At 40.1% G+C, this 142,560-nt stretch overlaps 9 protein-coding genes across 14 annotated transcripts in view; 4 read left to right on the forward strand and 5 right to left on the reverse strand.

Moving 5' to 3' along the window:
• Positions 1-3,342, reverse strand: part of satb2 (SATB homeobox 2) — a 56,411-nt gene extending 53,069 nt beyond the window's left edge. Inside the window, exon 1 of the mRNA XM_042494059.1 lies at positions 3,010-3,342. The gene's annotated coding sequence lies outside the window, so the exon portion shown is untranslated. The remainder of the gene's footprint in view (positions 1-3,009) is intronic.
• Positions 3,343-40,250: 36,908 nt separating this feature from the next.
• dnajb11 (DnaJ heat shock protein family (Hsp40) member B11) lies at positions 40,251-47,670 on the reverse strand. The gene is made up of 10 exons (XM_042494798.1): positions 47,496-47,670; positions 46,913-47,069; positions 45,557-45,654; positions 44,049-44,181; positions 43,192-43,334; positions 41,986-42,068; positions 41,842-41,899; positions 41,620-41,731; positions 40,993-41,152; positions 40,251-40,591 (listed from the first exon to the last, which is right to left on the reverse strand). The coding sequence occupies exons 1-10, from the start codon at positions 47,567-47,569 to the stop codon at positions 40,527-40,529; spliced, it is 1,083 nt and encodes a 360-aa protein (XP_042350732.1). The 5' UTR covers positions 47,570-47,670; the 3' UTR covers positions 40,251-40,526.
• Positions 47,671-49,327: 1,657 nt separating this feature from the next.
• tbccd1 (TBCC domain containing 1) lies at positions 49,328-57,679 on the forward strand. Of its 2 annotated transcripts, XM_042495186.1 has the most exons (9): positions 49,328-49,486; positions 51,016-51,080; positions 51,168-51,434; positions 51,678-51,836; positions 52,466-52,582; positions 52,812-53,061; positions 53,970-54,156; positions 54,239-54,769; positions 57,089-57,679. In XM_042495186.1, the coding sequence occupies exons 2-9, from the start codon at positions 51,018-51,020 to the stop codon at positions 57,300-57,302; spliced, it is 1,788 nt and encodes a 595-aa protein (XP_042351120.1). In that variant the 5' UTR covers positions 49,328-49,486; positions 51,016-51,017; the 3' UTR covers positions 57,303-57,679. The 2 variants fall into 2 exon arrangements, with proteins under 2 accessions (XP_042351120.1, XP_042351121.1); XM_042495187.1 differs by lacking the exon at positions 51,016-51,080.
• Positions 57,144-78,193, reverse strand: lcmt2 (leucine carboxyl methyltransferase 2). 3 transcript variants are annotated; one of them, XR_006106239.1, is made up of 18 exons: positions 78,086-78,193; positions 76,473-76,597; positions 75,787-75,868; positions 75,495-75,675; positions 74,503-74,659; positions 73,315-73,504; positions 73,114-73,221; positions 72,931-73,018; positions 72,542-72,769; positions 71,529-71,759; positions 71,329-71,426; positions 70,421-70,608; positions 70,162-70,297; positions 68,842-69,057; positions 66,176-66,420; positions 65,955-66,100; positions 63,970-64,175; positions 57,144-57,219 (listed from the first exon to the last, which is right to left on the reverse strand). XR_006106239.1 is itself a non-coding variant. In XM_042495184.1 (14 exons), the coding sequence occupies exons 1-14, from the start codon at positions 78,131-78,133 to the stop codon at positions 68,893-68,895; spliced, it is 2,025 nt and encodes a 674-aa protein (XP_042351118.1). In that variant the 5' UTR covers positions 78,134-78,193; the 3' UTR covers positions 68,725-68,892. The 3 variants fall into 3 exon arrangements, 1 of the variants encoding a protein (XP_042351118.1); XR_006106240.1 differs by lacking the exon at positions 65,955-66,100; XM_042495184.1 differs by lacking the exons at positions 57,144-57,219; positions 63,970-64,175; positions 65,955-66,100; positions 66,176-66,420 and having other exon boundaries at positions 68,725-69,057.
• On the forward strand, positions 65,524-68,674 carry crygs2 (crystallin, gamma S2). The gene is given in 4 exon segments (XM_042494060.1): positions 65,524-65,532; positions 65,650-65,680; positions 65,848-66,119; positions 67,276-68,674. Coding segments are annotated over 4 exon segments (585 nt in total). The 3' UTR covers positions 67,549-68,674.
• A 1,078-nt stretch (positions 78,194-79,271) lies between the features above and the next one.
• rab5b (RAB5B, member RAS oncogene family) lies at positions 79,272-85,919 on the forward strand. Its single transcript, XM_042495188.1, is given in 7 exon segments — positions 79,272-79,368; positions 81,821-82,140; positions 82,714-82,865; positions 83,887-83,964; positions 83,967-84,014; positions 85,063-85,156; positions 85,618-85,919. Coding segments are annotated over 6 exon segments (654 nt in total). The 5' UTR covers positions 79,272-79,368; positions 81,821-81,974; the 3' UTR covers positions 85,734-85,919.
• Positions 85,920-88,381: 2,462 nt separating this feature from the next.
• dbr1 (debranching RNA lariats 1) lies at positions 88,382-103,521 on the reverse strand. Of its 3 annotated transcripts, XM_042494231.1 has the most exons (11): positions 103,471-103,521; positions 103,261-103,340; positions 101,733-101,774; positions 95,341-95,674; positions 94,287-94,411; positions 94,123-94,203; positions 93,379-93,464; positions 93,065-93,289; positions 92,896-92,973; positions 91,701-91,846; positions 88,382-91,033 (listed from the first exon to the last, which is right to left on the reverse strand). In XM_042494231.1, exons 4-11 carry the CDS (start codon positions 95,535-95,537, stop codon positions 90,283-90,285), a joined length of 1,689 nt encoding a protein of 562 aa, XP_042350165.1. In that variant the 5' UTR covers positions 95,538-95,674; positions 101,733-101,774; positions 103,261-103,340; positions 103,471-103,521; the 3' UTR covers positions 88,382-90,282. The 3 variants fall into 3 exon arrangements, with proteins under 3 accessions (XP_042350165.1, XP_042350164.1, XP_042350163.1); XM_042494230.1 differs by having other exon boundaries at positions 103,261-103,510; XM_042494229.1 differs by lacking the exons at positions 101,733-101,774; positions 103,261-103,340; positions 103,471-103,521 and adding an exon at positions 96,999-97,139.
• Positions 98,292-114,393, forward strand: armc8 (armadillo repeat containing 8). The gene is made up of 23 exons (XM_042494232.1): positions 98,292-98,570; positions 101,243-101,319; positions 102,869-102,940; positions 104,882-105,024; positions 105,133-105,230; positions 106,181-106,273; positions 106,370-106,460; positions 106,545-106,610; positions 107,439-107,529; positions 107,567-107,574; positions 107,621-107,682; positions 107,836-108,040; positions 108,928-109,022; positions 109,115-109,197; positions 109,758-109,839; positions 109,946-110,032; positions 110,121-110,213; positions 110,488-110,637; positions 111,392-111,487; positions 111,744-111,839; positions 112,931-113,003; positions 113,579-113,672; positions 113,752-114,393. The coding sequence occupies exons 1-23, from the start codon at positions 98,526-98,528 to the stop codon at positions 113,783-113,785; spliced, it is 2,034 nt and encodes a 677-aa protein (XP_042350166.1). The 5' UTR covers positions 98,292-98,525; the 3' UTR covers positions 113,786-114,393.
• An 8,110-nt stretch (positions 114,394-122,503) lies between these two features.
• The window catches only part of kcnh3 (potassium voltage-gated channel, subfamily H (eag-related), member 3), a 161,127-nt gene continuing 141,070 nt past the window's right edge, over positions 122,504-142,560 (reverse strand). The window contains 8 exon segments of the mRNA XM_042495056.1: positions 122,504-123,768; positions 123,771-123,840; positions 123,842-123,964; positions 125,744-125,796; positions 125,904-126,004; positions 127,267-127,523; positions 132,754-132,968; positions 141,313-141,562. Of these exon segments, the coding sequence (XP_042350990.1) occupies positions 123,002-123,768; positions 123,771-123,840; positions 123,842-123,964; positions 125,744-125,796; positions 125,904-126,004; positions 127,267-127,523; positions 132,754-132,968; positions 141,313-141,562 (1,836 nt within the window). The 3' untranslated portion in view covers positions 122,504-123,001.

Raw genomic sequence — 142,560 nt, forward strand, 5'->3', positions numbered from 1 at the left:
ATGCTTTTGACTGTTCTTCGCGTCATTTTTATTCTCTCTTAATATGTTTTTTTGTAAGCACCAAACTGTGAAAACCTACTTGGCAATAAACATGATTTTAATTATCAGACCACAAAGACCTTCAAGAAGTTACAATAAATGAGAAATAAATGACTCCAGAATTACAAGAAAATACTGAAAAAGCTAAACATGCAGATTTCAGGGAAGGACGAATATCGAGGGAAAAAATCTACACAAATGTGTGTTTTTCCAAGAAATAAAAACATGGGAGAAACAAAGAAATTAAAGTCATTTTCATCATAAATCGATGCAGAAAAATCCACCAAAATGCAGACAATTTAGTGTCTGAGGCTCATAATTTACTTGGGGAGGACCCCAAACTCCCCCCATGTCATATTTGAGTAGCAGAGGTCTTTAATTTTCGCCTAATTTAAGACGTTTCTACTATGAACTGATGCAGAAAAATCTACCATAATAAAGGAAAATAAGTGTTTGACACTTAAAATTTCCTCGAGGAGGACCTCAAACTCCCCCACTTCACTTTTATTTTGACAAAATTAAAGACATGTTCATCATACAAACATGCCCCCCCCCCCCCCCACCACCACCAGAAAAGCAGAAAATGAAGTGTTTGATGTCAAAATGTCCTCAAACTCCCATATTTCACATTTGCTCCCCTAATAAGAAAATTAGGTATCTTATTTAGAAAAAAATTAAGACATTTCCACCATAAATTGATGCATATCAAAATCACCAAAATGCTCTAAATTTCCTGGGGGAGGACCAAATTGCTGTTTTATATTTGTCCCTCCCCAAATGTTGCAAAGTGAAGCTAAAAAACGCCAAAAAAAGGGGGGGGTGTCTTCCTTATATGCATGAAATTACAGACCATAAATAATTCGCGCATCTATGAGTGAAAACTGTGATGCCTCTGCAGCTCAGAGCCAAAGAAAATATGAGTTTCCCACTATTTTTTGATACTTTACACATTAACACCCCCCCCCCCCCCCCCCCCCCCCTCCTGACAGAGTCTGCGCGGCCCGTCAACTATTTGAACATGTGAGCAAACTTTAACCAGACAGGGAGGCCAGAAAACCTGCAGAAAGTCTCCCATCACCGCAGCTGAGACGAATCCGTTTCTCCTCGCGGTTAGCTAAAAAAAAAAAAGAGGATTTTTTTTCTAATGTTTATTTTTCTGGTTTGATGGACGGCTGCTGGGAAAGAGGAAATGGCACAGTGGCGCACATTTGGCTGATAGCGCGTCACGGCGCTGCCAATTATGTGTTAATCAATTATTAGGCGTAATTTAATTATAAAATACTCTTAAAATGACTGAAAACAATACTCTAAAATATTAATCCACATTGTAGACGTTCTGCATTCACACTTCACCCGCTTAGGTGCAAATTTGGGCATTTGTGTGGCGTTTCACACGCGTTTAATTTGACGAGGAAAAAGTCAGTAAACGTGAACGCTGTTTGGTGGCTTTTTTTTCTTTAAAAGGTCAAAGAAGACGAAAAGAGGGAAAGAAATAAAACTTTTCTGCAACTTTGCATTCAACATTTTACATTTATAATTAATTGTAAAAAGAAACAAAGCGCAGGAGGATGTGGGTTGGATTTGTACGTTTTTGGTGCACGGCAGAGTATTGCTTCTGACATGACGGTCTGCAGGAGGACTGGTTCTCATTTGAACGCATTTGGCTTCAGTTTCTGGTGATTACGCAGAGGCCGAAAACTTCTCCGCAGTCCCCGAGCAGACCCGAGTTTAGTGATCTCTTCAGATTTCGGACTCGTTTCGGCCTCTCTGAGTGTGTGTCTGCTGCGTGGCGGAGTGTTTCCTGTCCCCTGTGCTGCAGAGGTTAAGAGGCCCTTGTAGCAGCCGAAAACACTCGGTGCGTTTTCGACACCTCTGTGTCCCCTCGGTATGATGATTTATTCATCGTCTGTCCCGTTTACCGGTGGATGTGCAGTTTGAGGCGGTGTTAAAATAAACTGAACAAAAACTGGTGTTGTCATTTAAACTATGCACGTGTTAAACAGTAACGTCAGTGACATTTCTCACTGAGGCGGCTCATTAATTATTTTTTAAAAAGTTAAAAAGTCACAAAGTTATGTTGTGACGCGCTATAAGACGTTTTCTGAGATTTACAAACAAACACACACACACGCACACACACATGCACACATGTATAACTTGCAGTTACAAACATTTGCTTTAAATTATTCTGCAATGAATCAAAGCACTTCCTGCGCAGCCTCCGAAATAACTTCTTCATTTTAATTTATTTTAATTTAAAGGAGCCAAAAATAATCATCTTAAATACTAAATTCACAATATTCACATATTGCTTATATTTGATTTTAATGTCGTATCTACATTTTGTGCATATTTTGAAAACTAAACTAATATTTTGTAAAATAGTAAAAGAGATACATTTTACTTTAGTGCCAAGACGCTGAAAATTGATCATGCATGGCTCAAACATGACACAATTTGTAATAATTAAAATAATCAACAAAGAAAAATAAATGCATTATTGTTAGAATGGAAAATTTGCTGAAAATAATCCTAAATTTGAAAATAATAATCTATTATAGTAATAATAAAGTGGATGGACGTTACATATTATTTTTTATAATTACACTAATAATTTGCAACAAAATCAGTAATAATACTAATAATATTAATGATAATAATAATTAGAATGTCACGTAAGTTTTACTGACTAAAGAAACAGTAAAAATAAATGTAAAATTTGGGTTTTAAGTGAGATCAATGCCATTGGATCCGGTGTTTATTTTATTTTTTTGTTATTCAAAATTTATTTTCACGTAATTATAATTTAGAGGCAGTTTAAATCTGGAGTGCAGATGAGTTTTCAGCACTTTGAGACTGTTAGTGTGTGTGTGTGTGTGTGTGTGTGAGAGAGAGAGAGAGAGAGAAAGAGTGTGTGTGTGTGTGTGTGTGTGTGTGTGTGTGTGTGTGTGTGTGTATGTGTGGACTCACTGTTTACGGCGTGTCTGTAGCGCTGCTGGCCGCTGAGGAGGCTCTGTCCATTGATCAGGAGTATTGAATCCAGGGCTGGGCTGTGGTTCGGCTCCTGGATAAGTCGGCGGATCACGCTGCAGAATCTGGACCCGTCGGAGACCGGAGCGGAGGATCCAAAAAGAGGAGAAAAGTTAGCGGCGGTGCGGGAGGCTGCGGGAGCGGGGACGGCGCGTAAAGAAGCGGAGAGAGTGGAGCGGTGGCCGGAGGATGCTCGTCTGTGAAGAAGAGGCGAAGAGACTTTGTGAGCACCGGTGTGTCTGTCCTGGAGAACCGGAGCGCGCACAACTTGATATTCTCAGAAAAACAAACACTTTTACGTCAGCTTATTTTAGCTCAAAACGCGTCTCTGTGGCACAGATCTGCCCTCCTCTGAACTCATGGCTTCATCTTCGGAGAAAGCGCAAACAAAATATAACGCGACGCAGCCAAGGAGAAACAGCGCAAGGACAAACCGGGAGACAAAGCACCGAACACGGACTCAACCGAGGAGCACACCGCGGCGCGCGAGCTGCAGTAAAAGCTGGATTTATCGGCGCAAAAGACCGGCTCCTAATCAGAGTGTCACTTTCAATCGCTCCTGTGCCAACGGGCGCACTGACTGATAGAGGGAGGAGAGAAGGGAGGAGAGACAAAGAGAGAGAGAGAGAGAGAGAGAGAGAGAGAGGAGGGAGGGAGGCGTCAAAAAAGAAATAATGGGACCCATGAAAGCATTTTGTGGGACGGATCTCGCTCATAGGACGTGATATAGAGGAGTCCATCAAGACATTATTTTTTTCATACAGAGGCCTTTAACACTGTAAAATCTGACAAGTCGATTTTACTTAAAATAATCTAAAGAACTCATTATCTTGAAAAATGTAAGTAAATATAACTATTACTCCCAATTTATCTTTATATCTAATTTTTCAAGTTTATTTAGAATTCAGTTTTATGTACTTGATTTTGCAAAGTTGTTGCAACTTAAAAATGGTACGTTTAATTAAATCAATGTTTTGTAGTTTTAGCAACTTCTGCAAACCAAGTTTGATTCAAATCAACTTGTCTTGCCTTGAAAAAGAAAAGTTAATTCAACTATGAATCCTAATTTATGTTAAATTGATATCTAATTGTTAAGTTTACTCAAAATTTGAAACTAAACAATGTTAAGTGAAATGACGTGAAATGTGAAATGTTAAGTGAAATGTTCTTTTATAAGTGTTTGTAACTTCGGTAAACCAAGTTGACTTAACTTAATCATCACAAAGAGGATTTTGCCAGTGATGTAGTTAAGAGATCTCCAAGTTCAGTTTTGCTTAAGAAAACACAAATATAATTGAGTAGTTTGCAACCAGCAGGGTATATAACACAGTAAACTTGATTTACTGAAGTTGCTAAAACTGAAAGATTGATTTTAATAAACTTGTCATTTTTAAGTTGCATCTACTTCTCAAACTCAACTAAATACAACTCAATTTTAGGCAAACTTAACAATTATATAAACACTAACAGTTATATTTACTTACATTTTTGAAGGCAATCTGTGTCCTCGATTTTTTAACAGTAAAATCAACTTGTCAGATATAGTTTGCCTTTGAAACATTTAAGTAAATCTTAATTTATGTTAACTTAATATCTTATTTTAAGTTTACTTAAAATGTAGTCATATGTACTTGATTCTGAGAAGTTGTTGCTACTTAAAACCGACAAGTTCAATCACTCTTTTTAAGTTTTAGCAACTTCAGTCAACCAAGTTTGTATTTTCTTAAAACAGAACTCGCAGAACTCCAAACTTCGTGGTTTGAAAAATCCTCTTTGTGATGATCAGGTTAAGCCAGATTAACTTGGTAGACTGAAGCTGCTAACACAGAAAGAACAAGGGAATAACACTTGTAATTTTCAAGTTGCAACAACTTCACAAAATTAAGTAAAAACAGCTACATTTCGAGAAAACCAAACAATTAGATTTTAAGTTAACACAAATTAAGATAAATAGTTATAATTGCTCTCTTTTTTTCAATCAGTTCCCAAGATTATTCAAGTAAAATGAACTTGTCAGATTTTTACAGTGTAGGTGATTTTAAACAGACCCACATCAGGAGCCCATAGGGATCCTTAACTAAATCCTTCCTTTAGATGCTAAAATAATGTCTGTTTTGACTTTGTGTCGTCTCCATTCAGCATAAACAGTTGCGTAATAATTCTCAAATCATATCTGACTGAAATCTTCTTCCCGGGGCCATAACATGGAGCTGACTATCAGAGACCTTGACATTAGAGGAAGATAGAGCGCTCTGTTGTTACTTTTCCACCAGGAGAATATTTCTGCCTCTCGCAGCAGGAACTTATCAGCCTCCCTCTAATACTTTCACACATGTCGGTATCATCCCGGAGATAATCCGCCCCGAGGTGAAGTCCACGCACTGATACATGTTAATAAGTAGCCTAATAATAAGTCTCCTCTTTATCTCTCGTTATTAGATGCCCTCAGTGCAGCTGCAGCGTCTCTGTTAATGATAAACCCATGTGAGCGCGTAAATGCCGCGTAGGACGAGGGGTCACGTCCTCCCAAAAACATGAATAATGTAAGTTAATCTCCATTTTCAGAGTTTAAGACACTTTGGATGGTCAGTGAATGCCTCATGGGACATGTGAGCCAGCGACAGTGAACGCCACATGCAAATATGTGCACAACACTGATCACGTGCACTGTCTGCAGGTCCACTCTGAGTGTGTTTGTGTGTTTTCATGAATGCAAAGCTGCTGGTCGAAGAGTTAAAACTGTGATATTTAGGGGTGTCATAGATTTTAACTACGCGATTATCGCAGTCAGAAGAGTTCACAATAACAGCACGATATTTATCAAAGTTTTGGGGCTAAATTATGAAATCAGACCTGGTTCTAGACTGCTTTGAACGGGGGGCAGTGGAGGTTCTGGTGGGTAATATGAGCTATTCTTTAAACGCTGAACTGCTTCATGTTTTTATCCAAAGATTTTTGTAAACAAGCTCAGTTTTGTGTCTCTTAATGCACTTTGGCAGCAATACTCGACTTACAGCCCGCGAGCAAAATCTGGCCCGCCAACCGTTTTCTAATTCACAACAAATTGAATCTGAAAAATGTCCTAAAATCCTAACCGTCCTATACATTTCCTAAAATCCCAGCAATGTCCTGAAATGTGAGAAGTGTCCTAAAATCCTAAAAGTTTCCTGAAACTAAGTCCTAAAATCCGAGAAACGTCCTAAAATCCTACAAATGTCCTAAAACCATTAAATGTCCTAAACGTCCTATAAATGTCCTAAAATCCTAGCAATGTCCTGAAATGTGAGAAGTGTCCTAAAATCCCAGAAACTTCCTAAAATTTCTACAAATGTCCTAAATCCATTAAATGTCCTAAAATCTGAGAAATGTCCCAAAATCCTACAAACGTCCTAAAATTCTAGAAATGTTCTAAAATCCTAGGATCATGTATGGGCAGGCTGAGTTTTTGTGCTTTCGTGACATTAACGCTCAAAGTGAGAATTTTTCGGGGTTAAAGATGTCTATGTTTGGGGTCAATGGCATCTGGAGCATTTTGGGGGCATCTTGTTATCGTCAAAAGGGGTATATCGCAATATGGAGAAAACCAAAATATTTATGACAATTTCCTTGATGCTGATGATTTCATAAAATATTTAAAAACCAAGATAATTGATTAATTATCATTATGTGGAGATAACGACTAAGTGGGAAAAGAAAAATAATAGAATAACTAAAAGTAAAGTAAGACACATATGGTCTCATATCATAATATCTATGAATACCTTGATATTGATACTGCGACGATACAGACTAGTGCTCTCATGTGTAGGATTTAGGAAAACATATTGACATAAATGGAATATAATCTAATAAGTATGTTTCCTTTGGAGTATAATCACCTCAAAATAAGATCTATTGTGTTTTTGTTACGTTAGGAGACGTTTATATCTCCGTAAAGGGCAGATCCTCGTCTACAGAGATCACCATGTCGCAAAAATTACCCACTTTACTGTAATGCAACCTTTAAAGGTCCGGAGTGCAGGATTTAAAGGGCACTGGCAGTAATGGGATGTAATTTTAGTATGTTTTGTGCACCTGGAAATAAGAATTGTTGTGTTTTTGTGATAAACTGTTTAAATCTGCACAGGGAGCTGAGATTACCATGTTACGAGAACTACGTCACTTTACAACACTAATGATATGGAGATATCCAAAATCTGCAACAATATCTGTTTTTTTATCACCATATCAATATCATACTGAAAGAAGAAAGACACTAATACAGAAACAGCCTCATTTCAATACTAAGCCATTAGGACTTTTAAATATATATATACATATATATATATATATACACACATATACATACAAGCACATTTTTGACGGTTCCACCTGCTGCCCTAACCTGCTCGCCCTGCAGTCTGACTGAAGATTTCGCCTCCACTCTGTGACCTGATGGACAGATGTCACTGTCAAACAGATAAGGAAGCTGGCGAGGGTCAAATGACATTAAACACTGGATATTTTCTGAATGCCAAATAACATTGACATGGATATTATCAGTTTAAAGTATGTTTTTTTTACAGTGCAGGTGTGAAAGAGGTCATTTCTTTTCTTCTTCTTTTTTGGAAAGTGCATCACTATTTTTTTTTGTTAAATTACAGAAAAAATAGTGCACTACACTGGGGTCAAGTGGTCAGACGCGCATGTTTGGGGTTTTAAACCAGCAGCAAATATTTAATTCTGCAGCTCAAGTACCTGTTTGTGATTTCCTCTTCCCCTCTCTCGCTGTCTGTTGAGCCTCGGCTCAGATTTGCATGCACCACTTGTCTCTCTGGCCTGACGTTAAACTGCAACAAGGGAGTCTTTCATGCACATTTTAACGAGAGCATGCGCGAGCGAATTGAGCAACACGAACGAAGCCACAGGTTTGCAACATCTGCAACACTGCGACTGTGCGTAAAAACAGCGCTGCAGAGTTTTAACGGAGCCTCGTGTTGGCACGACAGGACCCGCGCCGGGCACCGCGCACTGAAGGAGGGGGGCGGGTGGATTTACTGCGTGCTCCGGGGGCCTCTGGGTGTTCACATCGTGGATGGGGGAGCCAGAGGGGGTCCGCTATACAGCGCGCGAGAGCCGTCCCGCGTGTGTGTGTCGCCAGGCGTGCGCGTAGCTTTCCAGGAAAGAGAGGCCTGTTTTTCGGATATTTGACCTCTTGATCAGCAGGTAGAATATCAAAATTTGCATTTTTCTGTGAGATTTGAAAATCACCACAAATATTTACTAAGACAAGGAGATGTTTAGTCTTAATTTAAACCTCTTTGAGAGAGAAACTGCCTGTGAATCTTTACTACTTTACTTTTTTGTCATTATTTTGCGCATAGCAACATCAAACGCGTAAAACGCATCTCTGAAAAAAAACATTAAACTCACCTCTTTAATGCAGCCTGCTTATCAGACACCTGGCAGCTCGGCTCAGATGTGGAGTCAGAATTAAGTGGAGGCAGTCGGTGGCGGAGAGCCAGTCCGCTGCTCGCTGCTCATTCGTCAATATATATTAAATATGATAATCACGGTGATGATGATGTCTATGCGCGCCACTGAGACTGCTGCTTTACAGGAATAAACGCAGGCCTAATGACAAAAACAAGTGTGTGAGAATCATGGATAAACAGAAAAAAAAACATATTAAACTATTTCTAGAAAAAACAGTCAAATTGAACAGAGGTTTAATCTCGTATGGTGCCATTTACGAGTGTCGGTTGAATTCTTGCAGTTATTTTTAATTTCGTCGTAAAGCGCTCATTAGAGGGTTGAGAATAAGAGCGTTAAATTCCATTTAAAGCTTTATTTCTCACCATAAACCCAAAGTGTCTGCGGTTTTTGGATAAGGCGATATTAAGCTCCAAACTGCTCCTTTTTGGTGAAGGGGGAGGACGCATCATGTGACCTGTGGCTTTTGTAGTTTATTTAGACAATTATCTTTAAATTAATGGCCCTGCCGGAGACTCGTGGTGGGTAAATATTTCGTTTTTTGTTGCTTCTTCTCAAGGTCTCTTAAATTTGGAGCATATCGCATGGATTTAATTTTTTATGCATTTCTGCTAAATCCAAAAGATCCAAATGGATTTTCTGCAGGTATAATGACTGATTAAAGACTGCATATTAAACCCAAATTTCACAATATCACCAAAAAATGAACTTATTAGAGACAAATCTTCCTTTCCTCCTCGTGTTTAAATAATTTAAATATTCCTCTCAGATCAGGAGGTAAGCCTCGTTTTGTCAGCTTAAATTCTGTCCTCCTCTCGCTGCAGAGAAAGTGAAGCGTGTTGTGTATTTATTCAGAGAAATGTTCTGTTAACTAACTGCATCATGTGCATTTTTTCTCTCATCATGCAAAGACGGAGGGGGCTTGCAAGCAGGCGCTGTGAATTATTGAAGCCCGGCAGGGAATCGTTTGCCTGCAGAGCTCCTCCGCTGCATCACTTACACACTCTCTCCTTCTCTTTATCTATTTTCCATTTCTTGGGGAAAGTGGGAATCTAGGAACGAGACCAAACAAGCGTAAAAAGCTCCACAATGCCGTGAAGAAAGAATGAAATATTGATCCCAGAAATAACCCCGATGGAAAACAAATTCAGAAGGACCGCTGTGAATAATTGATGTGATTCTGCGCTCCCGCAGCTTGTGTTAAACATGATAGTGATTGGAGAGTAATGTGGGGCAGCTACACTTATTGAGAACATATTTAGCGCGCAGGTAAGTGTGTGTCTTTGTGTGCACGCGTGGGAAGCACGACCTGGAGGGGGGGGGGCTCTGTGCTGTGACTGAGCACCACCTCTCTCTCCAAAAAAAAAAAAAAAAAAACAGCAACAGAAAGAAAAGAATAACACGCTTTTATTTATTTCACATCGTTGGAGCGGAGCGATTTATAGGAGGTGACCCCCGTGATTTGAAGCAGAGCAGAAACTACGGCACAAAACTCATTTAAAATTCAAGAAGTCAGCAGAATAATTTAGAGAAGAATGCATCTGGCTTGGATCAAGCAAAAAAAAAAAAGAAACATTAATAAATAACCAGAGTTTTTAAAGCCTTGAATTTACATTATGGGAGAGTTTCGGGGGAAATGACGCATAAACGACATTTTACGCACTTTTTAAATTAAAAAATAAATATTCAACACGATGGCCTTTCGTATCAAGACAAGATAGATATACATGTGCTTTAAGGGACTGTTTGTTGGTGTGTCACGAGCACATCTTTTACTCAGCTTTTATGCCACGCGCCTGCGTGTATTTGACATCGAGGGGAAAGCGGTTTTGTAGGTTTGCATGATTTTTTCAGACGCCTGTTGTCACCTCATAAGTGTTTGACTGAGAGAAGCAGAAGCATCATTTGTGCAAACAGCGCGGCTGTGTGGTGAAGAGGAAAAGACAGAAACAACAGAGAAAACACACAAATGCCAAGGTACCAAAAATTCTGAATTATAAACCCAAATCTGTAAAAAAAAAAACCCCAAAAAAAACCTGCTCCTGCTTAAATTACATTTTAATTGACTTTAATAAAGCAGAATGAGAAATACTTTAAATATTTGTCAGGATGTTAAAAAAAAGACTGAATGCAAATTACTTCTGATCAAAATGTTTTCTTCCAAATCAATCAAATATAACGTCATAGAAATTACGGGTCAGGGAGTTGTGGCCTGAAAAAAACGGTCTCATTACAAATTTATTAGGAAGTATTTCAAGTGTTATTTGTTTAAGAAAGTGAAAATATGTGCAGACACGTGCCATCAGAGCGGCTGACTGACTGCAGAGCTCTAACCTGATAACCATCAGATATTTCTTAATGAATTTAAGTGTGTTTCAGAGTTTGTAAAGCTTGAAACGCAACGAAAGAAATTAACAATCAGCCTAACTGAATTATCTTCGGTGTTATTTGTTTAAAAAAATCGTTTTTGTATTGCTATTTCCAGTGCGTCAATTATTCATGTGAATACGGGTGATGATGATGAAGATGATGATGATGATGATGATGATGATGATAGGGTAGTTGTGATGATAATGAGTAAGACAACGTGCACAAAAAGGCCTTCAAGGCCAAATATTCACAGAATCACAAAGACTGACCTGAGAACGGAAATTCAGGTGTAAAATCAATAATGGAAATAATAAATAATGAATGAAACATTTTAAATAATTTAGCCTAGAATTGCTGAATTAGGAATAATAACATCAATACACACAATAAAATTCGACAGAATTAGAAATAGATGTACTAATGCGACCAATAATAATACTAATAATAATGATGATGGATAATGATGGTGATGATGATGATGATAATCTAAATTAATTAAGACTAAGACTGTTTATTTGTTAATTCCATCCCTTTTATTATTATTATTATTTATTATCATTATTATTATTATTATTATTTGTATCATTATTATTGCATTCTTTTATGAATGAAGCAAACGTGTTTTTTGTTTTTAATTCTTTAGTTTTCCAGTGTTCCGCTAAATTAAACGCTCGCGCTGGTTACAATCAGCTGTAATTGAAAACGAAAGTAACTAACGCATAACGAACAACAGACGTGTGACACAAAACAGACTATTCAACAAAAAACCCGAGAGAAAATAAATACACATCTTTTTGCAGAACACCTAGTTCGCATATTTGTTGTCGTTTGCTTGATTAAAGTGAATCACTGAGGATTTTAAGGTTGTGAACTTGTTTTATTTCTATGGGTTAATACGCAGATTTAAAGGATCGTTTAAGGGCTTTTTCAGCAGTAAATAACTGATTCTTGTGTATTATTCAGCCTTTGTGCAGCTCTAAAATCCCTCCGGTTGGATTAAAGAGGAACTGATGGGCTAAAGCGCTCCAAATGGCTTGTTTTTAAAGGATGTATCTCGTTTCCGTCGAGGATTAATTTGTCTTTTACGCCACTTTCAACCCTTTCCCCAAATTGCTTCCATACAGAGGTCACGACTCGCGAGTCCATTATTGCTCCTTCACACCATTTTTCACTCCGCGAGCCCCAAAAAGCCCCAGACACATGATAATAATACAAGATTTAATTTAGAGGTTTTGCACCATTACGACCTCTTAAATGTCAAATAACGTAATAATAATGATACTACTAATAATTATTATTATTAATAACATAAATATTAATAGTAACTAATTAATGGTAATAAAATGCAAACGTGTTTAAAGGCAGAAAGAATATAATCTGATAGACTTCTTGTTGAAATATATGCCAATACTATATTAGATATTCTAGACTTTATTTGTGCAAATGTTGACCTATTTTTTTCTGTTCCACCTATTCATGAGAAAAAGTTTAACTAATTGATTTTTAAATATTATATTATTCACTACTCATCAGTTTTAATTCATTAATAATAAATTCAAAATATTTAGGTTGATGATGTGAACCAAAATCTATTAACAACTTAGGAATATTTTTTAGATTTATTATGAGCAATTAAACACATAGATATGATTTATTAACACAGACCAAAGGGATTTTTTACATCCCTATTTTTTATTTATTTATTTTTTTGTATTCTTGTAATAAATCTATAAATAAATAACAATTAATAAAGCCTAATTTTAACATACACGCTTTCATAAAAAGGTGCCAATTTACAAAGTGGTGATAAGCATAATATTAATGAATCCAAAGGCTGACACATTTCTTTTCCTTTTTTTTGATGAATAAAATGTGCAGAAAGTGGAGCCAGGAGCACTTAATGGACTGAGCAGCGGCAGGCTGACCTTGGACGTTTTGTTTTCCGAGCAGATTTGCGTCTATCGGAGGCAGCAGCAGCTCTAATGTGCTCATGCCTATCTGAGCTCCTCAACGTCTGGGCCCTTTGAGCTCCGATATGCACCACAGAGGATTGTTTTCCTTTCGGTAAAAGCCGTGGCCCTCGCTGGCGGCCCCCGCAGCCTCCTTTTCCTCCCAATAAGTTTTTACCTGAAATCAAATCCGCCTGCTTTTGACGAGGAGGGAGTCAAGTTTTTGGGGGGGGAGGCGGTTGTGAGCGTCAGCACTCTGCACTATGTCATTGGGCGCGAGTATTTGACAGTTGGAATTATCTGTAAATACTTCATTAAACTGTGTATGAGTTCCCCCTCTTGTGCCTCATGGTCCACTTCTGGTAAGATTTACAAATGATAACATAAACACTTTGAAAAAGAAATTCAATTCTCATTTGAAAAGAATTGCAGGAGGAGGAGGAGGAGGAGGAGGAGGTTTGATTGGGGCCCTACGAGCAACAAAACAGCGGAGGTCTCTGTAATGAGGTTTGGAAAGTGTGTTCAGTGTTCAGGGGGTTTGCTTGACCTGCCAGAGGGATTGTCTTCCACATGGACAGCGTGCCAGACGCAGAGCCGTCCAGACCTTCACCACCAACTCCTGCTGTTCTATCAAACCTGTTAGAGCCTCTCAAAGTGCAAACGGCGTCAGCTCATCAGCCTAATTCATCCTGCAGCTTGGCGCTTAATATCCAGCTCAGTGAAATAAAACGAGCCTCCCTGTGTGCCCAGCGCACTGTTTACACCGTGACAGTTTTCCTCCTTTCTCTCCTAAAAATACAGCGTCTAAATTAAGCGCCGCAGACAGGAGAGCCTTCAGACCGGTGCGCATAAAGCGTGCCAGTAAAATAAAAATGCTCTTGGCTCTAACATCATTTAGGTCACACTGACACTCAGAGCGTAAAAGTCACTCCAAATTACCTCTGTTTCAATTCTAGTGGTCACTTCGCTCATGCACTGCAAAATCTGACAAGTTGATCTCACTTAAAATAACTGATTTGCCTTGAAAAAGGAAAGTAAATATAACTATTAATCTTTTTTTGTTGACTTTATATCTAATTTTGTAAAGTTGTTGCAACTTAAAAAGGAGGAGTGGAATTAGCTTGTTTGTTTAAGTGTAAACCAACTTGACTTAACTTGATCATCACAAAGAGGATGTTTCCAATTATGAATTTCCACTTAAAAAGCTAAAAAGTTGATTTTACTTAGAAAAAATCTAGGAAACTGATTGCCCTGAAAAATGCAAGTCAGCATAACTAATAAGTATAAATGTAAGTTTACTTTATATCTAATTTTTAACTTTACTTAAAATTTAGCTGTATTTACTTAATTTTGTGAAGTCATTGCAACTTAAAAATGAACAGTTTGATTAAATTAATCTTTTTAGTTTTAACAACTTCAACTTTTTTTTATGTAGGAAACGGAATGCCTTGAAAAATGTAAAATAAATATAACTATTAGTGTATCACGTGTATTATGTATGCTTACTTTATATCTAATTTTTAACTTAAAATTTTGTAATATTTACTTGATCTTGTAAAGTTCTTGCAACTTAAAAATGACAAGTTTAATCAAATCAAGTTTTAGCAACTTCAGTAAACCAAATTTACTGTGGTATATATCTGTATTTTCCTAATTGTAAACTTTGACTCACAGATCTCTGAACTTCATCACTGGTAAAATTCTCTTTGTGATGTGAAGTAAATACAATCATTAAACCTATTTGCTCTAGTTTATTCAAAATTTAACTGTATTTACTTAATTGTGTGGAGTTGTGCTAACTTAAAACTGACAAGTGGAATTACCTTTTTCTTTTGTGTTAGCTACTTCAGTATACGAAGTTAGTTCGACTTAACTTGATCATCACAAAGAGGATTTTGCAAATGATAAATTTAAGAGATTTGCAAATTCTGTTTTGTTTTTTAAATACAAATATGACCAACTAGCTTACAAAATGCAGATGCATAGAACTTTAAACTTGGTTTACTTAAGTTACTAAAACTTAGAAAGATTGATTCAATTAAACTCATCATTTTTAAGTTGCAACTTCACAAAATCAAGTAGACATGAAAAAAATCTCAAGTAAACTTAAAGATTACACACCAAGACTAATTCTTATATTTACTCACATTTTTCAAGGCAATCGGTTTCCTAGAATTTTTAAAGTAAAATCAACTTGTCAGATTTCACAGTGACAGGCCGACACAATCACCCTGGCAAGCACAAGCACTCCCCATGACAAGCTGTCTGTCCTAATAACGCGGGCAGCCGGCCTCTTATACCTGAGAGCCTCATGTCAAGAGCGAGCTGATGTTTGGAGGAAACGGAAACTGATACGCTTTAAAAGTGTCGGCCCCGAAGGAGGGAGGAGGGCTGGAAAAATGGAAGATATTAAAGAGCGGAGAATGGAAAAAAAGATGCAAACAGATTCTCGTGGTTGCAGGTGAGACGCTTAAAGTGCCAAAAAGTATTGATTCAAAAGCTCTACATGACTGAGTCTGAGGACCAGGACAAGAAGGACGCATGCCAAACACACAAACACACACACACACACACACACACACACACACACACACACACACACACACACACACACACAGGTCCTACCATGCAGCGTGCAGCTCCCCAACGCTTCCTGGAAACGTTTTGGCATCAAAAATTCAACAAAAAAAAACCCGATTCTGCACCACTTTAGGACACAAACGGGCAAATGGCCTTGTGGGTAAACAAGGGTGCGGGATGGAGGATGGTTTCACTTTGCAGGTCCCCCCACCTCAAGGGTGGGCGGGGCCAATACATTCAAAGTAAATGTCAATCATTTACTGTCAGACACCAATGAGGAAGCTTTTGTCTCCCAAAGTAAATCCCTTTGATTTCTCTAAAGGGAGTCAATGATTGAAAACATGCATTGAGGGACACCCATACTAGCCCGTCGAGTATCTAGTGTGTGTGTGTGTGTGTGTGTTGGCTGGTTCCTGAGTGGCTGTCAGAGCGATAATGATCTGGCCGGCTGTGCGGAGGGTGCAGGGTCAGAGGTGACCTCACTGCTGTGATCTTGTGTTTGTTATTGCTATGCTGCCCTTGGACGGGTTAACATAGCACACACTGCATCAGCTGGTCCGTGCACTTCCTCTGACTCACACACACACGCACGCACACGCGCACACACACACACACACACACACACACACACACACACACACACACAGACACCGCTCAGTCAGCGGCCTGTGAGCGGCGTCTGAGGGTCACTTCCACATGTGCTGATGGGTCCTGAGTGAACTAATCTAAACTGGTGAAACGTTATCCCGCTGCAGGGAGGACAGGAGCCCGAACAGCCCCACGACGCCCTCTTTACCCCCTAATGTTCAACGCGGAGAGTTCTACGTGTGCACGTTTCTCACGGCTCGGAGGTCAAAAAGTATTAATTTCTGATTTTCTCTGACGTTCAATGGAAGGCTCCTTTTGGAAAACAAGCATTTTTCAAAAGTTATTTCAACGTAAGGTTGTGTTCCCTGCACAGGGCGCGTCAATCACCCTCTGACTGCCTTTTAAGTCAAAAAAATTAAGATTTTTTTAATTTTGTCATTTTACTTTTACATTAATAGCTTCAAATTTAGAAAAAGACGCCAAAGATGCTCCGTTTTTATGGCTGCATGGTTCAGTTAATGAGAAATAAAGATCTTTTGTGCATCCGTTTATTTACACTTCCCTGACACTGCAATGTGGAGGACACTGAGACTTTATTATTGTCTCATTTGAGGACATCAGGACTTCACTATCTTCTGTTTTGAGGACATTGGGAATTTACTGTCTCATCTGAGGACATTGGGACATTATTGTCTCATTGAGGATTTTGGGACTTTTTTTTGAGGACACTGGGGCATAATTGTAATTTGAGGACATTGAGACTTTATTATGGTCCTATTTAAGGACATTGGAACTTTATGATTGTCTGGTTTGAGGACATTCAGATTAAATTATTATCTTTTTTGAGGACACTGGGACTCCATTGTCTCATTTGAGGACATTGGGACCTCATTATTGTCTTTTTGAGGACAACGGGACTTCATTTTTCTCTCATTTGAGGACATCGGGACTTTATTAAAGTCTTTTTGGAGGACATGAGGTCTTTATTATTGACTAGTCTGAGGGCATAAGAACAATATTGTCTCGTTTAAGGACATATGGATGACACTGTCTCATTCAAGGATATTAGGACTTTATTCTTGTCTCACTGGAGGACAGCGGGTCTTTATTATCCTCTTGTCTAAGGACATTGGTATGATACTGTCTCATCTGAGGACATTGGGATGACATTTCATTTGAGGTCTATCATTATCATCTATTCTGAGGACCCTGGTTCTTTATTGTTGTCTCGTTTTGGGGACAGTGGGGCTTTATTATGTCTTTTTTTAAGGCCTTTGGGATTTGTTATCTTTTTTAAGACTTTAAGACTTTATTATAATTTCTGAGGACATTGGAGCTTTGCTGTCTCAAGTGAGGACATTGGGACTTTAGTGTCATCTTTTCTGAGGACATTGGGACTTTATTGTTGTCTTTTTGAGGACACTGGGACTTTATTTTTTTAATGCAGCAGTGACACCTGACCTGTGGAGCTACAGGACAATGAACAAAATGTTTTTGCTTTTTTTGTTTTTGTGCAACAAAATAAAGTTTACTTTATAACACACTTGTGACTATAAAATAAAACCAATGTCCTCATGAGGACTTTTTCCCCAAAACTATTCAAAGACAATTTTTACTTTTTTATTCTTATCAGGTCCTTCTGATCCCAAAGAAGATATTATAAACGCAGACCAAACAATAGCTCAGATCTCAGGAGGTAAATCTCAGTCACAGATCTCACGTGATTTGATTAAATTGCGGGGCTTCAGGCTCCAGATGTGAACAAATAAAAGAGCGTCCACATGAGAGCGTGTCTCTGCGTGTCTCTGTGCCAGCAGAGGTATGCTAATGGAGTCAGAGGATAGTTCTGTGTGCGTCACAGGTCTCCTCAGAGTATGGTGGTCGGATGCCCACCCACCTCCCTAATTTTCCTGCTTCAAACACTCAACAAAGACCCACTAATACAGAACATACTGGGGGGGACGGAGCGGACGAGCGCTGGACACGGAAGACAGAAAAGAGTGAGGGGAGAGACAGAGGAAGAGGCTCAATCGGCCATTATTAAGAGTCCAGGGAGGTTTAAAATCAACACGTTCAGGAGCCGGGGCCCGGCCTTATGGCTTCATAAGTGCTGTTCAAATAATCACAGCTCAGATATGGATCAGTCCGCCTCTCAGTCCTCGCAGGATCCAGCTTTATCACATTTTACTGAGAAATCTCAGGATTTAACTCTTTTTCTGAGGTGACGCAGCACCTGTTTGCTTCCCTCTGCACTCTTCTTTGCCTTTCTTTTGACTAGAGCGCGACCGACATCCGATTTTTGGGGCCGATACAAATACTGATTTTATAGTGGAAAAATGCACCGATCACTGATATGGAGACCGATATCGTGAATGTTTGAGCTGGAATGAAAATAGATCATTTCTATGTGGATTGTGCACGGATTTTGCACCGATCTGATTCTGCAAAAGTACTCAGAAGGCTGCTTTCTTTAACAAACAACTTTTATTTAACAATTTACTTATTTAACATTACACACAAACAAAATTAAAGAACTGATGAAAAATAAAAATAAACATCAGTACTGTATGTGTTTGGCATTAGTCTTCACTGACCATTCAAATAAAGAATATAAAAATAAAATACACATCAGTACGGTTTGGTCTTTACTGACCATTTAATTAAAGAATAAATTCAGTAAAATAAATAACTAAATAAAGATCAGTGCTGTTCAGTATCACCCAAGCATCGTTTTCTGCATCTTACGGTCTGTAAAAAAAAGTTTTCTTATCAGCGCATATCAGAAAAAAATATACGCAGATGCCGGTACTATCGGTAATATTGGTTGACCAATAAATCGGTAAGGCTCTACATTTGACAGATTGATTGATTGATTTCTTTTATTTGCCCAACCCTCATGGGTTTATAAAACACCAAAATTACAGTTGCAGCAGTCAAATAATTCATTTCATTTCATTAAAAAAATACGGATTATTTTAAAGCTCGGCCTTAAACAAAATATTCTGCCTTCTTTCCCAAGCTTCAGCGAGAAAATTCGTAACAAAAAAGGTTCCCTTCCTGAAGCACAACGACAAAGTTTTTCATATTATCCAAGAAAGAAATCAGCATAAATTGACAACACTTTAGTAAAACGTAAATCCCTCAAGTCATCATGAGCAGGGCAACAAAACGAAAAAGTTTAACCTCATCCTCAATATCACCTAGACCACACAACAAACGGTCTGTCGTCTTTTGCAGTGTCATCAAACCTGACAATCACCACAGTTTCAAATTTAGTGTCACCAAGTCAGTATCTGACCAGATGTCTCCTTCTGAAGTCGAGTAATGGACAGAAAGTGTTTATGATGTCATTATGATGTCATTATGATGTCACTTTTGACCTCTTGATATAAAATGTCAAAACTTATGTCCTATTTGTGTGAAATCAGAGCGCATGAATTCTTGAGTTATGACCAAAAACATGTTTTATGAGATCACCGTGACCTTGGTATTAAACCTTGAGCGCAGTTCATCCAGTTCAACTGGACGTTTGTGCCAAATTTGAAAAAACCTCCCTCAAGGCCATCTTCAGACATTGCGTTCACCAGAATGAGACAGATGCAAGGTCACAGTGACCTTGAACTTTGAGAGCCAAATTATAATCAGCTGATTGTTGAGTCCAAATGGACGTTTGTGCCACATTTGAAGAAATTCTGTCGAGGAGTTCTTGAGATATCATGTTCACAAGAATGGGCCGGATGTACAGACAACTCGAAATCTAGGGGTCAACAGATTAGCGGGGCCGATATTTGGCATTTTGCCAATTATCTGTATCATTATCATATCATTTATTTTAATGACCGCTAATAAAATTCATTAATAAAAAGTGCAAAGAAAGTGTCAGCATGGGAGGGACTTTCAGGGAGATATTTTTATTTATTCATTTTTTTGTTTAAATTTTCACTTGAATTTATAAATAAAAGTAGCTGGTTTCTTGCTGTATGTGATGTTGAAAGCTTCAGTAAACATTTGTCAAAGGCATTCAAACTAAGTTTTGTGTTGGAGTTTGTTATATTCCAAATGATAAATATTGACAGAAAGATTTTCATTTTTATTGTAAATGCATAACCGTTCCAGTTATTGGATATCAGTCACACTAATTATCGGTATCGGCCCTGTAAAACCAATTTCGGGCGAACTTATCAAAAACATAATGCCTCCGAACTCGGCTATTACTAACGCAGAGGAATAAAAATGATAAAACACTCACAAACATGATACTGCACACACATTCTTGTGTTTTTGCATCTGCACGGCTGCAGACCGCTTTTCGACCTATTTAGTCACGTTCTGTGACCATGGTGCACCAATGTGACCAAACCGAACTGGAAATCCTCAAATTTAACGTCCTCATAGTAACAGTTTTACTTGATGAGTTTAATTATAGTGTTTGGGGTGAAGTGTGTCTTTTTTGCATCTGCAGGGCTCCAGACTATGAACCCATTTTGGAAGCATGGAGCACCAACGCGAATTGCAAATATTTTTAATATATGATCTGGAGAGCTTTGAGTTTGTCTTCAGCAGTCAATACATCTTCCTGTTTAAAGGCGCCGCCATTAAAAGTCTAAGTTTTTCATAGCTGCTGCCCAAAAACATCAGCATTTCCAGGTGCTTCAAAATAAAAGCACCAGTAGTTTCGCTATGATTTATATAATTATAATATTACTTTAACTTTATAATTAACAGTACATTATCTGTTTTAATGAAGATAGCACTTTATTTAACTTTATTATACAACAGTAGTCACTTTATTAAACTCTGTTATAACTACAGTTTATTTAATAGTAACTGAGTAGTCTGCACTTGTTTAGAAGAGATTTTAAAATATCGAGATATGTATCATGTATCGTGATAAAATCCAAGCAAATTGATTTGATTTCTTTGGAAAACATGGAAAGAAGGCAGTGAGCAGCTTAACAACACATTACCCAAAAACAAAGCAAGAAATTAGGAAAAGCTGCAAGATAATTAGCTGAAAATATGCACACAAAAAAAAGAGATGTAAAAAACAAAAACAAACAACAAAAAAATGTTCAGAAAATTTGAATGTGTATTTTTTTCTGTAACATTTCTAAAAACATTTTCTGGACATTTTTTCAGTTATTTGATAATTTTGTAATAAAAAAAAAATAATTCAGTTATTTTTCAACTCATTTTCTTCGTCACCTTTTACTAATTTCTTGCAATTTGTCAGACATTGCCAAGTTGGTCAGTACAGTTTTCCCCATATTTTCAAAGAAATCAAACCAATTCACTCAAGTTTCAAAGGGTTAAATAAGCTTGTGAAAGGCATCTAAAGGCAGCACAAGAAAACTGATGTCCAAAGGGTTCAAAATAGCAAAATATCCTTTTCTAAGCCCTTGCAACCACTCAGGAAAAGTAATGTGTGCATGTGCGAGTTAATATGCATCTTTTGGTAATTGTCTGCAAGCTCTCACGTGCATATGCAGATACTCGCCTGCATGTGTGCGCGAAAGCTGTGAAATGAAAACAAATGGGAATCTTAACTGAGGTGAACATGACGGATGGAGCCGCTCGGAGGGAACAGAAGCATTAGTGTATATGGAGAGTGGTCTGGTTTGGCACATGGGGGGTGTGCGTGTGTGTGTGTGTGTGTGTGTGTGTGTGTGTGTGTGAGGGAGAGGGTGTGGTAATAGAGGAGTGGGAATGACAACGCAGATGAGCGGTATGGTGCGTTGGAGCCAGTGGAGGTCTGACATTGCCAGAACCTGCCATGTGTCATTGATTAACCGGGCAGAGTTGCAATGATTTAGTTGACAAAGCATCACATTAGTGCTGTGGATCCAAGTGTGTGTGTGTGTGTGTGTGTGTGTGTGTGTATTAATGATCCGGGGGAAAGCCAGATACTTGTTGACATAAACTGAGTTGCCAAAGTGATATCATGGCATTGTTTTATTTCTCACGGTGCTATTTTTCTTTTATTACCACGAGATTATGGAGTGCGACTGCAGTACTTTCTTGGAGCAGCTGCTGCAAAATGATTCATGCAAAACGCTTTGCAGCAGCAGTAAATATTAAAACACACAAAAAAACACAAGAAAGCAATTGTTTTAGAAACTGTGGTGATTATAAAACAAGTCCGATACAATCCGGTTTGATTCGTGCAACAGACAAAAAACCCAAAAACCTCTTCAACCTTCAACCAAATCTCTTGGTTTAGTTTTAGTGTCGGGAACACAAACACAAAAATGCTCCACTTTCCGACCGGCAGACATGCCTTCTTGAAATTACACAATGGGGCTGGAGCTGGTTTCACGGACTTTAAGCTCACGGAGCAACTCGTAAGAGAGCGTAAAACCACTCGGATCAGGAAACAAAAAGGTGAAAAGCAGCAGCAGCGAGGATTTAAGCCGGCAGCAGAAATCATGACATGCTGGTTCAGCTAAAAACTGTTAGGGACTGTTCATCATTTATCACAGGAGGAGCCTAGCTGGAGCATCTCTTTTTTTTATTTTGACCCTCCTCGACGGTACAGATGTTTTTCATTGAGCTTCCCTGAGCGACTTGGGGAAAACGCAGGCCCCTCCCTCTGCCATAAATTAGTTATTAGATTTTAAAAACGGACACTTTGAAGATGAGAGTTGGTTTTTCACTTTTGTCCTGCTTGGTGGTTAGTTCATGCATATGGTTCATTTTTGGCCAAATTTCAAATGAGACGTGTAAAGTCATTTAATGAAATATCACTATTTTTAGCTCAGATTTGGTTATGGATTTTTTCTGGATAAAGGTGGATAAACTTGGTTTTTACAGTTTCTGATTATGAGATATAGTGTAATTTAGGCTATTTTAACCCTTTCAGATCCCTGTCCAATACAACTGATGTAATTTGAAGGTCTAGATCTATAATTAATGTCATGTGACTCCACCAAAATGCACAGACTTATTTGATAGGAGGTTTGCAAGCTAATCAAAGTGGACGGCAGTAAAGCCACACCGCCTTTTTAACAGTTTCAGTCTATTGATCATACTGTAAAAGTACATAATAGTATTTCAACTGTGTTCAAAGTACACAAGATATGTTATATTATAAATACATGTAAAAAAAAAAAAAAAATTAGAGCTTTTACTCTGGAAATTTTGAAAAATATCCATCCATGAGTAGATGTTATACAGTTCTGATTTTATTTTCCAATGATACAATCAGCTTTAATGCATCTTATAGATTATTACAAACTTTTCGTCTCATGAGGTTTTCCACATACAGATTCTTCAGAAATTGAGGATATTGACAAAACAATAGCATAATTTTATTCACTGATAAGAGTTAAAAATACATTAAAAATAAATAATATCATCTTTTCTTGATAAAAGGTCTGTTAGGACCATTTACTGTTATTTTTACTTTTAGGCGATTTCTGCGTTAAAACTCTCTGTCCTCTGTATTGGACAGCACAAAAACATTATTAAGTATCCTAAAAAAAGTGCTTTTAGAGTAGAAATCAATCTTTACAATATTTTTTTGTGTGTCTGGAAAATAATCTGGTCCCAAAGGGATTAAAAATTGGCGATAAATTAATTTTAAAATACAGTCATTTTAAGTTTTACGCCTCTCCCCTAAAGCCAAAATAAAATTAATAAGTCCTCCCCTGTGCATAAGAAATGATTTGACACGCCTCCCCCCTTTTTACACCACCCCTCCCCTCTCAGAAATAAATAACAAACAGTCCCTAAACAGCATGAAATCAAATCTATGACTACTGTGTGTGTGTGTGTGTGTGTGTGTGTGTGTGTGTGTATGTGTGTGTGTGTGTGTGTGTGTGTGTGTGTGTGAGTGTGAGAGTGTGTGTGTGTGTGTGTGTGTGTGTGTGTGTGTGTGAGAGTGTGTGTGTGTGTGTGTGTGTGTGTGTGTGTGTGTGTGTGTGTGTGTGTGTGTGTGTGTGTGTGTGTGTGTGTGTGTGTGTGTGTGTGTGTGTGTGTGTGTGTGTGAGTGTGTGTGTGTGTGTGAGAGTGTGTGTGTGTGTGTGTGTGTGTGTGTGTGTGTGAGGGTGAAAGGGCCAGGTAGACTAGACAAGAGGAGTGGATAAGTGAGGGACAGGAGCAGCCGACACTTTTTTAAAAACCAAAGCTGGACCTGTTTTATCTCAGAGAGAGGCAGCGAGGTCTTAGCGGGGACAAGGCCAGGCGCGGCGTTGTGTGGCTGAGAGAGGAGGAGGAGGAGGAGGAGGAGGAGGAGGAGGGAGGAGGAGGAGGAGGAGGAGGGGTGAGATGAGGTTGCTGTAGGTCTGTTTGTCTGCGAGCTGTGGACGGCCTGCTCCTGGGGCTAACTGATTAGGCCATAATTTGAGGGGGTGTCTTGAGGGAGCAGCCCCTTCTTCGCCCACCGCCGCCACCCATGGGAGGCTGGGGTATCAACACACACACACACACACACACAACACACACACACACACACACACACACACACACACACACACGCATGCTTATGAAATGATGGATAAGCAGACGTGGGGATTGAGAACAGGAAGTGATGATTTAAAACAGAGCGCCAGAGACGCCAGCAACAGAGCTACTCCCCCCTCCTCCTCCTCCCCCTCCTCCTCCTCCCTCCTCCTCCTCCTCCTCCTCCTCCTCCTCCGTCTTACTCACAGTGAAATGCATGCTGGAAGCAGCAGGTAAGCTCTGAATTATGTTTCACGACGCCAGCGCTAAATCATTTCATTTAAAGAGGCTGTAATCAATATTTCATCGGATCAACAAAGGAATGAATGGCACGACGACTCGTACGTGAAAACTTTCTCCGGCACAGATGAAGCTGTAATTATCCCCTCAGCTCCACTCAAGCTTTTACGGGCAATTTTGAGCCTTTATGAATGTAGGTACACCGTAAACACTGATTTTGGGGGTTGGTTTATTACAATCAATTCTAACAGTAGTAACTGTATTTGAGTAAATTAAAAGCTATTTTGAAAGATTAAAAACAATGTTTATATTGTTAGTTAATTACGATTATTTTTGAATTGTTAATGGCCAATGTTTTATTTTGTTTGTTTGTTTTAAAAATAGGCAGCATTATAAATAAATGTTATTGTTCTCTAGTGGTCGTTTGAAGTGATTTGAATTTTTTTTAATTTTTTGGACCTATAGCATTTTGCAGTTTGTTCTCATCCCAAATCGTCACATATTGACACTTTTGCGGTGGACTTTCACGTTTACTTATTACGCTCCGCGTTTAGGCAAAAACAAAAAAGCAACAACACCGGGACATCGACAAACGCACATGCTGACACGGATGGTTGGGATTAAGCGAAGGAGACACATGTAAGGTGAAGAAAAAAAAAATCACATTCAGACAAGACGCAAACACCAGACTACCACATGAAAGTCCTGGGTTTGTTGGACCCTCCCAACGGCCCCACAGACGCCCTCACACTCCTTACGTCACTGCGTTACTGCGGCGTTTCAACCTGACACTGTCCAGCGGCATACCACACAGACATGACAGCCTCCGTGCGGCTGCATTCTCAACTGATGCCGCCAGTTTGCATGTCATGCTGCCGCAGCAGGTGCTGTCTGACGGCGGATAATAACACCACGCACGGTTCTCAGCCCACACCATCCAGCAGCGTGTCAGAAAGGTGGCTTTTTGGCATCAGGACCTCACATTGTAAACACTGTCAAAGCGGGTGTATTTGACAACTTCAGAATGATAACAGATTGAAATGTGTTACTTCTAGTAAATATATTTTCTGTACATTCAGAAATAAGATTTGAAAAACTTGGATGACGAATGGCAGCTGGCTAATATAAAGTCATCACAGAGTTTAGTCAAATGTGAGTTGTTGGAGACATTTGCCAACCAGGTGTAACAGTAACAGTTATATTTAAAGAAATTAAAAACTATTCTGACAGATTATGTTTATATCTGTGATTAATTATCATTATCTTTAATGGTCAATGGCAAAAGTAATTAGACTTTTTTTTTTTAAATGTCTAATTAGGATATTCCACTAAATGTTATTGTTGTCTAGTTTTTGTTTGATAAAATGTGCAAATTGTTCTTTTTTTGGTTACTTTAACATTTTAACACTGAGCTAAATAATCAGATTGTCACAAATGCACCTTATGACTTTAATCACAAATCACCTGATTTAAAAATAAACCTTTCATTTGCTGCTGGTTAGATTACTCTAACATAATTTGTGCTGGAGATGTGAAGTGAAAAATGTGCCAGCTGACCCTGGTCTCCCCTAAATCAAAAAGTCTGGATGCAGCAAGTGTCGCGAGGCCACATAAATGAAACAAACTACAGAATCAACAGCACAAAAAAACATCAACAAAGCAACAAAGCAGAGATTAAAAAACATAAAAACTCCCCAGCAGCTGCAGCCACAAACACACTTCAACAATCACACAGAGAGCTGCACACTTTATACACACTATAACAGGTAATGAGCGCGTGTTCGGACTCACCTGCCTGACGTCATCCTGGGAGTCTCCTGCACCTTGAGGTCCTCGAAAGTCCGCTCCAGGTTCTGTGCTCGTTTATTCCCACTGCAAGAGTCCACTCCACCAGTCCACACAGGCTCCCTGGTCCCAGTATAACCAGTCCACTCGGCCTCTCCAGTCCCAGTATAACCAGTCCACTCGGCCTCTCTGGTCCCAGTATAACCAGTCCATTTAGCCTGCGCTCCTCAGACGTTTCAAACTTTCTCTCCACAGCCATTAAAAACTCCCGGCACTCCTCACCGACGGTGAAAAAAAATCCCAAATTGACGCAAAAATCGGCCGGAAAGTCCACTGAGGTGCTGACATGTTAGCGGCATCCGGTATCCACCTTTGATGTGTGTTTACTTTGTCACTGGTTGCGCGCGAGCTGCTTCATTAAACGAGCGATTATTTTACGCGGATGTAACTTTTTTAACTTTGTCAGCGTGCATCGACGCTAAAAATGACTCCGAATGACGCATTTCTTACTGTCGTTGAGTATCTTCGCCGGGCCTGGGTGCACGTCCTGACACTCACGCCACTGAGCGTAAACATTTGGGAAACGTCGGTTCCGGTGTTGTACCGGAGTGTGATTTTTGCGCAGCGCCTCCTCCCGGTGCGTCACCGGAGCGTCCGCCGGCTGCAGAGCGCCTCCTGTCGGTCACTCTGCTCTGAACGTGATTAACCAAAAACACCCAAAAAAAATCCAGTTAGTCCGGAAACAGTTCTTTGGTGGATCAGAACTCCACGTCCACGAAGAGACTGGGAACCACTAATGCGGAGATAAGTGGCTCCCAAAAGTCCAAAAGTGGGTCGCGGGTAGTTTGTAAAAAAAAAAAAGTGCATTAAATTTCCGGCCCAAAGCTTTTAAAAAAAGAATTAAAAGAAAAAATCTGTGGGTTTGGCAGGCATGTTTCTTTAAAATAATTGTCAAAAGGTTTGCGGAAAAAAAGACAAAAAAAATGCAGTTTTAAATAAATGAACAAAAACTTTAAAGGAAAATTTTTTAAAAAAAATGGGTTTAGCAGGCATGTTTTCTTAAAAAAAAAAAGTTGACCATTTTTTTTCTACAGTTGTCCGGGCTGAGCCCCCAGCATCCTGAATCCTGGTTTTAACTTATTACACTTTATTCTTGCAATATGTTTTATTATATTGAGTCCTAACATGGCATCTTTGGTGGATTTGGAAGGTATGTTTCCTTTAAAAATAACCACATTTTTTAAATGATTAAAAAAAAAAAAAATCAGCAAAAATGTTAGAAAATGTAGAGTAAGAGGACTGCAAACATAATTTTAAAAATTACAAAGAAGAATAAAAACATTTCCAAAAGGTTTTAAATAAAGAAAAAACATTGTCACCCGATATCATCATATCCTAACAACACCACTGATTTTACCTAATTGCCCTTTATTCTTTGAATATGTTTTATTTCATTCATGTCTTCAACCCACGTTATTTACGTTTTAATATGTGGTAATTTTGCTGATGTGCAAACCTTGAACTAAGAAGAAATTTGGACCCAGATGCTGGAGCAGCTGGAAACTGCTGCTCTTAAATGATCATACTGTCGAATCAGCATCTGTCCAAAACTTTATTGCATCAATGAAGGATTCAGCTCAGGACTGTTGCATTAAATGTTGTTATTTTTACCAAATGAAATGGCAACTAAGTGTATTTTTCTACATAACAACAAAAAACCCAACTAAAAATTAAATATAGCAACCCCCTCGAGTCCAGTCTCCATGAACTCTTCATATTTTAACCACGACAGACGACGTAGTAGCTGTAATTAAGGCAGCATATGATATTTATTGCCGGGGGTTTTGAGCAGAGAGGCTGATATTTATCTGGTAATTACAGGTACTAAAGCTCAGCCCTGCTTTGTTTCCCCGCGCTGTTTGGACATCACCATGACGCTGTGCGGGTCTCCACTGTCAACAAGCAGCCTGCAATCTCCCATTAGATCAGATGCTATTAGTGCAGAGAGGAGTCTGAGCAAACAGCGTCCCCGCCTTTAAAACCGGGTTATCTAATCTCGTCAACAGGGATGAGCTGGACTTTGGAGTTCACAGACGGACGGGGTGGTTTGTCCACAAGTGCTGTTTGGAATAAAACGCCACTCGAGATCAGACGAGGCTGCGCCGGTCGATCCCCCCAAAGACGAGCTTTATGAGAGGGATCAGATAAGAGTTTGTGGAGGGTCAGACAGAGTCTGGTGGTTGGAGATGGAGCTGTGGTCCCTCAGTGGGAAGCTGGAGGCCGGGTTTGTGGCAGGATTTAAACCTCTGAAAAAATTTAGCAAATATGTATTGATTTCTATAAAAAAAAAAAAAAGGAGAAAGAAAAACAAACAGGCAATCAGCAACGTTGCATGAAATGTCGCAAATAGCAAAAAAAAAGAAGCAAAAGGTGACAAAAAATGAACAGAAAATTAGCTTTAAGAAGAATGAATCAGAAAAAAAAATAAAATGATTACAAAACTAAGGAAAAATACCAAGAAAACTGTATTAATCATTATTATAATGATCAAAAATTAATATTTAATTAATTAATTTTTTCCAGGACATTTCCTATTGATGTACTTTTACTTTTCATTTCTATTTATTTGGCTAATTTCAGGTAATTTTCTTGTAACCATTTTTGGGGTCTTTTCTTTTTCTTTTAGGTCGCACATTGCCTGTTTTCCATGTTTGTCAAAGAAATCAAGCCAATTTGTTCAGGTTTCAAAGGGTTAATGGATCAATTCACATTTTTTCTGCTGTACATATATGCTCATAAGTACATTTAACCCTTTTAAAGTTGAGCGAACTGACTTGATTAAGCACAAAAACATGGAAAAAATGCCATGACTAACTTAACGAGAAATGACCCCCCAAAAAAAGTAAGAAATTGACAACAATTAACAAGAAAATTCCCTGAAATTAGCACAAAAAAAGAAAAGTAAAAGTTTACAGAAACATTCAACATTTTCTGAATATTCGGTAGGGAGTTTGTACTAATAGCACAGATACTTTTATAAATAAATAGTAAATAGACCAACTTTATAGTGGCATGAACAGCACGTGTTTTTTCTTACATCACTGCTTTTCCAGAAGGCATTATGTCCCAAAAACAGGGCTTTTTAAGCAAAACATGATCTTTTCTCCATTATAACCAAGTCATTTTTGTGCCAAATAACATGCAAATGTAACATAGCCACGGTTTACAAAAACATTCAACGTCTGTCTGGAGACGTCGCCAATGTTGTACTAAAGACATAACAGCTGTTTGTTACAGAGATCACTGCTTTTCCAGCTGGCATCGTGTCTCCCAAATATGGCTTTTTAAGGTAAACATGGTCATTAATTGACCATAACCAAGAAGTTTAAATGTAATGTAGCCGTGGTTTGCAGAAAAATTCAAAATATTTCTGGAGATTGGGAATTTTGTACTAAAAACACAGTCACTTAAAAAAAAAGCTTGATTTGGTAACCTGAGACTGATCAAATGTCATATTAACGTCTAACTTTAGACTGCATTTTTGCACAAAACAAGCAGTTTTGTGTTTTCACGGCCAGCGTGAAGCAGAAAACTGCACGTGTGTGTTGTAATAAGACAGACTTTAAAAAACGGTGAACCTCTCCTTCATGCCTGATCCTGGCCTGAGCTCTGCTGCTGCAGCCAGACTGGCACTGAACTCTTTAGGGGGAGACACCTGAGCTGAGTTTGGAAAACTGGTCCCAGTTATTCACCCTCACACACACACACACACACACACACACACACACACACACACACACACACACACACACACACACACACACTCCTGTGACTCTCTGGTTTGTTTTGTCTCATTCATGCGCCCATCCTCTCCTGTGCAAGTCTCCATCTCTGAGTCTCTTCTGCTTCACGGCTGAGCGCTCCGGTCCGGGCTCTGAGGCAGAGGCGGCTGTGTACGCGGGCTCGGCCTGGCCCGGCCCGGCCCGGCCTGCCCAGCGTCAGGCTAAGTGCCTCTGACAGCCCACCGCACAGTTATTAACTGTGATCCGCCACCGCAGGGCCCAGGCAGCCCCGCGCCGAGGGGAGGGTCCACCAGAGGGCTCTGCTCTAAACACAAAGACGGCTTTCACCTCGCTGCTCTGCGCTCCCCGGTTTACCCTCCTGACCCCCCCACCGCACGCTAATACATATTTACATCATTTCATATAGTGTGCTCACAGTCTGTCTAATACCAACCCTGGAACCGCTGCGACGCTGCTCTGCCAACCGGCCGCTGATGGGCTCAATAAAAATGCTTTTGTGAAGGACGACTGCGCTCTGAGAAACAAAGGTGCTCACTAGAACCACACAAGGTTCTCCAGCTGAAGCCCTTTCAGACAGATCTACCTAAAATCCAACGTAAAGGGTTAACACCAAGAACCATCTTAAAAATGTTCACCCGAAACCTTGTAACCTCTAAGGGTGCACGCAGAACCCAAACATCAGGTTTTACCGAGAACCCTTTTATGTTCCAGTGGTTTAACCCTTTGAAACCTGGGCTACTTGGCTTCACTGAGAAAAAAGGTAGAAAAAGGACATGATGTGGAAAAAGTGCTTTAAAATGATAAATTTGTAACATAATTTTAAAACATTACAATAATTATAAACATAGTTTTTCCTTGCTTTTTTTTGCCCCCTAAACATTTTCCCTAGTTTTTTTCTTGTTATCCCAAGACATTTTTCCCTAACTTTTTCTTTTTTCTCTACACATTTCACCCTATTTTTTTTTCCCCCTGATATTTTCTCCTAGCTTTTTTCCTTTTCTTTAAAACCCTAAAAATTATATTTAAAAAAGAAAAAACACCACAATACCTCAAACTTATTACTTATTGAACTATTTTAAAAATATTTTAAAAAAGAAACACCAAAACATCTCTTTTTATCTAAAAAAAAATACATCTAAAAAATCAGCAAAAATCTGAAAATTATCAGAAAAAAATAGAAAAAACACCCCCTAAACTCAAAATTATTGTAATTATATATATATATATGTATATATATATATATATATTTGTTATTTTATTTATTTATTTTTTCCCTCTCTTGACAAATTTTTGTGTAACTTTCAGCCCTTTCAAAATAATTTTTTTCTTTTTTCCCAGATATTTTCCCCTAGCTTTTTTCCTTTTCCCTGGCCATTTTTCCTTGATTTTTTCTTTATTCCCTGGACGTTTTTCCCTGGCTTTTTTCTTTTCTTTTTTTTTTTTTTTTTTACCTAGAAATGTATCCCTAGCTTCTTTTTCTTACCCTCCTCCCCCAACACATTATTCCCTAGATTTTTTATTTTTCCCTATACATTTTCCTTAGCATTTCTTTTTTCCTTTTGTCCCTAGACATTTTTCCAAACCTTTTTCTTTTTTTCCCTAGTTTTTGTCTTTTTTTCCTGGACATTTTCCCCCTCGCTTTTTTTCTTTTTCCCTAGACATGACTTTTTTGTTTTTTTCCTAGACATCTAGCCTAACTTTCTTCTTTTTCCTCTTGTTTTTTCTTCTTTTTTCCCTAGACATCGTTCCCTGGGTTTATTTATTTTTACTCTAAACATTTCCCCTAGATTTTTTCTTTTTCCCCTAGACATGTATACCTACATTTTCACGATTATTTTCTAAATCTACAAATTTCTTGCATTTTGTGTAAATTTCTTGCAAAGTTACTCATTCACTCTTTCTTCCATATTTTTGAAAGAAATCACAATTTGCTCTGGGTTTAGTGGTTTGTAAAAGGCATTTGAAAGCAGCACAAATTGATGTCGCTCCAGGTTTTAAAGGGTTAATGGGTTAACTCTTGGTCTTACAAAGAACCTTTTCTTCAATAAAAGGGTTCTCCAGAAGCAGCTGGTTCTGGGCAGAACCTCGGAGCTCCAGGATGAAGCCTTTTGGGACCTTTATTTCTCAGAGTGTGTGGAGGCGGCTCTCTTATGGAGGAGTACTAGAGGACACGTACATACATACATACACACACAGGAACATACAGTAACATACATGTTCTCCGTTCTCGGCTGCATGTTCCCGAGGAATGCGTCCGCACTCTGGTGGCTTTCATCCCTATAGGTGGTCTGCAGCTCTGTTTGTCCTGCGCTCGCCCTCCAGTATCCCCGCCGCCCCCTTTTTTTCCTCCTCAGGATGTGGGAGAGCGGAGCGCCATCAGCCCCCTTCAAACAACAACACAACACGGGTCATTAGATGACAAAATTGGGAGAGAAATAAATAAATGTTAGTGCGGGGGAGGACAGAGAGAGTGAGATCCATAATGACAGCTGACTATGTTTAGCCCCCAGAAAGGCACAGGGATAAACAGCCGCTCGTCCCAGCTAACAGGAGGGCTTTAAGTCGCCGGATCGAAAACCCCCAAAGCCACTTTTTCCTGCCCACACACCGGCCATAATGAGAGCCCCGCCATTCAATTGTTGAATAGTTGAGGCTTTTCCCTTTGAGGTGACTGGCTTTAATATATAGCACCACGACACACACAGTGGAGCGATGGACGTCCCCAGCAGCGTTCAAAGCTGTGGCGGGAGAAGGATACGGCTGACATGCATTATTCCTTACAAAAGCTGCCCTTTGTTTGCTTTATGCTCAGATCCCGCAAATTGCAGGCTTTGTCCGTCAACATTTCTTATTTCGGGCAGTCCTTTTTTCTTTTTTTCTCCCTCCTCTCGCCCCCCCCACCTCTCTCTCTCTCCTGCTGTCCTCTCTGGACTCGGCATTGTTGGTGATTCACAGCATCGATAACCAGCGGTGGAGGAAGTACTCAGTCTCTTTACTGAAGTACAAGTACTTATACTACACTGTGAAAATACTCTGTTACAAGTAGAAGTGCTACATTGAAAAAGTTACTTAAGTAAAAGTAAGAAGGTAAAATCAGAAAAAAAGTACTTAAATATTAAAAGTACCCAATGCAGAGACATTTTATTTAAAACCCTAATAATTATATTTAAAAAAAAGAAAAATAAAAAAAACACCACAATACCTCAAACTTATTGAAAAAAACACACCATAAAAAAAATGTTTTTTTTTAAAACATTTTAAAAAAGAAACACCAAAACACCTCAATTTATCTAAAAAATACTTCAAAAAAATCGGCAAAAATCTGAAAATTATCAGAAAAAAAATAGAAAAAAAACCCCCCACAACTCAACATTATTATATATATATTTATATATATGTAGTTTTTTTTTAAATTTTTACTGTGAAAAGCAGCTAATTAATACTTATATTTGCTTTTAGATCTCCCTGCAGACTTCTAACAAGTTTGTTCCATGTTTTAAAATTTATATTAAGACAACAAAAGTTTGGGAAACGTCTGTGAGCGTCTCCGTGTCCTGCTCTGAGTAATGCTCCGTCTTGACAAAACCCTGCATTTGACAGGTCAGGCACCATTAACCGAGCACACTGCCGAGTCAGAGCAGGTCAAAACACCCATTGGCGCCACCACACACACACACACACACACACACACACACACACACAGAGATTGCTCAATTAGCCTGTGCCTCTCTTAACCCTGCAGCTACGCTTATAAGTCATTACACTCAGGGTCAAGTGTGATCCCTGTGCTTATCTGCATCAACGACTGGCAAGTGCAGGCGTTCTCCTGCACACGCACGCGCACACACACACACACACACACACACACACACACAAACAAGACTCTGGCGAGTGTTGTGGGTAATAAAAAGTGATTTAGGGAGCGATGTGATTGAAGAGGCAATGCTGCCCTCATGTGCTCTGCAATTTGTAATTACAAGTGGTTAAAAAGATATTATTTGCGGTGGATTGGTAAATCCCCGGCATAACTCAGCCCGCTCTCTGTCCTCGGAGTCACGGATTGGAGAGAGGGTCACACACAGCTGCCTCGTGTAGGGGAGAGCGGGGTCGGTTTGGACAGTCGGTGCCCTTTTAGCAAGTTGTAAAGTAACTCTGCCTACATTATTCACCGCGCTCGGCCAAACTCTCTTCACTCTCAAACTCAAAGTTGAGATTTTTTGACTATTTTTCACATTTTAATGACAGTTTTAAAAATTTCATTGAGTAAATTTTTGATTCTTTTGTCAGTTTTTTTCAACCTTATTGTTTTTAGTCACGCCACATGCAAAAAAAAACACATCACCGAAAGGCTTCTGACCCGTCAGTTGATGCTAGTATTTAAGGTCTCCATCATAGATTTGCACAAAATTTGTTGACTGTGGGTGTTTGCATGTTCTGTAAACTGTTAACCCTTTGAAACCTGGATCATCATCACTTTTTTGTGCTGCTTTTGGATGCCTTTCACAAGTATTTTAACCTCTGAACCTTTAGCACATTGGTTAGATTTTTTTTTTTTTTTTTTTACAAAAAAAGGGAGAAAAGACAATTATCATCTCTATAAGAAATGTTCCATAAGTTTCAAGAAATTTCAAAAATTATTTTTTGACAAGAAATTAACCCAAATATCAGCAAGAAATCAGTAAAAAGTCCAAGAAAATTACCTGAAAATCGGCAAAAAGAGAGTAAAACAAACAAATAAGGAAATGACCTGAAACAAAAGTGCTTCAATAAAATTACAATAATATTTTCACATAATTTTAAATATGTAATTGTGACAATTATAAACATAGTTTTCTAGACATTTTTCCAGCTTTTTAAGTTGCTCATCGCCTGCGTCCCATGTTTTTGAAAGAAGAGCAGCCAGTTTGGGTTTCAAAAGGTTAAACCTGAAAAAGCATCAAAATTGATCTTGCTCATCAAAAAGGAGGATCTCTCTGTACCCCCTACAGAGGTTCGGACTGAGCCCCCGAAGTCCTAAAATCCTAGAAGCACCCCTGGAAATATGTGAAAAACAGTTTCCCTTTTTAAAATAGGTAAAATAAAGATGAAATTCTTGGTCTAGTTGTTCACTACCATAGAAAAGTAAACGTACGCGGTTTGATAACTGCCAAATTTCATACTTGGTATCCTTGAAACTGGTCGATCGCTGCAGCACAAACTTCAGCTTGTGTGTATTATTTTTGTGACCTTAACCCTTTAATACCAAAGTGGTTTGATTTCTGTCAAAGGCATTAGCAGAAGAAGGCAATGAGCAACCTAACAAAAAATGATCCAAAAATGTAAAAAAAATTTTACAAAAAGTTACAAGAAATTTTACTCAAAATAAGCAACGAAAAGTAAAAAAAAAAAAAAGTTTTTAAAAAAAGGAAGTAGAAATAAACAGAAAATGATCTTAATGTGCAAAAAAAGAAAAAATATGCTGAAAAAAATTTTATTTTGTAAAAAAACCCCAAATGTATGATAAAATTCATAAATGAAAGTTTTTGCACATTTAATCCCCACTTTTTTAATATCAAATAACCCCCCAGCTAATTTTCAGATGGTTTTATCACTTTATTACTTTTTTGGTTTTTGCAAATTGCGAGACATTTCTTTCTTTCCAAGTTGCCTTTTTCCCAAATCTTAAAAAAAAAAAAAAATCACTCAACTTGCTAATTTTTATTCTTCTTTTTCTTTCTTTAATTAATTATTTCTGTACATGATTATGTATGTAACTGTCTTTTTCATTACGTAGTCTATTGTTGCGTTGTTGTTTCCACTTATGCAACTGTACGATACTGTCCTTTTATTTTGTCATTTTTCAGAGCAAGTGAGTGATTTATCTAAAAATATTAATGTTGCTGTTCCTGATGTCTGAAGGAATCAATAAAAATAAAATTGAAAAAATATATTAAAAAAATAAATAAAACAAATTTTCTCAGGTTTCAGAGGATTAGACGCTTGTGAAAAGATCTCTGAACAAAAACAGACGATGATCCAGGTGTTAAAGGGTTAAAGAGGTCTGAATCTCCGCGGTCACATTAGACTCTAAAAAGCTGTGAGGTGAGACAGCGAGAAGTTTCCTCACAAAGCGTCTCCTCTCCTCTCATGAGCCTCCTCGGTCTGAAAATGACTCCGGGATGTGTGGCGGGCCGGGGAGGAAACTCCCTTCACCACAGCCCTACTATCTCTGTGGGAGTTCATTATACACACACACACACACACGTTCATAAACACATGTTGTACGGACAATACACACACGCAGTATCTGCTGTGGGAGATTCGTACACACTCAAACAGTCTGAACACTGGTGGGCAGATGTGCGCTCCACTCACCACACCATTAACTCACCATGGTGGATATGTTTCTGCGGACATCCCCCGCTCCACCCCTGCAGACAGACTTCCACCCACAGGCCCTCCACCCACAGGCCCTCCACCCACGACGTGCAGGCGGGGGGACGTGTCTGCGACAGTGAACCACTTGTGTTCAGACGGCAGCCGTTACTGTAAAACAGACAGAGAAGTAAAACCACAGAGGGGTCACAAGGTCAAGACGTTTTTAAGGGTCGTTCCCTCTATCACATGGATCCCACACACACACACGCACGCACGCACGCACGCACACATGTATGCATGCACGCCGTACGCACGCACACACACACACGCATGCATGCACGCCGTACGCACGCACACACACGTACATCTACACTTGTGCAGACCTTCACTGACTACATGCACCCTCTAGCTTTTAACATTAAAGCTGCAATAATCAATATTTTATAATGACAAATGCTCCAATATGTTTGGTACAGGGTCCACAGTTCAGTCACATTTTACCAATAAATTTCTGTGACTTTAAGGCAAGTTTTAAATACAAAATATTTGTTTTTAATTATATATTATTTCAAAAATATAATGAATTCAGAGCAGGATTAGAGCTGAATATTTATATATAATTTAGGGACTGCTGGTTATTTGTGAGAAGGGATGGGGACAGGTCAAGTAATTTTTGAAGCATGTTTTATATTTGGCTTTAGGCTGTACTTTGGCTTATTTTAATGCAGATTTATAAAGAAAATGGGTTTGAAAGGCATGTTGTCTTTAAAAACAACAAAAAAGGCAGTTTTTTTTCTTTATTATTTGTTGATTTCTTTTTCCTGTAAAGATATTGGCCATTTTTTTCATTTGAAACTTTTTGGTGTTTATTTTATCTACATTTTTGGTGTTTTTTTTATATAAATGTGTTTTTTTTTTCTTTTCTTTTTTTCCCAGTTTTTTGGTCATTTTTTAAAGGAAAACATTCATTCCCAGGCCCCAGCCAACAGGGTTTGAAAGGTATGTTTTCTTAAAAAAAAAAAAAAAAAAATTACACAGTTTCTCACAGCCAGAAACTGCAAAAGCAGAAATAATTTTTAGATTTTCAAATTTCAGATGGTCCTTGAAAAAATCTGACGTTATTATACAGGCTTGTGAAACATATTCTACAACTTTTCCAAAACTTTCAGGGTATATTTAATTTTCCGAAACTTTTCCTGAGATTTCCATTTACAATCCCATTGTCTGCGTTTTCCGTAATTGCAAGATAAGTTAAAGTTAAATTTTCTGAGCTTTTTTGCGACAAGCGGAAAGTGTGAAAGCCACAAAGAATTATCACATCACTTTGCAGTTGATCTCTTCGAAGAGTTTAAGCATCTTTTAGCAAATTGTTTTTGGCTGTACATCTCACAAATTTGTTGTTTTAGTTCACAAAGATATTTCGTTTCCGGATTTCAGACAGAATTGTCCACTTGCTCCGTCTTCAGACTTGAACCCAGTGGAGAGGGCACATTCAAAGGCCTGGTCTTGAAGTCCTAGAAATGCACACGCACGCGCGCGCGCACGCGCACACACACACACACACACACACACAACAGCAAACAAACAAAGAAAATCCTAGAAATATCCTAAAATCCAACAAACATCCTAAAATCTGAGAAATGTCCTACATTCAAAAAGTCCAGACATATCCTATAACTTGACAAAGGTCCTGAATTCCTGGAAATGTCCTTAAATCTGAGTAAATTTGTCAAATTCTAGAAATGTCCTTAAATCTGAGAAACGTCTTTATATCCTAGAAATGCCCTGAAATCTTAGAAATGTCCTTAAGTACCAAAAAAATCCTGAAATCCTAGAAAAGTCCTAACATCTGAGAAATGTCCTGATATTCTCAAAACATGTACGGGGCTGTGGCCCCTGGCCTCCTGTCATTTTGCAAAAGTGGCCCCAAAGCAAAGCGCTTTGAGTTTTCCTGCTGTAGCCTATTAATTTTCAAAATACCATAACACACGTGATGCTCTCAAGATCAGAAACAAAAACCAATGATCAGTAAGGAAACTCTGATGACTCAAACATTTCATGATTTTTTAGATTTCTCAGGCATCTCTTTCTAAAATTCAAATACGAAAAAAAAGTCCATCAGCGTCTCTAACGTCTCTCGCTGAGTTCAGCCACTAACTGGACTCTGATGCCATCTAGTGGAGAATTCGGGGTACGACGTCTCATCAGAATTTGTAGAAATCTTTATTCATAGTCAGTCAAAAGTACATTTATCCCCTAAGGCCATGACACTCTCAGAACATCGGGAGGCAGCGTTGCAGTCGACAGTAAAAACAGAGAGAATCCTAAAACCACGTTTAAACCAAACGGCAACACCCGCCGAGGACGTCGGTCAGAGGCGTTCAGCCGGACAGGGACACAGTCACAGGTGTGTGAAACAAAACTTTCCTACAGTGGCTGTGGAGGACGTGCAAACTGCCCCAAAGTCCTCCAAAAATGTTAAAGTTCACCGTCTCACTGAAGAGGTCAACTCTTCGGGGGGGATGTGCGATGTGGACATTTCTCCTGCTGCAACGTGTAAACAGAAGCGCCGACATAAAATTAGGAAAACACAACAACAGATGAGCTTTGTTCTGTCCTATTTACAAAGGAAGAGGAGTCTAACCGGAGTGAAGTCGTCTACAGGTGAGGAGGGTACATTCGTCAAACTAAGAAAAAGAGCAGGATGTCGTCTTTTCTTGCACAGCCCCAAATTTGTTCAAAAGTCTGTGAGGGATTTTCTTCTTCGTTTTGGGTTTTTCAGCAGTTCATCCTTCTGCAGATGTTGAGTACCCAGAAAGATACAGAGCTTGACACGTTAGTCGACAGTGTTTAACGCTTTGAAACCCGAGCAATTTATCTGGATTTCTTTCAAAAACATGGAAGATGGTAATAAAAAAGGCAAAGAAAAAATAACCCAAAAACACCAATAAATTAGTAAAAAGTAAAAGAAAATTTCCTGAAAATTACAAAAAAAAGTTTTTAAAAAATTACAATGCAAATGACCTTGAAAAGGTGCTTAAAATTAAATTAATAATTCTGTAATATCATTTTAAATATGTAATCATAATAATTATTAATATAGCTTCCCCCTAAATTTTTCTTTTTCCTCCAAGACATTTCCCCAGCTTGATTGAATACATTTAGTTTACCTCATTTATTGCAATTTTTGAAATTTTTAACTAAAAACTTACAAGGGAAAATTAATAATAATCCTATAACAAAATATTAAAAATATGTAATTAGAAATATTTTTCCAATGAGATTTTCCTGTTTTTCCCTTGAAAATTTTTTAAATCAATTTTTAAATCATTAATTTATTGAAATCTGTGGAACATTTCTTACCCAACTGCACACGGCCTTTTTTCCCCATATTTTCAAAAGAAATCGCAGCTTTTTGCTGTGGGCTCAAAGGTTTAATACTTGTGAAAGGTGTCCAAAAGCAGCAGAAGAACAATGATGTCGCTCCAGGTTTCGAGGGGTTAACTTCACTCAGAAATAAGTGAATTTGCTTTGTAGAAATAGACAAAAAAAGGGCCGTATTACAATATAATGTGGGGGACAAAAAAAGCACAACAGACACGAAATCCTCTCCGTTTATACACGCAAATAAAACATCTGCAACTGTGCCGCGGCTGTCAAAACGTGGGACATTAAAAACAAATTGGGTTTGAGCCATCCTGAGAACAATCTGAAAATAATAAATACACCCTGGCCAGAATCGTGGAGCGAGGTCCTGTTGATTGAGGATGTGTGTGTGTGTGTGTGTGTGTGTGTGTGTGGGTGTCTGAATCTGTGTGTGTGTGTGTGTGTGTGTGTGTGTGTGTCAGATAACTCAGTTCAGGCTGTTGGTGTGTTAGTATCCTTGTAGTCCGTTATAAACCTTCTGTACAGATCCCTGCTTCAGAAGACTGCGGATACCTGCAACAGCACAAAAACAACGCTTAACTACGGCAACGAAAACAGTTATCAGAAAAAAACAAAAATGTGTCGTGATTCTGTTTGCTCTGATCTACGGTGGCCCTGAGGGTCAAAACTCTACAGCATTTCAGAAAACATACTGCCGGTGCTGTGGTTGCTTGCATGATTAATTTTGCAACATAGACTTTTTTCTTTTCTTTTTTTTAATTTTATCTCTTTCAAACTTTGCTGTCTAAAACAATAAAAAGAAGAAAAATCTCAGTCTGCTGCGCTGCATGACGTGTACCAGTTTGATTTCAATAAAAACTTCAGTAAAAAAATAAAATAGTAACATATCCCTCAGACAGCTCCTGTCACCACAAATGTCCCAGCGTGTCCTTTAACCCTTTGTTGACTCTCACCGTCTTTCTGCTGATCATCGAGCTGCGTCTGAGGGAACTCCACATCGAAGGTGATGATGAGCGAACCTCGGATGTTGATGTTGTCGAAGTTCGGCAGACCCTCTCCTTTCTTCCACATTCGAGCTCCGGGCTTAGTGACCTTATCTCTCACTATGTGGACCTGTCGAAAAACACACATGCAGTCATTCTAATCACTCTACTGTACAAAAAGTACAAGTACATACATTTCAGATAACAGCATGTACATTGTGGTAATGACTGAAAAGGTACAGGCTCATATTTGCTTATCCTACATAAAATCCTGCATTACATTAAGCTGCCCCGCAGAATATGATAATAAAAATGAGAAAAGCAAAAACAAATTCAATCTGTAACTCTCAAAAACAGCCTTATAGGCCATTCGTTTAAAACTCAATAGCTTATTACACATTCTTAAATTCACATTCTTAAAATCTAACCCCAACAACAGAAACACATCTTTTAATCCCCTTTTTTAATCTTTTGGACAGTAAACATCTCTTAACCAGATCTGTACTCCTGTACTGAAAAGAGTCTTTAATAACGTGAATCTTAAAACTGCCCCCTTTAGGCACTGAGCTCTGTAAAAATATCAGGCGTGTGCAGAACCTTGTGTCCATCCAAATGTACGACGTCCATCTCGAAGCCGACCAGCGCCTCCACCAGGGAGATGGTGACGTTGGTGTACAGGTCGTCTCCTCTGCGTTCGAACACAGGATGTCTGAAAAGAAAAGCATCCCCACATCACGTTACTGTGCGACACTTTTATATTATGTATGTTATATTCTGCAGTATTTCATTTCAAACCACAGACACGCAGGAAACACATACTTCAACACTTTGATGCGGAATCGCAGATCTCCAGGTTCCCCGTCGATGTGAGGTTCCCCTGCGGTCACACACATGACGTTAACAACAGGTAATATTTGGAAAAACAAACAAAAATGATTCACCTCAGGGTTTACACTAAATTACCTTCTCCAATAAAAGGGTACTCCATTTCGTCCCTCACTCCCTGTTCAATTTCTACCTCCAAGGTCCTCTCTTCGTTTACCAGCCTGTGATTAAAAAAGCACAAAATAAAAAACACTTATTGTGATGTTAGGCTTGTACAACGTCAAATACACACTCAGCTGCCAGTTTATCAGGCACATCCGGCCAAAACAAATGCGCTTTAATCAAATATCGCTGCAGTAATAAAGGTTATAATGATCAGTTTTGTTGGGACTGAGGTGATGATTCAACTGTGTGAGGATTTTACAGGATGTAGTTTTCATCTTAAAGATGTGTTACTATTCTTTATGCCATCCTCATGAATATAAATACAGTGGACAAAACAACAGAAACACCAGTCAGTATAACCCAAAATACAATTCAACACCACCAGAGACTGCAGCCCCCATACAGTTAAAATAAGCGCCCCTCTAAAAGTATTTTAGGACAGTTGCAAAGTAAAAACTGGACCCAATATTAACAAGCCACATATCCTCTGAACATTCAGACACTAGATTTTATTTTTCAGACGGACATATTGAGGGAAAATGAGCTTTGTTTGAAACATGTCTCTGACTGGTTTGTCTTCTTCTTCTAAGCCTAACTCGCGGCAGACTGTCCTCCCTGCTGTTGGATGCGTGTTATATAAACACTTTTTCATCAATTCATTTTATCAGCAATCCTTTAAATAAAACGGAGACGCAGATAATCTGCAAAATGCCAAATATCGGCCCCGATAATCTGCCAGGTCTGTTGACCTCTAAATCAAACTCAAACAAAGTTTAAACCGCGATAAAACTTGTGTTTTCTTTGCTTAATAAAATGATTATTATTTAAATCCAACCATTTCTGGAGAGGTAAAAGAGAACATTATTAGAGTGATGAGATCTTTTACTGAGCTCATTTCAATCAATAAGATAGCAGATAAAAACAATGTCTAAAAAAGAGCAACGTTAAATTCATACGATCCACACGACTTTTACTGCACTTCAAAACAAGGTGGTTGGAGGAGAAGGGGAGACCGTGTCCACTCAGAGGACAGGACGTCCTTTCACACCGCTGGCACAGCGGTACGAAATACGATGATCAAGTCTGGGTTGCAATCTAACTTTTAATAGTCAGGTGTGTTCCCAGCATTATCGAGGACGGTTATGACAATAGTAGTTTGGCCCACAAGCAGTGACTTACTTTACATTGGGACACTCGTCGCACACCATCTCCTGAGTCATCTGGAAGCGTCCAGGTCCGAGCTGCGTCGTCCTCATTTCCTGTCTGCAGTTGCACTTCCTCTTGCCGGGGGCCTCTTTGGCTACAGGCTTGTTACGCACAACCTGTGACACAAAGCAGTTTCAGAAAAGATCATCAACAAAAGTGAATTAGCAGGGAGAAGATCACATGATACATCAGCTGCAAACCTTTGACTGACAGCTTAAAAAAAATCAATGTCTGTCAATCAAACACACAGCTGTGACCGATCCCACTTTGTATTGCAAAATTCAGATATGTTTAATGAGTGCAGGTTGTGAACTTAAACCTGTTAAAAAGAGACGATAGATTGCTTTCTCATTGCCAGTAGAGCGGAGCTGTGTACACGGCTCCGCAGCAGAGGAGTGTGTGTGTGTGTGTGTGTGCGTGAGTGTTGTTTGATGTATCCTTTAACAGGTAAACAGTAGGGAGCAGCATGGACAGAGGACTGAAAACTTTGAGATGATTACTTCTTTTTATATCTCTCACTTATTCGGTGTCTCTTTCAAACTCGGCGCAGACTAATGTGGATTCGATGTTTGAGCACGGCCCTGACAGAGACAGACGGTAAGTGGTTAAGGAGCTAAAATGAGCGCGCTCACTCCGGTGTTGTGTTTCCGTCAATGCTGATCAAACCTGGAGGAGATAAACACCCGTGACTACTGCAGAGTCATTTGACTTGGGTGTGAATACAGATTCAAATCTTTCCCATTGCATTAAAAAGCCAGATGTTGGCGTTTTTTGTTCTTTCTTTGTGCTGGGGAAAAAGGGGGTTTTAGAAAACAGGATTTCCTCCTCACCTCCACAAAGTTCCCAGAGTACACCTCTTCAAGCGTGACCTCCAGGTCTAGTATGATGTCATTTCCTCTGGGGATGTTCCTGTCCTGTTGCTGTCGGTTACCGCCAAACATGAACCCGAAGTCACCAAAGAAGCTACAGAAGGAGGACAGAGGAAGAGGAGACGTTTAGTGCAGACAGAGAAGGGCAAAAACACAATTTAATCTGGGACTTTTATTATCATCATCCTGTCTCTGCAAATATTTATAAAAACTCTCAGCTACCAATAACTGAGAGCCAGAACATTTAATATCCGTGTTTTTTTAGAGCATATTTAAGGAAATATCCCAGAAACACAAAAACATCGCCACCCAGTCTAGCTGCATTTTAAATCCATGTCTGTCCAGACTCGTATAATATACGTAACGAAGACTCCATAAACACAGCACAGGACATTTATAAAAAAGAATTAAGTTTACTTTTTTTGTCATAAAACACATCTTTACCCCAACAGCACAGAAGATTTCTACAATCTGCACAGTCTCAAAAAAAGTGTCCCCAATTCAGTATCCGACCAAATGTCTCCCCTTCTGTTCCTCAGATATGACGTTTAGTTATGACAGAAAAATGTTTTTGCAGAACATTACGATGTCACAGTAAAGTTGACCTTCTGGATTTAAAATGTCATCACTTCATCATTTTTCTGTTAGACGTGTGAAATGTTATCAGAGTTAGTGCATGAATTTCCAAGTCATTGCAAAACTTTTTTTTATGAGGTCTCAGTGACCACCAAATTCTTATAATTTCATTTTTGAGTCCAAGTGGATATTTTTGCTAATTTAGAAGAAATTCACTCGAGGCGTTCCTGAGATACTGCGGTCACAAGAATGGGATGAACAGACAACCCAAAAACATAATGCCACAGCTGACGCTGGCACAGAAGGATTAAAATCCAAAGACAATTTCTCAGTTATTGCGATCGATGTCTAGCTTTCTCTCTGTCTTTTTTTGGTTTAATGACTGAAAAATCCAACTGGAAAAAAAACAAACAAATAAAACAGCCATGTTTGGTTTGAGAATCAGTGTCACACTGACTCAGTTTGGGTCAGTTTGACCCATCAACCTCAATAATCCACATTACACAACGTCAGCAGTGGAGATGTCAACTTTTTCTTTTGGTAAAGAAAAAATATGTTTTTTTTAGCTGTAATCTTTCAGTGCTGTGTGCACCACAAACACAATTATACTTTTTAATGTTGTGTGTATCTTATTATGTTTTGAATGTATTCTTTGATCTTTTTTTACTTTTGGAGAAGCGCTCTATAAATAAAATGTATTACTATTATTATTCATTATTCTCATCTCAACTGTACTGAGGTGGAGGACGAAAATGTGACCAAATATGACCAAACTATCTGCAGGGCTGAACAGTACCACGATCAAGTGAGAAATACTCTTTGTCTTTTACATTAACCATTCAGCCGCATACAATAAAGCCTATTATTGACTTTCAGTGGCACATGAAACCAACCTGGAGAAGATGTCGTTGTGTGAGCTGTGGTGACCCTCTTTGAGTCCGTCCTCTCCGTACGTGTCATACTGTTTCCTTTTCTCCTCGTCTGAAAGCACCTACAAATACACAACCTGTCAGACACAGGGTAACAAATTCTACACTGTATTTATTACAATGTAAATTACAAAAAAACAAACTCAAACGCCTCTTTTACACAGACTTCAATATCAGAGTGTTTTCAAAAGCAGTATTAATTTGCATTGTGATTTGCATCATACCGTACAGCTGTTCATGTGCCGCAGCATTCACGAAAATACCAATCTGATTTTGATATTATAAGAAACTTTCATATCATGATAATCAATATTTTGACTTGTTGAAATGACATCATACCATTATACATGGCAACAACAACCCGTTTTTTGTTGTTTGCAAACTAAAGAAATGAGAGATATTTTCTGTTTAGTTTTTACTGAACTTATTACTGATCACAATTATCATTATCACAAAAATGCTCTGTAATATCATGATGTAATTTTAGGGCCATATCGCCCACCCCTACTTATCATAGTTTTTTTCATTACCATAAATGTTTTTTATTCTTCCACCACACAGTAGAAGTATACAGCTGCCCACTGGAAAATAAATTAAGTACTGAAGTGCAGTAATTGTGTACATGTACTTATGTACATTCTGCCACTAATTATTTACACTCCCACTCTGAGGTTTCTACCATTTTCTACCAATTTTGTTGTAATATTCTTGAAACAAATGGTGTAATATTTTTCAGCATTTTTCTCATATCAAGAATATCGTTATTGCAAAAATGACCTGAAAAATCGCTATTATCGCCCATCCCTACTGATCTCTGTTATTTTATTTACCTTATTTTCTTTATTTATTCTTCCACCACTGAGCAGAAGTATAAAGTTGCACAAAATGGAAATCAGATAAATTGAGTAAATGCACCTATTTACATTCAACCAGTTTATTTTTGCGGAGCAAATGTGAAAATTTGATAGGGAAACACCTGCAGATGTTATCTGAATGCACTCCTGATTAATCCACGTCTGTTTTTCCAGAATACCAGCTGTTACAGCGAAACAACCAATCAGAAGCAGCCACACGGTTTAGTCGACCAATCACAGCGCCCGAGCCGTTTCCAACAACAACCAAACAGCTAACGTTCAAAAAGTCTTTTGTATCACTGCCTCCGGCTCTTCCGCACAAAATATTAACACAAATACATCTATTGTTTGTTAAATTCACAGTTTAATAACAGCTATGCAAAGAAAGTTTGAAGTTTTAGGTTTCAAAATAAGTTGAAAGAGTGTCCAGCTATCGCGAGCACGAAGCACACAACAATACACTCACCTCATAAGCTGCTCCCAAATCTGCAAATTTATCCTGAGCTTTTGGGTCGTCCGGGTTTCTGTCGGGGTGTAGCTGCAGAGCCAGCTTTCTGTAGGCCTTCTTTATGTCCCTGATTGATGCACTCTTGCTCACCCCCAAAATCTTATAAAAATCTCGCCTACAAAAGACAGGAAGGTAACGTTAACAACCATTATTTTAGACACCGATAAAGCAAAAATGTCAAATTTAATATAAACAGCAGCCGGGGAACTGTTATTATGTTTACAAGGTGATTTATTTTGGTTACAAGCAGCTAGTTAGCCACAAAGAGGGAAGCCGGCCGGCTGAGCTTCACTGGTGACGTTATGGATGCTAACAGCTAACTCCAAGCTAACTACTCATTCAAAACACGGCAGGTACGATCCTGAAGATAACGCTAGATAACAATAAAACACGTAAAAACAGTCTTAAGCAGGTTAGCTCGGTGTGTGATCCTGATCCAGTTGGCTCCACACATGTAGGACCGGTCTGGACCAATCACAGTGAAACATGTGTACCACCTGGCGATGCTGCCTGACCGCACACACAAACACGGAGGACTCACCCGGCCAGCACCGCCGTGATAACGTAGAGCAGCAGGCAGCACACATGGCAGAGGTTCATCCCTTTGTGAGCCATGGATCCAGGTGTTTCTGAAAGGAAGGAGCGAAAACAGATCAGCCGGCTTTTGAAGGTTGGATCCCGGCTGCCAGTCAAGAGCTTCTTCCTCCTGTCAGAGAGAGCCCGCCCACCTGATGACGCTGAATCCGCCTCTCAGTCCAAACCCCGCCCACTCTTAAAGAAACATGCATCATTTTTAATTTAAATAACTTTATGTGGCAGATCCAATATGAGTGCCCTCTAAGTTCTCCTTTAAGTGGAGAAAACGTGATGAAGTGCCCCACAAAATGCCCATCGGCGGAGAAATCCTAAAATACCCTCCAGCAGAGCAAACATGATAAAGTGCCCACTACAGTGCCCTTCCAGCAGAAAAAAAAAAAAAAGTAATGAAGTGCTCATGAGAGGACTGTTCAATCAAGAAAACATGATAAAGTGCCCTTCCAGGGTGCCCCTCTAGTGGAGAAAACGTAATGATGTCCCTACAGAGTGCCCATTAATGGAGAAATCTTAAAGAGCCCTCTAGCAAAGGGAACACGATGCAGTGGCCTCCCAGTAGAAAAACATGTAATAAAGTGCCGGCAAGGACACCTTAAATAGAGAAAACATGATAAAGTGTCCTTCCAGGTTGGCCTTCTAGTGGTGAAAACATAACAAAGTGCCCCACAAAGTGCCCATCTTTGGAAAAAGTAAAGTGCCCTCTAGCAGAGCAAAAATGATGTAGTGCCCACATTGGTACCCTTCCAATAGAAAACATGTTATAAAGTGCCTCAAAGGGACCCTTACATGGACAAAACATGATGAAGTGCCCCAGTGGAGAAACTTGATGCAGTACCACCAACTGTGCCCTTCCAGTAGAAAAAAAATAATAAAATGCCTGCACACACTTAATGGAGAAAACATGACAAAGTGCCCTTCCAGGATGCCCTCTAGGGGAAAAGTAATAATGTGCCCTTTAGGGTGCCCTTCAAATTGAGGAGAGGTGATAACTTTCCCCTCTAGGTGCCCTTCAATGAAAAAAAAAACATAATAAAGTGCCATCTCGGGTGTCCTTTTAGTGGAGAAAATGTGGTGGGTGCTCTTCAGTGGACAAATCGTAATGGATTGTCCTCCAGGTGCTATTTCAGTTGAGAGAAAGTGGTCTGGGTGCCCTTTTAGTGGAGAAAATATGGTAAGGTGCCCTGTAGGGTGGCTGTCTAGAAGGAAAAAGTGATAAAGTACCCTAGGATGCCCCTTCAGATTGCAGTTCAATGGTACTTTTTCAGTAGAGCTCACATGACGAAGTGCCTTCTCCTTTTGGTATATATGTGTGTGTGTGTGTGTGTGTGTGTGTGTGTGTGTGTGTGTGTAGAAAGATAGAGAGAGGGAGAGAAGAAAAATAAACATAAAATAGAAAAATGTGATGATATGCCCTTTTGGGGAAGCAAATGCAACAAAGTGCCCTCAGGGGAACCTTCCCTGTGGATAAAATGCAGTAAAGTGCCATCTAGGATGCCCTTAAATGGAGAAAGTACACAAAAGTGCCCTTTTAGTGTGTCTTTCCTGCAGAGATATTGTGATAACGCGCTATAAAGGCAGGATTTGTGGCTCGCTGGTACCAAAACCACATGCAGCTGGTGCCCTTTTTACTTTATTCCTTCCACCCTTTGCCCCTCAGTCCACCACTGTCTAAATCCAGCACAATTAGCACTTTGCAGACTTTACACAGCTCGCAAAGGCGGAGGTTAAAGCGCGCCCCCGCGAGCTGCGCGCAACAGATGTCAGCTCGGGTGTCAGAGAGGAGCGCGCCAAATAGGAAGAGCAGCAGCTGTGTGTGTGTGAGCCTCTGCTGCCTCCGATCACAACACACCGATCACCGACAGGACCCGTCTGTACTCCCCTTATGAGTGACCCATCGGGACGGGAATCGCGCTGCCTGGACGAGGACAGAGGCTGAAAGTAAGACAAAAGACACAGCTGTCCCCCTGTCCTCCTCCGTTTGCTTAACGTTAGCACGGCGAGCTAACAACAGCTAAGTTAGCCCTGACTAGTTTAGTGAAATTAACTTTGACATAAAACAACATTTAACGCATTTATCCAGGCAACACGCCACCTTTTTATGTCCCACCGCAGCAACAAGTGGGTTTTGTGCACATTTATCTCCTCTCTTACTGGGTTAAAGTGACTTACAGCTCTGATTTGTTAGCTGCCAAACTTGAAGCAAAGTCAGGTGTTGATGACATTAGCAGCCTGGATGCTAGTTGTCATGGGAGCATTATACAGAGATATTTGTCTCCATGTTTAATTCATGTAAATTTAGTTTTTAGAAATATAATGCAACCATACATTTTCTCCTCATCTGTGAGCACCTTCAAATAAACAACCTGTCAGTCACAAAACAGCCTAATTACAATTTCTTACAGTGTAATCCAACATTTCCAGGTTTTCAAGTAGTCCATTAAAAGAATAAAAATAGTTAAAATAAACATTAGGCCTTCAAAGTTATTAAATAGTCTGACATTTGAATTTGTGAGGTATTAATAGTCATAAACACCTTGTCTAACTTTATTCAACTATCTTTTAATGTCTTTTTTTCAGAATTCTTTTTGTTAAAAATGATCTTGAAAAGGTCGTAAAGCGTGTCTGCAGGTCCGTAAAAAGTCTTACATTAAATGTAATAAATATTAGGCCTTAAGTAATATTACATTTGAATTTGTGAGGTTTTAATTGCCAGAAACATTTCGTCTAATTTAGTTTGTGCATCTTTTATGTTTTTATTTGTCAAAACGAGTCATACTCTTCTGTGTAAAAGTTTCTGATGTTAAAAATCTTTGAACCTACCACTGACCCAAATACTTATTTATTTTTATTCATTTTTTTATTTAACAGTGACAATTTAAAGCAATTGCACCAGAGATAGGTGGCAGCTAAATTGCTTTAAAATTTATATTTTACCTGCAGTGCTTGAATAAGAAAAAAATATTATTCCAAAAATCAGTCTGAAATTTGGTTTCTAAGAAGAAATCTTAAAATTGTCTCAAAATGCATTAAATTTAAGTGTCTGATACATGTAGACACCCTGAACATTACAAAACACAACCCCAAACACCACGAACACCACCTTTACCCAGTCTGAACAGACGTTGTGTATTACACTCAAAAGCAGTATTATTTGTGCACTGAATTGTGATGTGTCCCCTCGTGAATATCAAATCACATGATTCAGGAGTTAATTTTAATAAACCCTTATCTTCAAACTGTTTTTGAGCAACTGTATGATCAGTCCTAAAACAGGTGGTTTTTGAGAAAGGTGGTTTCCTAGCTCTCCACTCAGTTCATCTCTAAATTTACTGTTTAAATATATAATGCATTAGATGCACATTAATGCCTTGTGATTCAAGAGTCCCAGATTTACCTAAACTGCTCTCACACTGTGAAATTCTTGCCTATCGGTGTATCGTGTCTTTTTTGTTTCCTTTCTCTTTAAGTCATGGAGGCAGACGGCGTGAGCATATGGCCGCGCATGGAGCCTTTTTTACTGGGGGCCCTGCAGGTGAAATATACTCCTCCCACTTATTTACTATGATGATATCACCTGTTGGGTGCTGTTAAAAAAAACTGGAATTAATGTGATTTTTAGGTGGCTCCCTCCTCCAAGCTCAGCCTGCACTATCTTCGCAAGATGGCGATCTACGTGCGAACACGGGACGGCTGCTTCCCCATTTTGGGCTGGCCCATGTGGAGGCATATCGCCTGTGGAAAGCTGCAGCTCCCAGAGGACCTTGCTTGGCTCTACTTTGAGACCTTTGACCTTCTGATAGGCCACGCTCCGGAGGAGAGGCTGGAGTGGGCAGAGTGCCTCTCCCAGTGCTCCTCCAAAAGCGAGCTGGACCAACAAAGGAGCAAGGTAAAAAAAAAAAAAAAAGATGGGTGTGGTACAGTTGTGCAAATGTCTCAGTTTACCTGTGAATGAAATGCTACCTCAGTGTCCCAGTTAACTCTTTGTGTCATGTCTGGCTCTTTCGTGAGGACGTGCTGTTTGCTTTGTTGTGTTTGGCCCCTGGCTGAGGTCACTGTTATTCAAACTCTGCTCTCAAATTCAAATGCACGTCGATCTGCACCTTGTTTCTTCTCCTCCTCTTCACTCCAGCTGTCTGTGGACACGCTGCAGTTCCTCCTCTTCCTCTACATCCAGCAGCTGAACCGCGTGTCTCTGCGCACCTCTCTGATCGGTGAAGAGTGGCCGAGTCATCGCACCCGCTCCCCGTCTCCGTCAGACCGAGAGGCCAAGACCAGCTCCCAGAACAAGGTCCTCGTTTACTGTGAAGGACAAAACACGGATAATATAACATTTTGCAACACTGCATAATTCTGATCTACATCAGTGATGCTCAACTTATGGCCCGTGGGCCAAATCTGGCCCCAAATAGGATTCTGGGTGGCCCCCCAACCATTTTCCATTACAATAGAAATAGGGAGTGATTCACACTGGGAATAGTTTTTGTACTTTCAGTATCCATAAGGTGCCAGAGTGGATAAAACGGCATAAAAACAAAGCTTGTCTATTAAAAAAGTGCAGGTGGAGGATCCTCTGACAGAGGTCCTAGCTAAGACCCATCCTAAATTCTGAGAGACATCATAAAAACCTTTTAAAATGTCCTGAAATCCTAGAAATTCCTGCAATCTAAGAAACATCCTTAAATCCTAAATATTTCCTAAAATTCTATGAACTTGTTAAAATCCTAGAAATATCTTTAAATCCTGTAAACATGTCCGGGGCTGCTGAGACTGGCTTCTTTTCATTTTGCAACAGTGGCCCCCAGACAAAGCAAGCGGAGCGTCCCTGATCTACATGATGGATTTTAAAGCACCAGCGGTCATCGTGATGTGCCACTCACACTTTTTTTTTTTTTTTTTTTTTGCTGTTTGTTTCTGCAGAACTGGGATGATCAGGCCCACCTGTCATTTGTGCAAAGCCACCTCGCTGAGATGCTGGAGCTGCTGGTGGAGCCGGGCCAGCTGTCCCAGTCTGGACAGGCCCTCAGAGACGGTCAGGTCTGTGGACACACAGAGACACAGAGAGTTGTCACCTGAACCTGCAGCTCCCCTGAGCTTTCTGAATACTTCACTTTTAAATCTTTGCTTACAGAACAGCTGCTACATGTTCTGCAGACACTATCACTTGTGCTTCTTTTTAAATTTTAACTGAAACTAACCTCTAAAACAAATTACCGTTCATATTTTTGGACGCATTTTGGCTGATTTCACAGTTCTGTCGTTCCAGATAGCACTGGAGGCTGTGCGGAGCCTGGGCCTGCTCCTGGAGGGCTCGGTCTGCCACAGCAAAACTGTCCAGCCCGTCCACAGGCTGCTGACCAAAGGTCCACTGCAGACACGATCCGGCTACTCCACACTCAGCCGCTCCTTCCCCCTGCATAAGCTACTGTCGTGTCTGCAGCAGAACCTCACGCTCAACCCGTTTGGGATAACCGCCTGCCTGCGCTCAGGCAAGAAACTAGCCTGGGCTCAACAAGGTATCTGAAAAATCTTCTAGAGTAAGATTCAGTATTGCCGTTTAAAAAAAAACAAAAAAAAAAATCAAAGTCATTTTAAGGGGAAAGAATAAAGGCCTTTACACACAGAATCTGTTTTTTAGATGCATTTTTTAAAATCCATCGTTTCAAAAAGAAAAAAGTTTTGCACAGAAACCTTGCACACTGATTCTGCCTCCACACTTTTACTCACAACGTATGAGGGATTTCTGGGAGCTGATAGTCCACAATTTCACAGGAAATTGGACTTGTGAATTTGTGGATTTAAAACTTCTGGATGATCTGCTCAACTTTCTCAGTTATGTGATGCAATAACAGCTCTTGTAGCTCCTGCTGCATCATGGGAGCCAGTTCCTGCTGACGAGCACACAGACACAGCATCATGTGACCTAGAAAAGACTGAAAAATGTTTCCATTGCAGTTTTGCAAAATAAAGCCTTTTCAAATCCCTTGAAATACCACCTTGTGTGAGTGTAAAAACATTTTTTACGAGAAATTTAAAAGAGAAATTGACATGTTTCCATTAGGTGCACTTTATATTCAGTTTTATTACAGTTCCTCTGTCTTGTCACTGATGTGTACCACCGGCACATTTTCGTGACTGATTTTGATTCAAACAACTCTCTGAAGACTGTTGATGTGAAAAACACAGAAAACTGAACCTGTTCAGAATACTTAAATGACGAACGAAAGTTTCCGAGTCAGTGTGCAAACGTGACTGACGCGTGAGGTCATAGTTATTTTTAGATGTGCAACAATTTCAGATAAAAAAAAAAATGGACTCAGTGTGCAAAGGCCTGAAGAGTGAGGAAAGTGGAGAGTGTTGAGTGCGTCTTTACAGTCATCACTCTTTCCATACCGGTCTGTCTACGTTTCCTCTGATGGCGAAGTGGAGGGAGCCATGAAGAGAGCCAAAATAGCCCGAAACACCCACACGGCTCCCCCTGGCAGCAAGATGGTGCTGATGTCACAAGTTTTCAAACAGACTTTGGCCAAATCCTCAGACCGGCTGACCGGGGCCAACATCAAAATCCACCGATGCTCAGATGCCTTCATTTACCTCCTCTCACCTCTCAGGTAAAGTCAGCGTCTATTAGTATTTGATGTTATTTTTGGGACACGTTTCATCATCTGTCAAGGTTGTTTTTTGCTCCTTTAGATCCGTCTGTGTGGACAAATGTCGGGACTGCACGGTGGTTCTGGGTCCTGTGGAGACCAGCGTCCACATCCACAGCTGCCAGAACCTGCGGGTGGTGTGTGTGGCCGGTAGAGTCGCCGTCGGAGCGTCTTCACGCTGCACTGTCCACGCCTTGACGCCCACTCGCCCCTTGCTCCTCCCTGGAAACACAGACATCACACTGGGGCCGTTCCACACCTTCTACCCGTCCCTGGAGGATCACATGGCCAGCGCGGGGCTGGCCGTGGTCCCCAACGCCTGGGATCGACCCTTGCTTCTGGGGACCGAGGGCCTCGTCAACCCCTCGCTCAACACGTCATCCAACCCGGACCCCGGCTGCTACCGCCTACTGCCCCCGGCTGAGTTTCACACGATGGTCGTGCCTTTCCAGATAGAGGGCGACACGTGTGAGGTGCCGGGGGGGTTACCTCCTCCGTACCAGGCGGCGCTGGATGAAAAACAGAAGAGGATACAGAGCTGGCAGAAGACTGTGATGGAGGCGAGGCTCAACAAGTGAGTGTCAAATCACGCTACCTTTACACACCGCTACTAAGGGCTGGAAAAAGGTTTGGAGGCGCACATCATCATTCTGCTACAAAGGTGAAAACAAAAAAAAACCCACTTTGGCTTGTTTGTATTTCTGTAAACCAATCACAGTTGCCTTGGGCGGTGCTAAACCCAGGATGCATGTGCCCTTGCAAAATCGTGGGTTTGCACCAGAACCACACCTGCATACTCCTGCGGTAGAAGATTCGCTGGATCTGCCGCTGAATTTGAGTGGCGAGAGCAGCGTATACGTCTCCACGACCACATGGTCCATACAAACACATACAAGTCAATGGAGACTGTTTGAGCCATTTCTATGTTAAAATTAATATTGTCACAGGTTGCTAAATCTATATAGAATTTTCCTTTGATCCACAAAGTGACACGTTGTCAGTGTGATTAATCAGCTGATGATCAGCTGTGATCGAGGAGGCTGGACTGAGTCATGTCAGGCAGAGAAAGTTTATTATTAATAAATCAGCCAAATGAAGGCGACGGAGTCAGCGACTACAATGTTGTGATTTGGCCCTTTTTTTTAAAAAACGTGTAAGTGGAGACGTAGAGCCCTTTTAGGATGCACTTTAAAAGACTTTTAAAGAACAAGTCATAACAGAGATCGATAAAACAGACAATGTTGTTTAGGATTAAATAAAATCATTTCCTGAACTTTATTGTCCATGTAGATTATTGTATTTCAGCTCATGGCTTTTGCACCCTAAACCGTCAGTTTGTTTTTTTTAGCTGGCAACTTTGTGGTTGCTGCTGCTGGCTGACAGATTACACTCCGTGTAAACTGCTCTCCCAGCACTCGCTGATACGCTTTGAGCGAAATGGAGCGGAGCCAGCGTCAGATTTGCCCGTGGGGAGGCGGGCGCTCATTCAAATAGCTTTTAAAAAGAAATCGCCACAAATACGGTAACAGACGAAGTATGTCGACCCTCTGATTCAACTTAAACTGAGAAAAAAGACAAACATTTCGTAATCGGTGCCCGAAATGCAAACTCGTTTTGCGGGTTTAGGACTCATTCCTGCAGCCCTCTCTTCGATGTGTGAACAGCTGGTCATCTGTGCGCGCTGATGTTAATTCCTTTATCCCGCGTGCTATTTTAATCAGTGGAAAGTTGTAACAGAGCAGCCGATCCAAAAATCAATAAGGATGTGAGTTAGCCGCTCAGCTGGTGAGATATTAAAGAGTCCACTGATGGATTTGGTGTCAGAAAAGTTGCCGGAGGGGCTTTAACTCTACCTGACCCCGGCAGCACAGAGAGCGACAGGGATGCTACTTCAAGAGGGAAAAATCTTTTCATTTATTTCTATATTCAGGGTCTCAACACATTTTTAACAGTAAACTTTTTCATAACTTTTCCCTCATATTTTACCCCATTTAAAGGCTTTCTATTGAGCAGCTTTACGTGCTTTTCAATCTAATAATAAATTAATATATTTTTCATGTACATGGCATACATTTTGGCAAGATTGTGTATTTTTGTTTGATCTTTGAATTGCCAGCTCGGCTCCTACAAGAAGTGTAAAATACACTGAACACTAAAATGTTACATTCAAACTGTTAAGTGCAAAAAAATGCACCATTGAAACAAATTCAAACTGCAGTTTTTGATCCGACAGTTTTACCATATTTGGCACATAGAGGAAATACTTGCTATTTCCACTGGGTACACTGTCACAATCAATTTAGCATGTAGAAAATTATTATTATTATTATTTAAATCTAAAAGTCTTTTTATAGCCTGGTTTTGAAAAGTGCATTTTGTGTGCAGAGGTGTTTGAGTGTGAGTATTTCACACTGCACAAATAATAAGGCATAAAAATGTTACTAATCATTGACATATGTCAGGCTGTGATATTAAAAAAATAACAATCTACTTTGCATGTAGTATACTGAAAATAATTCGTTTTTTGTGTGTTTTTTAAAATCATAGTAGCATCATGACAAAAACCTGGCATTAAAAGGTTTAAAATTCAGAAAATGGATTAATATTTGATATTTATGATTAGGACTGATGTTTATTTAAAAACGAACTCAATAAAAGTAGAAAATAATATGAATGTATCGTATTTTGAAAAGCGCATTTTGTGCACAGAGCGATATAAGAGTTTATCATATTAAAGGGTTAATTTGACACTCAGCTTTGTGCACTGCTCATATTTTAGGCTGTGTTTCCAGAGGCTTTAACACAGACGGTTGCAGACGTCCCGCCTCTGTCCTGCTGTGCACTTTACCTGGTGTTTTTCTGTAGTAACCCGTTTCTCCGTCCTGTTGTGAAGGGAGCAGAAGCGTCAGTTCCAGGAGCTGGTGGAGGTGAAGTTTCACGAGTGGCTCCTGGAGGCGGGACACAGGCAGGAACTGGACAGCCTCATCCCTCCCACCCTGGCCTCTTTAAAGGACTCCAACGGGCCTGCAGGAGACGCGCCGAGAGTTAATGACAACAAACATATTCGCACTGGTCGGGCAGTGGGACAGTCACCCGCGCCCTGCTGATTAGGGTCTGTTTGCACCTGAACATGAAGGTAGCATGACAGCGTGCACAGCATGTGGCCTGACTGACATCTGGAGCTCCTGTCAGTAAAAATAAAACAAAAACAGATGAGTATGTTTACTGCAAGTACTGTAAAGTATGCTTGTTGATATTTAGACTTTGGAGCTGTTGATTCAGCTTTTATTGCAACTCACGTCCCACTCGTTCTCGAGTGGAAGTCCAGTATGAGCTGCTTTTCAGGTTTTTCCTCAGTCAAGGCAGCTAAGTCTTAAACATAAGGAGGGAGTGGATTGGCATGTTGTAAAACCACATCACCAACACGGCTCTTTAACCCTTTGAACCATGTGAAATCACTTTTCTTGTGCTGCCTTTAAACACCTTTCACATGTATTTAAACCTTTAAACCATAAAAAAGGTGCAGTTTCCTTTGAAAAACATGACAGAAGAGGTAATGAGCAACTTGGTTAGAAATGTTCCACAAATTAAAAAAAAAAAAAAAAAGTAGATATAGAAAATAATTTAGAAAAAGCTAGGGAAACTGTTTTGGAAAAAAAGAAGAAAATGGTAGGGGGAAAAAACTACTTAGAATTATCATAGTTGAATATTTAAAATATTGTTACACAGGAAGTATTATAATTATAATTATAATTTTTGAGCATTTTTTCCAAGGTTTTTTTTCAGGTCATTTTCTTAAACTTGAAGTTTTTTTCTTTTCAATCAATTCTTCATTTGTTGCCTATAAAACAATTTGTAATTATTATTGCATGTTTAAAATTGTTTTTTTTTCTACAAATTTTGAGGTAATCTTCTGTTGTTTAAAACTTATTTTCAGGTACTGTACTTTTTGATAATTTCTTAAAATTTAATTTCTTCTTTCATGTCTAGTTGCTTCCTTGCTATGTTTTTGAAGCCAATTTACTCAGGTTTCAAAGGGTTAAAGGAATGCTTTAGGTGAAGGTATGCAGGGTGTAGCATTAAAAGGGACCAATTAAACTCTGTGAAACCTGACAAATTTTTCTTTAAAAATCATGGAACTAGAAATGAACCAAAAATTTGGGAGAAATTAGTGAAAAGAAATTTACATTAAAAGTAGCTAAAAAAAAGAGAAAATACAAACAAATTAATGACTTAAATAAGTACTTTAAAAAAATATATATTTAAATTAGTATAATCATTAATTTGTTATTCTAGAAAATTTCCACTAGCTTTTAAAAAATAATTGTCTAAATCTACCAATTTTGCAATTTGCTGAACATTTCAAATCAATATGGTCTTTTAATTTATTTTTTTTTACTGTCTTCAGAGGTTTGTGGTGTCTGAAAGCGGAACAAGACAAATGACGTCGCTCTGGGTTTTAAAGGGTTAAAGATACTTGAAAATGGTTGAATCAGTGTGTTCGAGTTCATGCAGAACTGTGACTGCTGTGCACTTTGGCTCTTTTTTTTATACAGTCTGGAGTAATTGTCGTCATTTCTTCCCAAATTTTGCCCTCATATGTAAACTACCTGTTATTTTCTGTCACGTGCATTTAACGATGGAGATTGTAGATGATAAATAAATAGCACTTTGGGTGTTGAGGGCGTGTTGGTGCACCTACAGTTTCTAGCTCAGGTCGTAGTTTTTTGTTATTATAATATTAAAAAATAGTGATCAAGTGTTTTCCATTTTGGGGGAAAAAAAGGAATATTTATGTGGTGTAGTTTTTTGATTGCACCGTCCAAACTTGATGAGATTTTTGTGTACGTCAAAGGTAAATTAACGATACTTCTATTCTCTCCAGGGGCTGAATGTCACAAGCCAGACCTAAATTATTGACTTACATTGGGTATTTTCACCAGCTGTCAAAAAGAATATTTTTTCTGATAGCTGTATGGCCAAACGACACCTTGATTAATTTTAGATTTATTCTTAAATTTCTCCGGTAGAACTAATATAGCTGATTTGTCAAATGAGGCTGACAAACTTTAGGTCAGAGTTTTTTTCCCAGAGGTTGTCTAAATATTTGTTTTTGTATTAATTCACTTGTACAAATATGTATATTTTAGCATTATTTTTTCATAAATCTTTCCTATCTACAGAACTATGTGTACTCAAGCCCGTTAGCTCACCGATTTCCTATGATTAAAGCATGTTTAGTTTAGAGTTTTCACACATTACATCCAGTAAAACTGCTGCGTGTGTCTTCAGGGGAGCTTTTTTGGTAATTAATTAGTAATTGGAAGTTAAAGGAAAACAGTCTTAGTTTAATTAAAGTACTGTCAAAATGCTGTTACACAATGGACAATGTACAAGTTTTCAAAATGCTGGGTTTAAGATGATTGCACCTAAAATGCTTTACTGCTGAAGACTCCCCCACTGATTTGAAGTTTCACCTCTATGCAGTTACTACATGAAGAGCACAATAGTTTTTGATTTGTTAAAAAATAATAAAAATGAATAAAGATTTTGACTAAAATCAGACTGCTTGTTGTTTTGACTCGTATAGTGAATGTTTTACATGTTGCACCACTATCAGTGGCCACTAGGTGATGCTGCAGGGCACACATTATCCCACGCCATCTTACATTACATCATTTGTTTAACAAACCATGAAAATTTTCTGTAACTCAAAGGACAATTGCCTTACGAGGCTAACTTCCTGTTGCCAGTAGGTGGTGCAGTGAGTACAACAGGTAACTGACATATTTGTGTGTTCAGGCCTGCAGCCTGATTAAGCGTGTGAAATTTGGGGCAAATCGGTCAATGCAAAGTGAAGTTATGACAACTTCCGATTTGGCAGCAAATTCTGCATCGACATGTCAACAGATTGAGGAAAACTATAATCTTCACAAGGAGGCATCATTAAGGCCTCAAAGCTTTTCATACCAACTTTGAGTTGAATTTGGTCAACCTGTAAAGAGTTGCACATCAAAATCTAAAACATGTAACTGTCTGCTGCCAGTAGGTGATGCTATTACTATAACTCAATTTAGCCATGCAGGTGTGTTCAGGGCGGGACTCCTATCAAGCTTGAGAAGTTTGGGGCAGATTGGACACTGTTTGTTTTTGCAACTATCCTCAACGTTACTAATGCATAACCTCCAGATTTCCCAAACTACAGGGCGGGTTGAGGGTCATAATTACAGAATGTGTGTGTGTGTGTGTTAATCACGCGTCAAAAAAAAGAGCATTAAAAGCATTAAAATGAAACTGCGTTAATGCATTATTACAAACTTTTGAAGAAATCAAGCCACTTTGTTTCAAACATAAACTGGTACATTTCTTTCTAAGCTACCATAACTTATACTTAATTTCATTTATACTGCATGTTTTTATTCAATGACGCAGAAACAATAAATCTAATTATTATTTTATTATTATATTATTATTAATAATTGTATTAATTCATTTTAACATGATTGTTTTGTGGGGTTATAAATATATACATACGTATATATATATATATATATATATATATATATGTATGTATATATATAATATTTAAAAATATAAATTTTATATATATATATATAAAAATAAAAAAAATCTATTAATAAATTATCCCCAATAGTCACATGAAAGTTCAGAATTTTTATGTTTTGAACATCCTTGTGATTGACATTTGGGATAATTTAGTGTCCAATGATTCTGATTATCATATGTGGTTGAAATGTGGGAACCTGAGCACCAGGAGAAAACCCACAAAAAAATGAACAAATTATTGCCAAACAATTAGTCACACAGAAGTTCGCAATGTCCAATGTTTGTGTTTTGAACATTTAATTGAACATCCATGTGACCGATAATTTGGAAATAATTTAGTGTCCATTTTTTTTTTCATGTGGCTGAAGTGGGGGAACCTCAGCACCACTCTGTCCGTTTGACAGATAAACCTCCACCTGTCTGTCACAGACGGGTGGAGGTCTATCTGTCTCTGTGAGGCTGCAGTGCTAATCACTAATCACTGAGCCTCCGGGTCAGGGGGGGGTTGGTGGGCGCTGTTGTCGAAATAAAGTTGTTGTTCTTCGTCAGAGGGTTCAAAGGGAGGAGCAGAAGGACCTGTGTTAATTGCCCAGTCCGGGATAATGTAGGCAGGGCGAGAATCAGCTGTCCAGTCTGGGTTATAGGGGGGAGGACGATCATCAACGGTCCAGCTGGAACAACCAGCTGCCTCCTCCCCCTCCACCTGACTATCGCAGACACTCTTTCCTGCTGCCTTCTTCATCTCTTTCACGCTCCTTTTGTCCTTCATTTTCTGCAACTCAGCCTGTCTGTCATCTGACGGCCTGTTGCGGAAGAACAGGAGGCGTCTCTTCTTTTTGTTGAGCGACAGACATATATCTTCCAGCTCATCCTTCTCGGTCTGTAGCTGTACTTCTTTTGATTCATAGGTCTTGAGTGTTTCAGCTATGTTGTCGCTAAACTCCTTCAGTTCTGCGTACTTGGCCTCCCAGTGTCTTTCAAGGTTGCATAGCTCAGCCTTTTTTTGGTCGAGCTCTTCTGCAGTCTGTTGGAGTTTTCGAGAGACCTCGTCATTCTCTTTGCCACGAGTCAGGAGTTCGGAGTTCAGTTGGTGGTACTGATTCTCCATAAGGTCCAGGTTACTCCTGTACTCGTTCTGCTGCACTGCCATGCTCTCTGTTTTGGCATTAAGTGCCTTTCTATATGTCACGTCCAGGTTTTTCTTCTTGTCCTCCATCGTTCTTATTTTTTTGCCTCGTTATCAGCCAGGCTTTGCTTGAATTTATCCTCCAGAGCAGTATATTTAGCCTGCCAGGCGTCTTCGCTCTGGAGGAGTGCAGCTTCCTTGCTGATCAGGTCATTTTTGGTGTCTTCCAATTTGTTGGAGAGAATGTCCTTTTCCTGTTGGAGAGTCAGGATTTCAGAGTCCCTCTTGTCTAGGTCCTTTTTGGCCTCTGTTTGGTTATTAGAGAGTGCCTTAAGTTCCTTTCTGAGGTCCAGGATTTCCTTGTCTCTCTTGCTGAACTCCTTGGTGGTCGCAGTGAGTTTGTCAGAGAGTACCTTCTTCTCCTGTTGGATATTCAGGATTTCAGTATCTCTCTTGTTGACAAGTTTCTCCAAGTAAGCCATCTTCTTCCTGTATTCAGACAGCTGGTTCTCCACTTGCTCCTGATTGACCTGGTTGTGTTGGTCTGGAAGTCTTTCTTTCTCTGGCTCCTGCCTGCAAAGACTTCGGGCATCCTCCATCTTCTTCTCTGGGAGAAGGACAGTTGTCTTGAGCCGGGATATTTCTGACTCCTGTCTGGTGATGACTTGAGAATTTTGGTTTATTGCATGAGCAAAACCTCTCGTTCTTTCATCCAGAGCTTTCTCGACCTGCTGCACTCTGTCTGTTAATGTGGCAATGATGTGGTCAATGTAGACCATTTCCTCCATGGAAATCAGCCGGACATTAACAGGACAGGACTGTACATCGGGGGAGAATGGAGTAGATGTTGAATATACCGGATAACTGCCCTGGCTTGTTTGTAGATTTTCTCTCCATTGCAATGCTGGTGGTAAACTGCCGTGGGTGAAGAACTGGAAATAGGAAAATGTCTGTTGTCTGTTGAAGTTGGTTTGTTGACCTGTTCGACCCGAGTGCTGGTAGACTGCCTGTCTGTTGAAAACCCAAATTGCACTGAAAATATATCGCGATTGGACTGGTATTAATAACCTCTGCGTGAGAGCCGTTCCATCAGTCCCTTTATGACATAATAAATCCATTCCATTAATCCCTTGGACTTCATGCATCCATTCCATTGGTCCTTTTATGACATCATAGATCCATTCCATTGGTCCTTTTATGACATCATAGATCCATTCCAATTCTCATTGTATGACATCATCACTCCATTCATTCCATCTTCCCTTTGATCCCAGAGGTCCTTGAAATCCTTGAAGGTCTTTGATTGCAGGGGAAAATCAAGGCCTTGAAAGTTTTTGAAAATTGACATGGGTCGTTGAAGGTGACTTCTTTAACATACTTCAACGTAGAAACTCCATTCAAACATTAAATATTCAGCTTAATTAGGACATCATTGCTTGTATGTACTTTTTCATTACATTCGAACTTTTGGAAATATGTAAAGTTTTCCCATTTAAATGTATGGGTGGAATGTTGTGTTTTTTTCAGGTATATTCAAAACCTATCTTTAAAAATGGAGTGGGTGGGTGGAGGGAGGGAAAAGCTTAAATGAGTGATAAATTCTTATTATAAATGCCTTCCAGAAGAGACGGTCTGATAGTTAACAATTGTTGCACCACACCCTTCTCTACAATAGCTGCCTTTCCTCCTCCTTGAAGTGAGGCCACTCAGAAACAGCTGCCACCAGAACTCCTGCCTTCCATTACAGCTATTTTTTTGCACAACCATCCAAGGGTCAGTGCAGAAACCCCCTCTAAAAACTGCAGATCACACAGCCATTCTTATGTAACAGTGTATGCAGTGTGTGCGGAGGTGTGTGTGTTCTCGTTAGTCTGGACCGACGCAGGAACAGGGTCTCCCTCTGTGTCACAGCTGGTTGCGAGGACGCTCTTTTGCATTATTAAAACATTAACAATGCGGGATTAAGGTCACACAATCTTTCTGTATTATTGATGACAAACAGTCTGAGACCAAATCTGAGAAAACAAAAGCAGTGTTGCGCTGCTTGTATCGTGTGTGCATGTTTTCGTTAATCTTTATACCTGGAGGTGTTTGACGATGTTGACCACCTCGCGGGTGGAGTAGGGGTAGGTGATGGTGCCCTGGTCGGCCATCGACCGCAACTCTCCAAAGGCAGCCACCAGTTTCTGCAGCGTAGCATCGGGAACGTCGGGGCCGTACTGTTTCAGCATTGCCAGCTCTGCCTGGGGTTTTGGATTGTCCACTGCATGGCAGCTAAAAATATCACCTGTTCAAAGGACAATAACAAGTCATTATTTCCTACAGTGATATTTGCTCCATTTCTCATAACTCTTTAACTAATTATTATTATTATTATTATTATTACAACACATATGCAATATATGATATTATTTGTCCAAAGGCAGGGTTCCAGCAGCTTATGTCCCACATGGACTCTGTTTTTTACAAGAGTACTTGAGATGGAGTAACTTTTATTTTATTTGAGTATTTGCATTTTTTGTGCCACTTTATACTTTTATAATACACTTAGTATGTTACCACTATAGTTAGAAATTGCTTTACTGTCGCACACTATAAAAAAACAACTATATTGCATAGTTAGACACTCTGCAATATGTATAATCGGTAAAATTAGTCCCACAATGATGAACTAAGATGATAAAATGTTACTTAATAAATTAGTAATTTAATAAATAATACAAAATATGCTTTATATATATTAATATATTAGCCAAAAATGCTTTTTTTCTGCAAGAGAACTTTTATTTTTATAATTTAAATTATTTGTTGATTAATATCACTATCATTATTGTTGTCATTTGTGTTATTATTTTGTTTAGTATATTTACTTTTTGCACAATCAGTACTGGAAAACCTAAAATAGTTAAAATTAGTCCCACAATGACAAACCTGGATGATAAAATGCACCTTAAAATGGATGCATTAGTAATAATTCAATACATAATACAAAATCTGCAGTATATATATATATTAATATGTCACCCACCAATGTTTTTTTCTGCAGAATACTTCTACGTTTGATACCTTAAGTATGTTCACTGATCTCATTTCTGCACTTTTATTAAGTGTGATTATGAATTTTACTTCTAAAGGAGTATTTTTAGCAGTGTGCCACTTTGACTGATTTCAGAGGTATTTCCTGATCTCTTCCTCCACCTGTGCACTCTGCTCTGTGTGACACGGCAGAAAGAAGTCATGAGTTGGCAGGTCCTCACCAGGTGGGGGCAAGCTGGTGGAGCTGGCATGTGTGACATGGTGCGAGAGCCACAGCAGGGTTGTGTGTGTGGGAGGGTGGGCACTGGACCCAGCCAGTAGAGAAGTGGGGTCAATGGACGCTTACCATGCCCGGCCATTATGCCGTAATCCTTCCTCGCTTTTCTGGAAAAACTGAATAGCACTAGAATCACTGACTCAATTTTTGGATCTCATTTTCATGACAAAGCGATTGTTCCCCTTTTGCCTCCACTGTTGCTGTTTATAAACGTGTGGAAGCGGGGGTATAAAAAGGGACCGGTGAGGGGACAGTGCAACATCGAGACCTCAGGGGAAGCACCACCAGCATCACTTAACATCACCAACTCATTACATCCAAGATGGGCCGGGTGAGTTCACACAAAATGGCATAAAACCGGCACGCTGGTATGAGTGTGTGGCTTTAAGACGTGGACAAAGTTGTTTATGTGTGTCTCTGTGCAGGTGTGATTAAAGTTTGTTCACAGGTGGGGGGAACGTTGCTGAGTGGATTGGAAGGTGCTTTGCAGAACTAGGCGTTGATAATTTCAGCCAGCTTGATGTTAATGCTGCACTGTCTGGTGAAATAATTACAGGAAGCCTTTTTGCCACTTTTCGGGCAAGTGTCTTTTTGCAAAGTTTGTGGTAAAACGCACATTCGTCAAGAGCCATCTGACATCTCTTAGATGTGAAATCTGGATGTTTTGTCTCCTAGATCGTCTTTTACGAGGACAAGAACTTCCAGGGCCGCCACTATGAGTGCGACAGCGACTGCTCGGACTTCCACGCCTACCTGAGTCGCTGCAACTCCATCCGGGTGGAGAGCGGCGCCTGGGTGGTGTACGAGCGGCCCAACTACATGGGCTACCAGTACGTCCTTACCAGGGGGGAGTACCCAGAGTACCAGCGCTGGATGGGCCTCAACGACCGTCTCAGCTCCTGCAAGATGGTCCACTTTGTAAGTGAGATCTGACCTGCGGATTATTAAGCATGCAGAATGCTGAGTGCACTAACCTGTTAGACTCCTAGTAGGATTTCAGCGTCACTTTGCGGTGTATGAACTCTCACGACTCAGACAGTCAGAAGTGAGCTGATGAAAGCCGCAGTGAGTGCAGAGGGAGAGATTGAACTGATGGGCCCTCCACAGAGGTCACGCTGTGGTGTTGATGCTCCCGGTGGCTGCAGGGCTTTGTCGATGGAGACCAATACGCTGCTCGGCCTACTTGTATGATGGGGCTTCGTTCCAGCCGACCCACAGCCTGCAGGCACATTCAGGGACACCACTTTCATACAAAAATCAATCCAGTTCGTGCAAGGAAGTTTTTTTATAGTTCATATACATTCTTACCAAAAAATGTCCAATTTTTCAGTGAATTTTTTCAGTGAATTTTTTTACAATTTATGTTATTTTTGAAAAGTAATAAAATCAGAAGGAAGGACCACTGGTGCTGCACCCTCTACTGGGACATGCAAAAAACCCAGAGAAAACTGGCTTTTTTTTCTTTAATTTTTTTTGGTAATTAAAAAAAATATGTTGGCAATTTTTAAAGGAAAACATAGGCGATTTATTTTTTCTTTAAAAGTTTTGGGTCATTTTAAAGATAAAATCTTAGCCACTTTCTTGTCTTTACATATTTTGGACAATGTTCAAAAATGTTATTTATTTTGTTCTCTTTAAGTTTTTGTGATTTTTAGAGAAAACGTCTTCTGAAAACAGATATAGCTGTTGAATTTTAAACATTTTAGATGGTCCTTGAACAGATCATGTTATTATATAGGTTTGTGAAGCAAAATTCCATGACTTTTCCAGCTTTTTCATGACCATATGAAGTTTTGGACTATTATTATACTAAATACTATACTATATAAATGCAGAAAGACTCTAATTTCTAATTTATGGGGAGAATCATGCCAGATGTGCTGTAACCATTATTCACAAACATTTTCCTTTTGTTAGATGCAAATCTAATCTCCCTATATATCTCCCCTTCTCCCTTTCTCTTACCCCACATCCCCCATCTTTTCTTCCCAAACTCCCTGCACTGACGCCCACTCACCACGCATCTTCCCCTTTAACCCCGTCATCATCTCACCGCCTCCCCCCGTCCCTCCAGACCAGCGGGACCCTGTACAAGATGCAGCTGTATGAGAAGGCAGATTTCGGGGGCCAGGCCTTCGAGGCCACAGAGGACTGCCCCTCTCTCCTGGAGAAGTTCCGCTGGAGGGAGGTCAACTCCTGCAAGGTCTACGACGGCTGGTGGGTTTTCTACGAGCACCCCAACTACCGCGGACGCCAGTACTTTCTGGAGAAGGGGGAATACCGCAAGCCTGGCGACTGGGGTGCCGTCAGTCCTGCGGTGCAGTCCTTCAGACGCTTCACCGAATGATTTCACCTCCATCTCCATCCAAAACACGAAAAGGAAGCGACCTAATATGCTGATCTTTGACGATGATTTTAATGTACTGCGTTATTTTGTGATTTTGAACTGAGGTCTCACAAATAAAACCCTGTCCAGTAAGCAGACTGAGGACTTCTCTTTGGACTTTTATACATACATGAGTTGCTTAAAGTCTTTTGAACCTTTTTGTGCTGCGCACGCTGAGACATCCACACGTCAGGGCGCAATTGTCAAGTGTCTGAAGAATTCAACTCCATTCAAACTGTCCCCCCAAAAAAATCAAGATTATCCATTTCAGTTCCTGTCCAGATGTCACATAGTTAGAGTTTGGAAGTCATTTTTTAGGCCAGTGGTTCTCAACCAGGGGTCTGGGGACCACCAGGGGTCCATGAGGGATGTCCAAGAGGTCCTTCATAAGATAGGGGATCATTCATTTTGCTATTTAATTCTCTGTAGAGGGGATTCCACTGTGACTACAAGTCAAATGCAGGGTTTCAGCAGCTTACGGCGAGTAATATTTAAAGCTTTTTAAGACTTTTTAATGCCACTCGCACAAACGTTTAGAAGCTGACCCAAAGAGGAAAATTCCATCATTATCTACTCCCCCTCATGCCAATGAAAAGTCAGGTGAAGTTTTATAGTCCACAAAACACTGATGGAGTTTAACTGGGAAAAGGCGTTGCACTCATCACCTAAATGGTGACCAGGATTCAGACGTCAAAAGAATACATAATAAAACCACAAAATGTATCCATAAAGCTTGTCTGAAGTAATGTAAGTGTCCTCAAGCCCCAACGTGACATGTTGTTTTGAAAAATGTCACTGGCGTCAACCCTTTTACGAGCAGAACATATGGAAAACAATAAACATATTACATTATCATTAATGTTCTATTTGGTTTACCGACAGAAGTAGGAAATATCTGGCATTTCTGTGTATTTTTCACTCTGCATGTGAGATTCCTCTGGACTCTCATCATGAAGAGCTTAAGAAAAGGAATGTATTCAATTATTTAAATAAATAACAGATGTTAACAATCATTTAGAAATTTTATAAGGCAACATTAGAAAAAAAAGATTCCTAAAATCTCAATTCCCATGTTGGAGCATTTTTTAGACTTTTGAAAAAATAATTGAAGTTGTTTTAAAACCAATAAAGGCCTTATTTTTGAATGAATTCAATGCCTTTTAATGCTTTTAAAGGGTCCGCAGGAACCCTGCAAGTGAACGACTATTCCCTTGTGGTAGACAATTATAAAATGTTGGTCTTAACGTATCTAACCACCAAAATCTTTGAGTCTTCGACACGAAAATGGTTGAGAACCACTGCATTTCATCCCAGCACAGGTCTGAGGTCCACCGTGACAGGCTGAACGTTGAAGTGAGTCCCAAAAGAGAAACAGTTTCCTCCCCCACCTATCAGGAGCAGCTCAGGTTCCTCAGAGTCCGTCAGCTCAGAGCAGAACGAGTGGAGCATCAGAGGCCACGGCACCGAGGTCTACAGGTGAAAACACACATTTATCACTCAGTATCATGTTTAATTGATCCATTTTACAGCTACATGATCACTAAAAGTGAATTGCTGATAAATACCTTGCTATGTAACACTTGTTGCCACTTTTCGGGCAACAAACCCAGACGTTTGGTGGATGCATCAACCCAGTAATAGCCAGTGAATTTCACTGAAAACTACTGCTGTGAAATCTGTGTTCAATAAATAAACATATAGAGTCCGATCACACTGGGAGGCATGGCTAGAACATTCGCTGCTCTCTTGCTGCTGCACAACGTGTTTTTCTGGCGGTTTTTGGGCACCCATTAAAACTTAAACATTTTCAACTTTTCCACTCAAGGCATGGAGTTAAATTGCTCATCAATGCCACCTCTGGCCGTGTGCATGCAGAACGTGCATGCTCCCAGCTGTTTTTTTTAGATGTGCTTTCAAGGCGTTTTTGGAGCGGTGGCGCCTGGCACCATGCGTCTTGGTGTGATCACCCCCTAAGAAAATATTTCACCGATGTAAAAGGGGTCCTCACATAAAACTAGCCCGTCTCTGCAGTAGTAAGATGCAAATACTTTTGAAACTGGTGCCACATGACCACAGAAAACTGAGAAAAAAGGACACTGTTGCTCAAGAGGAAGAAAACTTCAACTACCAGAGTGCGAAGTGCCAGCCCCGCCTACTGGTGGGTGATGTAATGTGGACTGGTCCACGTGAATCAATGGTGGCTGGCTGAATCTCATATTACAGTTACTGTTAAAACATATTTCTGAAAACACTTTAGATGAGAAATATGCAACTCAGTAACATCATCTTATATTTGATCAGCGCTGCTTAGTTTTACGGTTTGATTGGATTCTGGTCCGAGTTTGAGAGAGAGAGAGAGGTGAGCATGTCTCTTGATCCGCCTCTGTACACTTTGGATCTGCAGTGGCTTTATGGCTGGTGCACAACACGAAAATGTGGAAGTGCAGCCTGTGGTTCGAGAAACAGCCTGAGAGTCAGCAAAGTTTTTCCGTGGAGGGAAACGGGGAAATCTCTGCACTGGTTATCTTCACAAACTTCCCACATTGTTCTGATACAAGTATCGCCATAACTGACCGTGTCCAGGCTGAACTCCACACTGCTGCGTGTGGCGAGGTCAATCACGACGGCACCAGGAACTCCATCTGAACGCAGCCAAACTCCACCGACCACCACCAGCTTTTCACCGATCACATGGGCAGAGTGAGAGTACCTGAAACAAAGCACACAGCAGGTGGTTTCCTCCAGTAGAAACTTCAGGACATTTTGGTTTTGATGAAGAGAATAAACCTAAATCTAAACCTAAATCTAAATGTTGGTAAGAGAAACAGCTGACCTGGGAACAGGAGGGGGCTGCAGCTCTATTCTCTCCCAGGAGAAGCCTTCATCAGTGGGCCTCAACACCGCTGTGTCTCCCAGTGGCACTCCCCGTCTGTCCAGTCCTCCAAAAACCACCACACCGCCTCGATATGAACATGCTGAGTGGGAATGACGGGCATCTGGTGCTGCGCCCTCTACTGGGATCTGCAAATAATAATACATTCACACATTTGGGACTCGTGCAGGAACTTTTTCGTAGTTTTCTCTTCTCTCTTTCTGAACAGCTCTGTATACATCCAGGAAATAAGTAAAGTTTAAAGTTAAAAGTAAGTTTTTTCAGCAAATATCAGAGTTACAATATTATAATTCATGTCAATCAGCAAAACCATATCAGTACTTTATGAGCATTTTAGCACACCGGGATCATACCAATAGCCAACATTATTTTGGTAACTAGAATCATGATATGAAATTTTCACACACTTTCATCTGAGCTGTGCCGAAATATAGCAACAAAAACAATTAAAAAAAACAAGAAAACAAACAAACTCCATGAAACGGTCATGCTAAGCTGCTGATAATAAGGTAAACAGAGTATTAGTATATTACATATCTTATTTTAGGTAATTTCTCTTTTCAGAGTTAAACACTTATTCATTCAGATTCTGGAGTTATGATTTATCTGATTTGATCTGACTTATTTCCAATTAATTTCTAGCTGCTTTATTTATTATAACCTATACTATAATTAATCAAATATTTATGTATGCCCACATACTCAAAATTAAATATCTACGATTTTGTCATTATTATTTACGGAAAAAAAGAGGAAGATAATGTAGGAAAAATGAAAAATAAATATTATTATTTGTGTAATACAAACCTCTTCATAAAGACAACATATGAAAAAGGGAGTAAACACACCTCAGTCCAGTGCTGCTGGTCGAGACACAGGAAGCAGCCGTCACCCAGAACTGCCTCTGATTCATTTTTTCCACCAAACACAAACAGGAAGTCTTTTCCTAGAGAAGAAATGACATTTTTTACCGTAGTAAGTCAGTTAAGATGACGATAAATAAGATGGAGAAAGTAAATCAGGCAGGACTTGATATGTCAGATCTCACCTCTGTGACTGACAACGGCAGCAGCGTGCCTCCATCTCAGCGCTGGAGGATCTCCACTACAGTCCAACCGCTCGACACAGAGATTCACCGCGTCGCTGTCCTCGGGAGGATCAGGAGGATCCAGGTTCACTCTGAAAACGCCTCTGCTCGGGCTGAGTGGAGAGGAGCGACCGCCGTAAACCACCACACCTCCTCCAGGAGCAGAGGTAGCAGTGTGGTGGAGTCGAACACCTGCGAGAAGGAAACGCAACAAAAAACTGTTCACATACCGGGAAACTGGTCTCATTTTACCTGCCCAATTTTGACAACTTCACTCGAAAAAACGTACAGATGCTCCAGTCAGTGTTACGATTGAGAGAGAAATGTGCAGACACAGAGTCCTGCACGAAATAGTGACCAAGCCTCCCAATATCACAACTTTGTATCTCAGAATGAGATGATTTCTCAAAATAATGAATGAGCATCCCGAGATAATTACTTAACATCTTAAAATAATGAGAAACTCTCTCAAAATAATGACCTAGTATATTAAAATAATTAGAAACTTTGTCAAAAATAATCACCTGGTATCTCAAAATGATGAAAAAATAATCAAAATATCAAGATGCTGCTAAGATAATGACTTAGCATCTCAAAATAATGATAAACTTTCTTAAAATAAAGCAAAATTTTCTCAAATAATCAGTTTGCATCTCAAAATGAGGAGAATTTTTCCCAGAAAATAATGAATTAGGATCTATATATAATGATAAAATAATAAAAATATCGAGATACAGCCGAGATAATGACTTAGTATCTTAAAATAATGACTGAGTACTGTTTCTCATTATTTAAAGATACTAAGTCATTTTATGATAAGGTATTCATTATTTTGGGAAAGTTTCTTATTACAATGACTTACATGATTTTTTTCACCACAGTGGCAGAAATAGTCCTCTGTAGGAACGAAAACTGCTACTGATGGAGAAAAAAAAAAAAAAAAAAACACAAAAAAAAACCTCAGCAGCTCTTACCCAGATCTTCTGATGGCCCCCCACGGATGGACCTCCAGCCTCCGTGGCCCCTCAGAAGGATCCAGCTCACCGGCCCTCGGCCCCCTCTGCTGCAGCCTCCTGTCAGCAGGACCCGCCCCGGGCTCACCGAGGAGGACGCCATCCCCAGCCCCTCCACACAGACGGGTGTGGCCCTCACACTCAGGACTGTGGGGCCCCAAGACGGGCAGACGGTTGGCAGCGGAGATACTGAAGCATAAAAACAACAAAATGGAAATGTTAAGATTCAATAAAAATCACAGACAAAATTTGAAAAGAAATGAAGACTGAAAATGGCGTAAAATGCACCGAATAGTCCCTCTAAAGCTTAAAGGTGGTTTTCAGAAAGAGGGAGATGAAGTGATATCTACCTGCAGCTTGTGTGAGCAGAGCCGGCGCCATCAGAGAGCCTCGAGACGCAGTGAGGACGAAGTAGTGGGAACATTTTTGGTGCCACTCCTAAATGTTCACAAGATAAACAGTCATTCTGATCATTATTATTATTATTATCATGCAGAAATGCAACCACAGTCTGACACATTTAAACAGGTAACCTCATATTCATCAAAAGGCTCCAGGCTCTCCACGCTGCCCCGCTCCTCCTCGGAGACCAGCCCCAGGTAGAACTCATTCATATCCAGACACACACACCGCTCCCAGCCCTGAGGACAAAAAACACCACGACGCTGTCTGATGAAACATTCGTGAGCGCGGAACAATCAGCAGCAGCAGCAAGATGTCGTAAATCTGCACACCTTGTCCAGGAGGCGGCGCCTCTGAGCAGCGGCGTCTGGGTAAAGGCGCAGAGCGTGCAGGGTTGAATTCAGCTTCACAAAATGATCCTGCATGATCCGACCAAAGGGATCGTGCGGATGTATCTGCTCATAAATGACGAAGAGCGACTGCGGCAGGAGCTTTGCCGCCCAGCTGATGACAGCATCCGACCTGGAAAACAAAACGTGATAGAAAAACGTTCACATTTGTCTGATTGTAGCTAACATCACGATTATGATTATTTTGCTATAAAACTAAAAATGCATCTCTTCACTTTAGCCTTTAACTTGCTCTAAATTAGCTGCTTTGCACTCTGCTTCACACTCGCATACTGCTGCACATCTTTAAGATGTTGTATTTTCCTTAATTTTACATACTCTATTTGTATGCTTATTTTTATTAATAATGTTAGTGTTTTTTTATTTCATTTTCTATTTTCTGTTATGCATTCTGTGCATTCAATTTTTACCCTTATTTTATCTTATTCTACAAGTATTATCAAGTGTGTTTTATCCCTGTGAAGATGCATTCTGTGTTCTCTATCCTGATTTTATTTTATTTTTACACGCAGGTTTTATTTTCTCTTTTTGTCTTTTGATGTGAAATATTTGGTGCATGCAATTTCTTTCTTGAAAAAGCACGTCGGGCTGCATTTCTTGTATGAAAGGTGCTATACAAATGTTAATTATTACTCTTATTATTCTGAAAATCAAATTACTGCATCTGACTTAAGATCAAAATTAATTACAGAGCATACATACAAGCCCAATTCTGGAAAAGTTTTTAAAAACCTGAATAAAAACAGATTGTAAATAATTTTAAGATAAGTTAAAAAGTCCTTTATCAGCCTTTATTAGTGAGGAAATTTGCATTGTTACAGCAGCCAGGAGTGTACAGGATAAGCTGTAAAAGAACAATATAAATAGTGAAAAAATATTGAAAAACAAGTTAGCGACTCCAATAAAAAAGTGCAAAATAGTGACATATATTCAGCTGAATATAGTCCAAAGACAACATATTTAAAGTTAAAACTAAACAAAAAAAGTAAACATTTTTGTTGTGTTTTTATTTATGTTTCTGTGTCCCAACTTTTTTGGGGACTTGGGTTTTTTATGTGAACACAGAACAGCTGATATTGGGTCCTAAATCGAGCAAACACGAGTCCTCACCTCTGTGTCTCCATGTAGGTGAGCACCACTTCAGACAGGACGAGGGTGGGAGCGGCCCAGTCCAGCCCCGCTGCACCCAGAGCCTCCTCCACCCGGGACTCCTCTCTCACATCCACCCCGAGCAGCCGGTACTGACCACTGCACACACACACAGGCCCTGAAGAAGAGAGAGAGAGAGACACACACACACACACACACACACACACTTCTGAATCTAACTTACATGATTACAGGAAAGCGACATGTTGCTGCTTCGTGTTGTCTGCATGGCTAATGTAATGTGAATTTTGATCATTTTACAGGTTTCAAAACATCTTAGCCTGATTGCAGACGCCGGCACATTTATAGAAATGTTTATTAACCCTCAAAGACAGAGAAAGCGGCTCGCAGCTAAAAATATCTACCGTTCTAAAATGTTTAATAACGTTTGAACCGCGAATCCTAACGACATGCTTTAAAAAGTCACTTAAAGTGAGGAATTTCAGCTTTCCAGTGATATCACATATGTTCTGCTCTTGACATATATAAATATTATAAAGCACCTGTTTTTCTCCAAAAAGCAGGCAGGATAACCGTATAATAAAAGGCTTTAACTTGCTGGAGGAAGGTGAGACTTAGACCAAAATTAATTTGAAGTCCAAAACATCTAATAACAACTTTCTAAATTAAAAGAATAACAATAAAATAATTAAACTCCATGAAGTTCTCTCTGGGCTCACAGTACAAAAATTAAATTCTGTTAAATTCATTCATTTTCAGACAAAGCGAGTGTAAAATTGTGACTTTAAATGATCCAGACAGAAGCTTGAGGTTCTTCTAAATCCAGTGATGTATGGTGCTTGATGCTGCTGCTAGAGGGGGTTAAAAAATCAAAAAAAATTAATCCGGGGGGTTCAGCCCCCCCCCCAAAAAAATGCTCTAGGTCTTTTAAGGGTTACTGTGCGTAGCGTTTGTTGTAAATAAAATGATATCTTGTGAAGAAAAGGACAGACCTGTAGGAGGAGGTAAACTGGAGTCCATCGCCGCCTTCAGCGTGCCGTCAGACGCGATCAGTGCAGCTTTGCGTCGGGCGACGTCGGGAAAATCCACCTCAAACACAACAGCTCTGTCGAGCGCTTTGTCTGCGTGCAGGCGGAAATACAAAGAGTCGAATCCAGCACCCAGAGACAAAATCTAACAAAATAACAGCAGAGAGAATGAGGGAACAAAAGATAAATGGGGGTTCGTGTTTTACGAAACTCTTTCCCGCTGTCTATATAAAACTGTTGGACGGTGTTAACCTGCCTGTCTCTTTGGGCAGTTTTCAGTAACCTGCAGGAACCTCCTCACACAGTGATCCACAGCTCGCCACCGCACATAGTATCCCCTAAAAACACAAACAACATAAAGTTTAGACTTAACATAAAACATGATATTTTCGGTAGAGTGAAAAAGTCAGATCTGTTAAGAATTGGGAAATATCTCGCATTTATTAGTGATTTTTCTAACTGATTTCGTGTGCCTCGCTCTCTTTGTGGGATTATTCCTCTGCTTTAATTCCCATCGTGAAAAGTCGAAAAGAGGAATTCAGTAAATTATTTTTTTTAAAAAACAGAAAAAAAAGTTACAGATTATTTTGTGATTTTACAGTGCAACGTCAGAAAAAAAGTCATTCATAGTATCCTACTTTAAATCTCTTTGTAAGACTTTTTAGGGCCTTTTTTAAGGCCTTATTTATTTTTACCTTAATCTTACCGTTAGTCTTTCCTCATTAGGAATTTAAAAAAGCGTTTCGTCAGTTTGTCAGCACCTGTTTTTGACTGAGTCCTTCTTTATGACACATTGAGCATGGGTTGTGGGTTTGGTGTGAGGTCATGTTTTCTTTTTTATTTATCTGTTGAATGACTGATTTATGTATTTTACGAGTTCAGTAAAGTGACTGTGACGTTGATCACAGAGTCGAGTGTGACGGGGTGCAGATGCCGGCTGACCTGTTGATGAGCGGCGCTCTCCTGGCTGCTTTGCACACAAAGTGTTGGAGGAAGACGTCCTGGAAGTATCCCTGCGCCGCCGCCGACACTTTGCTTACCACGCTGCTGTCGTTGGTCCCCTGAACCTGCAACAGAAAACCGAATCATCAGAACTGTAAATGATCGGTTTGAGCTACTTTTTGCTGACTGTATGAGAAATACTCTGATCCTTTACTTGAGTTGAAGTTCACAAAAAAATCCATTACAAGTAAGTCAAGTCATTTAATTTAATCCTCCTGTTATGTTGTAGATCAGTTTGACCCATTTTAAAATTTTAAATTTGCATGCTTTTCATTATTCATTTTTTGGATAATTTTGGTTGTGTTCCTGTATGTGGCAGCAATTTTGGTGAGACTGTGTTTTTTTTGTTTAATAAGCGAATTTGCAGCTCAGCTCCTAAAATAAGTCTAAAATACACTGTGGAAATTAAATAATTAGATCAGACTGTTCAGGTCAAAAAATGCTCCATTGAAACCCATTCAAACTGACATTTTTGATCCCACAGCCATCAAAGTATAAAAAATCTTGAATTATTTTTCTGGGTGTCATTCTGGGCTTTTACCTTTGAATTTGTAATTTTTACTGTTTTCCATCTGATGAAGTCAGTTTTACCATATTGGCATATGGAGAAATTACATGCTAGCTGCAGTGTCACAATCAATGCTGCTGCTAATCACTGACCGATCAGACTGTCAGCAAAAAAAAAAAAATCTACTTTGCACCTTTACTCATTTAAACTGACTTAATCAACTCTATGAAATAAAGTAATATGATTGTTTATATTTAGGTTAAGACATTTTAATGCCAATTAGGGGAATTATTTAGTATTAATGATTTTAAGGCATTTAAGACTTTTTATCAGTGATGCACGATAATGATTACTTCAACTGATACCGATAAACTAATAATTTCCAGCTTTGAGAAAAGGAGCAGACACCAGCGGAAACGACTCCAGTGGAGAATGAGAGCGGAGCGTACACCGCGGGAATGGTTGAGAAACAACAGGGGTGCTGAGTTTTATAATTATTTCTCTCTTTAAATTATTTGCGTTTTTTTTTTTTTTTTTTTTTTGTTTTTTTTTAACCCCTACAGCGTGGGGCCCTGTAGGCGACCTCCTATATCTCCTATGCAAGGTGGGCCGCCCTGGACAATAAATTTCCTCCTTGTTCACTGATGATCTACATAAAAAAGCTAACCATGGCGACGGGGGCGAAATCAAAGCAATTTATGCTTATAATTTTCGGTTCTATTTATCGGCCAAAAACTTTATTATCGGTATGAAGTCATAGGTCCCATTATCAGTCCCGATAATTATCGTGCATCCCTACTTTGGAAGGAAGGATCTGCGGGAACCCTGCGTCCCTGTGATGAATAAAAAAACTCCCTAAAGTAACTAAATTACTCAAGTAAATGTAACCTAATATAGGATTTAAAAGTATGTTAGCAGCTATTAAAACTGTACAGTGGAATGAAATGGAAATAAGTTACCCAAGTAAAGTACTTTTTTTTAAAAACGTTTTCAATTTTAGGTTTTATTAACAATGACAGTCAATAACTGAATAAATGAGCCTCACCGCAGCGTCCCTGCCCTGCTTCTGCTTCTTTCGGTTCGTCGTCGGCATAATGTCAGCAAACCGTCACACCGCAAACTGTAACACACATGGCTTGGTGTCTTTTTAAGCTTAAAAAACGTTAAAGTTTTTGCAGTTTTCAGAGGAGTCCACGGACCAAAACAATTCAAACATCCTTCACGTGGTAAAGACTTCCGGGTGCTTCGTTGTCTGTATTTTTGGCGCCCCCTGTGGCCCGGAGGACACACTCGTACAGAGAAGTACGTACAAAAGCTTATTCAGATTAGTTACATATTTAAGGGGATCTTTGTGTTTGCGGCATTGGTTATATATTTGATTGGACAATGGTTACAAAAACTAATGTAAATTAAAATGATTGAGTCTTCGGCTAAAAAAAAAAAGATGATAAAAGTCCGTCTATATTAGTAAATTTAGCCTAAACTGAAGGATGTGAAATCACTGACGGGACAGTTTCGGGACGACGACACGGAAGTTAGTTTATGATTCAACAGTTAAGCGGCGAGTTAAGGGAAAAGCGTTTTTACACCAATTAATGTCTGAAAAGTCTTTTGAAACTCGCCAGATATTTGAAAGAAAAAAACATCACTTGAATTTTTTGAAGATTTCTTTTAAAAATAATATATTTTTTTCCCCAAAAAGATGAGGGGAAAAAAACGTAAATATCTTTTTAAGAAAAATAGAATTACAAAATTTCTTCAAGAAAATCACTAAAAACCTCACAAACCTTTTTTTTTCCAAAATCACCAAATTAAAAAAAATATTTATATATACTTATATATGTGTGTGTGTGTGTGTGTGTGTGTGTGTGTGTGTGTGTGTAAATATATATATCAAGCTGCTTACAAAAACAAAAGTCGTGGAAATGGAGTAAAAAAGAAGAAGCTACGAATCGAAAGCTAACTTCAGTTTCCAAAACCCATTCAAATTATTCACATATTAAGGGAACATTTGTGATTACGGCATTATTTCTGTTTTTGAGTATATTTTTATTCCACATTTTCATGTGTAGCAAAATGATTCTGCATTCGGCTGACAGAAAAAGGATAAATGTGTGTGAACATGAGTAAATTTAGCTAAAACTGCAGATTGTGGAGTCACTGAGGGGACCGTTGGTGAATGCGGTTTACAGGTTTGACAATGCGGCACTCAGTGCGCATGCGCCGCTCTAACAGGAAGTGTTAACATTTTCTTTAACCAGCTGATATAGCCAAATTGTCAACAGTCAAAGCTGCGATACGTGCGCCGCTGAAACGACAGTAAACACGGTAAAATATTTTCCTGTTTCCCTCTCAGTAGCTGCGTGTTACTCAGACGTGCAGGTGGTGTTCGTGTTTTTTAATTCGGCGTCGAAATCTAAATTCAGTTTTTGTCTCGTCCGACCTGAGCGGTGTCCCGTTAGCACATAACGCCAGATAAGCAGCGAGGCTGCTGATCTGATAACATTTACTGAGGGAGTAACCTCAGCGCTAACAGCGCCACAGTGCAGAAACGTTACACTCTTCACATTCATCAGAAGAGGGTTAAATAATGTGTCGTCGGTTTGCTGCAGTGCAGTGATGGAGGATCAGGGGTCTGCGAGGTGGGCACTTAGAGGCGCAGCATCCCTGATCCAGATCCAGTTTCACTGCATGAAAATGTGACACAGCGAGCAGCGGCTCTTACATTCAGAGACAGCCGTGAATCAGTGAGCACAGAGCGGACAGACAGGCTGCTACATGCTGAGCAATGCAGCTGCAATGCAAACCTGTCAAGGAAATCTCCACCTTTCATAACAAAAGTCTATCTCTCTTTATATAGTTTTACTTTTTAGGGGCGTTTGAGGCATAAATAAAGTGTCTGTGCGGTAAGATGTAAACTCAGCACTTTTAGGACTGGCAAGGGACTGTTCGTTAATTATCAGAGGAGTGGGGTGGCTGGGGTTGACTTTTTTTGTTGGTAATGGTTTTTTGTGATTTTTTTCCAGCATTTTTTTTTAAAAAAAAAAAAAAAATAATGTATTTGTTTAATGTTTCTTAACTAAAATATCTTATAGAAAAAAAAACACAACATCCTTTCTTTCAAAATCGCCAAATTTTTAAAAAATATTTAAAGAGAAAATATCACAAAATTTTTTGAATGGATAATATTTTCAGAGACAGCCGTGAATCAGTGAGCACAGAGCGGACAGACAGGCTGCTACATGTTGAGCAATGCAGCTGCGATGCAAACTTGTAAAGGAAATCTCAACCTTTCATAACAAAAGTCTATCTCTCTTCATATAGTTTTTTTTTTAGGGGGTTTGAGGCATAAATAAAGTATTTGTGCGGTAAGATGTAAACGCAGCACTTTTAGGACTGGCAAGGGACTGTTGGTTAATTATCAGAGGAGTGGGGTGGCTGGGGTTGACTTTTTTTGTTGGTAATGGTTTTTTGTGTTTTTTTTTTTTTCCAGCATTTTTCTTTAAAAAAATGTTAAAATAATGTATTTGTTTAATGTTTCTTAACTAAAATATCTTAAAGAAAAAAAAAATCACCAAAATTGCCAAATTTTTAAAAAATTTAAAGAGAGAAAAAAATCACAAAATTTTTTGAATGGATAATATTTTCAGAGACAGCCGTGAATCAGTGAACACAGAGCGGACTAACGGGCTGCTAAATGTTGAGCAATGCAGCTGCAATGCAAACTTGTTAAGGAAATCTCAACCTTTCATAACAAAAGTCTTTTTTTCACTTTCTGGGGGCACTTAAGAAATAAATAAAGTGTCTGTGTGTCAAAATCTAAACCGCAAACTTTCAGGACTGTTGGTTAATTATCAGAGGAGCGGGGCGGCTGGGGTTTGACTCTCTTTTTTTTTTAATTCTGACACTCAGTGAAGCTACAAATCTTACCCTTTGAAATTCAAAAGTTGAAGATGAAATCTTGGAGTTGACAAAAGCCCAGTTTTTCACCTTAGTTGTGCATACTGGTTAGTTCATGCATATAGTTTGTTTTTTGGCCAAATTTTAAATAAGACAAAATCTTTGTGCTCAGGTTTGGTTAGGTTGTTTTTTTTTTTTTCTGACGGAAGAATTTTTCACAAAATATGTGTTTAAGGTTCGTCAGATATTTGAAAATAATAATCACATAATTTAGGTTTTAAACAATTTCTGGCTATGGTAAGTGGTGTCATTTGAGGTATTTTTTAAAGAAACATCTTTTCTGGCATATTAAAAAAAAAAAAAAAAAAAAAAAAAAAAAAAAGCCAAAAAATGAAAAGACCGAAATTTCCCTAAGAAAAAAAACCATTTCCCCCCCAAATTGTCTGAAAAATAAAAAGATTTGCCCAAAAAATGTAAGAAAGAAAAATCCATCAATGGCAATATTAAAAAAAAAAAAAACTTTAAAAACTGGCAGTAAAGTAAATACAAAATACAACCATTTATATCGGAGCGAAAATAAACAAAAAAAGCCCATCGCTAGTGCTTACAAATTATTTGATAAGCTGTCCCCTTTTTGCACCCCCCTCCCCTCTCATAAATAACTAACAGTTCCTAAGTGCAAAGCAGTTTAATTGCAATAAAACCTGTGATTTGCGATTCCTTGGACTCCTGTCAGACCTCCGCTCTTTGTAAAACTGTAATCTTTAGATTTTCAGGATGCGCTGGAGGAGGCGTGTGTTGCCTTGAGGGAGAAACAAAGGTGTACATGAGGTAATGCATGATGTAATCCTGCACCAAAACCTTTCATTCCTTCATTCAGACAAAAAAAAACGAGGAGCGCAGAGAGGTCAAGACACCATCGGCGACACTTGACCACACTCTGGACAGCAGAGCGAGCGACTGACACCCCAGAGACCCCGATCTCCACCCCAGGGAGGAGGCCCAGCCCACCTGCTGCTCCTACGCGGGCCGGTATGAGCTCCAGAGGGAGTGGAGGCCGCTCCAACGGCACACTACCACAGACCAAGATCTGCCAGTTCAAACTGGTGCTGCTGGGCGACATGGCTGTGGGCAAGTCCAGCCTGGTGCTGCGTTTCGTCAAGGGACAGTTCGATGAGTTCCAGGAGACAACTATAGGAGGTGAATGAAGAGGGGAGGAAGGTTTTAACGAAACCTTTTTGTGTTTTTTTGTTCATTATGCTCATTGAATTTAACAACACTTGGTGGGAAGTTAAAGGGTAACTTTGGTATTTTCCAACCTGGATCCTGTTTTCTCACGTTTTTGTGTCCGTGTGACTAATGGGAACAACCATTTAAGACATCGGTCCAGTATTGAGCGAGACCGTCTCAGCAAAACCGGATGCAGTGTAATCCCTGCAGGCAATGGAGCTCCATCGATGTACGACCACTCAAAGTTTTTGTTTTCGTCACTGTCAGGCTCAGATTATCCCAAATGTCTGACAACATTATTCCTACAGAGATAAACCTTTTTGTTCAACTGCTCCGAAATCGCCACCGCCAAACACACCAGACTCCATTTAAATTTTAAGTTATTTTACCGTGAATATAACCAGCACATTTTCTCATCAAAACTGGGTGAATTAAGGTTTAACTGAAACCAAACTGAGATAGTTTAGTGGGTTTTATTTTGTTTTCTGTTGACTTTGAATGTAGTTTTTTTTCTAACCTGTCATTTCTCTCCGTCGGGTCCAGCTGCGTTCCTGGCTCAGTCGGTGTGTTTAGACGACACCACGGTGAAGTTTGAGATCTGGGACACCGCGGGTCAGGAGCGATACCACAGCCTGGCGCCCATGTACTACCGCGGCGCTCAGGCCGCCATCGTTGTCTTTGACATCACCAAGCCGGTACGGTAAAATTCGTTACTCTGAACCCTACGAAACCAAGAGCGACAACAGGTTTCTCCAGACGCCTTTCACACACATTTTCAACCTTTGAAACTGGAGAAAACTGGTTTGATTTCTTTTGAAATCACAGCTGAAATGAACTAATTGGCAAGAGATGTCGTACAAAGTCCAAGAAATTAGGAAAATGTGACAAGAAAATGGCCCTGAAAACTAGATTTAAGAGCGAGAGAAAAATAATTATGAGAAGTTTTTAATGCCAAAAAAAAGTAAAAAATGTCAAGAACACTATATTTATAACAACTATTACTATAATAATGATTAACTGTATTATCTATATGTTTATTTAGATATTTTAACCGTATTTATTTAGTGGAAAGTTTCAGGCACTTTTCTTCTGACTCATTTGTAACTTTTTTTTTTGAACGAAATCAAGCCAATTTGCTCAGGTTTGAAAGGGTTAAATGCTGGAGATATTATTTTTACTAAACTGTAAAATACATTTACATCAGAACATGAAATAAAAACATCCCAAAAAACTGAAAAAGTGACAAGAAAAGGATCTTAAAATTAGTTTTACAAGAGATAGATTTTAGGAAATGAATAATATATATATATTTACTTTTAAAGTAAAATGTCCAGGAAGAACTGTTTTATCTATATATTTGAATGTTTTTTGTGGGTTTTTTTTTCAACTTGATTTTCCACCTTTTTTTTTGTGCTAAATTTAATGTGATTTTCTTGTAACTCGTGACTTTTATCTTCGTTAGATAAATGACCAAAATATTCACTTTTCTTTTACAAAATATAAACACAAACGGCACTTCAAAATAAAAGCTCTGTGCTGGAAATTCACTATAATTCAAAATAAACCCACTAATTCTGAACCAGCTCTTAGTGATATTACGGAGAAAAATCATATATGGACGTGTCTTTCAAGCACAGCTTTTCTTATTTTTGACTTGTGTTCACACGTGTGTTGGTGGCGTGTCTGACCTTTGACCCTGGTTCTGTGTTTGTGCAGGAGACTTTTGAGCGAGCCAAGGCCTGGGTGAAGGAGCTGCAGAGGCAGGCCAGTCCCAACATCGTTATTGCTCTGGCTCTGGCCGGAACAAGGCCGACCTGGCAGAGAGGAGACTAGTAGAGTACGAGGTAAGGCGTGTTTTCGTGGCGACGGCGGCAGGAGCAGGCGGAGATGTTGACATGCAAACAGCTGATTAAAACCCTCAGAGCTCCACTTTAATGACACCAACTCACAAAGTCTTATCAAAATCAAGCTTTGAATCAATATTTTACATTGTTTTCTACTTTCATTGAGGTTTTTTTTTTAACCAACATCAGTCTATATTTATAAAAATCAAATGTTAATTTTAAGAATTTTAACCCTTTAAAAGCCAGTATTGTATTCATTCATTCAGTTTTTGTCATTATGCCATTGTGTTTTTTAGATGAAAAAAAAAAAAAAAAAGAATTATTTTCAATATACTTTATGCAAAGTAGATTTTTTTTCAGTCTGGATAAGGACACAGTCTGGGATATGTCGGTGATCAGCAGCTACACTGACTGTGACAGGTCACCTAGTGGAAATAGCATGTATTTCCTCCATATGCCAAATATGGTCAAAATGACCTCGTCAGGTGGAAAATAGTCAAAATGACAAATTCAGAGTCAAAAGCCCAGAATGACACCCAGAAATGTCAGCTTTGAAAAAATGGTTTGAATGGGTTTCAATGGAGCATTTTTTGACCTTAACAGTCTGAATGTAACTATTTAGTGTCCACAGTGTATTTTAGACTTATTGTAGGAGCTGAGCTTCAAATTCAATTAAAAAAATTCACTGTATTCTGCATGAACACAGACAAAATTATCGAAAAATGAAGAATGAAAAACACTAACTAACTATTGTTACCTGTTATTATTATTATTAGGACGTGTTAATCATATCGTTGTGAACACATTAAACCTCTTTTGCTGCGCAGGTCGTACAGTGACTCTGTGACTCAGCGGCTGCCTGACGGTATAAAACATAAAACTTATTTGTTGCAGCGGCTGCACGTCACAGCTCAGAGACTCGAGTCGTGCTCTGCTGAGTGCCTGCTATTTGTAGATAAGAAACATTTTAGTACTTGTCAGCTTGAGCCTTTTTCTTTTTAGTGGTTGTCAAATTACTGCTGATGTTGTATTCGTTTGTGTGGAAAAGGAAGCGCAGACGTACGCTGAAGACACTGGCCTGCTCTTTATGGAGACCTCCGCCAAGACGGCCATGAACGTCAATGAGCTCTTCCTGGCCATTGGTGAGTGTCCTGCCATTTAAACAAAGAGATTTTTATTTCAGAAGGAGTTTTCATCCCAGCATTAGAGACTAAATATTTGTTCAGGGATGTGTGTCAATTTTTGTCATTTTTGTGAATTAAACAAAATTTGGTGGGAAGTTAAAGGGTACCTTTGGTATTTTTTCATCCTGGATCCTATTTTTGTATGTTTTGTCTGTGTAATAGGAACAACAGTTTTTGAAGTTGGTCCAGTACTAAGTGAGAAGTTACTAGTTATTTTAAAATTTTACAGTGCAACATCAGAAAAAAAAGGATTATTAAAATCCTATTTCTGATGTCATTTTAATACCAATTAAGGCCTTATTTTTAGATTAAGAAATCAATGCCTTTTAAGACTTTAAGGATCTCTTGATTGGTTAGTTTGATAAAAAACTATCTAAGGTCGACATTTCAACACATTTCACTTTGTTTTCTGATTGTAGCAAAAAAGATGCCAAAAACAGACACCCAAAACCCGACACATGCAGCGCGACATCGGGGAGTCAACCTCCAGGACCCAGACGCCCACTCCACTCGAGCCTGCTGCGGCGGGAACTAGACCTCCACACCTCCCACCAGTATCCCAGCATCCACACCACCACAGCCCTTCAACCATCCCGTCTCCTTCAACCAACCAACAGCGGCGGGCCTGACGCGGGGAAACCCGGCGCCCACCCACCCCCTCACCCTCCACTCATCCTCCTGTCAGAGCAGACGGAAATTCAGAGACAGAAAATCAGAGGAAAGGAAGAGCGAGCGGAGATCGCGTTGTCACGTCAACAATTGTGCGTTTGGAAAAGTACGAGCGGAGCGTGAGATCGAGAGGAGGAAAATAAAGAATGTGGAAGACCGCGGCGAGCCTGTTGTAGTATTTAGCACTAATTGTGAACTTTCTTTTTTTTTCATTCTTGCCTTGCATCGTTTCAGTCACAGACCTGATTGCGTAAAAATGCACAAAACGAGCAGCACACGCTGGCGAGTGGCCAAGAGAGGAAAGGGGAAAAAAAAGGTGAAGACATAAAACAAAGAAGCCAAATTATTAGTCTGTGACTGCTTTCCTCTCCTGTCAGAGGCTGCGCCCGGCTTGCTTTGCGTCCTCCTAGTCCTGAATCAAACCAATCCTGCTGTGAATAACGCCACGTATCGTACTCCTGGAATGATCCCATGGTTTGTGATCCCTCCCTGTCCTGCCTGACCTTCCCTGGTGTCTCTGCGCTGTCCAGGCGCACATTACATGGCACAGTTTGACCAGCGCTGTACGTATTTATTGTCCGGTGTTTCGACTGCTCACGGTCCTCCTCTGTCCTCTGTCCAGATTATGTGAAGAAGGCATTTAAACTTTACATGACGGTTGATTTTTACATCGTGTGTCTTTGATGAATTTGGGCCGATGAACACTTTAAAATAACTTTTAAATAAAGTGGAAAAATTTGTTGGGCAAATTAAATTTATACTAGAAATCAACTTAAAAGGTGTGTTCAAAATTCTGGTAAAAGTACACAACAGTTTAAATTTCCTTTTAAATAATGTGAAATAAAAGTAATCAACATAAAAATGTGTGTTCATAAATATGGCAATTAAACACTTAATTAGCATAATTATGCACACAAGTTTTTTTAGTTTATAACCCACTGAAGTTCATTTATTCCAACCAAGTTTTCCAGATTTCCAAAAAGAAATTCTAAAGTGTTATGTGCTTAATCACCATATTTCTGAACAAAAATATTATATATATTTAAAAGGAATTTTAAAGTTTTAAGGAAAGTTTGCTCTAGTGCTGTGTTCCTAAAATATTTTGGGTGTTGATTCCTTGCTTGAGTGCTGAACAGAAAAAACGTGAAGCGACAGAGTAGCTCCGAACAGCAACAATATCGACCGAATCTGTGTGTATGTAGCCAACATGACATTGAAGGGAAATTTTAGTATTTCTGAACCTGGACCCAGTTTTTCCATGTTTTTGTGCCTCAGTGACGAATGAAAACAATTTTCAAAATTGGTCCAGTATTGAGCGAGACCTCTGCAGCGCCTGAAATCCCTTCTGGCAATTATGCAATGTCGATATAAATTTCTTTACCCTTCAAAACTTCAACAGATTGATTTCTTTCAAAAACATGTGAAGAAGACCTCGAGCAAATCAACGAGAAATTACCCCCCAAAAAATCATAAAAAGTTACAAGAAGGTTATCTATCAAAAACACTCAAAACAAAACAAAAAACAAGGAAATGGCCTGAGAAAAGCGACTTAAAAAATTACAATAATTCTGTAACAAAATTTTAAAAAGTGAATTATGATAATTATAATTGTAGCTTTTTGGACATTTTTCCCCTTGCCTTTTTCAAAAATATTTGAAAATTGCCTTTTTTTTGTTTTTGAAAGTAATCAAAACCAATTCGCTCAGTTTTCAGAGTTTTAAGTACTTCTGAAAGGTTATTTCAGCACAAAAAAGTGATGTCGATCTAGGGTTTCAAAGGGTTAAAAGTGCCCTTTTTTGCTACTGAAGGGCTCAGATTGTTGTGTTTGATAACGTTACAGAAAAGATCCTACAGAGATATGAAACCGATTTCGTTGCCTTTTGCTCGTCTGTTTTTTGTTGTGAGAGGTGACTTGCTGTAGAAAAACACAGAAAAATACAGTCCAGGTTAAAAAATAATATAAGTGTCCCTTTAATATTGTTATGTAAAAGCAGATTCATGTGGACTAATTCCATGTCTCTAGCAGAGGACGCGTCCCTCAAACCTACAGAAAGACGTATTGCATCAGATACAAGACTTACAAAGTACTGAATAAAAAAGCTTAATCTCATTGTTCAATATTACAGCGAGCGATGGGGCCAATATTCAATTCATGGTTTTGTCCAGATGAAATTTTTGGCGTCGGATAAATAATAAATTGGGGACAGAATGAAAGAAAGGAGGAGAAGATGTGAGATTTTTAAAAAAACGTACGATGTCCTGTGGGAGAAAATCTGCCCGTCTCGTGTCTGACGTGTCCCTCGTCTGTCCTGTCCTTCTGCTAAACTGTTGGTAAACATGAAATCACAGTGAGAGGTTTTTCTCGTTGATTTAACTCGATACGATGCTCTTAAATCGGAGTCCTGTACTTGGTTGCTGTCCAAAGCTTGGCTGAAGAAAAACGAGGAAGCGAATTGATGAAAACACACACAAAAAAACAAAACAGAAGTGCCTATTCCCAGTTTTCTTTTTTTCCCGTGAATCATGTTTGAGGCTTTCTATACGTGTGTGCTTGCTGCTTCGTAGGCAAAGTGCAGAAATCTCATCTCCCCGACATCGGCTTGTACGATAAACCAATAACTCGGCACCCCGTCATCAGGCGATACTGTATTGGCTCTTTGTATGGATGTAAAGAGATCTTGTTGAATACACTGTATGTTATATATTATTGTCTTAATTTTAAATGAAAGTGTATGTTGATTTTAGCAGAGCACACTTGTGAACCTGGAATGGATCGTGGCTAAAAAAAAACAAAACAAAAAAAGGGACTCTAATCAGTGTGATAAATCTGATTTAAACAAATATTTGTGTGAAGGAAAAATCTTGCGTTGCGCTTCATTGTTTTGGATTCACACTGAGGCTTGTTCGAAATGCATTTTGATCAAAATACGGTGAACTAATTAAGGATCTCAAAATCAGATGAGCATTTGAAGAATGAGGCTATTTTCAAATCAAATAAAGCTGAAATGGTTTGTTCCTCCCACGACACATTAAACACATCGAACAGCATCGGACAGCATTCACTTTATCATCCTTCAGTGATCACAAGTAGGTTCAGTGTTCTGTGCAATTAAAACTTGATTTTTTTTCCATCAGCACCTTGAGTATGTAAAGTGTTCAATAAAGCTGTGAATGGCGCTTTGAGTGCAGAATGATGACTGCTTTTCTTTCACTCGCCTCGATTAAAAAAAAAAAAGAACAACTTGATTTTACTGGTCTGGATAAATATGAGAAAAAGAGCATGGAAAATAATAAATAATAATAAAGAAAAATATTTGGGTTTCCAGACACTATTCTGTTTTCTAAGACATAAAAATCAGAACTTCTAAAAATAAATTGATCATACAAGCAGATTGTTTTCATGACGTTTTGGGGGGACAGCCATCGCAGCTAAAATAGTTACGCTGCATGAAAAAGTCTGGGGCAGAGCGAGCTAGAAAAATTGCATGCAATTAGGGATAATAAAAATTAACATTTAACTGAACATGAGAAATTTAATCGATTAATTGGCAGGCTTTGCAGTGCTGTCAAAAGTATAATCAAAGTGTTACTCTGAGCTCTGATTGAGCAAAAATGAGCAGATTTTTTCCCCCAAACTGGCAAATACTCAATTGTTAATTTTAACAATAACTGATTAAGGAAAGTGCTTATGATTTGCAACCCTAGTAGAGACCCCAGCAAAAATCTCATTTTTTTAAATTAAAATGAAGTGTGAAAAATTATCATTCCCACAAAAATCACAACTCATATCTCAATATTTGTCAAAATAATCCCAAAAGTTATTTTTTAATTTGCATAGCCCTAATAATAACATACATAGTCAGAATGTAACAAAACAGTTGGATTTATTTTAATAGTTGAGATTTAGCCATTTGAACTCATGCCAAATATGGTCTGAAAAATCTGTTGAGAGTCTGGAAATTTAGACAAAAAATTTGGAATTTTAAAATTGAAAAAGTGTAAAAATCTTGAATAGACATTAGCAGCCGATTTTATTTGTTCCTTTTACCAAATGGCTGTACAGTAGTGTTTGATGCCTTTAATTCATTTAAAAAACAAGTCGCTTTTCTCCTTGCTGTTGTCTTGAAATTACATGTAGAAAAATAACACAAAATCTGCTTCCTAAAATTTCTCCTGGTTTGATTAAAATATATAAAAATCATATCTGAACGAAGAGAAACTGAATCCAGAAACTAACCCTCTTTCGTTGTGTTCAGTCTGCTTTCAGGGCGTTTTAAACAAAGCCGTAACTCTGCTTCTGTCACGTCAGAAGCTCTTTAAAACTCAAAAATTAACAATAAATTTTACAAATCGTCAACTTAAAAAGTGTGACAGATGTAGAGCGAGTCCTCACCTGCCTGATCTCACCCTGACCTCTAACCTTCGCTCTCGTCATCGTCCACCGCCGTGTAGATGACCTGGTTCCTGCGTTTGATCCGCGGAGTCGGGCCCCTGCTGCCGGGGGCCTCGGTCTCATTGCTGGTGCGTTTTAGGATTCGTACAGCTGAGGCGTCTTCATCCTCGTCCTCACAGCGTTCTTCCTTCTCCGCTCCAGCGTGCGTGCGAGCGACAGCTGGCGTGGAGTGGGAGGGAGGCGGCAGGCTCATGAGGTTGGACAGCAGATTCGGGGAGGCGTCAGATTTGGGAGCGGGGAGAACCATGCGGCTGGGGGTGCGGACTTCACCTCCAGGAGGCTGGTCTCCTTTTTCTGCTGCCTCTGAGTTTCCCTCCTCCTCTCCCTCCTCTTCCTCCCACTCGTCCTCGATTGTGATCTCATCGGGGTTAAACGAACTCGACAATCCAGAGGTGTCGGTCGGGTACTCGCTGGGCTCGTCCGCACTTCCTACGCTGCGTCCATCGTCGTCCTCCTCTCCTCCATCGCCGCCCTGAACTCTCCCCAACGCGTCGCCTCCCTGCCCGACGTGAGCGTAGAGGTCGGTGAGACCCAACGTGGCGCAGAGCTCGGTGGTCTGCGGGTTGGTGTTACAGCTGGGAGTGGCGTGCGGCTGAGGCTTGTTGGGGTCGTAGGGCGGCACAGTCTGGCTGAAGTTGTCTGGAATGGCGAGCTCGCCGTTGAGATCCTCCACCACCTGCATCATAGCTGCTTCTGAGGGTCTGAAGTCCCACCTGACGGGTACAGACGATCCGTGTTATAAAAGACAGCAACAGCCAAAACGAGTGTGAGCCGCACAGCTGTGTGACCCCTGAATTCCAACGGGTCCATCAACGGCGCGTCACGGCTACGGCACGTCCTCTGGCCCCCGGTTCGCTCCGCATAAAATACACGCAAAGTCTATTTTTGCCAGAGCTGCACAGAGCAGATCATACGAGGCAGGAAGTCAAGCAGCCATGCATCCTTTCAAAATAAAAGCGCCTAAGCATGGACTCTGGATAATGTTTCACTTCAATAACGTTACATCAACATACATGTCTGAGCCTATTTTTTTCATTATTTAATAATTAATTATGGATATGTTTTTTACTAAAGCAGCCAAAAATCTTCAGTCTATTACATGTTTAACTGTAATTTTTTTATACTGATCAACAATTAATCAAACGCGGCCAAAAGTCTACTTTGTTCAGGCTGGATTGTACTCTGCAGCACAACAAAGTGGGTAAAAAATCAAAAAAACGAATTTAAACAGACGGAAAGGAAAGCATTTATATAAAGTATGTAGCCTACTCGATCGTGGCAGAATCACTAAAATCAGGGAAAATGAGCACTCGTGGGTCCTTTATACTTGGACGACGCATTTTTTGCCGCCTGTAATTTCATGTCTAATTATCTGCGTACCTTTCGTGCAGGCCGTTATTCTCTGGGGGGTTCCAGGGGTGCGGGGTGGTCCTCTGCAGACCGTTGGTGGCCTTCAGGATAGCGAGCCACTCCGGATCGTACTCAAGACCCTCAGATGAACCCGGTCTCTCTGGAACATCAACAACCTGCAACACAAGTGCATATATCATCACCGCCAACTCATTCCTGCACCTTAACCCTTTGAAATGTGAGCAAATTGCTGTGATTTATTCTAAAAACATGGAAAGAAGGCAATGCGCAAATGAACAAGAAATGACCCAAAAAACTAGCAAAAAGTTACATAAAAATTACCTGAAATAAAAAACACAAATGAAAGGAAAAGAACAAAAAATGAAAATGACCTAAAAAAAGTGCTAAAATAAAAAAAAAAACAATTAATACTACTGGAAAGACGACAATGAGCTACTTAACAAGCGACCCAAAAATCAGCAAGAAATTAGTAAAAAGTTACACGAAAAAAATAAAAAAATAAAAAGGCACAAGATATAAACAGAAAATGACCTAAAAAGGTGCTAAAATAAAAAATACATATTCTTTTAAAGCTAAATTTCAAGCCATTTTTTGTCACCTTTTTCTGACTATTTTGCAAGTTGCAGACTATTACAAACCAGGCTGCTCATTGCCTTTTTTCTCAATTATTTTGATTTCTATCAAAAACATGGAAAGACGACAATGAGCTACTTAACAAGCAACCCAAAAATCAGCAAGAAATTAGTACAAAGTTACACAAAAAAAAGAAAAAAAAAAAGCACAAGATATAAACAGAAAATGACCTAAAAAGGTGCTAAAATAAAAAAAAATAAAAAATACATATTAACACTTATACAATATGTGTATATATATATATATGTCGACCAGCTACACCTGTAGCCTAATGTAAATAATAATTACAAAAATATTTATTTATTTAGATTTTTCTCTTGTTATTTGATAATTTTCGAAAAATTCTGTGTCTCTATCCCCCTTTAAAAGCTATTTTTTAAAGTCATTTTTGTCACCATTTTCTGACTCTTTTGCACTTTGCGGGATGCTTGCTAGTTGCCGTTTTCCCCTGATTCTGAAAGAAATCAAACCAATGTGCTCACGTATCAAAGATGTGTGACACACATCTAAATGCAGCACAAGATGTTGATCCAGGTTTCAAAGGGTTAAACTCGACCGTGACCTTTCTCACCTGTAAGAACTCCCTGTAGGGCAGACATTTATCCAGGGACAGGAATTTGGTCACACGTGGGGCAGCATTACCTTTAGGCTAAAGACAAAAGCATTTACCTCGTTAATGTAATACACTGGTACCCAGGATCGTTAAAATCAGCTGCAGCTGCAGACAAACCGCCGCTCACCGGATGCTGTTTAACGGCAGCAAATTTCACGTGTAGATGTGCAGAGAACCAGAAGCTGGGCTGCAGGTGAGCGAGCAGCTCCTCAGCCGCAGGACTTCCCAGAGTGTTGGACTCCACCTCCTGACGCAGAAACTTCTTCTTCCGCAACAATTCCCCCGTGCTCCCGTAGTGGTAGATTCCACGAGGCCAGTCATGGCTCATGAAAATGTCAATGGGCATCTGGATCTTAGAGGAAATAAACACTTATAAATTGATATACATTGTTTAGATAAATAAATGGAGAACATTTTAAAAGAGAACAAATTTATATTTACCTGTTTTAGTTTGAAAACCTCAATATTTCGGATGTGGTAAACACTTCGAAGCGTATCCGGATTGTATGGAGGGAATTCATGGTGACCTTAAAGGGTACATTTCTTATGAACATCAAAAATAAATAGTTTCACAAAACAATAAAATCCTACAAATGTCCTAAAATCCTAGAGATGTCCTGATATCCCAGAAATGTCCTAAAATTTTGAAATGCTCTAAAAACCTAGAAACGTCCTAAAATAAAATCTGGGAAATGTCATAAGTTGTAGAAATGTCCTTAAGTCCCAAAAATGTCCTAAAATCCCATAAAAACATCCTAAATTTCCTAGATATGTTCTGAGATTCAACATGTTAAAATCCTATTAATATGTCCTAAAATCCTAAAAACATGCTAAAATCCATGAAACGTCCTAAATTCCTAGAAAAGTCCTAAAATCCTGGAAATAGCCCAAAATCCTATAAATGTCCTAAAATCGGAGAAAATTCCTTAAGTCCAAAGAATGTCATAAAATCCCAGAAAAGTCCTAAAATCCAAGAAATATCCTAAAATCATAGAAACTTCATAATATCCTTTCCTAATCCTGTCTATAATGTCCTTAAATCCGACATAAATCTAAAATCCGAGAAACATGCCTAAATTCTGCAAATGCCTAAAATCTTAGAAACGTCCTCAAGTCCTAGAAACATATTTGGGGCCTCCTGTCATTTATTCAGACTGTTAAAAAAAAAACAAACCCAAAACTCACCCTTCCTGTAGTCCCGTGACTTGAAGATCCCTGATAAACCGCCAATTCTAATCCCTTTGTAGCGAATAACACCAGCATAACCTGCAAACATGGTGGAGTCAGGACCAGGAATCGACAGGTAAAAACAGACGGAATAATCACACCTGCTGTCTGCAGGGCCGTACCCAGATAATAAATGTTGGGAGCCACCCAGCCTCCGTACGGCAGCTCCTGCAGGTGGTTGGAGGCTTCGTGGTTCCCTCCGATGAAGATGGTCAGGACCGGAGCCTTCTTCTCTCCAGAATAATATCTGCAACAAGGACCGGAAATTTTAAGTGCTAAACCCAATGATGCACAATAATGATTATTTCAACCGATACCGATAAACCGATAATTTCCAGCTTCTCGTGGCCGATAAGATACCGATTACCTGAGGGTACGAAAGGCAAAAAGCTGGAAAATCACATTTTTGTGAAAACAAGGTCATTTTCATTGTGAAAACATTCGGAGACACTGGCACCGGCAGAGAAAGAGAGTGGACATTCGGAGACACCGGCGGAGACACCGGCGGAGACACCGGCGGAGACACTGTGCTGCTGACTGATGACATGTTGTGGACTGATCTCGCAGCAGCAGTTTGACGCAGCATAATGCAGTGTGTGTGGGACTGGAGGAGCGAAACCATGGCAACACGGGAGAAATAAAAGCAATTTATGCTTATTATTATCGGCCAAAAAATGTATTAAAGGAACTATCAGCATGACGTCTTAAGTCTCATTATTTCTTAGCTTCACTGTCTTTACCATTAAAGGTTATTTCAACTGTTTGGTAAAACATGTTTTAAAGAAAAAATGTTGACTCTCATTTGGTTTTTTGTTATTTTTTGTATAAAGTAACATAAATCTTTTCATTAGACCTCTGAAATTATAACTTGTCTTTGAAAATCCCACCACACGGAGCATTTGTGTCTGTAGAGACTTCAGTTACTAACTTCCTGCAGGACGTGAACTGAAGGCAGAATAGTTTAAGACATAACAACATCTAGTGGATTTTTTTTTGCATAATACACCTAAGCCCTGCGGCACAGATAGCTTAAACAGGTTAACTTAAGTTCATATTTCCTTAATTTAAACGGACTCAAAAGGTTCTCTACCCAACAGCTGAGCAGGATCTAAAGCATTAAATGCTTTTACTTAAATCTCGCAATTTTAAAGTATAAAAAATGAAGAAAGAACTGACTTGTAAAAGGTCTGCATCGATCTGTACTTCGCTGGTACCGCCATGCACATCATGTCGCCTTCGTTTCGCACTGCTTGGAAGTCTCCACAGCAGAGCAGCAGGTCCACTTTAACCCCTTCCTTCTTCTCCAGGTAGCCGATTGTCTCGTAGATCTTGTCCAGCTCTCCATGGCAACAGCCTTCCACCGCGATCTTCATTGTGCACAAACAGGTGAGCTGCTGATCGTCCGATAAAAGTCACGGCGGGGGTCGGTTTGCTTTGTGTGCCCACCGAGGGGCGGTCAGCCACCACACAGATCCTGGGTCTGCTCCTTTGTGAAGAGGAGTTCGGGGATCTGTGAGGATACAAAATAAAGTTCAAAACACCGATTATGCTTTTCCTTCCCCTAAAAGTACCAGCGAAATGTAGTTGTACATTTGTGGAATAACAATAAAGTATACTATTCTACGCAATTAATTCATAACAGGAGAGTAATAATATGGAAATCACAGTACTTCTAAGTATCAGAAGCTTTTTGATAAAATGTGTCATAATACATAATAAATTAACCCTCTGGTATCACTTTAATGTACGACCACATAAGGCCTATTAAGGACAAAAATGTCCACTTTCAAAAACTTTAAAAAAAAATATTATATATATTTTTTCCCTCCACTTATAAGGGTTAAATCTTTCAATCATCTTCAGTCATGATCAGAACTACCAAATATTTACACATTTTTAGTAACCCTTCGAATGCCAGTTTGATTATGATATAACTGTTCATATATACAGTGACTTTTATGCAGTCCTCGTTTGACAGTTATTTTCTGCTTTCACGCTCCTTAAATGTTACAACATTATTTCTTGTCTTCATTATAAACTAAATAAATTTGGATTTTTTTGGACGGTTGATCAGATAAAAGTTGACATTGAAAACATTTGCCTTGGGCTCTCAAAATTTCACTACTGTCTTGAATTTTATTGACAAAATGATGAATTGAGAAAACAGCTGGCGGATTAATAAAAAATGAAAATAATCATTAGTTGCACTCTCTTTAAGATATTTTCTTTTTTATTTGGCAGTTTTCTGTTGACATTTTTACTCATTTCTTGCTATTTTTTGGTCCATTTCTTGTTAAATTGCTCGTTGTCTTCTTCACATGCTCCAGTGTCAATAAGCTCAGGTTTAAAAGGATTAAATTACAATTAGGACAGAAGAGCCAGTGTCATTTTTTTCATATTTTGTAAAAAGAGTAGCCTAAAATGATAATGAAATTAAATTCAGGAGAGAGGCTGTGACAAATATCCAGCAACACACTTGACATAATAAATAAATAAATAAATTTATTTTTGGTGTTTTTGAAGCTTTTAGCTGTTTCCGTTGATTCAAAACGTGCACATTTAATCACTTTTGTCTGATAAAAAAGGCACTCAGACTACTATACGTGTCCACAAGGCCTTTGTAGTAATTTGTGTACTTACATATAGTTTGAGCACATTATTTAGTAGTAACATAACTGCTGAAATTATCTTCAAACCAAAACATGCGATAGCTAGCTAGACTGCGCAGTTTATCGCTTTAAACGTTACATCGTGTTTAAACGACAACAGTAGTGACTCATATCTCACGTGAACACTCATTTTAAACAAAATAAGTCAACACACTGAGTACTTACGGACACGAGAGAACTGCTGAAGAGTGTCTGTCCACTTTAATGTTCCGGAAAATCACAAACTTTAACTGAAAATCATGTTTATGTTTCGGCCACGAAGAAACACGACAGAATGAATTTTCCCACCTCGCAGCTAACAGTCAGAGCGCATGCGCAAAACGTCACCGACGTTTTGATCACCGCCAGCAGATTCCACAAAAAAATAAAAATAAAATAAAATAAATAGTAGTATTAAAAAATATTAAATTAGTGATCATGATATTATATTATTAAAATGATTAGTATTGTATTGTTTCATGATAGCTTGGTTAAAAAAAATGTGAAGGAAAAAATTAAAAAAATGTATTATATTTCAGTTAGGGACTGTTCACTATTTTTGGGGTGGTGAAGGGCAAAAAGGCATGTCAAATAATTTTTAAAGCACTGAGGAAGGGCTTATTTTTACAATTACAAAAAGTTATTATCAACAAATTTGAAAATACCAGTTTCACCATAAAAAATTATAAAAGACATGCCCTAAGAACAACACAAACATAAAATAAAAATGACAGCAATGCATATAATTTAAAAAGTATAAAAATATGTCTCATCGGTACACAATCAAGCAAATATAATTTACAATAAATAAATATTCATGTAGATTTATCATGTCATACAAAAATCTGCAGTCCAGTCTCAGGAGCACCACCCCAGGTATGGGGACCCGTATCATTTATCACCTTGACAGCACAACAAAAGATTTCTTGTAGATATTTCTATTCGCTGCAGGTAATCTGTAACACCTGTCTGAGGTTCGTAAGACATGTTTTCTTTAATTTTATATTTATCTGTTTATTTATTTTTGAGAAAACATGCACTTCAAACCCAATTCTGTGTGTAATATTATTTTTTACATTTGCTTTCAAAAGTAAACCTGCCTACCAAGCCCGGGTTTGTAAGACTTTTTTAAATTTAAGTTTAAATTGATTTTTAATTTATTTATTATTTCTTAAGGAAAAATGTACTCCAAATCCGAATTTTGGCAAAAAAAAAAATCAGAAAATATCATATAAATAATCATAAAATTATTATTATATTGCTTGAACATGATACAATAAAAAAATACCAAAAAATTATTATTATATTGATAGCATTCAAACTGCTGGTGTAGTTTTCCGTAATTTTTGTTATTCTTGTATTATTATGAGTATTATTTGTAGTAATAACAGGTGAAATCCTGGTGTCGAATCTGCCTCTGTGAGACGTCACTACGTCACGTATATAAACAACATTTACCTCATTGACAAATCCACTGTGTGACAGACAGCTCGCTAACTTAGCGGTGTTGTTTTTTTGTTGTAAATCTGCAGCTGCTGCTCACAGCCGAGCCCGCGGAGGATTACAGCGACCTGTTTTTGCGCTCTAACGCCGGCGGGGAGCGGCGTGATTCAGCGGCAGTTACTTTCTTTAAGAGCCGCTCACAGCTGCTCTGGGGGGCGGAGTGTCTGCAAAGTGCTGCGCCGATTGGGGCGCTCGATCGGGGGAAGAGAGATGGCGTGTTTGTTGGAGGCCCCTCTCCGCATCAGTGTGCTGTCTGTGAGTGTCACTGTATAATTTTTAAAATCGCATTGTCACATTAACGGCGTGCTCGCTCCAATAAAGCGTGTTTATTGTCATTTGATCACTTATTTAAAGGAGCTACGAGCTGTCAAACTGTGGAGGGTTCATATCTGTTAGCCTGCGAGCTAAGTTAGCGCTGTAGCGGTCCGCCTACGTAGCTTAGGGGGACAATAGTTTTATATCCTGGCCTCTCCCGGACGGGCGGGTACGCTCTGAACACGCGAAACAGTGTGCCCGCTCGCGCCGTCGGTGTGTCGCGAAAACCAAATCAAACGAACAGAGTAGCTGTCAGTGTCACTCGGAATGAGTTAGCAGCTAAATGCTAAAGTGAGAGTGCTGTTTAAAACACGTTAAAAATAAAATGCACAATGGAAGATAAGTTGTCAGAATTGGCTGTTTCGTTACAGCCATCTGACGTGATTTGTGCGTAACCTTCGCGGTTCGCTAATCACAATAGCAAAGTTAACGTTAGGTAAGCTAGCTAACGAAAGGTGCTCCAAGAAGCTAACCGCTACGGTCAAGCTAACGAAGCTAACGCTGATTGCAGACTTCTCGAGGAGTTTTCTGCCGGGAAAAATGAGCTTTGTCAGCGGCCAAAAGTCTAGAAATTAGCTCCACTGTGATGTTGTGATTTATTTTAATAGGTGATAACGGCTGTCAGGTGCAGTTTAGTTTAAAGTAAGGTTAAATGGGTCGCAAAAACGAGCGTACTCTGGACTTCAGTGGTGAAACGCCCCCACGTTAGGTGCATGCAGAGGGGAGACTCTCAAGGGACTGTTCTTAATTTATCATTGAAGGGGTGTGGCTGGGTGTGCTTTTTTTGACGTTTTGTTTTGGTATTTTTACCCTCTCTGAAGCCACATATATTTGCACGCAAGACCCTCCCTACACCATAAATTAGTTAGATTTAACCCTTTGAAACTTGAGCAAACTGGTTTGATTTTTGTCAAAAACATGGAAAACACACAATGAGCAACAAAAGATGAAATGCCCCCCAAATTAGCAAGAAATTAGTAAAAGAAAATGACCTAAAATCAGTTTAAAAAAAAAAATTATGAGTAATTAACTGTAGTTACTGTAACAGTAAATAATAAGTGTTCATGTGTGTTTATTAACACACATTTGCAAGTTGATTACTAGTAAAAATTAAATTGGGACAATGAATTTTTCTATGTCTGAAAGGAATTTTAAAGTGTTAAATATGTATTTATAATTACAAATGTAGTTCTTCCCTAGCTTTTCTTATCTTTTCCCTAGAGTTTTAAAAAAATATTTTTAGTGTTTTAGTTTTTAGTTTACTGTAGGAATTGAATGATGCTATCAGCAGCAACCGGATGTAATTTTCATAGTAGCTGCTGATTTTAATCAACTCCAAATATGTATCAGGATCAAGACAAATTCTAATTTCATTTTTAAAACTTTGTTTTAAAAATAATTAATAAATCTGCCCTCTACCTTTCTTCTAAATCTCATAATTTCTGCAAGTTGTGGAACATTTTTTACCAAGTTGCTCATTGCCATTTTGCACAAGAAAAGTGTTGTCCCACCAGGCTTTAAAGGGTTAAAAAACTGACCCATTGATGTTTGAAAGATAAAGGCAAAATCCTGGAAATGAAAAAGCCTTGGCTTTTTCCACTGTTGCTGTGCATGCTGATCAATTAATTTAAACTGTTAATTTGTCAAAATTTTGAATAAAACATGTAAGGGATTTTGATGGAATATCACTATATTAAGTTTAGATATTTTCTTGTCTGACAGAAGCATTCAGGATAAATACTGCAATCTTTATTTAGAGAAAACATTTTCTTTAAAAAGTGAAAGAAGGGAAAGAAATTCACATTCAGTCATTTTAATTTGCATGTCCCTCCTCTAAGGCATTTTAATAAAAAAGTCCCTTCCCAGTACTTAAAAAAATGATTTGTCATGTCTCCCCCTTTTTGCACCATCCCCTCCCCTCTCATAAATAACAAGCAGGCCCTAAGATTATGTAGTCGCTTCTATTTTATTACGCCTTTGAGCAAAAGCAGCTCTGTTGTTTTATTTGTCGTCTTTATGAGATTAACATTCACGCTAAATTAAAATAAAAATGAATCAGAGAAAGCTTTGTGCAGGCACCGGAAGCCAGCAGACGCAGCATGTGGTCAGCTGGCTGCGGTTTGCTCCTGTGGGGTCGTGTAGAAAGTTCTGGGTTAAGCTGTCAATGATATAAACAAAGTTTTGTGGTGTCACATGCAGCCACCGGGTGCCATGTGTAACAGCTCTAAAGGGCCCTGCCATGGATGCTGCTGCTGTATGTGTCCCTGTGCATGCTTTTATTTTAGTTAAACTATCAAAAATCCATTATTTGAATTTATGTTTTGTTTTTCCTAACGTTTCCAGGTCTTAAAATGCTTGCTATTGTTCCAGATAATGGAGAAATAATGCGACAGGCTCTTTATCGCAGCCGTTCAAATGTATTTTAAAATGTATGAAAGGTCATTCTGTTTAAATCAGTACACTATATTATTTTTTATTGTGTGTTTATCTGTGCAAGAGAAAAGTTGAGCAAGATACAATTTTGTTAACTCTCTAGTAAGGTAGCCCAGCTGGTGAAATGTATGTCAGTGAATTTTGTCACTAACGTTTCTGTTATATTTCTCCTCAAACAGGAAGTCACTGCCACTAGTCGCCATTATGTTGACAGACTGTTTGACCCCGACCCACAGAAAGTGCTGCAGGGAGTCATGTGAGTTCAGCAGAACTTTATTTATATATATGTTGTCTTCTCTCGTGCTCACGGCAGTAAATGACAGCCCGTGCTTTCAGGTGTTTGCATTTTGAAGAGCGGGTATTTTATTCCGTTGTTTCATCGCAGCCGGTCAGAAATGCGACGGTTTAACGAGCAGCATGACCTCTGTGTTTACATGCAGAGGCTTTCACGTGATGATCTATTTGAAAATGCATTTCACTCATCAGTGTGACTTCATATCTTTCACTCACTCTCGGTCTCTCGATGTGGTGACCTGGGCTCTGACTATTTCGTTATTTTTAACTTCGGGGGAGCCTAGCTCTGGTTACGGCTTGTAGCGCTCCACTAGCAGAGCACCTGACTGACTTGACTGCCTGCTCCAGCTGTACTTTTCCATTAGCTTCACTCACCTGCTATGTGATATCATCTGGGACACTTGCAGAGAGGAAACGCTGCAGGAAAAAACAAGACAAAATGCAAATGAAGCAGCTCGTTCTGTGTCCTACAACAATACGTTTTGCATCTGCTTGATGTAAACCTCCTTTGTTCAGATATGGAAAAGTCCCGGCTGACCTCTGTCTGCCTCCTGTCCTTTTCTGACGATCTGACGTCTATTCACCAAACTTGTATTACATAAGGACATAAGGACACCCCTGGATGAAATGCATGTTCAGTGAAACGTAATGTGCTTTGCCTCACATCCTGAAACCTGGATCTACATCAGTTTTCTTATGCTGTGTACAGACGCCTTTTACAGTCTATTTCACCCTTGAAACCTAAGCAAAGTGATTTGATTTTTTTCAAAAACATGAGGAAAAAGTCAATGAGCAACCGGGCAACAAAATTGCAAAAATTAGTAAAGGTGACAAGAAAATGACCTCAAATTAGTTTTAAAAACTGAGGGGATAAAAAAGAGGTAAAAATGCCCAGACAATTCTTTGTATAATTATTATTAACATACATTTAAAATTATGTTACAGGAAAAATGTACTCATATTAAAAAAATTTTGGGTCATTTTCTTGCTTGTTTTTGTTTTTTTCACTTACCTTATTGAAAAATGTCCAAAAAACTATATGTATAAATATGATAAAATATATTTAATATTATGTTAAAGAACAACATTTATACGTATGTTTATATATCCCCCACCACAGATTTTCTTTAGGGTTTTTTAGGGTCATTTTCTTGTTTCTTTTTGTTGTTGACTTTTCTTTCTTTTGCTTTATTTTTTTTTTGCTAATTTTCTGCTAATTCTTGGGCCATGGTTTTAAAGGGTTGAAGCATGTTTGTATTTTTATTTTTATTAGCAGAAGTATAGCTATTGTAACACTTTAGATTACGGCCTGCAACATATAAATTATTTATTATTATTTCCCAGCTTTACGTCTTGTTTTTTGCACCTACTTGTATTGATACATATTTTACTGGTACACCATTGAAACTGTAAATTGGGACGGAATATACTGTACATTGCAGGTCGTAAATGTTATATTTGTTATTTAACTTTGTTGAAGATAATCCTCGTGTGTGTATCTGCCTTCACAGTGACATGAAGAATGCCGTCATAGGAAACAACAAGCAGAAGGCCAATCTGATCGTCCTGGGAGCCGTGCCGAGGTACGTCTCTGCACACGCTCACTTCCGCTCCTTCAAACTTCATCTTTTTTTTTCTATTTTTTTACTTTCTGACTAATAAAAAATGCATTCAGCTACACTCAAGATACAGATTTGACATTGGTGTTACATAACTTGCTTTTGTTTAGACACTAAATAAAAAATGACAATAGCTGCGTCTGAAATTCCACACTAACACGCTTTTATTTGGCTGAAACATTGTGTTCAGTACGTCTGTACTGCGGCCTCTAAATAAGCTTGAAATAGCCGCCCGCAGATGCCGTTATAGATGCGACCAAATCGCTGTATTTGGTTTTACTCACCGTTTGTCTGATGGTTCTTCAGGAGTCGATGGACGTGCAGGATGCGTGCAGAGCTGCTGGACGAGGCTGAACCGAATTATCTGATTATCGCGCCAAAACAAAATCAAAAAACCCCCAACAAACATTCCCACAAAATACAAGAAAACAAAGTTCAAATCAACGCGGCGATAAACTGATTGATCAAACAATAAAACTAAGATTTAACCAAACCCGAGGCGGTCGAAGGCTGTGTTCCTCTGGTGTCTCCCCGGCTCTGCTAATTTGGCACAGCTGCTTTTAACGAGAGGATCCTGAGATGCAGCTGAGGTGATGCATTCAAGCGACAGTCTGAAATCTCATTATTAAACCAACAGAGCGTGAATTTCATACAATTTCCTAAAATGTTAGTTTGCAAACACTGGACTTCACACGGGAATAAATATCGCACATGTTAATACTGTAATGACGACATTGTTTATAACAGCAGACGGCGACAGAAGCAGCTTTGTAACATCATTCAGTAATAAAATCCTTTTTTAATTTGAATAAAGTTGGTCATGAGTCTGCTGCATGACGTGCAGCTCAGTCAACATTATATAAAGTATTGTGGTAAGGATACAACATATGACATATTACATGAACTGAGCTTTGTTGTGAGCACGTTTTGGGCTTTTTGTTAGTAATGCTGAAATATTTAAGAAATGATTTGGACGGCGCGTCGATGAGTTTGGCTTAAAATGCTTAAAATGCTTATGCCAGTATTTAGCTATATATATTTGGCATTGTCCAAGATTAGCTGATAGAGACAGAGAGACATGAAAGGGGAGGACAAACAGTCCAGTTCTTGTCCCGCTGATACCTAAAAAGTCTAAAAAGGCACTGAATTCATTAGTCTAAAATAAGGCTTAGTTTGCTTTATATTCTCTTAAATCAATATTTCACAACTGTTAAATATGCTAAGACATTTGAGGTGGTATTTTATTAATCTTTTTTTCTGACATTGCATCCGAAAAGGTCCCAAATAATTGGGTAACATAAAAAAATAGTAATAATTTACAGAATGTCTCTCAAATTAACATCACCAAAGAGTCATGTTTTATCTTTACAACAAATGTTTGAAAAAATAAAGAAAAATCCCGTCAACCTTTAAGTAATTAACGTTAGTATATGTTTTTTTTCATTTAATTCTGGCTACTTCATTTAAATCTACTTCCCACACTGTTTTGTTGCAAAGCTGGTTGGAAATCGACAAAATATCCCTTTAATCACCTGTAAAAGTGAATTTTAAGCTTTATCTGGCGACGAAGATGCCTGTTACGTAACGTTACACAGTGAGGTCGCCAGCATTTTCTAACTGCAGAAGTAACCTGAGCTGAGATTGGCACGTGTTACCTCGGTTACGTGTCTCTGCCTGAAAAGGAGGCTGTTAGGAAGTGCCGTGATAATTTCAGCTCAGCGTCTGAAAAGAGACGTGCTTCTGCTGTAAACCACGTTCAGTGATATGCAATTTCGGACGCAGTGAATGTCACAAAGTACGAACTGGACAAAGAATAAGAGTTCAGCTTACAAGCATCATCCACCTTCTCCTCTAACACCCTTTACAGTGAACGTATTTCAGTTTGTGTGTGTTCATCTGTTGCAGGTTACTGTACCTGCTGCAGCAGAGCTCGTCCAGTCTCGAGCTGCGGACAGAGTGCGCCGTGGTTCTGGGCAGCCTCGCCATGGGCACCGAGAACAACATCAAGTCCCTGGTGGACTGTCACATCATCCCTGCCCTTCTTCAAGGTTAAAACACACACACACACACACATACAAAAGCATGCACATGTTTAACTGCAAAGGACAAAATGTTTGACTTGAAGAGTTTTCAGCAGCTGTGCTTTGTGCTCGCAGGTCTCTTGTGTCCAGACCTGATCTTCATTGAAGCTTGTCTCCGATGTCTCAGAACGGTCTTCATCAGTCCAGTCACCCCTGTGCAGCTGCTCTATACTGTAGGTTGTCTTGTAAATACAACACACACACTAAACACACACACACACATTAGTCAGTTTTCCTCCAGTTGAATGTTATAGCTGCTGGGTTTGTACAGTCATGAAAAACCTGGAAAAGTCATGGAATTTGCAAATATCAATTTTCAGGCCTGGAAAGGTTTTAATTAAGTCATGGAATTTTGTTTTACAAACTTGTATAATAACACATGATGTTTTCAGGACCGTCAGAAATGTGAAAATCCAACAATAATTTCTGTTTTTAAACTTTGAGGCTGTGGTACGTTAGTGTTATTTTGGGGATTTTTAAAGGCATGTTTTCTTTAAAAATCAGCAAGAAAATCAGCAATGTTTTTCTATTAAAATCGCCAAAAAAATAAAAAAGTTTAAAATTGACAAAAAAGGGCTTTTTTTTTCTTCAAAAAGATTGCCAAAATTTTTCAAGAAAAAAAGGGCAACATTTAGAAATTAATAAAGGGCAACATTTAGAAATTTTATTTTTAAAGAAAAAAATCCAAAAACTTAAATAAAAATATAAAATAAAATGGCCAAACTTTTTTAAAAGAAAACATGCCTTTCAAACCTTTCAGGCCGATGGGTTTGGAAAAAAATCCTCAGCTAAATAAATACAAAATAAATAAAAAATTAATAATATTAATTAATAATAATTTAAAGTCCCTCCCCAGTGCTTAAAAAAATAATTGGACCTACCTCCCCCTTTTTGCACCGCCCCTTCATCTCTTATAAATACAGTCCCTAAGTTATATTCGAGTATTAAGTTTTTTAATTCTGTTCTGAATTCGTTATTATTTTTTACAGTAATGTATATTTAAAAAAAGATACTATATCAATGGTCGTTTCAGAGAATGATCGATCTATAAAAAAAGTGGGTAAAAGTGTGGTGTGTGTGAACCCTGAACCATTTCTAACTTTTCCCTTTTTATTTTTTTAAGGACCCCACTGTGATTCCCCATCTAATGTCTCTACTGAGCCTCACAGAGAGAACGCAGGAGTACATCACGCAGATCTTCTCCCACTGTTGTAAGGTATTTGTTGGTATTTGTACACAGACGCGGTGGAGTCCATCACACTCGGAGCCCGGCGGAGATTCGGCACTGATCGGTTGTTTTTTTTGTCCTCAGACTCCGGAGCACCAGACGGTTCTTTTTAACCACGGCGCCATCCAGAACATCGCCCCTCTACTCATCTCGCCCTCTTATAAGGTAAACGGCGGTTTCCGTGAGTGCGTTTATTTACCCGACTGGATGAGACGACCTTTGACCCCCCTCCTCTTCGTCTCCGCAGGTCCGGATGCAGGCGTTTTAAAGTGTTTCTCGGTCCTGGCCTACGAGAACACTCAGGTCTCCATGACACTGGTGAATGGTGAGTCTCGTCTTTTGTCTTCTCGTCTCTTCCATTTGTCTTATTGTCAAGACTCTTTTCGTCCCATCAACTTGTCTCCTCATCTTCACTTTGTCTTCTTGTCTCTCATCATCATGTTCTCTTTGTCTCTTGTTTTCTCATCTTGTCTTTGTCTTTTCACGTTGTTTCTTCTCTTTGTCATCTCGTCAAGTCTTATCGTCCTCTTGTCTCTTGTATTCATCTTCTCTTCGTCTTCTTTCCTTGTCTCTTCTTTGTTTTTTCGTTTCGTCGTCTTCTCTTCTTCTTCTCCTTCCATTGCTTTGTCTTCTCGTCTCTTTGTCTTCTCATCTTATGTCTTATCTTTTCTTCGTATTTTCATCTCTTATCTTGTCCGTCTTCTCGTCTCATCTCTTCATCTTTGCCTACTTGTCTCTTTATCTTCATCTTCTTTTCGTCTTCTCTTGTCTCTTCTGTTTGTCTTCTCCTCCCTTCATCTTTTCTTTGTCCTCTTGTCTCGTCTCATTGTTTTTCTTCATTTTGTCTCTTCTTTGTCTTCTCTTTTGTCTCCTCATTGTCTCCTCATTGTCCTCTCTTCATCCTCCTCATCTTTTCTGTGTCTCATCTCTTTTCGTGGTCCTCTCATCTCTTCATCTTTTCTTCTTCGTCTTCTATTGGTCTTCTGGTTTTTTCATCTCTTCTCTTTTGTTTTATCTTTGTGTCTTCTTTTGGTCTTTCTGTCTTCTTTTTTTGTCTCTTCTCTTTGTCTTCGCTTTTCTTTGTTTTCTTGTTTCTTGTTGTCTTCTCTTCTTCTCATCTCAACCCCCGGTGTGTCTGTCTTTTTGTCCCCAGTGCTGGTGGACGGCGAGCTGCTCTCTCAGGTATTTGTCAAAATGATGCAAAGGGATCAACCCATTGAAATGCAGCTAACAGCAGCCAAATGGTGAGACGGGACGTTTTTTAATCACAGTTCACGTCAGTATTTCCCGTGTAAGTTTCCTTTAAACGTGTGACCTCCTCTCCGTCTGTCCCAGTACTAACGTACATGTGTCGAGCGGGCGCCATCAGGACGGACGACAGCTGTATAGTCCTTAAGGTCAGGCTTTTTATGAGACCTTTGCAACTGCACCTCTATTTATTTATTATTATTATTATTATTATTATTATTATTATTATTATTATTATTATAATTATTATATAAGTCGCACACCTCGTTAAATTTGCATGTGGCTTCCTGTTTTCCACCCAGACTCTGCCGTGCCTCGTGCGAATGTGCAGTAAAGAGCACCTGCTCGAGGAGCGAGTGGAGGGTGCGGAGACGCTGGCCTACCTGATGGAGCCTGACGTGGAGCTGCAGAGGATCGCGAGCACACCGACCACCCTGGTGGCCATGCTGGCCGACTACTTTAAATACCCGAGCTCTGTGTCGGCCATCACCGACATCAAGAGGGTGGGTCCGAGGCCTGAGCCTTTACATGTAACGTTCATACATAAATACTGCCCGTGTAAATGGCGGGGATATCACGCCGTTATGCCGCCTCGCCGTTCTGTATATAAAGTCTGATCGCGGGAAGGGGGGACAGAGCGGTCTCTCCTCCTCTGAGCGACGAACAGCGCCGTAACGAGCGTAAACATAAAGCTGGAAAGATTGTCTTTTGGGAGCACAGGTGTGATCCACATCCATGCAACAAACTGGGAAAACAGTGATGGGGACGTCCTTACCGTCCCAGCAGTGGACGAGCTCAACAGGGTTCCCGCAGATTCTTATAAAAAGTCTTAAAATAAGGCCTTTAATGGCATTAAAATGCCTTAAATCAAAAGTCTTAAAAATGCCAAGACATAGAAAGCAGGATATTATGAATCATTTGTTCAGATGCTGCATTGTAAAATATCAAGAAAAATTGATAATATCTATTTTTTAGAAATGTTTTGTATTGAATTATTGAATGCCTCTTGAATTAACGTCACGCAGATCAGGATATACGAATATTAGCGCGTTAACAATTTTTATTTTTCTAATACACGAGAAAGTTTCCCAACGAGCCGCCATGTTGGTTGTTACAGGATTAATTTTCTCATTAAGGCCAATTAAAGGTTATATTTTAGTTCAGCACAGAACGTTCAGACAGTCTAGATCAGCTGCTATAATCAGCTGTGATATGTATCCGGTAATCCTCAGTGTGTCGAATGTCTTCGTTTGTGAATTTTGTTCTAAAGAGAACGTCTAATTATATATGCAAAAAATGGATGTTTAGATTTATTTCTTTTTAAATGAAAAAAAGTTTTGCCACTTGTTGACATAATGCACCACTTTACTTTATGTCCGCTCCGTCACCTGCAGCTGACCATGACCTGAAGCACGCACACGAGCTGAGACAAGCCGCTTTCAAACTTTACGCCTCGCTGGGCTCCAACGACGAGGACATCCGCAAAAAGGTCGCCTCTCCTCGGGTGTATTTTTTGTTTGCATTTATTGTTCTCATACATATTTAGATTGTAATCCATCATCTCGATGTTTTTGGATTCAGATCACAGAGACGGAGAACATGATGGACCGGATAGTCAGCGGCCTATCAGAATCCAGCATTAAAGTCCGCTTGGCGGCCGTCAGGTACGAAACGAGTCTTTAGTGACACGAAAGTTTTAAAAATAATTCTATATTACATAAAAACATGGACAATGGGCACGATTGCTTTTTAATTTTTAATAATTCTTTAAATTAGCTTTCTTAATAATGTACCTTTTTCTCTACACACAGTCAACCCTTGTGCATCTGCTTTTCTTTTTAGTGTTTATGCTATTTTATGACTACATTTTTAAATTAAAAAATATATAATATAATGTAATATAATAGAATATAATATAATTTTTTTTCATTTAAAAAAATGCTCTCAGCTTTTATTATTGCCACATGAACATTTCAGTGAAATCACCAGAATACACGCTGAAGACGGACGTTTTGCCAGAAATGTCCATGTTGCAATATTAGTCTTTTTTTTTTAATTTAATGAATTGATACTAAAACACATTTTGTTGAGAATTTGTTGATAATATCTTGATGACTTAGGTATTACACTGGACTTTTAACTTTAATTTTTTTTTTTTACAAAATTCAATGCAGTTGTGACTAAACGTCACGTTTCTGTCTGTTCATTTTTGTTTTTCTTGCAGGTGTCTTCACAGTCTTTCGCGGTCAGTGCAGCAGCTGAGAACCAGCTTCCACGACCACGCGGTGTGGAAACCCCTCATGAAGGTCAGTGGAGTTTTAGTCCGTACAGCAAAGCACATTTCTCCTCGTGTTTTTAAGGGAAGAAATTAAATTTGGATACTTACATACTGACCGAGATGTCGTGTTGTAGCTGTTGCAGAACGCCCCCGATGAAGTCCTGGTCATGGCCTCGTCTACACTATGCAATCTACTGCTGGAGTTCTCACCCAGCAAAGAGGTACACAGACTGTCAGTCACACACCTGTATTACAAAGTACACATTATTTACTTTAATATTGAGGGTGTTTGTTTGTGTTGATCTGCAGCCCATCCTGGAGTCAGGAGTGATTGAGTTACTATGCAGTCTGACTCAGAGTGACAGTCCTGCACTGAGGGTCAATGGGATCTGGGCCCTGATGGTAAGAAGATTTACACTTGTCGGCTTCTTAAAACCATCAAAACCGTGAAAAAGTTCACTGAATATTTGCTTTCAGCTGTTTGGATGGAATAAAATAAGTTTTTTCTCAGTTTCTTTTTAACATTGTGCATTCAAGGTTGCAGTGAGTTAATATAATAAAGCAGATCGATGTTACAGTTTTACACAGTGAGTCATACTGGCAGATTATTTCAGTACAAACCGTGTGTGTGTGTTTGTGTGTGTGTGTTTGTGCGTGTGTGTGTGTGTGTATTAAGAACATGGCGTTCCAGGCCGATCAGAAGGTGAAGGTAGAGATCGTTCGGTGTTTGGGGACAGAACAGTTGTTTCGCCTGCTATCAGACCCGGACACCAACGTGCTGATGAAGACCCTCGGTTTGCTGCGCAATCTGCTGTCAACACGCCCAGTAAGAAAGAAAGAAAGACACAAACACACACACACACACACACACACACACACACACACACACACACACACACACACACACACATCAGCATGATGAGAGACTTAAAGGAATACTTCACCCCTCATAGATCATTTGTTTATCGATCACTCACCTCATGTGACGCTGAATTCCTGAAGAAAACTTTTTCTTGCCTTTACAGTGACAATTCTTGATGAATTTCTAGGAATCCAGGACGTCTGTAGGATTTTAGCGCTTATTTAGGATTTTAGGACATTATGGTCTTAGTTCGGACCTCTGTCAGGGGGTGCGGGGGATCCTCCACTGTCACTTCTTTTGATCAACAAGCTCTGTTTTAAAGCTGTTTTATGCTCTCTGACACCTTACGTATACTAAACTATTCCCAGTGTGAATCACTATGTTTTTACTGTGAATTAGAAAATAGTTTGGGGGCCAGATTTGGCCCTTGGGCTATAATTTGAGTATCACTGCTGCACGCTCTTGGTATCTTCACTGCTTTATTAATTTAGCACTTAAGTGACTCAAAAAACGGGAGGTCACGTGTGCTTGCTGAAACGGTTAACAGGGGCTTTTATTGCATGTCACAGAAAAGTTTTGGTAATTCACCTGAGCTCCGACCTTCAGTCCTGTCTCACCGACTCTGCAGATGCTCATACACGTGCACGTATGTGCTGAGTGTGTTTAAACTCTGCAGAAATCTTCACGCGTACTGATTCTCTCCCGCTCACTCCGTCAGCACATCGACCAGATCATGAGCTCTCATGGGAAGCAGATCATGCAGGCCGTGACCCTCATCCTGGAGGCAGAGCACAGTATAGAGGTCAAAGAGCAGGTGAGCCCGCCCTCCCTCCGCTTCATGCTTACAAATCCTTTTCAGACAGAATTCATCCTTCAGCTGCACGAAAAGGCCGCATTGCGTTGTGGTTTTAGCATTCAGCAGGTCTGATTACAGGCTGCGAGGTCGGTCGTTATTCACGTCCGACAGTGTTTGCAGAGCTGGAAGCTTATCAGCAAGATTTTTTTTCTGAATCACAAAGAACAAAATGTTAAGATAACGTCTCTGATGTAACACTGTTCTTATCTGTCAGACGCTGTGCATCCTCGCCAACATCGCCGACGGCAACACAGCCAAGGAACTCATCATGACCAATGACGACATGCTCCAGAAAATCAAATACTACATGGTACTTTATATGAAACCATCCGCTGTCATCAGATCAGATGTTTGTTCTCTTCACTGCTGACATGTTGTCACTGAGGTCTCATGGGAGGCAGATCACGCAGCGTGTCGAACCAGCTGAAGACTACACTCAGTACGTTAGCTCGCAGTTTAGTGGAGCAGTAAGAGCTCGATTCGGACTTTAACTGGACTCCTGTCTCTGTCCCAGTATACAAACACTGGGGGAGAATCTGTTTATTGACTGAAGTCTGTCCGACCGCAGGTGCAGATCTGCCGTCTTTCAGCTCGTAACTACAAACCCCGACTATTTATTCAGTCTATGATATCGCCCACATCGAAATCATAAGTGTTAGTTTACAGTAACTTTAACTAAACCGCTGCGTCACGTACATATAATCAACGCCGCTGAGCAAACTCTGCCTTCACTGACACAAACATTTTTTGATCTTGCTGTAAAATAGCTGTTATGACGAGGATTTGAAGCAGTGAAATCAAAAACGCTCCACTGAGAAAACATTTTACTCCAGAGAACGATGCTGATATTGATTTTGGTTAAAGTATGTTTTGGCTTCATCCACAGCAGCATCATTAGCTTCAGTGCTGGTGCTGTGGGACTGTTCTTTATTTATCAGAGGAAGGGGTGGCTTTTTTTTATTTCAAACAAACATAAATTACTACATTTTTAAGTCGTATGTCCCTCGCTGAAGCCAAAATTAAAAACACAAGTCCTTCTTAAGTGCTTACATGTTTTTAAATGCCTGAGCCATTTTGCGGCACCCTTCTGCCCTCATAAATAACGAACAGTCCCTATCTGTTAACACAGAGGGAAGCGAGGGACACGCACAGAACGCCGAGTCCAGTTAAAGTCCGACTGAGGTGTTTACATGACAGAATAACTCGACTTCCAATCACATTATCTGGTCGCGTTAGTCCAGTTTCAGTCATATGAACTCAAAATGTGACTTTTTCTAACGTGATGTAAACGTACTGAGTGTCAGCTCTTTGTTCAGTAGTTAGACCTGTGACTGAGGTCATGTGACCTGTGCTTTTGTTCTGTTTTCCCTCACCTGTAATTTTCCTGACTTCTTCCTTTAGGGGCATTCGAATGTGAAACTGCAGCTCGCTGCCACCTTCTGCATCTCAAACCTGATCTGGAACGAGGAGGACGGTAAGAAAAATCATGGTCCCCTTTTGGGGGACAGAAAGGCACCGTCTCATATGGAGAGGAACAGGAAAATGCCAAAAAGTGAAGCTTGAGGATTTCAGAACATCTCTATGATTTTAAGACATTTCTCAGATTTTAGGAAATTTCTCTGATTTTAAGATAATTCTTGGATTTTAAGACATTTGTCGGATTTTTGGACGTTTCTGTGATTACAGGGCAGTCTTTGGATTATCATTTATTTCTTGGATTCTAGGACATTTGTAGGATTTTAAGGGACTTCAGGACGTTTCTGGGATTTTAGGACATTTCTGATATTTTAGGACATCAGGGTCTTAGCGAGGTCCTCTGTTGGGGTGCAGGGGATCCCCACTGGCACTTTTTTAACAAACAAGCTCTATTTTGATGCAGTTTTAGGCTCTCTGGCACCTTATGTAAAGTGAAGTACAAAATACGTCTGTCAGGTTAAGTATCACTGCACTAAAGAAATGACTCAGTAATTTATGCCTGAAGCCGTTACTGAATCAAATATTAAAGGTGTTACAGTGAATGTTTTTTCATCTCTGCTTTTTTTTTCTCAGGTTCTCAGGAGCGTCAGGACAAGCTGAGGGAGATGGGCTTCGTGGACGTCCTGCACAAACTCACCCAGGCCTCTGACCCCAACCTCTGCGACAGGTGAGCGAATCGTAACCCGCACAACCTCCTCAGCAGACGCCTGTTAAATATTTGGACTGACTGACTGTCTCTCTCTCAGGGCGAAGACGGCGATGCAGCAGTACCTAGCGTGACCTCAGAGGGGAGCGCTCTGCCCTCTGCAGCCAGCCTAACTAACAATCGTCGGGAGGACGCCTGCCGCTGGGTCTTTTGTTTTCTTGTTTAACCTCGAGGCTTGTTTTGTTGCACAAAGACACCTTTTTTTGGACCTGTGGCTGGCCTCCCCTCACCTCCCACCCTCCACCTAAAACCACCCTCGACAGTTTAGCTCACTCCAGACCTCGGCTTGGAGACTTTGAGACCGCGGTTGTCAGGAAATCAACGGTTAGGAGGGATTTTGTTTTCAGTTTTTTTTTTTTTTCAAACAATGAAGTGATTTTTTTTCTTTTTTTGGGACTTGTGATTTGAAATTTTCTTTGTTGGAGTGCAGCAGCCCGACACCAGCGCCACTGAGGTGCTTTTGGACTCCCGACGGCGGAGATTCAGGTCTCAGAGAACCGGACTACGAGGTTTGACTGTTGGACAGCAAAGCTTCCCAGTTTTATTTTTTCTAATTATTGCTATTAATGATAATGTTTCCTCAAGGCGTCTGAAGCAAGGACACGTTTAGAAAAAACACAGACTGCCTATTTTGAAATTTTGGGTGTTTTCTTTTTTTTGTGGATACATACCTCGTAAATATATAAATATATATAAATATAAACATAAATATATATTTTTGGATTTTTATTTCCCCCCCCGACCCTCTGTTTTTGTTTTTTTTTTCTTCAGTCACTCTGAGTCATGATTGTTTGGCACAGAAGGGCGAATCCACTGCAGTCTGAATCCAGTACGGATCTGACTTTGAACACGGTCTCTAGAGGCCAATAAGAAAAAAAAAGTAATTCCCATGATTTATTTTTTGTCTCGCGCCGTTGTGGTTCTGCGTGCACTGTCACATCTGTCCCACTTTATGATCCCAATGGGAAATGTAGTTCCAGAGCGTTCACTCTGTCTCCGACCTGCCCGGTTACGACTCAACAGGCACGAGTTCACACAACACCAGAGATGAGAGGATGCACGTATCCTCACATCTATTAAAGAAGTCTGTTGCTGTTTCTGCAGCCTCCCTCCTTTTGTGTGTGTTTGTTAAAGGACAGTTCTCCCAAAAATTAACATTCAGTCATTATCTCCTCACCCTCATGCTGATGGAAAGTCAAGTGAAGGTTTATAGTCGACAAAACACTGCCGGAGAGGGTTAAATCAAATGTTGACCAGAATTTAAATGTATAAAATAATTCATAATAAAACCACAAAATGTCTCCATACTGCTCGTTTGAAGTAATTAAGTGTCCTGAAGCCCCGACGTGCCAAGTTGTTTTGAAAAACATCACTGCTGTCATGTTTTTAGCTTTGTTTTGGACTGTGTATTCAGATGGATGACCCCACTTCCCCACACTATATTTAGGTGAAGCTAAAATATCCGAGATACGGCTGCTGCCGGAGTCTGCACGGTAGCAATATCCGCGGTGGGCGAGTTCCCGCCCATTCACTAACATGGAGGGCGGGCTTTATGACCTGTACCGCAGTCAGACACCGGGGGGCGATCGAGATTAAAAAGCTAAACTTTGGGGTAACTGTCATGTTCATCTTTTAAAGAACTTGCGCATACATGAACGCGGTTCCAACACCAGGAGCTACAGGCTACAACGAGGCTGAAAACATGACGCCAGTGACGTTTTTCAAAACAATCTGGTACATCGGGGCTTCAGCATACTTGGATTACGTTAGACAAGCAGTATAGACATTTTGTGGTTTTATTATGTATTTTTTTAAACGTTTGAATTTGCTTGAATTGATTTTCCCCGTGAACCTGCATCAGTGTTTTGTGTGTTTTGACTATAAAACTTAACCTCACTTTCCATCAGCATGAGGCTGAGCAGATAATAGCTGAATTCACATTTCTGGGTGAACTATCGCTTTAAAAGGGACTAATGAGAGGGTTTTCTTTCCTTGGAGAGGCGAGCGAGGGCAGAGTAGACGAGTGAAATAAAGGGGGAAGGATTTGCTCCTGGAGGCCGAAGTGCATCCACAGCAGCGGAGTCAAACGCCACATTGTGTTTCTCTCCTCGATCGTATAATTTCTTTTCCCATCAGGATCTTTCTCGAGTGTTGTTCCCTGACATTTCAAACCTTAATGAAACTGATAGAATGAATGTTACCATTGAAAATATATGCAGTCCTGAAGAAGGATTACCTCTGTGTCGCGTCTTCTTTCTCCTCGGCGTCACCTTAAAAAGCAGGCTGGGTTAAAGTCGGGCTGCTTCGAGGGATGCACTGATACTGATAGCGGGTGTTTGGGTATCGGCTGAAGCCAGCATGCAGCCTGCAAAGGATGGAGAACTCTGACAGTTTACCACACATGCATTAAATATTAATAACCTGCTTTTATGACGATCAGACAGACGCTCGTTCACTTACGTGCAAATCTGTGCCAGCGCCGCGCTCTTCTTTTGTCAACTTGTATTGGTCAACTGCAAAAATATTTTGGGGACATGATTTAAACCCAAGAAACCAGAGCAAATTGGCTAGATTTCTCTCTAAAACATGGGAAGAAAGCAATGAGCAACAAAAGGTGAAATGACCCAAAAATTAGCATGAAATCAGCAAAAAGGACTACAAAATGATCTGAAAAAAACCACACAAAAAAATAAGAAAAAGTGCTTTTTAATTTTTGTTTGTTTTTCTGTTGTATAGAGAATTGCAGAATGTTTTGGGCAAAATAAAAGTAATGGAAAAAAATTATGAAAACGTGGAAATTACCTGGAAAAAGTGCTTGAAAAAAAATAAATTTTGTAACAATTTTTGAATATGTAATTTAATAATTATATAGTTTATTTCCTAGACATTTTACCCTATCTTTTAATCTACTAATTTCTGTTGAGCCGGGTATCACATGGTTAAGCCATTAACTCTTTGAAACCTGGATTGACGTCGTTTTTCTTGTGCTGCATTCAGATGCGTTAAAAACAGGAGAAAAAAGGCAATGAGCAACTTGGAAAAAATGTGCTGCTAGAAATTGGTAAACTTAAAAGAAAAAAAAATATGTATATATTTTCAAAGCAGAGCTGCAGGTGATCTTTTAAATTATTTTACAGAATAATTCAAATTTTTAAGCAGTTTATTAGGTAATTAGATTGTTTTTTAATTATTTTTCTTTTACTTGCGTTTTTGGTGATGTTTTGGGTTTTTTTTGTGCAAATTTTCAGATAATTGTCTTTTAATTTAATTTCTTGCTAATTTCCGGGTCATTTCTTCTTCAGTTGCATTCTTCACATTTTTGAAGGAAGTCAAGCCATTTAACATGTTTCAAAGGGTTAAATAAAAATACCTATCCAGTTTGGTGATGTTTGGACAAACTGTCATTGATTAATGCACTTTTTTGGAAGTGGTGGCGCCCCCTGTTGATCAATTTCACATTTTTATACATCGCAGGATAAGCACTGCTCCACCCCGCTTCGTCTTGGCGAGCTGCTGGAAACATCAATGAATCCAAACTGGTACAAAAGATTTCTGCACACTTGAGTCTTTGCAGATTATCATCAAACATCAACAAAGAAACAAAAAAATCAGTACAAATCAATACAACTGCACATAAAAAGAACAAACTGCAGCTACCGGCACTCTGCCGACACGTAACGCCGTGCACACACCTGCAGTAGGACAAACTCTAAATTTATACCGTCGGCCTCGGTGTCACCGATACCTGGTATCAGTATCAGATCAGTGCATCCCGAGATGCTTCACGTGTTCAGTCTCTGCAGTCTCACATTACATCTCTCAAATATTGACTAAAGAAAGCACAGAGATACTGAGAACTTCCTGTTCAGTTCGTCTTGCAGCTGATGGTCTCAGTCGGTCCCAGTTTGTGCCTCTCCTGTTTAAGCACTAAGTTTAAGAGTTTAAGTCACAGAAGCAATTATCAGTTTTTATGAAAAGTGATGCAATGTTTCAGAAACACGGAGGATTTTAGATCCAACTTTCACAACACGTTTTTAAGTCTGGATAAGAAATGTATTTGCTACAGGACAAAATAAAGATTTTTGACCTGTTTTCTATGCTTTTCTTTGATCCAAGCAGACAGAAGCTGCATCTCTACAGTTTAAATCAATGACATGTGTTTATATTGCATCCTTTTGTGTATATTCTATAAACAGTTAATATGTTCTTGCAAAAAGAGCAAGGACATGTCCGCTGCCTGTATCAGGAACTACTGCTGCAACTTGTGAAACAGGTAAAAAAATAAATAAAAAACATTTTCTTTCTGCAAGCAGATGGAATATTTTTTCATCCAGATGGTCCGACTCCTTAACAACTCTAAAAATATCTTCAGAACAGCCGAGTCTGTGATCAAATGACCTTCTGCGTTTTTCAGACTTTCTCGGGATTTATCAGTCCCTCCAGAACAGTGATACTCAACTTACGGCCCGCGGGCCCGAGTGCACAAAGCAGCATCAAAATAGAGCTTGTTCATCAAATAAAGTGACCCCCAGCAGAGGTCCTAACTAAGCCCCTAATGACCTAAAATCCTAGAAATGTCCCAAAATCCAGGAAATGTCCTAAAGTCTGAGAAACATCCTTGAATCCTAGAAACTTGCTAAAATCTGAAGTGTCCTCAGTTCTAGAAATGTCTTAAGGTCAAAGAAATGTCCCAAAATCCTTGAATCCCAGAAACATCCTGAAATCCTAGAAACATCCTAACATCCAGGTCCTAAAGTTCTAGAAATGTTCTAAGATCATAGAAATGTCCTAAAGCCCAAGAAATGTAAAAAAAAAATTAGAAAAAGTCCCAAAGAAAGTCCCCAAATCCTAGTGACCGCCTAAAAAGCTACAAATGTCCTAAATCAGAGATTTTTTTTTTTTTTTTTAAAATGTGTCAAAATCAGAGAAATGTCCTAACATCAGAGAAATGTCCTGGAATTTGAAAAATGTCCTAAAGTCCAAGAAATGTCCAAAAATTAGAAAAATGCCCAAAATCCTAGTAATGGCTTAAAATCCTTAAACTCCTAGAAACATCCTAAAATCTTAGAAACGTCCCAAAATCCTAGAAACATCCTTACGTCCAAGTAATGTCTTTAAGTCCAAGACTTGTGAAAAAACAGGACGAAGTCCCAAAATCCTAATGACGTCCTAAAATCCGAGAAATGTCCTAGACTCCTAGAAACATCCTAAAATCTGAGAAATGTCCCAAAACCCTAGAAATGTCCTAAAGCCTAAAAACGTCCTAAAATCCTAGAAATGTCCTAACGTCCAGGTAATGTCCTACAGTTCTAGAAATGCTCTAAAATAATTTGTCCTCCTCTGATTTTGTAAAAGTGAGCCCTAAGCAAAGCAGGTTGAGTATCGCTTGTTTCAGATTTCGGGCTGTTTTTGGGGATCGCTGCGGCCGGAAACGTCTGATTTCACGGCAGCTTTTCTAAAGAAAATAAAAACGTTGATGCATGTCTCCAGGACGCTCACCTCCGTGACTCAAACCAGGAGTCCGACGTCTTACAAAACAACACTTCTTTATTGTTGTACAGTTTGTAATCCTGGTAAAGTTGTTTTTTGTTTTTTTTAATGTAACAGCAGTCTTTAATAAAACATCTGAAACCCAAAAGCCTCCAGGAGGGCGGGCAGTCCCTCGACTCCGTCGGCCCTCCGCCCTCCACAGCTCGGAAAGCAGGCACATTCCTCATGCAATAAAAAGCTGTGACATGCATTTAAAACCCTTTTGTGTACCCAGGACCCCCTCCGCCCGCCCCGGAGTGACCGCAGGAGCTCTGCTCGATGAACCTTTCAGGGTGTGAAGAGTCCAGGTCCCTCCCCTGCTCCCCTTACACAAAATAGAAACCAGAAATCTGTCTATAGTACAAGTAAGGTGGTGCACAAAGCACCTCACCAAAGCAAAAAAAGAAGTCCTGAGACCTCCGTAGCGCTGCTGCAGCCTGGGTATTGTAGTTTTCGGGTCGGCATAAAGCTCAGTGGTTGGCAAACGGGTTGGAGATGATGAAATATGCGGTTCAAGATATGCTTTATGCGTGTGTGCTACATAAGAATCGGGAAGGCGACACTTTGATGGTGACCTTCCTCCTGACGCAACCTCCTCACAGCCTTCCTCGACAAAAAAATAAATAAATTCACAGCCTAAATAGATAAATAAATGTTTTAGAGAAAGGTGCAAGTGTTCTGCAGGTGACTCTGATGGCTTTCCGTGTCGTTTTTGATCCGAATGCTGCCTGTGACTCACAGGCGGAGGGACTCTGTGGAGAAGGCACGAATGGCTGGATGGCTAAAGCTCAGGAGTGACGTGGGAGTTTCTGCACAATCTGATCGGCTGGTTGTAAACGGTCAGGATGTGATTAACAGACACAGAACAGGTGCTGTTTATGATGAGTGTTTCCATCACCAAAATCTTGCTTTTCCTCTTTGGCACACCACCCAATCGCTGCAGGTCGACGCTCAAACAGAAGCTGCTCTCCTACGTTACTGAGCTAACTGTGCCCCCCCGATCACTGAAATATGGGATGCTGTGTTCAATAAAAACAGAATGATTTGCAAATATTTTTCAACATCCAGTGAGGCTTTCTTATTGCACATATTTTCCAAACTGCTTTTCACGGTTAATTTAGACCAGGCATTGGTATTAATACTTTGAAACCTGGAATGTCATCTTATTTATTTAATTATTTTGTGATGAATTCGGGCGAATTTCACAAGCTGTTTAACACTTTGGAAACTGAACAAATTGGTTTGATTTCTTTCAAAAAGGGCATTGAGTACTTTAGCAAAACATGTCCCACAAACTGCAAGAGAACAGTAAAAAGTGGCAAGAAAATGCCTCAGAATTAGTTTAAAAAAAGGGGAGGAATATAAAAAAATAGGAAATATTGACCAGAAAATTATATTCATAATTAATATAATTACAATTTTAAAATTATGTTTGAGATCTTTTTCTGGTCATTTTATTTTTACTTTTCTTGTTTTGTTTGTTTTTTGCTTATTTTCAGGTAATTTTATTGAAACTTTGAACATTAACCCCATGCATTTAAAACTCTGAAACCTGAGAAAATTGGTTAGATTTCTTTAGAAAACATTAAAGGGCAACAAGCAATGATGTTCCACAAATGTAATAAGGAGTAAGGGAAAGACAGAGATCACAAAAAATATATATATATATATTTTTTTTTAGAAAATAATGATTAAAGAAAGAAAGAAAAAATAAAAAAGTTAATCAATAAAAAAGGAAAAATGCCAAGAAAACTATTTTATAATAATAATTATTAACTATTTTATCTATATATTTGTATTTTTTATGAAGGGGTCTTTTTTTGCTACATTTTGGGTAATTATCTTGTAGCTCACACAACTTGTATTTTTGAAAGAAATGAAGCCTTTTTGCTCAGGTTTTGAGGGGTTAAATATGTTGTTTTTGCACTGGGATACATTTCAAAAAGAATCTGTAAATCGTTTTGTTTTTATTTACACAGCGTCCTAACGTTTTTAAAATCAGGGTCAAACTTCTTTTACAGGAAAAGAAAATGTGGACATTTCATCTTTTTATGTCTTTTTTAAACATGAGTGACGGGCGTGTGTGTGTTTGACTCTGAGGAAGATGAAGGAGCTCCCCTCCACCAGCCCAGAGGAAGATCCTTTAAAAAATAATCCCACTGATGAAGCAAACTGGCTCTCCAGGTGAGGCGACCTGATGCAACGAGACTGAACGGAGAGTTTACATTCCCAGTCCCGGTGCGGTGGCTCCGACTCTCCGGCTTGGTTAAAGACGTGCGTCCCGCTGAGATATGTGTTTGTACCTGCCCTTTGACGAGGAGGAGACATCCAAACTGGGTTTAAAAAGTCAAGTCAGCTGGAAAATTTGGGCTCCAGACACGAGTGTGTCCAAAGCTCGGTCCTGCGGGGGTCCACTGATGCTACTGAAGCGCTGATACGGTCAGACCGTCTGTGCCGCTGACGGCGCTGAGCGAAACTCTGAGGCCAAAACAGATCTGCTGTTTCTGCAAAGTCTGAGGAAATGTAGATATTTATATCTCAGTCTCTTTATGAAGATACAAAGACGACAGACAACACGTACGATGCATTAAAAACTGTCAGCGGTAACGTGTTCAATCGCAATGTGATAAAGGTCCGTACATAATGCCATTTTTTAGTGCATTAACCCATGAGAGAAAGGCAATGAGCAACTGGGCAAAAAATGTCAAAAAAAATAAAAAAATAAATCAGTGACAGGTGAAAACAACTTCATAAATAGCTGTGGGGAGATTATTAGATATCATTCACAAAAAAGGGTAAAAAAGATGAGAAAACTATTTTCTATAATTTTTTTATATTTATTTATTTATTTATTTTTTAAAAACTTTTTAAAACTAATTTTACTATCTTTTAGAGGCTGAGTTTTAAAGCTAGAGTGATGATAGTGTTATCATATTTACATCATATGAAATAAAAGATAAAACAATGAAAAAATAAAATATAAAACATTTAAAAATATATTTCTAATATTTATTTTTTTATGATGTAAATAAAAATAATAATTTTAGTTTTATAATGTAAATTAAAAAACTAGAAATAGAAATAAAATAATTGTTTTAAGAAAAAAAAAATATTTAATTTAGCATTTTTTATATTATGTAAATAAAAAAAATAAAATCAATATAAATGTTTTCATAACTATGTAAATTAAAGAATGATGACGTATGAATGATTTTTTTTGTTTTCATTAATGTAAATAAATATGAACTGACAAATTACTGCGATTCTGTACCTTGAAAAATGCACAATGTGTGTTTTGATGTGGTGATATAATAATTAATTATAATTAACACTTCATTTGTAATAGAGCCAAATGAAGAAATGCGTTTCCCCGAAAGGTTCATACGATTCAGCTCCCAGTGCCAGAAAGCTGAGCCATGAGGGAGCGCGTTGTGTCGTATTTTTATATTTTAGCAGTATTTTCGTGAAGAGACTGAGATAAATGTGTCTGATCTTCATAACTTTGTTACAGTGACAGGTTGAGACGGCCTGAGGTTTTTGCTCAGTGCTGCAGCTCTGTCCTCCACACGGACCCGCTCACGGCTGGTGCTGCGTCTCGGCCTTCCAGGTGTGTTTCCTGTCCGTCCTTTGAGCATTTCCGTCCCGTGTGACATGGACCAGCCGTCCGTTTTCCCGTCATCCCCTCATGCATCAGGTTCCCTGATCTGATCTCCGCTGATCCCGTTTTTCCTCCAGCTTTTGTCCTCCCTCGCTCAGTTCGTTCATAACGCCGGCTCCTCCTCATCGATGAAGCTGATGTGCTCCGTGGACGACTTCCTGTCCTCCACCTGTCGTCCCCACTCCTGCATCTCCATCTCCTGGGGGCGCGTGACCGCTCTGGCGTCCCCGCGGCGCAGCTGCGAGTTACACCAAGTCTGCGTGTCTCCCGGCCTCCTGCGTGCAGCGATGGAGTCCAAAGACACGGGCAAGGAGACGGTGGAGGGTTGGAGGGAGACAGCGGGAGGGACGAGAGGGACGGGAAGCCTCAGCCGGTGGTCCCCGGGCGAGGATGTCAGGGACGGAGGAGCCGAGCAGTGGGACGGCGGGGGAGGAGGGGTGTCCTGGGAGGGAGGCGGGGGGAGCAGGCCTCTGCTGGTGCAGCTGCCGGGTCGGGACGGATGTGGGCCTTGGCAGGGGGACAGGGACGGTGAGGAGCAGAGAGACATGGAGAAGGACAAAGAGGGTGACGGGGTGTGGGACGCCAGAGGAGGCTGGTCCTGCAGCGAGGGCAAAAAGATGCCGTTACTGGAGGAGGCGTGGAGGCTCCGGAGGCCCTCGGGGAGTCCTTCCTCTGGGGAGGGGAGGTCGGAGGGGGCGGGGGGCTTGACGTCACACCCCGGCGGTTTGGACGGGAGCTGCGGCGACGCTGAGTTAGGCCGTTTCGGTGAATGAGGAGTCGGGAGAAGGCAACCGGGCAAATCCGCCCCCTCAATGTCCCCGCTGTCCAACAGGGAGCGAGTGTCCGGTCTCTGCAGGGAACACGGCGTGGCGGGGGCGGCAGCACCAGGCAGGTGCTCGTCGACAGCTGGCTGGCGCTGCTCGGAGGCGGGGTTAGATTTGGTTAGATTTGGCATCATGGTCATCAGGATTGGCTGTGGCGCCGTTTGGAGGAGGGGCTTAAGCAGGCGTGTCATTTCCTGCAGCTCCTGACTGAGCTTGCACACTTGTTTAGAGAGACTGTTCATCTGTTTGGTGAAGAGAGAGAGAGCGTAAACACACACACGCGCGCACACACACACACACACACACACACACACACATACACACAAAGAAGATACACACACACACACACACACACACACACACACACACACACACACACAAGAAGATACATGCACACAGACACACACACACACACACACACAAAAGAAGATACACGCACGCACACACACACACACACACACACAAAAGAAGATACACGCATGCATGCACACGCACACACACACACACACACACACACACACGACACACACACACAACCAGAAGATACACGCATGCACACACACACACACACACAAAAGAAGATACACGCATGCACACAACACACGAAGACACACACACACACAAGAAGATACATGCACACAGACACACACACAAGATATGCGCACGCACACAGACACACACACACACACACACAAGAAGACATACACACAAAAGAAGATACACGCACACACACACACACACACAGACACACACACACACACACACACACGAAGATACACGCATGCATGCGTACGTACACACACACACACACACACAAAGATACGTTAAGCACACAACACACACACACACACACACACACACACACACACACTGACACAGATACAAAGACACGCACACACGGACAAAACAAGATAGGCCCACACATACATGCACATGCACGCACATGCAGAGACACACACACACACAGACACACGCATGCATGCATGCATGCACAAGCACAGACACACACACACCAGAGGACAGCACAAAGGTGAATCCATGTAAATTCCGTATCAGGTTTCGTGTGGCTCAGTGGGATATGGGAACTCGGCGTGCTGACAACGTTAATCCTTATTTGTGTAAAACAGAATCTGAGACAGACTCTGCATTCAGAGCGTTTACACACACACACACACACACACACACACACACCATTCCGAGCGTTCACACCACCACACACACACACAGGGAGCTGATCTGACTCAACGCTGCGCGCTCCGATGGAAAACTCTCAGAGCTCGTACCTGAGCTGAAGCAACATGATCCCTCTCAGTCTGATATTTAATTAATAGAATTTAAATTCTTTTGCGTCTGAAACAAAACCTACAGTGACGACAGACTGTCCTGCTGACTGGATTTAGGTGCCAGTGCAGAAAGAGGATTCTGGGCTTTTGGACAAATATGCAAAACTTTGGTGAAAAAATTAGAAATGCCCTCAAACATCAGTTTGTATATTGGTACTTGTGTACTTGTTTTTTAGACCTGTCAATAAGAAACGCTTTAAAGTGGAATTTCATCAGCTGTGTCGCATCGATGAGGTTTTCCTTTGATGCCAAAGCAGCTGTAACTCTGCACGGCTGTGGATATCAGCTCCGCTGCACTAATTCATCACATATCTGCAAACCATCATTGTGGTAAAATCTCAGCTAAAACTGCGTGTACGCGTGGTCTGAAAAATGCGTGAGTTGCGCATATTCTCTCGACACATTCCTGCTTTATAAATACCAGTTCACGTGTGGGAAAAGGCGTACGCATGGTTTTGTGCGTTGACGCATCTGGCCACACAACCCTGAAACTGGATCGTCTAAGTGCCGTTATTTATTTTATTGCACCGGTGCTTTTCATGCAAAAAAAGGTCTGCTGTGAAAAAGACTTATTGCAGTGACACCTGTTACATAATTTCTGAAATGTTCTGCTGACTAAAGGCAGACAGAGGAAGCACCCGGAGCCTCGGGTCGATGTAAACAGGCGGCAGCACTCACCTCCTCAGTCAGTTTAGACACACTCTGCTTGATCTCAGAGTGCTCCCGGATCCCTGAACGCAACACAAACAAGCAAGAACATTTATCCTCCAGAAAAAAAAACACCTGACAGAGACGAAATGCTTGTGTGTGTGTGTGTGTGTGTGTGTGTGTGTGTTACCTGGGTACGGGGAGGGTGGTGCTGCAGGTGAAATGCTGGGACTGAACTCAAACTTCTGTGAGGACGTGGAGTTGCTCTCCGTTTCTATGCCGTCCACGAATCTATGCAGAAAGAAGGGATTAAAGTAAGAGACGGCGCACAGGAGAGGAATGTAAATCAGCTGTAGAGGCACTAATTACAGTGTATGTGTGTGTGTGTGTGTGTGTGTCGGCTGTGCAGTGTTTTCATTCACACAGCAAAAACCCCTCCATCAGCAGGTTTGTTCACACAGCAGACGGGGTGTCACTAATCTCTGTGCACACACGGACACGTTTATGTTGCATGTACACATCCTCCTACAGAGAGAAAAACCTCTGCACCAGTGATACTCAACTTACGGCCCGCGGGCCAAATCTGGCCCCAACCATTTTATAATTCACAGTAAAAGTAAAGTGATTCACACTGGGAACTGTGTTTGTACTTTTAGTATACAGAAGGTGCCGGAGAGCATAAAACAGCATCAAAATAGAGCTTGTTTATTAAAATAATTAACAGAGGAGGATCTCACGCACCCCCTTACACAGATCCTAGCTAAGACCCTGATGTCCTTAAATCCTAGATAAGAAATCTTAAAATCCTAGTAATGTCCTAAAAAAACAGAAACGTTCTAAAATTCTAGAAATAACATCCTAAAATCCTAGTAACGCCCTAAAATCTGAGAAATGTCCTAAAATCCTAGAAACAACCTTAAAGCTTAGACACATCCAAAAATCCTAAATTCCTAGAAAAATCATAAAATCCAAGAAATTTCCTAAAATCCAAGAAATGTTCTAAAATCCTACAAATGTCTTAATATTCTTAAAAAATCTTAAAATCCCCAAAATCTCAGAAAATAATAAAGACATCCTAAATTTTTTTAATTTTTTTTAAATCCTGAATTTCGACAAAAATCCTGAAATCATGGAAACATCCTCAGAATCGTAGAAACATCCAAAGAAAAATTCTAGAAAATAGCATCCTAAAATCCGAGAAATGTCCTAAAATCTGAGAAATGTCCTAAAATCTGAGAAATGTCCTAAAATCCGAGAAATGTCCTAAAATCTGAGAAACGTCCTAAAATCCGAGAAATGTCCTAAAATCTGAGAAACGTCCTAAAATCCTACATGAGGCAGCTGTGACTGGCCCCGGGCCTCTTGTCTTGTCATTTTGCAAAATTGGCCCCCACTGCTGTATCACCCTCTCACAACAGTCATGTGATGCAGCAGTATGGTTACCATGGCAGCCAGAGACAGATGCTGCAGCGTCAGGTGTGTGTGTGTATGTGTGTGTGTGCCTGTGTGCGTGTGTGTGTGTGTGTGTGTGTGTGTGTGTGTGTGTGTGTCACCTGGGGCTCAGTTCAGGCGGCGCGCTGCTGAAGCTGACCACCGGTATCTGCAGGGTGGTGGGGCGGGAGTGCTCGGAGGGCGCTCTGAAGGGTCTGGGTGGCAGCAGAGGGGAGCGCAGCGGCGAGTTGAGCCCCCTGCTGAGACGCAGCGGGGAGCGAGGAGCTCTGGACACCGAGTTCTGCTCCTCGTCGCCCTCCTCGTCCTCACGGATGGACGGCAGCTTCTTCACCAAGCCGCCGTTGCTCTCCCAGTCCACCTGAGAGGAACACGGGGAGACAACATGATCACCCCTGCAGTTATTAACCCTTTGAAACCTGGACTGACATTACTTTCCTCGTGTTGCACTCAGACGCCTTTAACAAGCATTTAAACCTCTGAAACCCACATGTTGGTTTGACTTATTTTTTAAAAAATGCCAAAAAGGCAATGAGCAACTTGGCAAGAAATGTCCCCCGCATTGCAAACAAGTAACCTGAAAAAGAAGTAAGAAAGAGCAAAAATTGCTTTAAAAATTGAAAAAAAAAGAAAAAAATACTGAAAATGGTATTTGTACGTATAATAATTAGGTATTAAAATTATGGAGATTAAAAAATAAACAAAAACGTTTTTCTTTTCTTTAGGGGTCAGGTCATCTCCTTGTTCCTTCTTTTGTAAATTTTGAGGTAATTTTAGATAACTTATTAGCAATACTTTGGGTCAGGCTTGTAAAATTAGTAATTTTTCCGATGTGCTTGAATCAGGTCATTTTTCTCAGGTTTCAAAGGGTTAACAGAGAGGCCGTGTTTGTTTGGAGCTCAGCAGCTTCAGTGTAAACAGAGCGTAGAGACTGGGTTGGGCCAGTAGGTGGCACAATAACACAAGAGTTTCTGCTAGTGTATGTTTGATGTACACACACACACACACACACACACACACACACACACACTCCCCTCACAGAGCATCTAAAGGGAGTTTGGAGGTTTTAAAGTGGAGTTCAGTTTAGACTCAGTGTTTACATGCACAGTTCATTTATTTGACTGTTGTCCTCGTCTCAGGGAAGCTATTTGTTGACAGAAATCTGTCCACTCGTCCACGGTGGGTCGAGAAATTCCCTCTTTCAGCTAGTTGCTACAGAGCGGTGAAGTAATGAGTCCTAAAACGCAGTAGTCTGTTCGCATTTTTGCACTCCCGGTTCCCTCCTAAAGTGTCTGGGTTTTCAAATGGTTTTTTGGTAAAATGCCTTAAATAAGGTCTGCGGTTAACTCAGGCTAAAGATATTTAGACATAAAATACTTCCATATAAACTCAGTTTTTTAACTTTTAAGATTTTACGTGTCATAAAAAGGCGGTTTCTAACAAGTGGCTAAACGGGACTCCAGTGTTTGTCGGGGACGTGAGACGTCATCACAGCGCACACAGATACTACACGTGAGAGTAGCGATTGACATCGCCACGATCATTAACTCGATCAGGTCACACTAGCAGGAGAAAGACTCGTAGAAAATTCATCGCACTAAATCCGATCAGAGGTCGGACGATTCAGGGTGTTGACGTATAACACGTGCGACCACGATGTCGCTTTTTGCTTCTGGCGATTTAATTTACGCTTCAAAACACACATAAACGGTGTTAATCTGTGAAGATTATCACGCTGAACAAAAATGTGCAAATATCATAAACTTGTGTTCGTCACAGAGCTTATTTTTGACAATAATCGAAAATACCATTCAAAACATTGAAGAGTGAGCATTTACAGATATTCTGGATAAAATGTTCTTTTCTCTCAGGATTTTCAAAGATAACAGGATACTTTAATGTTTCAAATGAACAGATATCTCAATAACTTTTACATTGTTATTTTAAAATGTACGTTTTGGTGTGGTTTGCTTTGTTTTTGTGACTATTAACATATGAAGAATGAAATATTCATAATTTAATGGTATAAAGTGGGCCTGCGTGCTGACATTACAGGTAATTACTCATAAAAAGGACTTCTGAGCCGTGTTCAAAACTTTTCCTGTCACCCTCCAGAGATGATGTCAGACGCGGAAATGTCAGAGAGAAATCAGAAAGAGAATCGTAACAAGTTTAAGTCCAATTATTTCTTATTTTGTTTTGAGTGAATATTGTTTTGCCTCTGTCTTTGCCAGACTGCGAAAAGAAGCCTGTCATGCTACATTTAATACAGACTGCTGCGTCTGACTTTTCCTCATCACTTTCCTCTGAGCGCAGGCATGCACGCACGCACGCATGCACGTACACGCACACGTGCACACACACACACTCCCCTGGCAGTTACACTCGTCCCTGCTCCCCATCAGCTATGTCCCTGCTTATGAATTGAATAATTTAGGCTGTCTTCAGTGTTGATGCTGGGTCGCTGAAACTTCCATAAATGACGAGCTAAACAAAACAGGACTCTCTGACTGAGATTGAAACGACGATGTTAAAAGTTCTGCGTTAAATAGAAAAAAAAAAGAGCAGAAAATCACTTTTAATGTATTTTAACAGATGTGGTCGGACGTTCGGTGTGTGTGAATGAACTGAAAAAATGCTGCATAGTGCATTTAGCATTTTACCAATAATGACGTTAGAAAATCTGCGAGTTCTGTTTTGTTTAAGAAAATATAAATACGAGCAGCTTTCAGCCAGCAGAATACAGATTTACACAGCAAACCTGGTTTACTGAAGTTACCAAACTTCGAAAGATTTATTTAATTAAACTTGTCATTTTTAAGTTGCATCAACCTTTACAAAATTGAGAAAATATGACTAAAATTTTAACAATTAGATATAAAGTAAACATAAAAAAGTGTCTCTCTGGTGCCTTTTGTGTCTAAAACACTGACCCTGAGTCTGACTTCACCTGCAAGTTAAACCAGTTCTTTACTTCTACTTTAAAAACAACAGCTTTACGGATCAGATGACAAATTGTCATTCTCCTTAACCGGCTTCACAGTAATAACCTGCCTGCTCTGACACAGACTGACTGCTGCAGTGAGTAATGAATGTATTTCATATCTCATCATGCAGACAAGCCAACGCCCCTCCACTTTCCCCCTGCTCTCTCCTTTAATCAAGTCTCTCCTCCCTCTCCCTCCCTCCCTGCACGCTCAGCATCCTCACTTTCTTCTCCTCCTCCCCCACTGCCTCCTCTCACCCCCCCTTTACTCCCCCCCTCCTGTGCCACCGTAATTTATTTTTAGCTCCCTTGTTCTAATCTTAGCTCCCAGCTCTGGAGGAAACCGAGGAGCGCTCTGCGATGCGGGGGCGTAATAAGTGTGCACTTGCCGCGTGTCGGCGTGCGCTTGTCTGCGTGCGAGCGTACGTGGGTGTGCTGAAGTTTGCAATCATGTATGTGTGATCGAGTCATGCAGGAGTCTGAGCGTGGGCACCCACGTGAGTGGATGTATGTGAGCTGTGCTCGCAAGGACACGAATGAACAAAGTGCTCTTTCCCCCTTCTTTTTGCTGCAGCAGTTTTTGTACAGTATGTGCAGGTGCAGGCACGATGTTCTCACCATGTTTCTGCTGCAGAGACTGAACAGCACAGGGACACGGGGTACTAAAACATGCTGTAATATCCCCCTCTTTCTGTAGCACAGCTCAGCGCACCCAGTTGACTGGTTGTTTTTGCACGTTGCATTGTTTCGCCGAAGGCTGCGGGGTCATGACAGTCAATCTGCAGCTCGTGAATCAGCAGGGAGGGCCACTGAAAGTACAACCATCGCTTAGATGATGGATCTTTTGCTTCCTCATCTTTTTTTCCAACAAAAACTTTTGCCTTTTTATTTTCTTACTAGACCCTTTTCACATTTGGCACTCCATTTTTTCAAGATCCTTCTTCCTCTTTATCATCCTTTCTTGTATTTTTCATCAGCAGTGGCCTGCACGTCTCTCTTTGTTGCGATGAACGTTCTCATTCATCCTGTGGGATTGCATCTAGCAGACTGTGTTTATTGAGCAAGAAGGTGCTGGATACCTGCAGGCTTTTTTTCCCCTGTTTTCCAGCAACCTTCCCATACATACATATGCATACACACTCTCCTGGGCTGCTGGTACCAGAAGGGATCAGCATACATAACCAGGACGGACATCTGCAGCGCGGACCAAAGATATGGGCAGAAGCTTGTGCATCTGGAATCGTGCATCCTCCAGATAATGCCACGCGCTGATATGTGCACACATTTGCACCCCGCTCGCGCTCTGCAGCAAGCGTGCCGTGCCCGGGAGAAACACATGGCACTGCAGTGGAAAAGGAGGAACTGAAGAGCAGAACAGAAAATGAGAAAATGAGCCCCCTCCCCTTCGTATCTCCTCCTCCTCGGCTGGCTGAGCTATTTATAACGAGCAGGATCCAATCTTAGCAGCAGCTGCGGGGGACACAGCCAGTCAGGGACAGCCCGTGCTTCCCCCCTGCACTATTTTTAGCAGCAGGACAGCTTCAAACAGCAGCACTGAGCTATTCTTGTCTCCGTGTTTTGCTCCCTCTGCTGCTGCTGCACCAGCCAGAGGCGCAGGCTGAGTGTTTGTGTGATGGCAGCAGTTAGGAAAAATGTGCACGGACCCGTGCGTTACAGTAGCGGTGCTGGAGAGGTCACGCATAGCTTTTATCCATGAGACCCCTCTTAAGGTGTCTGAGGCTGCCCATTAGCACAAAACAAAATGTCATTTAAGATTTGAACTTTCAAGGCTGCACATGGAGGGGGGGGGGGCGACTGATCTGATGGGTGGTGTGCGGCAGTTTCTGGTTTTAATGAGGAACTTTCCTCCTTTTTGCAAGATCCTTTTCATTTTAAAATGAGATATTTTTCATGTTATCATAACAAATATCCCTTATTGTTACTTAATGCCAAATTGCCCAGTTTTTGCAGAGACTAAAATGTAACATATTGTATCTTTTTATATCCAGCATATGACATTTAACCAAATCTTTACGCTGCCATAGTTAAACTCTTGGCTGTTCCTGCATGCATTGATAAATATGCACCATCTATATGCACCGTCAGTCCTACTGCACTTGCAGACCTTTATTAGACCATTTAACGGACCGTTTCTATCGACGCAGCCTCCACCTTCAGCCACCTTAGCCTCTAAATACCACTCCAAACTGCAGGAGCTTTCGATACACCTTGGACTATTGTCCTTGAACATTGCGTATTCGCTCTATGTCAACTTTTGCACAATTCTTGTCAAACATTTTTGCACATCTCTGGACAAAACTGCACAGCTTTTATTCTGAAACAGCTACACTGTACATAACTATCATGTTGCTGTAGTTTTGAGAGTATCCTGACCATATTTCTATTATAAATTCTCGAGTGTTGCAGTATTTTTTCTTCTTATTTATTGATTTTTTACTCATCTTATTGTATGTTTATTGTTTGCACCAAGAAACAAAGCTTTTTTTAGAGCTAAAAGCTCTTTTTAACGTAACTGTATGTAACTGTCTTTGGTTAAGTACCTCATATAACCCCGTCAGCACTCTGCATTACTGCGTGTACTCACGTCGGCCCCGTGGCCTTCTCGCAGGTTGTACGTGAGGTCGTGCTGGATCTCGCTGATGAACTTCTGGGCGTACTCGGGGTAGAGTCGGAGGACCTCGCGGAGGCCCTTGAGGCTGATGTATTGTAGGTCGCAGTAGGTCAAAGCTTTGACGTTGGCGTTGGTTTTAATCACCTGCTCCTTTGTGAGGGAGTCCGACCCAATCAGATCTCCTTTCCCTGGGCATGCAGACAGATACAAAGATACATTTATAACTTTGGAGCATAAGAGAGAGTATATTTTCAGTTTTCCCCTGAGGGTAAAAAAACACAGACTGTCTGAGCTGCAGATCTTTGGGCGGGTTTCCATTAACCCTCAAACTCTACAAAGTGACACTGCAAAAATAAAATATGCCTAATGGAAACACATCAGTTCTGAAAATAGTCCCATTTATTGCAAAAAAGTGTTGACCCTCGCTTGAGGTGGTATTTCAGGTGATTTCAAAAAGCCATATTTTGCACAACTGCAATGGAAACACTTATTTTGCTCTTATAGATATATTCTGTAACTAAAGAGTCACATGACCATGTCCAAAAAAACATGCAGGCATGATGCAGCAGGAGCTACAAGAGCTGTTATTGCATCACATAACTCAGAGAGTTGAGCGGATCATCCGCAAGTTCTGAATCCACAATTCCTCTGTTAAATCGTGGACCACATCTCCCAGAAATCCCTCATACGTGGCCACTCACACGTATAAGGGGCTCGCCTTTCCATCATGGCTCCATAACACGCCTGCGTGGCCTTGGATTGGAAATAATGACGGCTAGTTTGGTGGCTGCAATAGAAATAAAGCTGCTAATGTTTTGAACATCCATCGCCATGGTTACTGCGATGTTATCACCAGACGAGAAGTCGCAGAACATCACTCAGTGGAAACGCAGTCATCTCACAATTGTCTTTTATCGACATTACAAAAATATTGCAGTTGCCTAATTACAAATGTAATTTTTCGCAAATGTAATACCTATAACAGCAGCAGGGATTATGGTCCGTGTGTCATTCGTTGTCAATTAAAAAGAATAAACAAAGTAAGAATTTCGGTTTTCTGTATAAATAAAATATTGAAAAAACAGAAAAGTCAAATTTACGTTGTTCTTAATCTTTATTTTTAAAATTTATTTTCTTATTTCCAAAGGTATCATTTTGCTGCATCTCCACGCCTCACGCATGCGCCGCCCGAGGAGTGGCGCTCAGAGTTCAGAAAAAAGACAAAATGTGTTTTTTTGTCCAATATTTGGTCTAAACTAAATTCTCACTCGTTTTTCAGTTTTCTTTAGTTTGCCAGACGGATTTGAATATTTGAATGATACACGGACCGATTGTGCTGCTCTGGTTATTATTTTCAACAATATGTATAAATGCAGTTTTTTTATTTAGGTTACTAACTGAGCACGCAGCATGATGGTAAAAGAAAATGCATTACAGTTTAAATTTGGCAACATTCATTTATGAGGGCTCCCGCAGTATTTTGGGGAAAAAGGGAAAAAGTCAAACAAAGCGTGCTTCGGGGCTGCACAGCCACACAAACGAGAAACAGAAGAGCGAGCTAAAGAAAGAGGGGGAGAGAAACAGAGGCAAGATGGAGGCAGGGCAGGGTCGGGCAGGGACCTAAAATGGGTGATGGAGTGTGGAGGAGGACCGCGAGGGAGGGAGGGTGAGAAAATGTAAAATGTAGGAAACGAGGGAAAGAAAGGTGAGATTGAAGAGGGACACAGCGTGGGGGCGGCTGCAGACTGGCAGGGCTTGATTGAGTGGAAATGGATGGGCGGGGTGAGAAAGCGAGAGGGGAGGTGAGAACTAGGAGCAGGAGCTCGAGCACGCCGTGTTGGGCAACAGCAGCTACTGCACGTGGAGCTCAGCCTCCCCTCCGAACCTCCGAACCTCCGACCACCTCCACATCCTGCTGTCGCTGTCCGACAGCCGTCTGCACTCGCATCTCTCAAACCCCCCTCCCCCAATCTGTGCTTGTACTTAATTTGGCACGAGGGGCTCTTCACATGCTCCGTCTGTCTCTCCATCTTTTTCACATCACTCCTCCACTTCTCTGTTCAGTCCCACACCACACAGTTAAGCTCCAATTGTCTTTTGTCGAACAGATGATGGGCGGCGGCGGCGGTGGCGAGCGTCAGGAGAGAGCTTCAGCTCCTAATCACAGCAAAATGTTAAACTGCAGCAGGACACCAACACTTGAAAGTTACATTTAAGAGCGTGTGTTTGTCCCGTCTTCGATGCGTCTGAATCTGAAGGTGAGACAGACAAGGGCAGCTCATGAAAGGAGCTCATTTTATCAAAAATTACAAAGGCAAAGCGTTTAAAGCACTAACAGCTCGTTTTTCTTTGGTCCTCGCTCTCTTTCAAAGTTTCAGCTGATGTTTCACATCACATCTTTTAAAAGCGACTTGTTTGGAGGATTTTGACATTGTGGCGCAGCAGCAATATTACACGTTTGTGATAACAGATTTTCAAACAAGTCATTACTTTTAAACCCCTTTTAACTCTTTAACATCCTGCTCAAACCTTTAGAGCACAGTTTGAGTCAGTATGTTTACACGGGGTTGTAGTACTCAAGATCAATCTTGAGCTCGAGACCACTTTTAGTGGGTCTCGTCTCGGAATCGAACGCATTTTGACTCGGTTTTGTGAGTTCTCGGACATAGTGAGTTCCGAATTTGTAATCGAGGCCGGTCAAGCGTGATTAGATGTAACACTTCTGCAAATCCAGCCAATCATATAAGTCATTTGTAGTTTGCGTTTTTTGTCACAGATAATGGCCACATCCCCTCACTCATGTGGGAGCAGATCCATGAAGACGACACGAACAGAAGCAGTGCGTTTGTATAGAAGCAGAGATGCCAACGATAAGGATCGGGGATAATCACGCCCAAATCAGCCAGCTTCAGGACACTGTGAAAAACTGAATTGACAATATTTAAATTTGGATTGAGGCTAATATGGGGTGAAATGTATTGTCTGACCATGAAAAACATGTCTATGTTATACGTTATATGATAACACTTTGCATCCGCCTGCGTGGCTGAGGGGGGCGACTACACAACACACGGCACCAAAACAAACACGGAGGAGCTGGAAAGCGATACTGAACGTGGGGATTCGGCAAAAGACCCTGACACCAGCGTTTTGTTTTTCCCTCTCTCCCACAGCTCTCTGCCTCTCACAGACACACACACAAAAAGCTGGGCTTTTGCAGAGCTCCAGACCGTGACTATTTAGTCACATTTTGCAAACATGGAGCACCACAATGACTCGCAAATACTATTTTAACAGATGAACTGGAGAGATGAAGAGACGGTGCTAAAACAAATCATATCAGACAGAGCACAGACAGTATGAGGATCTTTTCCCCCATTAAAGCATGTAAACGTGCTCTAGTACAATCCCAAAATACAAGTATTAAACCTGCAAATGAGCAGAACAGATTCCCTTTAACACAACACGATGGACAAAATGTCTGATTGACTTCACGCCTGGTTACACTTGAACACTCAGAGGTGTGTCGGGTCAGAGCGAGCGGCCCACAGCTGGAAATGAACCTTTTAAACATGAGCACGGACACAGGATAATTCCTGGAAGAACGCTGCACACGCAGGTTCATGGTAAAGGCCATGGTGGGCTGAACCATGTGAAGAGCTCCGCGGGCTCTGCGGGGCTCTGCTCGATCCACACTTGAGCATTAATAATCAAGGTGCTTTAATAATGTAAAATCTATCCATTATTAATACCAGCACAGCACCGCATTCCCCCTATTGATGTGTGTGTGTGTCATGATCAAGATCAAATATGGGCCGGGGGGCTTGGCATTTGAAGATAAATCCACTTCATCACGTACACACACACACACACACACACACACACACACACACACACACACAAGGATGGACACAAAGGGGAAATGCAGGTGCGCAGGTATAGCCCATTAATTCAATACATCTTGACCTTTTGAGAAACTGATTTTTAAGAAGTGTACATCTGTCATTGCGGCGCAGACAAACACACGTGAAATCCTTCTCCCCTCTTTCCTCCCTCATCTCTCCGTCTATCACTTCGTCTATTAGACATTCACACAAACACACGTCAGGGAAAGCTCGCCCCGTTCGCTGGATTAGTGTTGCGAAGGCTTTGAAGCACATCCAGAGGAAATTAGATTTCAGCCTGCGAGACAGCCAACTAAAGACATTATTTTAAGCTGTTGTCACAGGTGCGACATCGTGTTTGACCACACGGCTCACAATCTGTTCAGTTCTCTTCAGCGTCCGGCTGTCTTTCACTTTTACTGCAAAATTTTGTTAGATTTAAAATGTTTGTCTGTTTATGTTGTTTATGTTTATTATTTTTAGTTTGATAAAAAATGAAAAGTTAGGCTCAGTTAGGTTCAGTATGGGCTAGTTTTATTTCTTCTTTCTTGAAAAATTAGACAAACTAGGCAAGTGTGAAGGCGTACAGAATATACTATTCATGTTTTCTTATTATTTGACATCTATCTTTTAATATTATCTTCTAATTGATCTTTTAACTTATCTTTTTATTCTGTCTTGATCCTGCTTATTAGGGCCCGAGTCTTATTATTCTTATTTATGCAAATAAAGTGCGTTAATAACACGTTTGCGCAAATTAATTTCAATGCCACTAATTTTTTTGGCACACGATTACACACACAGGTTCTGTAATTATGACCTACATAAAGGTTTTAGAAAGTCCCCCAAAAATACAGCCTCACAGAGCTGCCAGCGTGACTGTAGTCTCGTAGATTTGATGATAAACTGGGTTTTTTTATGTAATATTTTGATGTTGCGAGCATCATGAGCACAATTTAATTCCAGCGTCATAAATCTTAGTTGTTTTGGGGTGGCTGAAGAAGTTTTACAACAAATATCTAAAAAAAATAATCTAAAACCATCTTTGTGTTAAGTTAGGGTAATATGTTTGTATGTAACATCACCTGACTTCTGCCTTTGTTCTTGTTTGTTCTGTAATCACCACTATCACTGCAGGGCTTTTTGTCATTTAAAAGCAAACAATGTGGTTTCGGGGCACCTGCTGTAAAAGACAGATCCTGTTGTTTTCTCTGGGAGGACCGAGTACAGCTGTCACGTCAAACAGACGAGAAAAGATGGAACAAAAGTAAATAAATAATTAAAAAACAGAGCCTCTTAAATTAATGAATATGAGAGTAAATGAAGCTTGACTTGTATTAAAGTATAGAAATGACATGCGACGTGACGGCGGTAGTTGTGATATTCGTGGCTGTGCAGAGCATGACTCTGGTTGTTCCTCCCACACACTGTCTGCAAATCAGTCCTGTTTAATATTAGACTTCACTGGAACACAACGCCGCCCTCACATTCTCCAGAGACCGATGTGAGTGAGCACATATGATCACACCACTTCACAAAAGCCAGCGTGCACACACACACACACACGCACACACACAAATGTTTTCCTCACACAGTTACATGCTTATTCCAGAAATCAAAACTCTAATGTGTGAAGCCTGCACTTGTTCTTCTGCAGGAAATGCCACCATTGGCATCATTTTCAACTGACGAGCTGCATGTTCACACTCTTCTATAGAAGTTGACACTTTCTTTGTGGTGTTTAAAAGATCTCACTATTTGCAGATTAAGCTGGAAAGATGCTTTTTATTGGTCTCCTATGTTGCTTTAACCCGCTTTAACCGTTTATGCAACGGCCAAAACGTACAACCTCTATGTTTGTATCAATCATCTGGTCACGACGTGGTGCTCCCACTGAACACGAGCATCAATCCCACCCAGTGTGCCAACTAAAGGGAAGTCAGAGGGAGCCTGGCTCCTGTTAATAAGATGTACTTCCCTGAAAACTTGTTTTGTGAAATAGCAGGGGATCTCTGCAGCTGGAAATGTCCAAAACTCTCGTCCAAAACTACCCCATTTTGTCCCCACAAACACGGCCGAATATGTCCATAACTCGTCAAAAAAATATCCCATTTTTTTCCCACAAACACAAGTGGAAATGTCCCAAAGTCTCTTCAAAAATGTCCAGTGTTGTAGCCACAAACATGGCTGGAAATATCCCAAACTCTCATTAAAAATAACCTGATTCTTGTTGTCACAAAAACATCTGGAAATGTCCCAAACTCAGGCGCCCAGTAGCTCACTTGGTAGAGCGGGCGTCCCACGTACAGAGGATGCGTCCTCGCCGCAGCAGCCGCGGGTTTGACTCCAGCCTCGGCCCTTTGCTGCATGTCACCCCGTCTCTCTCCCACTTTCACACTTCGTCTGTGCTATCAATTGAAGGCCAAGAGCCCCCCGAAAAACAAAATGTAACATATCTTTGTTTGCAGAAACACACATGGCAACTTCTCATTCTCAGCCTCTGGGCTGGTTTAGGAGAAGAAAATGTGACTAGAAATCTAAAATCTACTGTACGTGCTGAATGCTGTGCAGCTGCCACAGATGTTACCCTGAAAACTCCTGCAAAGATGAGACTGTGTCGAATCTCCTTCTGATCTGCAGAGCACACAGGAAGTATGACGACCTTCCCGGCCTCACGCATTCATACTCTCTGCAGCGCAAACATCCTCATTCACTCATTCATCCTCAACTGCAAGAGTCCCGACATCTCTGTTCACACTGGAGTGAAGGATTATAGTGTACAGCTCACAGGCTCAACACTGTGGGAAGCTTCAAGTGTGTGTGTGTGTGTGTGTGTGTGTGTGTGTCACTCACACAACAAGGAAGGCAGGGTGGGGGGGGGGGGGACAGACAGCTCCCACTCGCACACTCACACACACACACACACACACACACACACACACACACACACACACACACACACACACACACACACAAATCTGTCCTTCGTTCCTTCGTCTTCCTCATCAACCCAATTTCCCCTCAAATCCAGATCAAGTTGCTCTTCAGGTCTGATTGGATGAAACCAAACCCGGCGCTGTGAAATGATTTCAGCCGTAATCGCTGAACTGAGAGACGATCTCTCCGTCCCAACTTTATTAACAGCACCTGATATCAAACAGACACAGTTCTCATCAGTGGATTCTTCAAATTATCGGTTCCCACCTCCGTTCCCGCTGATCACGCTCGTCTCACTTCCTGTCATTATGTCTCTCACTCTGACAGGTAAATTGTCTGTCAAAGCTGCACGGCTGCTGTTCAGTTTTCATCCAATTGTGCGCCGCAGATTTACACATAATTTCCAATAATAAAATAAATCAAATAAATAGACCACATGGTTGTATTTCACTCTAATTAGATAACCAGCATGTCATCTTTTTGAAGCCAACACTCAGCTAAAGACATTTCATTATCAGTTTTTCTTCCTGTCTCTATATTTATTTGAATATTATCGTGGTAATTTGGGGGAAAAAATAGCTTTGATATTCAATGTGGAACAGAATAATTTTCATAAATAGAGACAAACAGATTAAGAATTGAATCTAAAAAAAATCTCACTCTGTTCTTCACAAGCACACATTGCTAACATATCTCTCAATATTTCAGTTAACCCTTTAAGAAAATGACATGAAAATAAGCTGTGGGGAAATTATTCAATATTATTATCATATAGGATTATTATAGGACCACAATGGAAAAAGCTTAAAGTCATCAGATGATCTTTTGTTGATCCTCAACAAAACATTTGAACGCCGTGAGAGCTTTGGCACTTGAACTGTGTACGACATTTTCGGCCGTCCAATCTAGAGAGCGCAAGCATCAACGTAACGACAGAAACTCAATACAATTGAACTCCAACAGTGAGCGGCGTCTCCTCTCGTACTGCCCCGCCTGTCCTACACCTCGTGCATGGCCCAAAAGCGCAGGAGATCCTGTGCTAATGGTGGAAAAGAGCTGTGGATTGCGATTATTTTGTGCAGCATGCAGGGAATTAATTACAATATATTTCTCTCTTTTTCCCCCAGATGGTCTGAGTAAGTTGCTTGAAAGAAATAAAGTCACTAAGAGGGTTTAAAAAGTCCCGAAATCTAACGAAAAATTCAGAGCACTGACTGCATGCACATTTGTGTTCTGTATTTTTATATATTAAATCAAATGTATCAAATCGAGTCGATGGCGTCATGTTGTGAAGTGATGTTGATCTCCTGGGTCAAAGTCCTGTGTTTGTTTGACCCGTCTGCCTCCGTTTGCTGACTCACTGTTTTTCTGTGTTTACTGTGTCTATGATTCCCTGCTTTTCTCCTGTCATTGCACAAGGTAGAAATTTGCCTTCTGGGCTTTCTGACAAAAATCTAATTTTAAACCCCTAAAGCCAAACTTTTTCCTAAACCTAAGGCTCTCTGGCAGAAAGCCCTGAAGGCAAACTTCTCCCAACAGCCCTGCACACACGAGGGAGGACGGCCTGCAGCACAGAGGTCACCAGATCACAGCGTCCTGGCTCATAAATACACAAAATACAAATTCTAGTGCATTTCTTTTTTTAACATGAACAGAGAATGAGAACAGGCTGAGATCTCTCTGTAACCCTCACCCGGCTCCCGTCACTCACCCAGTATGGCCAGCACAGTGTTGTCCTTCAGGACCTCCATGGACCCCGAGCACACGAAGTAGATGGCCTGCAGGGCGTCCCCCTGCCGGATGAGAAACTCGCCCGGGGCGCAGAAGGAGGTCTTGATGATGAGGGAGAGGGAGCGCAGGCAGCCCCGGCTGGCCGACTCGAACAGGGGCAGCTGGAGCAGCTCCTTGTTCAGGTGCATGGCGATGTCGGCCCTCAGCTCGTCCGGGAAGTCCTTCAGTAGCTGTGAAGTGAGAGGAGGTTTACACTTCACAGCTGCTCCGTCCTCAGACTCAACAGAACAGCAGGTTTCCACAAACTCCACCGTCCGTAATTACCTGAGAGCAGTAATTCCCAAACATGTGACTACAGGAAAAATGTGAAGCAGAGTGAAAGTTAAATAAGGCTATCAAAACTAAAGATTTTCTCTGAAAGTAAAATGATAAATAATATGACAGTAAAGAAACTGTTTTTTTTTTGGGTTAGGGAGAGAGGTGCAGCATACAGGCCAGTGAGAAGTCAAACATTTACACTGGGGATCCCATTTTTACACCCATTTTTATAACTAAAAAAACCCCAAAACAAAACAATTAATATTATACAGTCCTAAAAAAATCAAAATTATCGGACCGATAATTACCGGCCGATAATTGGACGTCATAATGACTTCATAATGTTAATTCCGATAAGAACATTTTTGGCTGATAAATACAGCGGATAATAATAAGCATAAATTGCTTTTATTTCGCCCGTGTTGCCATGGTTTCGCTCCTCCAGTACTACACACACTGCATTACGCTGCGTCAAACTGCTGCTGCGAGATCAGTGCACAACAGTCAGCAGCAGGTTTAACCCGTTGTTTCTTTGTCTTTTTTTAATTCTTTCCCTGCCATTGACGAGATTTTCCATCAGTCTGTGTTTTCTCTGTAGTGTAGGGGACGCTGTTATGATATTATGCAATAAAACAACATTTCCACGTCCAAAAACAAACAAACAACACGATCAAAGGTCCCAGGGTGACGGAGGAGAGGACTACTAACGTGCCGACTTTATCGCTATTTAGTGGCTTTTCAGAGAATCTCAGCGGCGTTGTTTTAAAAAAACTCAACAGGAGAAACATTTAGCAACTTACTTAGATCATCAGTGAACAAGGAGTTAATATACTGTCCAGGGCGGCCCTTACAGGAGATACAGGAGGTCGCCTACAGCGCCACACGCTGGAGGGGCGCTGCTGGTCGCGCT

Source organism: Plectropomus leopardus, chromosome 10, assembly GCF_008729295.1.
Source record: "Plectropomus leopardus isolate mb chromosome 10, YSFRI_Pleo_2.0, whole genome shotgun sequence".
Lineage (NCBI taxonomy): Eukaryota > Metazoa > Chordata > Actinopteri > Perciformes > Serranidae > Plectropomus > Plectropomus leopardus.

What these genes read in the sequence shown, in the direction of transcription:
- dnajb11 (XM_042494798.1), bottom strand. Translation starts at nt 47,569, where the DNA reads ATGGCTCACAAAGGGATGAACCTCTGCCATGTGTGCTGCCTGCTGCTC. An exon ending in GTACCCTTTTATTGGAGAAG is followed by an intron (nt 41,900 to 41,985) that starts GTAATTTAGTGT and finishes GTGTGACCGCAG; the next exon opens with GGGAACCTCACATCGACGGG. An exon ending in TTCCGCATCAAAGTGTTGAA is followed by an intron (nt 41,732 to 41,841) that starts GTATGTGTTTCC and finishes TTTTCTTTTCAG; the next exon opens with ACATCCTGTGTTCGAACGCA.
- tbccd1 (XM_042495186.1), top strand. Translation starts at nt 51,018, where the DNA reads ATGGAGGCAGACGGCGTGAGCATATGGCCGCGCATGGAGCCTTTTTTA. An exon ending in TTTTACTGGGGGCCCTGCAG is followed by an intron (nt 51,081 to 51,167) that starts GTGAAATATACT and finishes TGTGATTTTTAG; the next exon opens with GTGGCTCCCTCCTCCAAGCT. An exon ending in ACTAGCCTGGGCTCAACAAG is followed by an intron (nt 53,062 to 53,969) that starts GTATCTGAAAAA and finishes CTGATGGCGAAG; the next exon opens with TGGAGGGAGCCATGAAGAGA.
- lcmt2 (XM_042495184.1), bottom strand. Translation starts at nt 78,133, where the DNA reads ATGCCGACGACGAACCGAAAGAAGCAGAAGCAGGGCAGGGACGCTGCG. An exon ending in AAAACTGCCCAAAGAGACAG is followed by an intron (nt 75,676 to 75,786) that starts GCAGGTTAACAC and finishes TTATTTTGTTAG; the next exon opens with ATTTTGTCTCTGGGTGCTGG. An exon ending in CAGCCCCCTCCTGTTCCCAG is followed by an intron (nt 70,298 to 70,420) that starts GTCAGCTGTTTC and finishes GCTTTGTTTCAG; the next exon opens with GTACTCTCACTCTGCCCATG.
- dbr1 (XM_042494231.1), bottom strand. Translation starts at nt 95,537, where the DNA reads ATGAAGATCGCGGTGGAAGGCTGTTGCCATGGAGAGCTGGACAAGATC. An exon ending in AGGTTTTCAAACTAAAACAG is followed by an intron (nt 93,290 to 93,378) that starts GTAAATATAAAT and finishes ATTTCCTCTAAG; the next exon opens with ATCCAGATGCCCATTGACAT. An exon ending in AATAACGGCCTGCACGAAAG is followed by an intron (nt 91,034 to 91,700) that starts GTACGCAGATAA and finishes TGTACCCGTCAG; the next exon opens with GTGGGACTTCAGACCCTCAG.
- armc8 (XM_042494232.1), top strand. Translation starts at nt 98,526, where the DNA reads ATGGCGTGTTTGTTGGAGGCCCCTCTCCGCATCAGTGTGCTGTCT. An exon ending in TCCGCATCAGTGTGCTGTCT is followed by an intron (nt 98,571 to 101,242) that starts GTGAGTGTCACT and finishes CTCCTCAAACAG; the next exon opens with GAAGTCACTGCCACTAGTCG. An exon ending in ATGGGATCTGGGCCCTGATG is followed by an intron (nt 110,214 to 110,487) that starts GTAAGAAGATTT and finishes GTGTGTATTAAG; the next exon opens with AACATGGCGTTCCAGGCCGA.